The 121,896-nt window shown below is 36.3% G+C and overlaps 2 protein-coding genes and 6 non-coding genes across 9 annotated transcripts; 5 read left to right on the top strand and 3 right to left on the bottom strand.

The window, feature by feature from the left end:
- The first annotated feature begins 13,724 nt into the window (after nt 1–13,724).
- Nucleotides 13,725–77,252, top strand: LOC121727093 (zinc finger protein Gfi-1b). Of its 2 annotated transcripts, none has more exons than XM_042114779.1 (6): nt 13,725–13,996; nt 40,367–40,480; nt 57,054–57,699; nt 58,174–58,343; nt 76,031–76,267; nt 76,691–77,252. In XM_042114779.1, exons 1-6 carry the CDS (start codon nt 13,873–13,875, stop codon nt 76,771–76,773), a joined length of 1,374 nt encoding a protein of 457 aa, XP_041970713.1. In that variant the 5' UTR covers nt 13,725–13,872; the 3' UTR covers nt 76,774–77,252. The 2 variants fall into 2 exon arrangements, with proteins under 2 accessions (XP_041970713.1, XP_041970706.1); XM_042114772.1 differs by having other exon boundaries at nt 58,162–58,343.
- Nucleotides 77,253–82,637: 5,385 nt separating this feature from the next.
- On the bottom strand, nt 82,638–82,709 carry Trnaq-uug. Its single transcript has one exon. It is a non-coding gene; the product is annotated as a tRNA-Gln (tRNA).
- A 1,508-nt stretch (nt 82,710–84,217) lies between these two features.
- Nucleotides 84,218–84,289, top strand: Trnaq-cug. Its single transcript has one exon. It is a non-coding gene; the product is annotated as a tRNA-Gln (tRNA).
- Nucleotides 84,290–84,360: 71 nt separating this feature from the next.
- Trnaq-cug lies at nt 84,361–84,432 on the bottom strand. The gene has a single exon. It is a non-coding gene; the product is annotated as a tRNA-Gln (tRNA).
- A 728-nt stretch (nt 84,433–85,160) lies between these two features.
- Nucleotides 85,161–85,232, top strand: Trnaq-uug. The gene has a single exon. It is a non-coding gene; the product is annotated as a tRNA-Gln (tRNA).
- Nucleotides 85,233–106,580: 21,348 nt separating this feature from the next.
- Trnaq-uug lies at nt 106,581–106,652 on the top strand. The gene has a single exon. It is a non-coding gene; the product is annotated as a tRNA-Gln (tRNA).
- An 8,411-nt stretch (nt 106,653–115,063) lies between these two features.
- Trnaq-uug lies at nt 115,064–115,135 on the top strand. Its single transcript has one exon. It is a non-coding gene; the product is annotated as a tRNA-Gln (tRNA).
- Nucleotides 115,136–120,475: 5,340 nt separating this feature from the next.
- LOC121726945 lies at nt 120,476–121,346 on the bottom strand. The gene has a single exon (XM_042114595.1). It carries the CDS (start codon nt 121,273–121,275, stop codon nt 120,904–120,906), a length of 372 nt encoding a protein of 123 aa, XP_041970529.1. The 5' UTR covers nt 121,276–121,346; the 3' UTR covers nt 120,476–120,903.
- Between the last annotated feature and the right edge of the window lie 550 nt (nt 121,347–121,896).

Below are 121,896 nucleotides of genomic sequence, written 5' to 3'. Positions count from 1 at the left end.
TTCTCCAAAACTTAACCGATTTAAGTAGTTTTTTCATTAAAGATTAAAAAAAGGATTGAGCTGTGTTCCTATGTTTTGCTTTTTTTGTATAATCTAGCCAAATCTGTTGTCTGGACGTTTGAACACAGCGGAAAATCTGGCCTTTTTTTTGGGTTTTTGAACGTTCATATCTTATTTAATAATTAAATTATGAAAAAAAGAAAACACAGGAACATTGTATTAGTGGCCGTAGATATTCAGGAAAAAAATTATAACTCTACTAGCATTATCCAGGGAGGAAACAGGGGACAACGTTTGTATGGAAAAAAGGGCGGTGTGGACTCCTCTTAACCGCTGAACCGATTTTGCTTGAAATTTGGTATGGAGATACTTTGAGTTCCGGAAAGGACGTGATATTTTTTAATTTTGAAAAAATTTACGGTTCCCGCGGATTAAACGAGATTTGGCGCAATGGAGTTGCGGGTGTAATCTAGTTTAATATTATTACAAATTATCACAATAATTCCAATGGCAATACTCTTAATGTTGAGCGCACATACTAGACTTGTAATATTACTAATATACTTACTTGACTGTTAATAAAAGGGCAAACAACAGTGTCTAAAATTATAAAAATATATTCCCCATTCAGAACTCAAAAGTTGATTAACGAATTATGAAGACTTCCGCCGTAACGCCTGATTCAATTCACAAAATTAGAATAATGAATGGACTACTTCTTATATAGAACACCAAGTTAACTAATTACATTTTTTTCAACTCAGCAATCAATCAAATGTCCTTCCTAGTCAAAACATACATTGTCCTATATTATGTAACATACATATAAACAGGCTTAAACCATAATGTCGTATTAACCCTTGCGGCGCGTCGGCATATCTTCCGCCCGGAGGCACCACAGGCCTAAACGACCCGGTAATTGATAAGTAAAGGAAAAGAAGAGTACCGCCTTATACATATTTATGAGATCCCCGAAATTGCTACGGGACCCTGCGAACGGCAGCACTTGCGTCTGCCGTCTCATTATGTTTTAGGGTTACTTTGTTATTATTACTTTGATGTTCTCTTACTTATAAATCGGTGGGATTTCGTCGATTCAACACGGCTGATATTTTATTGCAACTGAATACGCTTTGTTTATTTTTGTTGAATCATCATAAGCGCACGTGTGTAGAGATTAAAATTGATAATTTAATTTATGTTGGAATATTTCAGTGACTTTATCACTTTTCAATTTAGGTCAATTCTACCCCAACATTGCTCAAGTTTTTCAAGCTGTAAACTTGACAGACCCAAACAAAACAGTATTTTTGAAGATATAATACTTGTACAGCTCTTCTAATTTGTTATATTATCTGCGGTACGGGAGTTACTTCCCGCGGCGGAGCACAATAAACGCGAGTTTACTGCGGTGTACCCACGGAGCTAATACTAAGAGGAGGTGTTGTAATCAAGTTTCCTTATGAAACGACGCGTGACAATTTGCGGGGTGAGGGGGTGTCAAGCTCCGCCCACTTCTCAATATTTCATCTATCGGCTAAAAGCCACAAACTACTAGCTTAGGTCGATGTTGATGTTACTACGTAGTTTAACTATCTTACACTATATGTCATTTTGTCTTGAATATTATGGGACGTACTACGGCCTTGGATATTTTTTACGTTTCAAATAGTTATCATAGGTGACGACAGATGGCGGTTTATAAGTAATATTATAATAAAAGCTATATATTCACGGTTTTAGATATTAAATGTGTTTAATACTAAGTGTATAACGGTTTTCAATATTCAAGTATGATTATTGTAATAAACTTATGCAAAATTATACGCATTTACGTCTGTATTATCTTTCAAAGGTTTGGCCACCTAGTGTCAAGTAGTATAATTAACGCTGAAAGCTGAAATGTTCTAGAAATTTAATATTTAAATTACATTTAAAATTATTTCCAAATGAAATGTGATGGTGTTTATATTATCAGAACGTGTTTTCGACATTGTAAAACACAATACTTCATCCTTTCCTTGTAAAATACGCAGAAAACACCAATTTATTGGGAGTCTCGTTACATGTGCACCTGACAAACGCTGAAAGTGTACTGACTTAAGCCCCGCCCACAATAATGACGTCAGGACCTAGTTGAAAATCACAGTGCACAGTTGCTTAGGGCAGCTCCTCTTTGTATGAGCTCCGTGGGCGTACCTCAGGGGTCGTTCCGGACCTCTTTATGACAATAATCCCAACATGAGTGTTTTATAAATTCTAAACGTCATATACATTACCTGGTTTCGGAGATGCGCTTACAAAATACACTTGTAATTTTTTATTTTTGCGAAATATAAGGAAATACTTTGAATAATATTATGTTTGTTTAATTGCAGTACAATTTTTATAATTATTCCTAAGTTCCTATAGGATATTATGGCTTTATTAAAGGCAGGTTATTCTAGCAAGATTAAAAGTTTTAGCAAAAAAAAACTTAAGCCCATCACCATCATATTTTAGCATAAAAAATCTAGCAATACTTCATTCACTTTTCTGCTTATTGCTTTATTTTGTACAGGGACGTAACTAAATATACATCATGACAATTCACATGTATAATATATTCATCACAATGAGTGTAGGGTTAAAGTCCTAGCCTGTAGTAAAAAAACTTAATTCTATATTTAAGCGTAAAAAATCTAGCAATACCTCATTGACTTTTCTGCTTATTGCTCTATTTTGTACAGGGACGTAGCTAAATATACCCCATGACAATTCACACGCATATATTCATCACAATGGGCGTAGGGTTAAAGTTCTGGTCGTCTTCCGGTGGCCGGTGGCATATTTTTTGCTGTACATTACTTAATGACTTGAGACAAATGTAATGAATGAAATCATAGTGCTAATTCGCGTGTGAGCCACCACATGTGGTAGTTATATGGACTATTTTAATGTCCTGGGAAGCTCTATTTGTGATGATGATCAGTATTGTGACCTAAGATATTGATGTAGAAACTGGTACTAATTTGGCAGTTTGAATAACGGGTTTCACGCGAGTAATAAGGTACACAATATGACCTAAAAAGTGCCTAAAGAGGTAGTAAGGGCGATTAAAAATACGAATAAAAAATACAATTTGATCAAAAATGTGCTTAAATTATTGTTGCAAATGAATAACGTTTAAATACCTAAGTATATTAAATATGATTACACGAGCAGGTAAATATAAAAACTACGGCTAACTGGCCCGTAACGGCTGCGCTTTAAAAGGAAAAAGATCTTGATGAAGGTCCAGTGGCACAGCACAGGCTTTTAAAATTGCTAAAAAGCTTCCTTAATTTCCTTTTCTTTAAGATTTTACTGGACCTACTTAACCTGGTTCTTCTGGAAGAATTCCCAAAACCATGGTACTAGGTCAACCGGTAGACAATTCTCAAAACATTTGATTCCATATTCAGAAATATTTTTTATTAGACCTTCTGGTTAAACCAACTCAATTTCCGTGGTTAACATCATGGTCTTACTTTCTCAACATCCAGGCCATAACTCATAGTTCAGTTCCCGTCCTACACGTGTTAACAAAACGACGACATCGCGACATGTGCTCCAACGGACATTATGCAATGCGAATTTATGAATTAAATGTTTTCGCAGCAGATGTGCGACCAGGCCGCAGACGACGGGATTTCATTAATTGAAATCCTGATATAAATCATCAGTTCCTTGAGAAACAGGATCATCGTCCTCGTCAAGATGGAGGCTGTGAGTGCTGACAGGAAGGAGAGAGGCTAGACAATGCTCATTGCTCATAAGCGGGCCTAGACGATCAATTTTATTGCCCAATATTACGTATTGTCCAATATTATTACCGGTGGTAGGCACCATGTAGACTTTCTGAGAATATATTTTGTTTTAAATTTATTCAGAAATAAATCAATTTTTATTTTACTTTATTTTATTTATATTTACGGTCTAGGGTTAATATTGAACATCGCGATTCACGCGCCATTCAATCTTATTGTAAAATAAATTGTACAATAAATTAATATTGTTCAATGTTATTGTATGTTTAGGGGCTGCCTAATATTATAACTAATAAGGTGTTTCAGTCTTAAAAAAAAGTTACCTATAGTATAGGTCTACCAGAATTTGATGGCAAAAAGTGAGAAAATAAATTGACTCTAACAATAGCTGGGAAATTGGAATAAAACATTTTGATTCTTTTTTTCTTATAGCGGCTGATTCTGTGTGTTAAACATGCTAATATAAATGATCAAGGATATTTTTTGAAAATCTGCTGTCAAGAATTGCCATCAGGTCCTGGTAGACCTATATTCCAGGAGATGGAAAATGAGAAGGAAAATGCTCACGTGACTAATCAGTTGTTGCAGGTGATGGTTTTCATCAGACAACCCAGTATCAAAACAGTTTTTCTTTAAAAAGTAAGAAAATCAGCCTGCCTAGAATACGCCAACGAGATATCTCACTCTCGAGATAATTAAAAACTGCTCGTCTCATAATGTCAAAATCTCGACATTATCTCGACAATATCTATAGAAATGTGTTATTTCGATTATAGATCTACGCGAGAAAAAATGTTTGTCATGCTAGGGTCAATAGAGATGAAGAGACAAACCATCAAACATCGAGAAAACATGTAGAGTGAGATATCTCGTTGGCGTATGCTAGGCAGGCTGGGCTTCGTCTACTTTGAGAATTTAAATTAATGATTCTTAAAATCTGTCTTAAAAATTTAGTGTGGCACTTGGGGACTGCCGCGAGAAAGCTATTGCATAACATATTTTATTAACTTGTGCAATTATAATTCGCATACGACTAGTCGCATGCACACAAACACCGTGCCGAAATCTGCCAAATTGAAACGCCACTAGACGATGCACGAAAACATCGCACTGACGTGTCGGGTCGTGAAGTTTTTTCGTTACCGAATTTCTTGATTAGATCGCCGCGCTTCCCTAAAATTGGCATCATACTTTTCGCTATGGAAATAAGCCTCAAATTTTGCAGAACACAAAGTTTACTGATGAGGATTATTAGGATATGTTATTCGAATATTCGAATACTCGCTTTATTCGAATATTCGACGATTTTATTATTCGAATATTCGACAAATTATTTTTCGAATAATTCGAATAGTAAAATTATTTTTTATTTTAGTTTAAAATGCTATCAAACATTAAATGAACATGGAATAAGAACATAATTAAGTTTATTTCAGAAAAATAATATTATTTATGAATATTCTACATCTTTAATGATATAATAATATATAAATCTGTCTGCGTAGTCTAACTAATGAGTATACGACCATTCATCGTCGCCGTTGACTATGTTTCAGACGTTATTTTGCCTAAAGACATGCAAATGAAGATATAAACTCCTTTGAGTCATGGATTTCAGTATCGTCAGTAATGGTCGCTCACGATCTGTATCCATTGACTTCTTTCAAGCTTTCTCAAATTTTTTATCTACCGTAATAACTATATATCGCGGGCTTTAACCCATCAATCCCTAAGCGGCACCCGGCTGTCGCATAACGATTGAACTGCGATTCCCACGATCTAGGTGTTACGCGAGAAGGGTGTATTAAAACAAACTCAATTTTTAAGAAGGGAATAGATGTAAGTGCAATATTGAGAGTTTTAAAATATGTAGTTAAAATACGAAAGATCATTTTTATACGCCCTTTTGGCTTGAAGCTCACGATATGTGATTTATGATTGGACAAGTTGATGAAAATTTGCTATTCAATAGCTTTACCGCGGAAGTCCTCGACTGATAATTGAAACATTTAGTACAGTATCAAAAAAAGTCGATGGCTCCTTAATATCATGTTATTGGCGTTATCAAACTTCAAGTTACTAAAGTCCTTTTTTCCTTTGTTGTGGTGTTTGTTTTCTAGTGGCCCTTTTTTATAATTTCGAGCCACGCTGACACAGGTGAAGCTGACTAGGTGAACCAGATGAACGTGGATCAAAAATATCAAAAAAACGGGTGAGCTGGCTTAGTAATACTTAGTATTGATGAACAAATATCATTACGTCGAATATCATAATTCATATTATTATTTAAATTCAACTGCTGCCTAGCAAGACTAAGCATGAGAAAAGTAAAAGGTGCTACGATCGAAAACGGTTTACACTTTACAGCCTTTCTTTTATTGCCTAGCTGTAACCTTAAAATATACATTTTTAAAATGTTTAACAATAAAAATTAACTATGTCATTTACAAAAATGTATGTTGATAAAAGTAAAAATAAGAATTGCTTACTTCATAGTATTAACAAAATAGGTTGTACATCGTTGTACGAAGCTTTTTGTTACTTTTATTCAGAGTTTTCAGCATTTTGCAAAATTTTTTAATTATTCGAATAACTCAAATTATTCGAAAACTTTTGTAAAATATTCGAATTATTCGAATAGTGTCGAATAATAACATTCCCTGATGATTATACTAATGCTGTGCCTAAAATACTTATTACAACATAACTTTGCATGGGAGCACCCTTCAGTGTTATTAATGACACAAAAAATATTCAGACAGATAGTCGGCAGGAAGTCTGTCATATGTCGCGGGTCACTGACCCCGTAAGTGGCTAGGCTATCCACACCATCTAGTCTCGTTAACTTTGTCTTTGAAGGTCTAAACACATTTTCTTGACAATTTAAGTTGAGACTTTCAGGCGTTTGGAGAAGGGTAAAAGTTTAAGTATTAAGTTTAGTAGATTTAAGTAGGTATATATGGCGAAATAAGTATAGGTGTTTAAATTAATAAAAAATTAAAAATATTATTGTAACTTTTAAGTTTTAGTTGAAAAGGACCAGCGAAAATTAAGTAGTAAGGCAAACTGAATTCAACAGTACTTTAATTACTTTATCTGTGTAGAGTACTTTTATAGAGTTCCTAATGCTTCTTAGGAAATTCAACAAATTAACAAAATATATTTGATAATAGTTGGTAATGGTACGTAATACTACGGGAGCCCTAGAACGTTTTATACGTGGGAGAGCCATGCTTCGGCACGAATGGGCCGGTTCGACCGGATAAATACCACGTTCTCACAGAAAACCGGCGTGAAACAGCGTTCGCCGAGTGAGTGAGTTTACCGGAGGCCCAATCCCCTACCCTATTCCCTTTCCCCTCCCCTATTCCCTTCCCTTCCCTACCCTCCCCTATTACCCTATTCCCTCTTAAAAGGCCGGCAACGCACATGCAGCTCTTCTGATGCTGCGAGTGTCCATGGGCGACGGAAGTTGCTTTCCATCAGGTGACCCGTTTGCTCGTTTGCCCCCTTATTTCATAAAAAAAAAGAACAATTTTTTTTTTGATTACTATCAAGCTAATTTTAATTTTGTGGAATGCAATAAAGTATATTATTATTAATTTTTTGTGAGTAGCTTCATTTCAATCAAATCCTTTCTATCTCTGTTAGCTACCACTTTCGAGATTTTTCGCAAATAAAAATGTTGTTCGTCTTATCAAAATGAAGCTACACACAAAAAGTAGCTTGATAATAATAAAAAAAAATGTTCTAGGGATCCCGTACTATAATACGTTTCTCTAGTAACTTTCAGCTCCAGGATAGTGTTTAAACAATTAATTCTAATTTTGTTTCAAGGTAAAATTATCCCAGCGAACGAAACACAAAACATACAAAATAGACGATTCCCGTACAAAGTTCTCCTCTAATTTGACCCGCGGTCAGTCGTTACTCAAAGATAACCCCCTGTAACCCCTGCTTTAACCCCTCAGTACCCCTGGGGGGTCTAATGTCACATCTAGATGCAAATGGTCTCGGGCGCCCGTATTTATTTTAACTCTAATTTTGCCCAGTAAATACCGCAAGGGTTAGCTCGATTTTCATCCCGTTTTTGAAGTGTTATTTTCGTACCGCAGGTAAGGTTTTATTTTAAATTGTGATTAAAAATTGTAATAAAAGTTAATAGTGATTAATATTTAAGGTTAATATATTCGATTTCTAATAAATGCAGCATCACAGATTATTATTTAACACTAGCACAATCTTCTAATATGAATAATTTATTTAACGAGAAAGCTCTTAGTACCTTATTGAAATCTTATTTGAGGTTGCCCGTTATTTTATCTTAAAACTTACCTAGATGCCGTTTTTTCTTTTCTGAAGACCTTTTAAGAGCGCTAGTGAAAAAACTCCTGACAAAAAATATCATAAGCCGAACGTAAGTGAGAAAATAAAGAAAGCATTAAAATATAAACCCAAAAAGTAATCTTTTTCATTATCAAAAAAGCAGTAAAGGAAAACATGAAAATATAAAAGAAAATGATATCATTCGAAAGCAATAAAGCCGTAGCCCTGCTGCTTAAAATTCAAACAAAGGAATCGTTTGAATGAGAATTAAAAGTAAATATTGTAGGAGTAAGTCTGTTACCGGCGAACGGCGCGCAAATGATTTTTGATAACTACCCGCTTACTGGTAAGCCTTTGTAATTATTGTGGGGCCAGGAGATTGAAGAGAAAAGTATATTCAAAGTAATATTTAATAAAACTTTTCTCCTGTTATTAGTATCAATGAAACACATTGAGATGGTCCGAGAGTGTTTTTGAAGTTTTAAAAATGATTTAGCGGCGTTATGCGATTTTTATTGATAAAAAAACCGTCCAAATTGGCGTCGGACGGCTATTAGACGGATAATTTTTGTATGATCCTAGGCAGTTAATAGATCAACGTCATTTGGTCGGATCATGTCAATTCAATATTAATTTTTATCTGTTGACTGGGTTTGACTGACGTTACGCGACCAAACTACGTAGGTCCCCCATCTGCCTTTCAATCAACTTCTCTGATAGTACATTAATTTATAACGTATTTACACTACTAACAACATCATCTTAGTTACATTACAATTTTTTTTGGTTGATCAACTGTCACTACTTGTACTATTATCTATTCTGTGCTGTTACTCAATAACTTATGAAGTATTCTTAGCCGAGATAGCTAAGCTTTTAAATTCAGCAGTAATATTTCCTACTACCGATTTTTTTCACTTTTCCCAAAGCAACCGTTTAGCTGGTAGAATAGAGAACACTGGACTCTAGCAATTTTTTTCACTTTAAAACTTTTTATTTCAGAAATGGATCCCTTAATCTGAAAAATGTATTAATACTCGTAATGTTAAAAAAAAACCTATCCAACGACACCCCACACGGTGGGGTGGACGCGAAAAAAATATCATCCCCGTTTTATGTGTAGGGGAGATAGGTACCATAAAAAAATATATTTTTTTAAAGATTTTATACATTTCATTTTGTCGGCATAATAATTTAATATGAAATTATGAATACATGAATGCCGAATTACGGCTTTCTAGGCCGTGTAGTCTAGTCAAATCTCATCTAATCTTACAATCCCCTACCCTATTCCCTTCCCTATCCTCCCCTATTCCCTTCCTTTCCCATCCCTACCCTCCCATATTACCCTATTCCCTCTTAAAAGGCTGGCAACGCACCTGCAGCTCTTCTGATGCTGCGAGTGTCCATGGGCGAAGGAAGTTGCTTTCCATCAGGTGACCCGTTTGCTCGATTGGCCCTTAATTAAAAAAAAAAAAGCTCACGAAATCTCACCAGGGGGGAGAGGGAGGGAAATTAAAAAAAAAAACACCTCACGTAATTTGTGGACGCCCCTTATTAAGTTTTGTCGCTAACTCCGGGGCCACGCTGGTAATGTTTTGTATTAATTAACTGAATATAATCGCCGCGGTGCGAAGCTCCGTTTACGCCGGCCCGAGTGAGGGTTACTTTACATACTTATTTCAGTATCTCACTTATTATTTTACCTTTTGAAATTGTGCGAAATATTTGGCTATGAGAAAATTAAAATCCTCTGAAAATCTTATGAAAAAAATTGTGTGCAAAATATTAAGTAGGATAGGTTCTAAATGAATAGAGCAATTTGAAATACAGATTGCTAAAATACAGCTGAACACTGGAACTTTTTGTAAACTGATGAAGGTAACATACTGAAAACAATTATGTAACATTCTATGTTAAAAATAACAGAAAACAAACAATAATATTGATTATTACTAAACACCTTTAATTAAATTACAAAAACTTTCTATAATAATGTTTTTGACTTCGTTTTGGTTCAAGTATGAAATGAACACTATGAGTGTTTAAAAATCTGCGATTGTGTGAACATATTATGAGATTTTGTACAACGGCGACATTTTAGATAATAATCTATTATATGAATGATATTTTGCTAAAAATTTGTAAAAGTTACTGGGATTATCTTCTTTGTATGATTTTAAAGTGGCCATTGCACGCAGGCCTTCACATGTTTATTCTGATTCACATTAATTCAGTCCACGTAATATTTACGATCGTTAAAATCGAAACAAATCGGCGGGCGGAATTACGATGACGATTTACATACGAGCTCACAATCCCAGGATCGGAGTAATGGGATTCGTCCCGAGATTATGCTGGGATTATTTTATGCTGAGTACTAAAAATTTTTCCGCCATTCTGTCGGTGGACCGTCCTATGACGGGCCATTTTAGCCTCTATTCTGTGCACTTAAAGTTGATTTTTGAGCGGGTTTCACATTACGGGAATTTCATTTTGTTCGGAATAAAAATATCGTATACGACGGCTTTGCTTTATCATTGCGAGGCGGGTGTAATTAGTTTTCGCAAAGCAAACGTTCTTATTCTGGATTTATTTTTTTAAATCTTAGAAAACGACTTCAGCCCAAGTCATGTAGGTGGTGTCGGGAAAATTAGAATACTTATTAAAAAAAATGAAACAGATAAGTAAGTACTTTTGTTTAACTTTTATCCCCATTTCTTTTATTGTCACTGGGTTATGCAGTAGGAAGACCTTAGAAGACCTACTTGGTGACAATTAAACACAATTCACGAATAAAAAGGAAACGGATACATTAGTGGTTTTAGCGCACTGTCAACCAACTGCTAATAACCAAATACAGCCACTTCCATATCTTCTTGCCCAAAAATGAGCTATCAGATCTAATAATATTATAGTAGTAAGGTACGTAAAAAGAGCTTGAAATTAACAATCATTTATATATTTTTTTTGTTTTTAAGTGGTTGTATTGTATCAAAACAAAACTTGGTGTATAAAAAAATATAATCAACAAAATGCGATATTATTGCGGTATTTCATAATTTCCACGTTTCAGAATAAGGATGCCGGATTAGCGGGTGTCCCGGCGAGCCTGCCGGTGAAAAATTGAGGCGTTCATTGTTTTAAATGCCGGCGTGTGCCAGTGTGACCCACCCTTAATACCGCCAGCTGCCTGCCCTTAATACCGTGTAAATTACTCATCTGTAGATAGATCAAAAAATTCAAAATTATGATGAAAATAGACCTAGCAGTAAATATAGGTACTATCAACATATTTCCTGGCTTTTTAAAGAATTCTGAAGAGAAGAAGAAAGATAGACGATAGCAGACTGCTTGCTGCCGCTTAAATCTGTCATAAATCTTAAAAGGTTTTTTAGGAAGATACTTATTCGTCTCTACTATCTAAATTGTATCAAATGAAAATTTCTTCAACAACAGCACCACAGAAGAAATGTGTTATGTCTACTCAAAAATAATAAAATATAATATAAGTACGTTATAATAATAATTGTGTAAGTATGGTAAAAATGATAAATTTTCTTGATCAACCTATCAATAAGTATAGTCTTTAATTAATAAAAAAAATCTATCACGGTCATACTAATCGTCGTTAAAATTAATAAAATTGCTGTTTCATTAGTATTAGGTACATAGTTATTTATCGACCTACATTTTAATATTAACATTGATAATAATTAATAATCTCAGTATTTATATAAAACATCTAAAATGTCTTTTCATATTACAAGTATAAATTATTATTAACTTTGAAAACTTGTACTTGTCTTTTTATTTTTATATTATGCATTTGTTTCTGAATATCAAAAACACACGACCTACTTCTGTTTTCTCAGGGAAACTTTATTCAAAAATAGTAGTTGCAAAATGACGGTTTTTTGCAAGTTAGTTTGGTCTCGTTATTTGACGGAAAAACATGATTTGCCAATTGCCACACAAAAAATATGAAATTATACAGCTTCAGACAGTGTTGCCAACCCCATCGTAGAGCTAAGCAGTGGATATGCTAGAAAAAAACTGTAGAAAACTGTAACTATCAAATTGAAAAACAGTAAATCTACAGTTTTATCTTTAATGATTTTTTATTATTTAATTATGGTAATAAATAGAATATATTTCAGGAAGCCGGGAATTAAAAACCAGAAAAATCATTAAATATGTCTGTTTTACCGACTTTATGTTGGTAAAACAGACATCGATCGACCGAGCGATCGATGTCGGTAAGGGGATTATTCCATCTTAACCTGTAGACGTCCTAATTAGGATCCTAAAAAAGACAAATTAGAAGCTTCTGATTCTGATTGCACCAATCAAAAGCCTCTATTCTTCTGATTTAGTACGATTATAATAATTAGGATCCTAACTGTTTCGTTTATATTAATAAGTTTAATATAATAAAATAGATGACGCTGGCTAGCTCATAAAAACTGTAGATTTCGAGGCCTAAACTGAAAACTGAGAGGATTTCCGAAAAACTGTAGATCTACAGCTAAAACTGAGGGGTTGGCTACACTGGCTACAGAGTAATATCTGTGACAATACATAATTGATAATACTTTTCAAAACTTACTATAAAGTACAATTATAATATTATAATAATAATTATTATAATATAGATGAAGAGTCGAGGTAAGTATATTAAATATCTAAGAATTAAAAGTCTATATTATTTATGTTATAATTAAATTATAATAGTATCATAATATATCACATATATTTATTAATTCTTAGATATTTAATATACTTACCTCGTAAGTATATTAAATATCTAAGAATTAAAAGTCTATATTATTTATGTTATAATTAAATTATAATAGTATCATAATATATCACATATATTTATTAATTCTTAGATATTTAATATACTTACCTCGTAAGTATATTAAATATCTAAGAATTAAAAGTCTATATTATTTATGTTATAATTAAATTATAATAGTATCATAATATATCACATATATTTATTAATTCTTAGATATTTAATATACTTACCTCGTAAGTATATTAAATATCTAAGAATTAAAAGTCTATATTATTTATGTTATAATTAAATTATAATAGTATCATAATATATCACATATATTTATTAATTCTTAGATATTTAATATACTTACCTCGTAAGTATATTAAATATCTAAGAATTAAAAGTCTATATTATTTATGTTATAATTAAATTATAATATTATCATAATATATCACATATCACATGTCACATATTATTATTTTACAGATTATTTATTAAAACGTAGAGTTTGAAAACAAATTATAACATTTCAATTTACCATACATAATTAATTTTTGCAAACTCTACATTTTCTTAAAACTTCTAAAAGTTGACTAATCAGTAATTTATCAGTTCAGCAGCGAAAATATGAAAGACTAAGTGCAACGGAACAATGAGATCTATCAGGAATGATTGTGTTACCTATACAAAGCGATTGTCACGCGCGCGGGGGGCGGCGCCTGCCACGCCCCGCCCACTGCGCCGATAAGGTCCAAATCTCTATGTGCGCCCTACAGATTTTCGGCTTTAGCGAACAAAAAGCCGCCGGCAGTCGAGCGGAGTGTGCGGCTGCCTTAATAGACCCGAGTGGCCCGCGCCGGTTGCACGCTCCGCGACTATATTCGAAATTCGAAAAATTCAAATTCGAGTACCAAATTTTTCGGCGGAAGAAATTCGATTATTTTTTTTAAATTAAGGTTATGTTGTTGTTTTAAAATGGAAGTTAGTGCGATGCCTCCGATGCCCCTGGACTTTTCCATGGTGCGGAGCGGCGGCAGCTCCCCGGGACAGGAGCCCAGGCCTGTCTCCAACAGCGCCTTCAGGGTCGTCACACCCAAAGGTTGGTGGGAATATTTATTTTAGGGCTAACGCGTGCCGCGTGTAATAGTTTTTATTTTCTCCTTTTTTGCTGATAAGAATAATGTTCTATTTGAAGTTTGCTTATATTCCAGAAGTAAAGACATGAGACTCATATTTTTAAGCTTTAAATGTATTTAAATACTTATTTATAGAAAGACAAAATAAATAAAACTGGTAGTTAAAATGCAATAGGCGCCATCTCGCGCCTTACCAACCCAAGTAAGTGAAATTTGTTTTTTTTAAAGTGTAAGAAACTATTTCCGAAAGATCATATTTTGTTCCTTTAATTTATCTAAAAAAATGTTTAGTCGTCTAGATTATTATAATGTAGTGAGAATGTTTTAAAATATATATATTTTTTTTAGTAATAGTTTAGTTTTTTATTTGTATTGATTGCAATTGTTGGTTAGTAGAGTTATAAAATTTCTGGAGTAAGTGTTCTACGAGTAATAGACATCTCTAGGTATAATTGGCAATTCGGCATTCAACTAGTCCTTTCCAGCTTTTTAAAGAGAAAAGAGATATTGATTAATCACCGAATATCGTTTAAAAAAAAAAACAAGTTTTTTTATCGCTTTTATTATAAATTTGGAGTTAAGCCCGGATCTATATAGGACATCCATATATAGACAAATAGACAAAAATTCTGAAAACTATATTTTTGACTTCGATATCGATTGTTGATCACGACCCAAGTATTCTTTTAAAAAATATTCAATGTACAGACAAGACTTTCGTACGATTTTATTATATTATGTATAATGTATATAATTTACCACTATTATTTTTAAAAGTCTTTGTGTAAAGTTGAAAAAAGAAATCAATTTTTTTCTAATTTTGTAATAACATACCTAGGGTACGGGCACCAGTAGTCAGCCTTTTAGTGGAAAGTGCAAGTTTAAATGTGGATAGAAAATTATTTAAAATAGTAATCCAAAATATTTTGTACTCATTCGCTTAATCATTTATTAACCATTGTTATGAAATTAACATATAAGATATTTTTTCTTAATAAGTATTGAAAATAAAGTATTTTTCAAAACAAGGCACATTTCCCCAGTACTCAGCCGTCACAACCCAGTTCTCGGCCAAATAGCTACCAGTAGTCAGCCTCTCCTTAGATGTCCCTCGAAAGAGACCTATGGAGCTGAAACAAATAAACAATGCATGTCTGGTCTCTGACAATGCCAAAAAACTAAGAAATTACTTGGTAGGTAGGTGCTTCATAAATAAATGAAAAAGTTAAGCAGCGTAAGTTACTGATGGCTGAACACTGGGTATACCTCACCAGTACTCAGCCGTGGTTCGACCGTGTCTAGTTAGGCGGCCGACTACTGGTTTTTATATGGAATTATGTATGACCAGTACTCAGCCGGGGGTGGCTGAACACTAGATAATGTACAAGAAACGCATACCCGGTAGTCAGCCACCTCATTATTTAAATAACTATAAAGAAACTGTTCTATAACTCATTTGATTTAGACGTAAAAAATGTAATAACAATATATTTTAATAAAATATAACACAAAAGTTAAGAAGAAATCACAATAACTCACCATTTTGTCGGGCACTACCCACTAAGAAAATTTTGGCGCGCAAGCCGCATCTTGACTCGACTAGTGACAACGTCGAATTGGAATCAGATTACCATTTCTTGCAGCCACTTAGCGTCATTGTGACGTTCTGAACTGACCAATAAGAAGGCCAAGCTTTTTTTAAAAGTAACTTGATTGGTTAATTTGCAATAGAACGCTATTTCTAGAGGTTTTTAGCTGGAAAAGGCTGACTACTGGTGTGGGGCTGACTACTGGCGCCCTTACCCTACATGTACTTATGTAGATTCATATTGACAATATTAACAAGTCTGCTCTAATTGTTGTCGATATTATTATAATACATTAAAACCGGCCAAGTGCGTGTCGCGACTCGCGCCACGCGCAATATAGGGTTCCGTAGTAAAAAATATAAAAAAACTAGCGAGTTTTTGATATATTTTTAGTGGTCAACTAAAACGTGTTTTATACTACCAACAACATCATCTCAGTTACGTTTAAAGGAATTTGAACGAAAAGTTCCTTCATACGTCTTCTCCGAATATATTTTTTTTAGTTAATCGACTATTACTTATGAAGTCTTCTTAGCCGTGATAGTTTTCCTTTTCAATTCAGCATATTTTCTACTCCTGTGAATTTTGTCACATTTCCAGAAGCAGCCGTTTAGCTGGTAGGAGGGAAGGGACAATGGAGTCAGAGACTCTAACGATTATTCCATTTTAAAACTTCATATTTCGCAAATGGATCCTTAAACTGGAAAATGATCTAGAAATACTCGTAATATTTTAAAAAAACCTATCCAACGACACCCCACCCGGTGGGGTGGACGCGAAAAAAATTAATCTCCGCTTGATGTAACCTTAAAATGTTTTTTTTTTTAATCTTATATACCATTTTGTCGGCATCATTAATAATATGTGTATTCGTGCCGAATTACAGTTTTGTAGGTCCTATAGTCTCTGAGTGTCGTCTCAGACGGACAGACTTACAGACAGACGGACGGACAGACCGAAACTATAAGGGTTCTTTGTTGACTAGGGTCTACGGAGCCCTAAAAATTGGTCTGTTACCAAGGTACCTACATAAAGACGAGGAAGTGCCCAATACTAATTGAAAATCTAAACTGCGTGTCAATATCCAATCCATACTAATATTATAAATGCGAAAGTGTGTCTATCTGTCTATCTGTTACCTCTTCACCACCTATACTACTGAACAAATTTTGCTGGAGATACTTTGTATACCGGGAAAAGATAATAATAGGATATACAGATATTACTTATCCCTGCAAAATGTATGGTTCCCACGCGATAAACAAACAGAGGAGTTGCGGACGTCATCTAGTTACTATTATCTATTTATTTATCATCAACGCAAATGTCATAATTACTTTCATAAAACTTGCTTGACTACGTCACCGCTTATGTTCGGGGGTACTAGTGAGAGTAGTGGGGGTAGTGGGGATAGTAGCGGGGCTCGATAGTGTATAAAAGGCGGTGTTTTCAATCAAAGGATGCTCCGGTGTTGGGGCGAAACGCGCGTCGAGGTATTCAACCTGCATGGTGGTGAGGGGCCTTGCACGGATTTGCCAACATTATTGCTTGTATGGTGGTGGTGTTTGCAAGTTCTTGCATGCGAGTGTACGCATAGGCAGTGTGGGAGGAGGGAGGTGCTGTACGCATGCCTATGCGTACACTCACTCATTTACTTAAAGGTGGAAGTTGTTTTCGCGGAATATTGCTAAAAATAATAACAAACTAAATTTAAAAGCTGTTTTGCCGATTTGACTGTTAAACTTTCATGAGTTTTTTGAAAGTCCGTCTATCTTGGATGGATTTTTGACCTTTTCACTGTCATCACTTATCATCATTGGAATAATTGTGCTGAAATCTACGAATAATAAAAACAACTGAAACACTTATTTTAAAATGCATTCTTAGTCTTATTATTCTCGTATGCACTCTTATGCAACTATCATAATGTACAGGAGTCAGGATGTAACTAAACAAAGATAATACTTTAAGATAGGGTTTGTATGAGTCCCTTGCATAGAGTGAACTGTGAAAGTCGCAGCGCTGAATGAGAAACTTATTTTTCATTTTTTTACTTCAATTCGCTGCTTTTTAGGGTTCCGTACCCAAAGGGTAAAAACTGGTATTAGTTATTACTAAGACTTCGATGTCTGTCTGTCTCTCCGTCTGTCTGTCACCAGGCTGTAATCCAAGAACTGCTATAGCTGGACTTCTGAAATTTTTACAGATTGGTTATATCTGTTGCCGGTATAATAACAAGTACTAAAAACAAAATAAATAAATATATAAGGTGGGCTCCCATACAAAAAATTTTTTTGCTATTTTTGCTCTTTATAACGGGAACACATAGGCAATTGAAATGTTCAGAAAATACTTAATTGTATTTGTACTTTAATAATTATTAATCAAATTTAAATAAATTAAATAATTACGTTAGGCTCCCATACAAAAAATACAATTTTTAGCCTATTTTTGCTCTGTAGTGGTACGGAATCCTTCGTACGCGAGTACAACTCGTACTTGGCCGATTTTTTTTCACAGTGAACTCTATACAAGGGACTCATACAAACCCTAAAGTATTATAATATTAAATATCCATAGCAAATAACTTTTCCACGGTCCACCACAATTGTAATAATCTCCTTTTATTGCTCTTTTTATTATATCCAAATTTTTGGCAGTTGATAGAAATTATCCATAAATTCGATTGTCTCTACCAAAAGGAGGTAATATGGTGATAATGTAGAGCTGATTGGTCAAAGGCTGCATCGATAATAATTCTTAACGCCAAAAGTACTCGAAATACTTACGCTTAATGTAGTACAGTTGGCTTCTTAAATATGTGCAATAAAAAAGTTTTTATTTAAATGACTATAATTCAGGTAGCTTAAAAAATTAAATTACATGGTTTATTACTGAGATAGAATGTAGATGTAAGATAGTTACTTAAAAGTACAACAAAGAAATAATGACTAGGATATGAAAATAATGATTTACATTATAAAAGAAAATGCGGTTACTATTAGAATCAAAAATTATTTAAAAAACTAAGAATATTTGCAAAGTATTAGTCTTAAATAAAAATATGAAGTTAAAAAAGTAGCTTATATTTTAATCATGAGTCATGACACTCATCAAATTAAAAAAAACCTTAAAAACACAAAATAAATAATCTGATACCTAACTGGAAGTTGGAACTTATGTCTTGACTCTAAAAATGGATACTTAAGCATGTTTTTCAGTTTTATTTTTCCTTCCTTATTATGAAAATATTAATATTATTTGGTTAATTTGTTCAAAAACAAACATAATATTGTTAAATTAAGCGGTGGTTTCATGACGTTATCCAAATATCATTGCAAATACAATAAATATAATACTATGAGGAAGGATATTCGTTATTATTCGGTATTATTTTCATTGTCGTGACAACTTTGCTTTAATTCTGATTACTGCAATTGGATGCAAATTAGGAAAATGGAAATAATATTATATCGTAAATAATTATTATGATAAAAAGGACTATTCAAACAGCTGTATTTTTTGTTTGAAATTAGTGCGGTAGTACTTAAACCTCTTCATTAGGGCAAAGACTACTGTACCTATATCCCCAAAGCCGTGGCTAAAATAATTTTTATCTCTATTTATTATTCCAAAAGAATATTATGCGGAATAAATGTGGAAGTGTGGATGTTCATTACTTCATGACGACTCTGAACCGATCGGGATGTTTTTTTGGAGATATTTCGAGTCTCGTTACCTCTTTATCCCGAAAAAAATTTTGAGTCTGGATAAAGGACATAGGATAGTTTTTATCGCGAAAAAATGTACGGTTACCACATAGTTCGTATATAACTAAAATAAAACATATCCGAAGCCTTTAGTAAAAATTATCGTTATATTTTCGCGACTGAGTGTACTTTAAGCGCCGAAGCAGAATGCAAGTGAAATATTAATTTTCAATTTCTCTCGCGATGAGCGCATTTCTTTTTTTTTCCGCATCCCGGAAAATTTTTCATGAAAATTGTTCTGATCTTGATTGGATTTTTTTTTACTTTATTATAATATAATAATTGATTTCATAATTGCAAAAATTCTTGTAAGTAATTATAATTATAATTTTAATTGATAGATTTATAACTTTGGTACAATTTTAAACAGGTCTTATGTAGTTTATATTAAGGATTCTTGCCAAGCTGGTTGTCTATTGCTGTGGTAGATATATGACAAACGTTTTCGACTTAAAACATAGACATAAGGGGAATGCTAAAAAATTATGCCTCATAACTTTTTTGTTTCAAACATGTTAGGGGGTGTAATACCTATAATATTCAAAATTTCTAGGAGACTTTGGGTCTATTTTAAACTTATAAATCGAACATTATGGCAACATTCAGATAATGTTGGCATATTTAATTTAAATTTCTTTGCTTATTATCTGATTTCATAATAATACTTCAATTAAAATATATTTATTCTTAACGTCACAATGTTACTTAAAAAAATTATCAAACACTTGTACAAAGTGAGCCACCCCAAAACAAAGTGTATTTAGGTTAAAAAATAATAAAAGGGCAAATTAGTGAAGCGTCAAGCCGTAAAAAGGGCGAGGTAGGGCGAGACAATAACACGGCGCTAATCCACCATCCCGGGGGCCCTGGACCGAGGCCCCGCGACCCCTCGGGGCCCTGACCGAGGCCCCGCGAACCCTCGGACCCTCAAAGCATCTTTCGGACTCGACAAGTGTAAACAAGTAACACTTGACGAGTTTTAATTTTACAAGTCTATACTGTATAGGGTGAACATGACTAGTGATTGGACAGTTCTAGTCATTGGACAGATCACAAAAACACTATAATATTTATTAAGGTTGCTTTAAAAACTACCTGCTTTTCTTTAATAACAGGCAAGTTTTAAAGCAACATTAATAAATATTGTGTTTTTGTGCTTTTTCCAATGACTGGTACTGTCCAATCTACTAGTCATTTACCCTAGTGGCGTACTTGACAAGATTATAGGTACACTTGTTTGTCAAGTGGTTTGATTATGGTTACTAGGAAATCCTTCTTACTTGGCATGGACATGGCAATTTTTTATGGGCTAATATAAGATTCTGGGATAATTTTCATCAACAGAAAGTAAAATGCATCCAGTCAGAACAACTTAGGACTTAAAACTTTGGCATTACTAGTGCAGAGAAGAAGAAAGCTAAAAATGTTTTATGAATATTTGGGATTTTCTAACTGGAGTTGATCTGTTCAAAAGAGCTCTTGATCAGGTTTTTTTGTTGTAGGCCATAAAAAGTGCTTGTAAATGAATAAACTCCTGTCAACTAAAAATGTTTAAAACTGGCATTAACTTTCTCCTTTCTAAAAAAATATTACACCGCGTTAATAGTTTGCAGAAATATTACCGAGAGTTCGAAAAATATTAATGTACAATAAACAATTAATAGTTAGTCTGTAATCCTGATTGGCAATACCGACATCTGATCCGGCTAATCGGATCACAACTATTCGACTATTATGTCCGTACCTACGTTGATTTTAATGGGATTGCCGGTTTCCCGGAAAAGCCGGATTTATTGTATGAAAGTAATAGCGAACTGTCGTAGTGATATTTTTTCAATTTTTCTTGAGATCCATCCCGTCGAATTCATCACAGATCTAACCGGACATACACACACTTTGCACACAAATGGAGTACTAACAGTCCTCCCGCGATCAGTCCTATTGGATTCTTCCTATTTTATTTGGCACGACAAAATATTATGTTGGCAGTTGTGTCCTTATTCATTTTTCAAATAGTCCTTATAGTTACAATAATAATTATGATGGTAGCGATTCTATGCCATACAAATTGAAATAAGATCCGTTAGGACACAGTAAGAAGTCAGAAAAACTGACGCTAAGCTATGGAAATGTAGACTAAAAACCAGAAAATAATACCTTATAGGTATCATTTAATCTACACGACTTTGTCATAGAGCTTAGAAGTGACTGGTTCAAAATTACAAAATAGCAAATTCGCATAAACTCTTTTTAGCGCCATCCCTTAGTATATTGGTTGCACTATAGCCTGCATTATGAGCCTTTTGCCTGTAGACATTAGGTAGGTTTTGCGACCGTTTGCTGTACATGGTGAATAACGGTGATTCGTCCATCCATCATCAGGGATGGAGATCCAATTTCCAGGCCCGTGCCGGCCTAAATGGATTACTCGGTACTACGACTAACCGATTTGTTCCTTTTGGAGTTCACTATGTGGTGTAAATCCAGGTGGAGGTAGCTAAAGGTATATAAAATAGAAAAAGTTAAAACACGTGGCTGTGTAGATCAAAGTTCATGTACCTTAAAACAAGGTTATGTAGATCAAAATTCATCCAAGAGAATGACGTTTTAAATTACACTAGAGACCCGCCCCGGCGTCGCATGGTATAAAAAATGATTAAATCGATAGCCTATGATCCTTCACGTGGTCTACTTCTTATCTGTGCCAAATAACATAAAAATTGCTACCTTAGTTCGTGAGATAAGCCCTTTCAAATAATTTCCCCCGTTTTTTCCACATTCTCCTATTAGTCTTAGCGTGATAAAATATAGCCTTCCTCAATAAATGGGCTATCTAACACTGAAAGAATTTTTCAAATCGGACCAGTAGTTCCTAAGATTAACACGTTCAAGTTAGCCCTTTCAAATAATTTTCCCCGTTTTTTCCATATTTTCCATATTTCTTTGCTCCTATTAGTCTTAGCGTGATAAAATATAGCCTATAGCCTTCCTCGATAAATGGGCTATCTAAAACTGAAAGAATCATCAAAATCCGTTTTAAAGATTAAAGGGAACAAAGGGACATGAGGGAAAAAAGCAACTTTGTTTTATAATATCTAGTGAAAAAAAATTTTCGTCTTTCAGAGCTGCTACTTTCACAGTGAACTCTCTACAAGGAACACGTACACACCCTAAAGTATTATCACTTATTTTTGTTACACACTGTATATATAAAACTCAAAGGTGACTGATTAACATGGTGATCTATCAACGCACAGCCCAAACCACTGGACCGATCGGTCTGAAATTATGACGACGGCATCCGCTAAGAAAGGATTTTGATCAATAAATTAAAAGAGGGCATGGAAGTTTGTATATAATAATACTTCTTAACGCGAGCGAAGCCGCGGGCAAAAGCTCGTGTATGTATAGATTATAAAACTGCGATTTTCAACTTAGCATGCTGTAAGTTTTACCATATAGGTTAATAACAACTTGATAGTTACCAAACGTGAGTATAGGTACTACTTTCATAACCATTTATTAGGGATTTTCATTTCACGGACAAATTGTTATAGTATTATGCGAAACAATTAACGTAACAACTACAGTTACTGCCGTATGCGCAAGTGCAATAAACGGTTTCTGAGTCAGTGCAACATATTAACTGAGTTTCAAAGTACTTATATAAAAAGAATACCACCGGTTTCAAAAGGCTTCACGAAAAATTAAGAGGATACACCAAGGGCGAGAGAAATTGAAAATAGGTATTTGAAAATGTATTGCTGTCTCACCAATCTCAAGTCTCCCACCACAGAGCGCGATAGAGACAACACGACAAAAGTTCTAATGAAAGAACAGAAAATCTTCGATTCGTTGTCCGCTGATTCCTTCTCCAAAACTTAACCGATTTAAGTACTTTTTCATTAAAAATTAAAGCAAGGCTTGAGCTGTGTTCCTATTTTTTACTTTTTTTTGTATATTTTAGCCAGTTTTGTTTTCTGGGTGTTTGAACACAGAGGAAAATCTGGTATTTTTTTGGGTTTTTGGACGTTCTTATCTTTTTTAATAATAATATTATGAAAAAAAAGAAAACATAGGGACATGCTAATTGTGGCCATAGATATTCAAGAAAAAAATCATAAGTCTACCGGCATTATCCAGGGAGGAAACAGGGGATAGCGTTTGTATGGAAAAACGGCGGTGTGGACTCCTATTAACAAACATCCATCCATCCACTTATAAGATTACATCTAATAAGACGCACAATTTTCTCACGTTACCGTTAGCAGATGTAGACAAAACGTAAAATCGCGCGGCCTTGTGCACATCCGACATCCGGAGATGACTTATTGTCACACACACGACCACTCAAGCTGAATCACTGAAAATAATACGCCTTTTCATAAACAGTACCTAACTATAATAATAATTGAAGACGTGAGTGGAAGAATCGAACAAGTAACATTTCGTAACATACGGACAATAACTCATTTTTTTCCATATTATTTTAATAAAACTTGTAACTTATCTACTTCATAACCAAGCCTAATATATCTGGCTACACATACTCCTCCATTAAAACAAAAAAACGGGACGTTTTTTCATATTACTTAGTACTTACCCTATTCATCCACTCACGTCTTGAATTATTATTATAATGTTGAACATAATAATACTATATTGACGATATTGATATAAATATCAACTGGCTTTCCCAAAGAAAAGAAGGTAAAGTTGGCTAGTTCGATAAAAACTTCCCGGTCACTGGATATTTTAAAGTAGTTTTTCTATTCGCTTGCGCTATATTTTGTTAACTTCAATTAACCAATCAAGAATGATGTTGAATTGATAAACTCCCGTAAAACCCCAGAGACTGGATTCGGGAAATATTATGTGAAAGTTTTGAAGATAATTTAATGACAATATTTTTCCTTAAGTTTGGTTCAATTATAAAATATTAGAGACTCATGGCTATATTGAATGCCGAGATTATGCAAGTCGAAAAATTATTAGAGGTTTCTAAAATAGAACGGTATTGATTTTAAATCTAAGAATGGAAAAGAAATAATTCAGAATAAGGGATTGATCAAGATGATTTCTCTCTGAGGGACCAATTATTATTCTGATTTCAAATCAGAAAGTAGAAAAGAAATGAAATTCGCAACGAACGAGAAATCAAATAAAGACTTGCGGGTTTTGAAAGGTGAAAATGTTCTTGACAGCCATAATCTAATATCGTGAATTGATTTTCGGAATCTTATTTTTTCATCTTTCGAAGCGTTGTGTAATTTTACTTGTTTGGCCTTAATATTGTAACTTATTTTCTAAAGTTGAAGCTGCTTGACTTGAATAATTGCCGTTAATGACTAGATCATCATTTAACCAACTCGTCATTTAATTATGACGGTGAACTTGGAAAACAAAACTGTAAGTAAGGGTCATTATGATTTAATTTAAACTCCATCAATTTCTGTTCTCTTTCTTCAGCACTATATCTAGATGACAACTTGTCCAACGATCCACAAGAGTTACAGCAGTACGGTTGACCTACAAAACGCACCGTCACAAAAAAGCCTATCTTAGATAAATCTTGCCCTTAATTTAGTCGTAATTATCTGAAGCGAGGCTGATCCCCGCCCATTAGGCTAATGGGCCACACGTGCTCCTCGGGTAAAGCAGATTTACTGCCCAAATACATTATTAATGTACCCTTTGAACACTTCACGCTTGGCCACTTGAATTTACAATAAATTGTTTAATTGTCACATTGTGATTCATCCCGCCAATTGGAAACAACGAACTGTAAAATGTCTGACGACTGATGTTTTGATGTCCATATCTTTTAGTTAGGAAAATGTTGAAGAAAACAAAGAGGTTATAATGCTCAAAGTCAAAAATCAAAATGCAGTAATTAAACTCGCTTGGCTTGCGGTTAGCGTGTTATGCTTCTTACAGACGAACGGCACTTGTCGACGGCAGCTGTCGACGGCATTCGATGGCAGTTGACAAGTGTCGACGGCTCATCTGATAAGAGCGCTAATACGCAGCCAAGTTGCAGTTTACGATTTCTGATAACATAGAAACACACACCTCCAAACACTTTCTTCCGATTGATTCCAAACAACGTTTCGATTGTTGTTCTAAAGATGCAGCAATGACAACGCGAATGTTAATTGCTCATCTTAAACAAAAAAAACCTCATCATGTTGCTACAATTTAATTTGTGCAGACGTTATACTCTTTTAAATTACACAAATTGTCGTATTTCCCTTGTAGCTTCATACTGAAATTCTTCCAAATCGCATCAGTGGTAAAAGTTCAGAAAAGTTCCAATATACATCGTCAAAGACTTTCAAGAGGAAGGCCGACTGGTCTATGCGGTCAAATCTTATATTAACCCTTCCTGCCGGGATGTCGGCTCGTCAGGCTGGCGGCGCTTGTGACCAATTGCCGGCTGAATCATCGATGTTTTCTAATGCTACCGATTTTAATTGGCCACTTTTTGTGTCGCAAGATGGGACAGAGAGCTGTAGAGCATGTGAAAGATTTTAATTTGAAATGTTTGCTGGTGTAACACGGTAACTCTTTTAACCCAAATTTAAGCAAGATTTTTATTTGTAAAATGTGCTGGTGGTAGTATTTCAAGCCAACTTCAAGTTTAAAGTACGGCAAGGTACTGTAATGTAAAGTGAATTTAGCTATTGAACTTTTTCGTAGACCTGCTACGAAACATAAAGGTACAAGTTGGAAGCCGGCTACATGAAGCGGCAGCGGACGACATGTCGTCGCGACACTATTGGTTTCTATGTATTTCTATGATAAGTGTCGCTAGCTTCATGTCGCTAGCTGCGGAGGGTATTTCATAGAAATACAAACAAACCAGTAGTGTCGCTGCGACACGTCGTCTGCGGTTGCTTCATGTCGCCCGCTGCCAATCGGCACCTTAACGAAAGTCAACTTTTAAAATATCTAAAAATCCATAATCTAAGGTTTTTTGACATGAATTTATCTATTCATAAGCACTTTTCATTGGCTAAGTTCAAAACATCAGCCAATCAACAACGCTATTGAACGGATAAACTCCTATTAGAAAAGCCCAGGAGCTGTGTATTCGATATTAAAATTATTGTACTGCCTGTGTCTTTTCCTGCATATCGCACAAGTGTGAACTGTGCTTATCTTCATGGATGTGGCCTGTGGGCGGTTTCAGCTGGCATGACTAATGATTAATGACTAGAGCACTAAGGTTGAGACCTAAGTAGGCGGATCTAGCGCTGGGCGGGGTTGACAAGACTATTATGGTATTAAATGACATTTGGAATTTGATACTCGGCCTGGCAGGTCTTGATCCTTTTGACATCGATAAAGGTATTACTTTAGTATTAAAAATACGTGTGGCACTCCGCGACTGTCGCGGTAAAGCTAGTGCAAAGATTTTCTTATCTAGAATATATAATACTTATAGTCATAATCTAGTCGCACGCACACAAACACCGTGCCAAAGTCTGCCGTGTCGTGCAAACTCAAAAATGAAAAAACGTTAAACGATGCACGGCAAGTGGCAACGCCGCACCGTGTGCCGGTCGGAGTGGGGGATGTTAGGATTTTTTCGTTACGGCATTTCTTGATTAGGTGGCCGCGCTCAAAGCCCGCAATAAAAGCTATGGAATAGCTTAAAAACTTGTTATAAGTCCCTGAAAACGACTAATCTACGCCGCTCTTTCACGTGACCATACTGTGTTTGTTTTTGCGTTTGTTTTCAAATGCAATTAATCACTATCATCACCATATGAGCTTCATCATTAAAAGTTAATTAGTGATTGCTCATGCAACAAGTCTCAAATGTACAAGTATCATTAGATGCAACATAAAAAGATATTAGTCTCACACGATATGGCGTTAATAAAATATACTGTCAATTTTAAGTCAGCCACTCTCAATTGAAGCAAGCTTTCAACACAAGAAGAAGAAAGTTCCAATATATAGAGAAATGCGCGCAAGTTTTGCAGATTTCTTAACCATACTATATTATGACCCTCTGTTTTAAAGGGCATAGGCCCTTCACACATTCCACTACCATTGTGCCGCCAGGATCAACAGCGGCAAGTACGATAGCCTTTTAACATGATTTCAGATAGAGAATATTCTAAAACCGTATTGTAATTCGAAAAATATAGTACAATTTTCCTTCTCCAAGCAGCGGGAGACCACTCAAAATCATAATATCGGATAGTCAAAGTACTAAAGAGACTAGTACATGCTTATCCTGCGGGTCATGTGCGTATAATAGGTCCTTAAGGTACTTCCTAAAACCCGCGTCCATCCGACTTTGACCCCAATCAGCTGTGTCCCACGGGATTTAGTTTCAGGAGTTTATTAGCTCTGCGACGCGACAACTGCTAATAAAATGCTAACACTCATTCACTGCACACTTTATTTATTGCGACATGTTGCTCGCAACTTTGTTGTGCCAGAATTACGCGGTAACATTTTTTCCGGAATATTTTATACTTACTATTGTTTAATAAACAATAGTTAATTATCCTATACCGGTAGTCGGGACTGAGTGTCTTCATACAAACATGAAATCGGTTCTACGGCTAATGCTAAGTACTCACATACGGTTTTGCTCGATAGTTTTACTCCGAATCGAAGGAAATGACATATTTAATTCCATCGAGCCGGCTCGAAGCGAGCCTTTGAGCTGTCAGTTTTGGGGTCCACACGATGGTTAATAGCTCGATTTGGAGTAAAACTATCGAGCAAAACCGTATGTCAGTACTTAGCATAACGCGTGAAAAGGCCAGACACTTTTGCTTTTTTTTCTGATGGAAAGCAACTACCGTCGCCCATGGCCACTCGCAAGTCGCAACATAATATATTAGAATGGATATGTGATAAGATATGTGATTAGAAGGATTACTGTGGACCCGGGACGGGAGCGTCTACAACGCGAAACTGGACTAACATAACGTCATTTCACGTTTGTTAGAGTAGGACGCGGCATTCTCGTTCAATTGTTGAGTCTCAAAATGGTTTCGTGGTACGGCCCCTGGTGTGCGCATTTACATCTGCGCGACTACGGTGCGAACCGTAGATTATTCCCGCTCTGCCGACGCGAACGCTTCGCAGTCGCTTTGGTCGCATAGGTTTGGCCGAAGCTTCACTTTTTAAGTCATTTAGAGAAATTGATTTGTAGGCATCTGCCTAATCTAATAACCTTTACGAATGCATGCTGCTACGAATTTGGTGAGGTTCTGATAATTATGAATGATCCTATTAATATAGACAATTTCTCTGATCCTACATAATTTTTTACCTCTTCAAAATCAGAGTCTGTTGCGGTGTAGTCTGTAAAAAGTGTGACAAACAATTATGGCCAATTGCTTCTGCCCTGAAACGCTCAATCTCGCAATTAACACTGGCGACCCGCGGCCCGCGCCCGCGCCGGTCGCACGGCAATCATTAAATAGTATACTGATTCTTAACGAATTCGTTTCAAGGACTCGCGTTTGGGTCAGTTATATAGACTTGTTCGTAGGTTCGAAACGCAATAGGAAAAATAGTAGGTCCGGTCGTACGACATTCATTAATCATCCAGAATCAGTATACTATACAGTGTGTTAGTGTAAACACCGTTATCCTTGAAACTATCAAATGAGCCCGTCAAAATGAACAACTTTTTCTATGAGAACAATGCTGGGAACTAAACAAAAATGCCGTCTCCCACCCAACCCACACGGATGCCCGGATCGGCAATTACATACCCATACAGGGTATGAAGACGGATTTTTTTGAGTTCCCAGCATTATTCTCATAGAAAAAGTTGTTCATTTTGACGGGCTCATTTGATGGTTTCACTAACATCATGTATACTGATTCTTAATGAATTCGTTTGGGTCGGTTACTGCATCTAAGACGAGTTGTACGTAGGTTCAACCCACACATCTCAAAAAAGTTCCCAAAGCCGCCAAAATAGCCGCCACTTGAAAAAGAGGTTTGTCTATAAAAAAATTATGTAATGATGACAATAGTCAAATAAATAATAAACAAAATGAGTCAATGTATTCTTATAATTGCGACTGCGCACTCCATAGGTACCACAATCCATACTTCCATACTAATATTATAAATGTGAAAGTGTGTCTGTCTGTCTGTCCATCTGTCTGTATGTCTGTCTGTTACCTCTTCACGCTCAAACCGCTGAACCGATTTTGCTGAAATTTGGCATGGACATACTTTGAGTCTCGGAAAAGGACATAGGATACTTTTTATCCATTGCGCCAAACGAATTTTGGCGCAATGGAGTTGCGGGCGTCATCTAGTTAACAATATATTGCGAGTAACATTATTGCCATAAATAAACTTACACATCCTTAATTGTTCCTTTAGTTCCTTGTTTAGGGTCATTCATGTTATGAATCACTATCTGCATGGTCCATGTGATCGCGCCTTAAACTAGACTCATGAGTCACATTCGCTGTGTGAACGATTTAATTTTCAACTAGATCTCGTATCAATTAGCTGGGACACGTAACCCACGCGTGGGCGACGGCGTGGGAACGTGCCCACTTGATCCTCTTCGACCAAAAGTCTTTCACTGGAGAAATTAATGTATTAGTCAGTTTTACAGATATTTTAGTAAACAGTAAAGACAAAGGTTTATCATTGTCGAAAGACTTTTCCAATGTCGGGTTTTTCTATTAGTAAGGATGTAAATCTTATATCTTAAAACGAGCAATTCTTGTATATATATTGGAATCTCGGAATCGGCTCCAACGATTTTCATGAAATTTAGCATATAGGGGGTTTCGGGGGCGATAAATCGATCTAGCAAGGAATCATGTTTAGAAAATGTCATTTAATTCGTGTTTTCTCGAATACCGAGCAAAGCTTGGTCAAACAGCTAGTCCATACTAATAGAAATATTCATATCCATGCTATTATTATAAATGCGAATGTTTGCCTGTCTGTTTGTCTGGCGGTTACCGCTTCACGCCCAAAAGGCTGAACTGAATTTGCTGAAAGGTGTGGAGATACTTAGAGGAAAAGTGTACTAGATACTTAGAGGTATTCGCGCGAAAACGAATTTTGGTGCAACGGAGTTGCATGCGTTAGCCCGTACATTTTATTTTAAAATTAAAAAAAAACAAGCTTTTGATTTTGCAACGTGAAAAACAATTTACATCGAATCTCGAACAGAATGGCTTGGAGTCATTTGACTTTATTTTACAGAAAGACTTTATAAAGAAAGAAAATATTAATTTAAAAGCTATTATGTAAACTACTGTAGTAACTAGTAACAATTACAAGAATTATAAGAAACCCTAATTAATATCGAGAACACCGCTTCCTCTGATTGTGTTCGGGGAAGAGATTAACTACTATGTACGGATGTGACCCGACCTTTACTGGGACACAGAAACATTTGAGACAGTAGGCAAGTTTCATTCGGACTTAGCAACTTAATTCGCACAACGATAAACGGAACGCTTACAGAAAATTTACTAATTATATTATGTATATAGAAAGTACTTAATTATAAAACTTTAGCTTAGAAAGTAATAATAAAAATTCTTCACATAAAAAATATAACTCCATTTTTTATTATTTGGATTTTCTGGAAAGTGGTAAATACGCAAGGTTTTCGCGACTCTACTTTTGTCGAAAATTACAATAAAATTGAAGTTGTATTAATAGAGTTCGCGACGCGATTTATGTACAATAATTATTGTACATCATTATATTTTGCACCCTTTATTAATAGATTTCGTGACTCGACTTATATACAATAATTGTACATCATTATTTGCACCCTTTACTCAAAGGCAAAGGCAAAGGCACACTTATCCTCTGTCTCCTCATATTCTATGCGGATGTGACCCGACCTGGGCGAACAGTGGGCTCTGTGCTGTCAGACGGCCTGTCACCATAACGAGTTATTGTCGTCAATGCGCGATTGTCCCCAGATTAGCGAATTCCAGTGCTCTATAGACTATCTGTCTACGTTTAAAGAGAAAATTAAGAGAAGAAATCTACATTCTTGGGATTCGAATATAAAGACAGAAAGAATTTCTTGCGATTAAAGAACACGAACGAACACGAACTTAATTATTTGAGAGACGACAGTCTCAAGATAGGTACATGAAAATGGATACATAGTACAAACAAATGTTTTGTATCAAATGACGCCCGCAACTCCGTTGCGCTAAAATTCTTTGGTGCGCGGGAACCATTATTTTGGGATAAAAAGTATCCTTTCCTGGACTCTTGAGTATCTCCGTACCAAATTTCAGCAAAATCGGTTCAGCGGTTTTGGCGTGAAGAGGTAACAGATAGACACACACATATTTTACAATATTAGTGTGGATTGCAATAGCCTGTATCAATTATGATATATGTAATTGATTGTACTGTCGGTTCTTGGTGGAAATTCATGTTGTACACTAATAAAACACACTTTTCTTGCACTTTTTCCACTATATTAAGATATTATTATAACTTTTAACAAATAACACGACCGGTTTCGAAATTATTCATCATCAGGTGTAAGTTAAACGACGTTAAACTTACACCTGATGATGAATAATTTCGAAACCGGTCGTGTTATTTGTTAAAAGTTATAATAATATCTTAATATAGTGGAAAAAGTGCAAGAAAAGTGTGTTTTATTAGTGTACAATTATGATATCTCGTGTCTCAACTCAAGTGAGAGATCAAAACTTTTGGTGATTTATTAGTTTGTGTGATTTTAAATACTGCTCTTTCATAATATATTAATCAATACTATACCTATAACACACGCAGTTTTTCCCGAGCAGAGCAGAGATCACACTAAAATAGTTGTAACATTATCTCCATGGCTTCCGCCGTTCGCCGCCTAGATTACGCCGCGGCGGTTACAGTAGCGACTGTCTTGACCACCCAGGCTGTAACGAAACACCCGGCTTAGAACTGTAGAGCCGCTTGCTCTATTTATTTGGCTTTTGCTCGCGGCTCCGTGGTTACAAAGAAAAAATCATCTTTTCCAGGTAAAATGTAGCCAATGTTAATCCAGAGCTACCAATTTTACCTTTTAGAATCTGTAAAATTACGTAATTGACTGAAAAAAAATAATTTGTATTTTTAATCAGTGGCAAATTTTCGTCGTAACTTTTAAGTTTGTACCTGCAGTGTACCTTGTGAAAACAAGTGGTTTTATGTCCAATTTTTTAATTAATTGGTTATGCGTCACATAAAATAAGAGCTTCCAGTTATTGCTATCCCAAGAAATTATGTATTATTAATATCAATTTTTTTATAGATGTCGTCTCCATTCCACTTTGTGCGGATCTGATCTCATTGATTTCACATACAGAGCGTGTATTATTGGAATCGACTTAATCAGCCGACAAATAACTCCGCTCTTTACGCAATTGGTAATAAGCGATAAATTGCTTTGCAGCGCAATAAAAAATATTGTATTGTTCATCGCTAATTCAATGAGAGATTGTACTATAGTGATTATGATAGACGGATGTTGTCGCACAAGTACATATCAATGATGTTCAATTGTAGTATACTTTCATAAGTATCAATAATTATTTCATAGCTCTACTATAGGTCTATCTTCTGATGGCAATTTTTGACAGCGGATTTTAAAAAAATATCCTTGATCATTGGATAAACTTTTATATTTGCATGTTTCACACACAGAATCAGTCGCTATAAGAAAAAAAGGATCAAAATGTTTTATTCAAACTACCCCGGTATTGCTAGGGTCAATTTATTTTCTCACTTTTTGCCATCAGATTCTGGTAGATATATGAGCTGAACAAGTCTTCGATCAAATATTGTAACTTATGAAAAAGATTTGTATTGAGATTTATCTGATTTGCAATCATTGTAAATACCATAAAATATTTGATACAGCTGTAGAGAATGAAGATGCCTATATTCAATAAAAAATATTATTTAAATCAATAATATGTACAGAGTTTGAAACAATATTCATTTCATCTTAAACCCAATCAATTTAAAAGTTACTTCAATCATCGTTCCATATCGAGATAATCTTCACATGCAATAAAGTGGTAAATTGGCTGGCAATAACGGGTGCGGCGTCGCGTCGGCACCGGTAGCTGTAGAGAGTAGAGACGCACTAATCAGTATGGGATTTTTTTTCACAGTTTATTTAGGCAACACTGATATATTTGATAGTATTGATAGCGATTTGATAGCGGCTACTACAAAATTATACATAGACGTTTCAGTAATTAATTATAATAATTTATTAATTATTAATAAATATTCAATATCTGTGCAAAGTCTGTACTTGAAAAATTTTTAATATCTCTTTTTAGTAAGGCACGTGTTCATTTATATGCTGTGAGCAAGTTATTTTCTACTTATAATGAGGATGGTTACTACAACTCAATATAATTCGAAACATTTGATTGAAATTGTAGCAAAATTAATTTCATATGTATCATAAGTGATAAAGACATTACCCATATACAGGGTATAACAAAACTGTGTGATAATACTTTAGGGTGTGTACGTGTTCCTGATAGAGAGTTCACTGTGAAAGCAAGGCAAGCGCCCCAGTGGCACGAGTTTCCCCATACAAAAGAGAAAAAAAAATGGTCTTTCAGCGCTGCTACTTTCACAGTGAACTCTATATAAGGAACACGTACACACCCTAAAGTATTATCACATAGTTTTGTGACATCCTGTATATGCTACTCTTAAATTATAGGCATTCGTACCTTAGTACAATCCTAAAATGTCTAAATTACCACTAACTATAATAATATTATAATATTATGGAAGTAAAATAAATCTTCGACTTTATGAGCTTTCATAAATTTAAAACTGTATTTCTTGAAAACAAGTAACAATTTGAATAAATGCGGTATTAATGAACAGAAGTGTTGATATAAATGCATGCTTCAGTGTAACATAAACACAATTTCATGACGATCAACGTCTCAAATTTCATATCCAACACCAAGGCGAGATGTGGTACAAGTAATAAGATATAGTGACATACCAAATTATAGGGTTAACTTCCCTATATATTTTTTAATGAAATCGTTTGCAATAGGGCAAACGAGCAGACGGGTCACCTGATGGAAAGCAACTTCCGTCGCCCATGGACACTCGCAGCATCAGAAGAGCTGCAGGTGCGTTGCCGGCCTTTTAAGAGGGAATAGGGTAATAGGGGAGGGTAGGGATGGGGAGGGTAGGGATGGGAAGGGTAGGGAATAGGGGAGGGTAGGGAAGGGAATAGGGTAGGGGATAGGGCCTCCGGTATACTCACTGACTCGGCGAAACACAGCTAGAGATCAAAATTCCCCGGAAAGTTTCCATTTCTAAGGAATATTTCCTGAAAACTTCCAAATTCGGATGTTTTGAAAACTGTCATTTATCTTATAAAGACAGTTGTGACGTTGATTTTTAAATGCAAATAACACTAAAATTAGGTACTTTTTATAGTTTTGATTAAATTAAACATACTTTAGGTATAAAATATGTGATATGAAAGCAGATTTGTCTACTTTATTATTCAGTCGCATGATTTAGATCGTTTTTATAAATATTAATCTAAGATAACATTATTTTTAAACAGATATTGCTCAGGATGGACTTTGCTTTACGCTTTTCGATTTTTTATATTATTATATTTTTCTTTGAAACATATAAAATTATATTTTTAAATAAATACTAGAATAGTTTTCTAATAGTAATACAGAAAATAACATTTTTGAAGTATACGTGTCTCTATTAAGGGTCGAATTAACGGCTAAACTTCTTTCTAAAGTTAATCAGCTGATTTGATCTTACTCATACTTACATAAAAAAATTACGTATTGAATTGAGTACCTCACCTGTTATCGTCGGTAAAAATTACTATTTTATAGAAGAAAAACCATTTTAAAAAAATTCGCAAGTGTTTCTGAAAGTTTCCAAAATTTCGGAAACTTTGGAAGTTTTCACGGAAATTTTCCGGTAAACTTCCGGAAACTTTCCAAAGTTTCGGAAACTTTCCGAAATTTTCAACACTAAACACAGCGCAAGCGCTGTTTCACGCCGGTTTCCTGTGAGAACGTGGTATTTCACCGGTCAAGCCGGCTCATTCGTGCCGAAGCATGGCTCTCCCACGTATAATAATAATAATTTGGATGTCGCTACATCTTATAAAAAAATCCTTGGTAAAATCCAAATTATAGCTTCACACAAAAAAAAATGAATTAGTTGACCGTTTCGTTAGATAACTAAATAGTCATTTTAGAACTTATATAAGTTTGAAAAGTTGTTAGTAGGGAACCTATATAATAGTTGCAATAGTTTATTGTTCTTTAAAAAAATAACTCCAGCTTTTAAAGTAATAACTTCAGCGTTTCTTTTTAATAAAGCAATAACTGTTTCTAGTTTGATAATTTCTTCTTTTTACCAACTTTATTTTACTATATTAAACACATTAACCAAAACTACAAGGTTTTGTCCTTAGCTGCTACAGTTTTGAATCTCTTCAATACCTTTAACCCTTATCGACAACGTCCTTTCACTTGCACCATTACACACAGGAAGCTGGTCACAATTGGCGTCGGCAGCGACATATGACCTCCCCCCTCTCTCTCCCCTCCCCCCGCTGGCGCCGCGCTTTCAACTTTTTCGCGACGTGACTCACTAGATCACTGGTGATTCATGGATCCCGCGGGATGAGGAGGTCAGTGTGTTATGGCCACACATGATGCTATAGAATAGAAGTTATTGGTTAACGAAGTTTCTAGTATCTTAATAATAGATCTAGATGTTAGATAACGCTTAGTAACTTCAATTCTTTAAAGGCATTTTTCACCACTTTCAGATAAATTGCCAGATAACTTATCTGACGGATACCCCAGGAAATGGTGAAACATGCCCTAACTCTTGAGAGCATAGTTGCTGGTTTAGTATTTGCTTCCGATTAAGGGTGAATTACTGCAGCTTGATTAAAAGGATAAAATAAAAGGGCGAATCACAAAAAATAACATTCGTACATCTTTTTCTAAAGAGGCTTATTCCAACCTATCTTCTAAGCAAGGGAATTTTATACGAAATGAACAATCATAATATTATCGTAGCTTCCTTTACCTGCTGAAATATACCATGGTGAAAATGTTAAGGAAGTGAAACTTTAGTAGTTCGCTACTCTTTTACATAATATAATTATAGTCATCATCACATTTCCTAACCTAGTCTTTTCGTGATTTTTCTTCTGAAAGAGTTCCTGCTACTGGGTCTTTAACAAGTATAATTATTATAGGCCATAATATTATTCTATCATTTATTATGATCTAAAATATTCTTTCATTCCAACTATAGCAGATTGCTCCTTTTTCAACTGTGGCCTATACTGGCTATACCGTCAATTAAGCACCTACATAGAGCCCAGCCCATCGACTAGGCAGAATAATGTATATTTTGTGCCTACATCTCAGCCCAGTCTCAAAAGCGACTTTCTCTCCGCGTACCCTCCACACGACAATCTCTATATGTAAATAAATGGCTCTCAACAATTGGTGATGATGAGATAAGTGCGGTAAGTGAGTAAGTGTGCCACCTCGGCCCGCTGGCGCCACCGAATCGTCCGCTTCCTTCGGCACTGATTGTCCTTGCTCTTATCGTCCGCGTCCTGTTACCAAATGTCCGGTGCGATGTGGGGTCCGCGAAAAGGGATTTTTAAGACGAATAGCGTCCTCTGTTATGTTGAGTTTGGTGATGCTGTGTTTGTCTTTTAATCGATTACGGATTTTGTGGTGGTAACTTTTCTTATTTACTGTATTTTCGTTTTACATAACATCATGACCTATTACCAAATGTCTTGTCCAAAGTGAAGATGATGAAGAGTGATTTTTAAAACCAATAATACGATGGGGCAGTTGCTATCAACTAGATCTCCTTAAAAAGCATATTTGATTTCGCACAACAGCTCAAATTGCTTTATGCCTACTTCTAGTATTATTTATGAATGTTTAGGTTCATAATATTACTACGAACAAAGACTTTCAGATAGAGCTGATGAGATGCAATAAAAAATTGCAATACTTCAATATCCTTCACCAATTAGTAATTACCAAGACTCGATATTGTGACGACATTCCCATTATATTATATCACCTCCAAATAAACGTTCATATTTTAAGGAAAATCTAATTAATACCACATTGCAATTGCGTATTCTGAATAGTCACAGTTATCGAATGCTTTTCCCTGATATTTTCCTAATTTTAGCTGTGGTTTAGCAAAACTATTACGTACAAGACGTATTAGGACCACGTGATATCTTGTGCCGGTGCACGGTGGTTTGCCAGACCACAAATAATTACCAAACTATTAACATTATTTCCTAAAAATCAAAGTTCTGCGAACAGACAGATAGGACTGTTTCTATGGGAATGCCATAACGTCATGAAATTTGCCCTTACAATGATTAAATATCGGCCAAGTGAAAAGCAAAGATAGGCCAAAAATTATGTTTTTTGTATGGAATCCCCCCTCAAATCTTTATTTTATTTTAATATTATTTACTATAATTAATTATTAAACTACACATTTATTATAACTAAGGGCTTTGTAAAAATTTCAAGCGTCTACCTTTTGCCATTATTGATTACCAGCAAAAATGTCCATTCCAGTCCAAATATCACGTTTCTTGTATGGGAGCCCGCCTTAAATAATAATTTTGTTTTATTTTTAGTATTTGTTGTTATAGCGGCAATAGAAATTCACAAACTGTGAAAATTTCAGAATTATAGCGGTTTTTTGACATACAGGCAGGTGGACAGACGGACAGACATCGAAGTCTCAGTAATAGGATCCCGTTTTCACCCTTTGGGTACGGAACCTTAAAAAATTACTCCATCAGCGCTGGTAATTTCACCGTTAACTCTATAAAAGACTAAAAGAGACTCAATACACACCCTAAAGTATTACTTTGTTTTGTTCCATCCTAGTAAATTACAACGTGTGTTTGACTTTATAACTATCTGTATATATAAAAATGGATTTCCAATGGTGTTAGTAACGCTATAACTCGATAACGGCTGGACCGATTCTGCTAATTTTAGTCTTAAAATAATCATTGAAGTCCGGGCAAGGCTTTAACCCGTGAGAAGGCTCGCCTTATATTATTACACAGACAGGCGCGCGCGAGCAAATAGCTCACGCTACTTTAAATGCTTATTAATCTAGTGTTGCAGTAGTTATTGGCTTATAATTGATGTAAATCAATAAAACAAGGTTTAATCAACAAGAAATTAAGACACTTAATTGAACATTTAAAACATAAATCAACTTTTTAGGCAAATTACAAAACAACTTAATAATACTTTCTTCAACTAAAAATCACATATCTTACATAAAATATACTTAAAAAATTTGCTGTTCCATAAGATGTCCACGGGTGTGACTATCAAAACACATTGTACACATATATGTAACATGTTCCGTGCAGAGTAATTGCTTGCACAAAGTACATGCTTTTTTCGAGCGTCTATTCTTACGCCTGGGACATAATATAGAACAAAATCCGCTTGACGTAGGCTGTGCAATGGGTTCAGGAGTTGGAATAAAACGTTTCATAAGGAACTTGAGATCGGATGATATCTTTGTGATGCAAATCCGGCGTGAAATATGGGGTTTTACAAGCTGGAGCGCTGATCGTTTTTCCGCTGATTCATTTTATTTCTGTATTGAAGCTAAAATAAAAAAAATGTTATGTACATATCACTACAGAACATTTACTTATTATTTAAACATTATAATACATATCGATAACACAGTACCTAATAAAATATACAATAATAATGTATCTTATTCGAAACATAAATACTTACACGGATGGCCGCGCGATGAGCAAATTGCCGCACGATGGTACGTGGTCACCAAAAACGCATCGCTGAGCGGTCGCAACGGAACTGACCAACATGAGACTTGCGTCAGGGGGGGGGGGGAGGATGAATAGTTAGGAAGGTACCTAGACACTTAGAACGTTATGGCGATGGTATCACTAAAAATTTTAGAATTCAATTTTTGTGTGAGCAAATTGCTCATAGCGCGCCTTCTCACGGGTTAAAGTGACACAAAGTTCGCCGGGACAGCTAGTGTTTGATATAAGCAGCCTGAGTCAAAGAACGTAACTGCATGTTGCACAAAAAAATAAATACTGTAGATTATCTTTTGGATGATGATGATATTTTTGAAATTAATAAAGATGTTAAATTTATTTTCATTAATTTGACAGTGTTATATCTGTAAATGTAATTACAAGCAATTAGACCAGATAAGGAGGAATTACACATGTTATCGAGTGTGGAACGCCGTGATTACAGAAACTTCTTATCGTTTACAAATCGTGTCCAATTTTCACTTCCAATAACATGTTTTTAGGAATCGTAAATAGGTTACTTGGTATTTTAGGTGTCATTTCATCAAAATTTAAGAATCGGCGTTGGTTGCAATTAAGAATGTCTCTGAACTCTATGTATTTAATCTTTTGTGATTATATAAAGGAACCAAAACCCTCAAAGAATAACAATATTGTTTTCTGATTTCTCAGTCAATATTAATAAAATAGTACTTAGAGTTCAATTTTTATTTGATATTGTTAAGTAAGTGTAAGTTATCTAACATAATAATTATAGAACCTACTAATAATAAAAACTAGGAAAAGTAACTCCGTCAAAAATCATGTTCTACAATACTTGTCAAAAATGTGTACAATTTTCAATACATTTGCCATAGTTAGGTGGCCTTCAGCGGTATCAGGCTGACGTTGTACATGACATTTCGAAATGAACCAAAACGCTAATAGTATGGGAGTTACGTTTCCTTAGTTTTTATTACTCGTAGTATAGAACATTCGATATTTTGTTGATAAGATTTAACAATATTAAAAATTTTGTTTCTCTTTTTGGGAACATAATGCCAAACTGCAGTGATTACTAATGGTATTCTTCTTTCTCAGGTCTCTCAGCCAGTGAAGCTCTTCGTAATGGTCTGTCTCTATGGGGAGCACCTTCTAGACCGGAGCCCCGGCTCGCATCATCACCACCGCAACATCCTGAATATACTGCTAGAGGTAAGAAAAGTCGCTATAGTCAAAAAGATAGTGGAACTACATAGTACACTGTCAATATGAGTTTTATGAGACGTCTCATAGTTTTACTATAGTAGAAGGACTTATAGTAGAAAGTCTCTTTCATAGTGAATCAGTTCAATATCTACATTCTACATATTGCAATTTCCGGGCCTCTAAGGGCCAACCCACACGTACCACAACCACACCACGTGGTCGGGCGTATATTTCGTATTGTAAATGAACTGGACCATTCACACGTACCACATTTTGCAGTCGTTGTCGACCACTTGTGTGATACAGACCACATCGCAACCACGGCCGACCACATTGCAACCACGGCCGACCACAGGGCAACCACATCGCAACCACTGCCGACCGCATCGCAACCACAACGTCGCGTCGATACAATGACCGCCCGCGCTCCCCCCCCCCCCCCCCCCTCCGTTTCATTGACTTTTGTCGCTACCACAACGCAACTACAAAAAGCTGCAGCGACACCTGCATTCACACGTAACCACAGATCGACGACTTTTTTTTATGAAATAAGGGGGCAAACGAGTAAACGGGTCACCAAGGGTCCGGGGTCCACGGGTCCAAGTGTGGACCCCGGACTGGTCAGTGGGATCGACGGAGCTTCGCCCTTCCCAAGAATTCACATATTACAGCGTTAGGAGGACACGGTCCTGGCGATTCCACTAGCTGGCATCAGGTAGATTCGACACAGAACGATTATTATATTATATATTATTTGATGAAATTTAAACTCTTCCAAAGTTAGTATTTACTGTTAGGTAGGTACATAGGTAATCTAGCTTTATAGCACTATCTCATGGCCATATTTCTGCTACGTAAATTACTATCAAAACCCCATAAAATATCTGTTAGAATTTCCAATAACGCGCCACACCAAATCCCACGGCTTCAGATTTGGACATATCTTATCGCCTGGCGAAATTACGTTTGTTTTATGATTCTGATTTGCCGGCGGCGGCGACAAAGCGCGATAGCGAGCGTTTATACTTGTAATTCATGTATCGAACACAAATTTCGATATCGCTGGTAATGGTAGTGGTGACAAAAAAATCATCTACATAAAATTCCAAAAATATCTGGTGTCTATCACACCAAGTTCTAGCTCATAGAACCTACTAGTTCTATGAGCTAGAACTTGGAAGAATATATGCCGCGTGTCTAGATAAAAATATTGCTGACAATAATATTGCTACGTGAGAGTCTATAATATGTGAACTGAACCTAAAGCCTTTAATAATAATAATCATTTATTTCAATATGTAAACCGACGATAAACGATAAACGTTTGTCGGTTCATTATATTTCAAATTATAACGTGGATTAATTTGTGATGATAAAGAGATTAACTGCTTAAATGTTGTAGTAACATTGGTGTGGATCAAAACAATATCGCGCATGAAAACTTTGTTTTGTTGACACTAAGTTTTTTTAAGATATTAGTAGATATTTTTTTGATTTTATGCTGTTCAAGCCTATGATCACGTTATTCTTTTGAATGCTTTGTGAATAGTGATGATGTTTGACATATTATTAAGTTCGTTTTATGCGAACGCTACATCGCCCTCCTCTTGTAAATCCGTTTTGGACATATGTTCCCGTGTAAGTAAACATTAGTTTACAAGATAACCTATCTCATCAGTTTCGTTCTGACTCGGACTTTACTCGTGTCTTTGGTTCAGATGTCTAATTCTGTAATAAATTATTTTTTAGGTTTTACTTTTTATATACTAGATATTAAGTTTTACTTCAGAGTGTGGTTTGTTTTGAGGTCTGGTGGTTTAAAGATGTGTGAGGTTAACATTAATGCTACTTCATATATTTTACATACATATTATTTTATTTATGTAGTAACATTGCATGCTTTGAACACTTATAATCTAATAATATTCTATATACAAGTAATATGGCATGTAAATTTTATTATATTCCTATTTCCTAGTTACTTTATTATTTTACATCTATACTTTTATAAAAATACATAATAATTATAATTTTGTCATGTTTTCTATATTTATACACCCTCTAATTTACTTATTATTTTTTTATTTCTCTTATCATAGATGGTAGTAAAGAATAACAAATTGTTCACAGTAGGCCTTTTTAATGCAGGATCATTGGGAACCAAGCACGATGAATTTATTGCCATGATGGACCGTTTATCGGTAGATATTATGGCCATAAACGAAACCTGGCTAAGGCAGGGGGAAGATGGCAGAGCGCCAATAGTCCCTGGGTATCGCCTTCGTCATCGCCCACGACCTACTAACATAAGGGATGGTCGTGGAGGTGGTGTTGGGTTTTTTGTCAGGCAAGGTATCAATGCGCGACTGATTCCCAATCCTGAAACGCCTTCCGTGGAGCAAATGTGGCTTAGCCTCAAAATAAATAAGCATAAAATTGCAGTAGGTACCGCATATAGACCGCCATGGATGGACGCTAACCTGTTTATTGATGCCATAACACAATCCTGGTGCTCTCTAGCGCTGTATGATCATATCATCTTATTAGGGGATTTTAACATCAATATGCTTAACCCGTTAGACAGTAAATCTAAACTGCTCTCACAGTTCTTGGACTCTCTACATATTGAACAAGTTGTCACTGAACCTACACATTTTACAGATCATTCAGAATCCCTAATTGACGTTATTTGTACTAATGTATCGGCACGTACTGTTATGGTCAGTCGCATACCTGATCTGGGAAACCACGCAGTTGTCACAGCACAGTTCAGCTTCAAGAAGCCTAAGTTTTCGCCTTTTATTAGCTCTTATAGACCATTCAAGGACATTCTGTTGGACGTTTTTTCTCAAGATTTGGAAAGAATTGATTGGGGATACTTGGAAGGTATGAATGATATAGATGAGATAGTTACGGAATTCAACAGACTGCTCACCTTACTTTTTGACCTGCATGCTCCCTTAAAACAAGTTAAAATTAAAAGGCAATCTACACCATGGCTGACTGAGACTGTTAAAGAAATGATGGAGTTAAGAGATAGAAGTTTTTCAAAATGGAAGGCAACTAAAAATACTGTCCACAAAAAAGCTTATAAAGACTTAAAATCTTTAGTTATTTCGGCCATACACTGTGAAAAGCGTGCTTATTTTAATAAAAATATTAACAGTAATATTAACAAACCAAAAGTTTTGTGGAAAAATATTAAAAATAATTTAAACTTAGCTAAAACTAATGATAATTTTTTACCTAACTCGTGCAATGATCCTAATACTCTTAATCAACATTTTCTTAATATTCCTAGACTACCCTTAGAATGCTCTTCTCTACAATCATACTTTGAGTCTCATTCAGCTAGTAATTCCAAATTTTGTTTTGCTCCTGTAACTGAAAATGCAGTTTTAAAAATCATCCAGAGTATCAAGTCGAATGCCACTGGTACAGATAACATTTCATTGCAGATGCTAAACTTAACTCTTCCTAACACCCTGAAAACTATCACCTACATTGTAAATAAATCTTTACAATCCTCTACGTTTCCCTCGTGCTGGAAAACAGCTTTAATTAAACCTATCCCTAAAAGTCCCAATCCATCCTCACCCCAAGATCTTCGCCCAATTAGCATTTTGCCTTGTCTATCTAAAATAGTAGAAAAGGCAGTATACAACCAAGTCATTAACTACCTTGAGACTAACCAAATTTTACCGAAGTATCAGTCTGGTTTTCGACGTAAGCACAGCACTGTGACAGCTTTGTTGGACGTTCTGGACAATGTCATCACGGCTCAAGACCAAGGCATGGGCACCATCTTAGTATTGCTTGACTACTCCAGGGCGTTTGAAACAATTAGTATTCCTCTCCTCCTATCTAAGCTGTCTTACTATGGTTTTGAGCCCTCAGTCATCGATTGGTTCCGCAGCTACCTGACTAATAGATTACAAAAGGTAGAAATAACTGACAGCAATGGTAGCAAGGTGTACTCAGAATCTTGTGATGTTCCAAGAGGAGTCCCACAGGGATCGATCCTAGGCCCGTTGCTTTTTATACTTTTTAGTGCCGACTTATCCAAAAACATAGCTCATTGTAGGTATCACATGTATGCAGATGACACCCAAGTCTACATCAGTTTTTTTCCAAAGGACATGCCTGAAGCTTTAAAAAAACTAAATGACGACCTTCAACATGTCGGAGAATGGTCGAACTCAAGTGGGTTAGTCTTAAATCCAAAGAAGTCAAAGTTTATAGTTCTGGGCTCCAAAAAACAGGTGGCAGATATCTTGGGTAAGCATCCAACTATTATGGTGTCTGGACAGCGAATTGAGCAGGTTAGTACAGCACGCAATCTAGGAGTGGTATTTGACTCGCACCTTAAATTTGAGCAACACATGTTAGAGGTTACTAGGGGCTGTTTTTACCGCCTCAAAATGCTGTACAAGTACCGGCCTTACCTGTCTGAGGAGCTCAGAATTAAGCTATGCGAAACATTAGTACTGTCGAAGCTGAACTATGCAGACACTGTCATAGGTAATAATCTGTTAGCCAGGACAGAGAAACTTGTACAAAGAGTCCAGAATGCATGTGTGCGTTTCTGCTTTACTGTTCCTCCTCGTGCCCATGTTACACCTTATATTAATAATGCTAACCTCCTTAAAATGAAAGCACGTAGAAAACTGCATTTTGCCGTACTTCTTTTTGACATTATAAGCACCCAAACTCCTTCCTACTTGTATGAGAAATTATCCTGGGCAAGTGAGGTTAACACTCGTACAAGAGCCTCTCGGTACCGCATTTTGACACCACAGCATAGAACGGCCACATTTCGAGGATCTTTTAAGTATGCGGCCTCTCGCTGTTGGAACAACCTCCCACCTCCTCTCCGGGCGCTGAAAACCAAAAAAACCTTTAGTTTACATTACAGACGTCACTTACTTTCTATTCAACGGGCAATGGTAAATACCTGAGGTGTATGCACCACTTGTATGTAGTGAAGGTTGTCGAACTGCGTGAGGCACATAACGATATCCAGTAATGGTCAGTCGCTTTTCTCGGTGTCTTGTTTATTATGTCAATTGTCACTACTACACTCGTAACTGCTCAAGACCTTATATTATTATTTATACTTCCACACCTAAGTATTACATGTAATATGTTTATACTTATAACTTATTATTTTCTAATATTGCCACGTCAATAACCACGTTTTACGCAGTATAACCTCATTGTTTTACGCAGATGTCAAACCGCCATGATTATTTATTTATTTTATTGTTCTTTTTCTTTCGTCCTGTCAAATCTGATTTTTTTATTTTTTATATCATCTTAAATGTAAAAGCCAACAGCACATAAAAAGTAAGTCGATATTAATATCTTAAGATTATTTAGTTGTATTTTATTTAATGTATATATAGTCTGTCAAGTAAGTGAGGAGGTTGAGGGGTGGCGGCATCGTGGTGTCATCCCTTTCTAATCAATCTAAAAAAAGGGATGACACTACGATGTTGCCACTTTTTAACTTTTAATTTTAATTTTTAATTTTTTTAATTTTATTTTTTATTTCTTCACTTTCTTGACTTTAGTTCCATGTCAATTTCTGTACGTTTTACTGTTTAGTTTATTAGTATTGTGAAGCCACTCATTGGCCCCCGCAGAATATCAGTGCAGCGGGCTCGCTTGCTGCGTTTGCTGAGCTGGGGCCAATTTTTGGCATCACACAGCATTGTAATAATATTTATAGATATACTTATATATACTTACTGTTTGTGACTAGATCATAATAACTGTACCACTGAATACTGTTTAATTATTATGATGTTTCGTGTGATGCTGGAAATAAAAGTATTCTTATTCTTATTCTTATTCTTATCTCGGTATGGCTTGTCTAAATCAATACGTTTCTACGAATCGCTTAGGTGCTTGGCCCTAGTAACTATCGTCATCATTGGTGGACATTTAAAATTAGTATCACCTGTTTTAATGTTTTCATTTGGGCTTTTGGTGATGTTTGGTCTTACTTTTGGACGATTTCCATCATTAATCATTTCCTGGATTGTAGGAATTAGAAAATAATGATAATCGCAAATACCGCGCCACGCACACTCAATCATGCCTTTGTTTCAATTTGAACAAGGTAGCCGATCAATCAGGGGGTAACATTCGTGCTCCATGTCCAACTGTCAATATTTGCCAAGTGGCCGCGGCACGACATGGGTCTGTTGCCCTGTTTACCCTATGTTTGGCCGTGTTTGCCCCATGTTTGGCCGTGTTTACCCTATTATTCATTTTGTTTGGTTGCGGCGGAGACGTCGCGTGACTTTCGGCCATGACAGTGGTCGTCGTGAATTCAGATCGTCCGCTAGATAGCACTTAAAACAATTGCTTTGATGTTTACTCTGCAACGAGGTTGGCGGTCAAATCAAGGCAGTGACTAAGTTACTTCTAGTACTTTACCGACTGCAGCAGATAGAGATTATGTTTTTCGATTGAATTTCATTTCATTGGCACGACCCCTTGTCAAATCGTTGAGCGTGAGTGGTATGAATCTTCCTAGTGGTGAAGGTGATAGTGCAGGTGAGGCTGATATGCTGGTTGTTATTATATGACTAGTGCTATGATGTTAGCTAAATTACTTTAGCCGGCCAGACGACTATCAAAATATCTTTTAGCTTTAATTCATTATTGAGCTAGGAGCAGTGTTCTAAGCTAGCAACAACAGATGTTAGGACTTTTTAGTTGTACTTTTATGATTATTGTAATCACGTTTACAAGCCTAATAAAGATAAGCCTATCTTAATACTTGAATTTTGCAGCAGTTTTATTATTCTTGATAGTTTATACCAAGAAGAATAAAACTGCTGCAAAATTCATCTTTCGAAATGTAATGATGACCATAATTTTATTTTACAATATTTCTGTTCCTCCGTTTATCTAAATTCGAAACGTTGTTGTCGGCAGTAGATTGAATTGTAGTGATGATGCTAAAATTAAAATTTGGAAGGATATCGAAGGCAATAATAGCCAAATCTTTTTATTATGCTCGTATTAACCTACTTTGATTAACAATGGTAATAAGACAATTAAGAGCATTCGGTACGGCCATAATCACAAATCTAAGCATACCTCGTCACAATTAATAAAGTACAATTTAATCTCAAAGGCGCCGACATTTCGTCAATGTTTGCCGACCGAGTACCCTGGTAAAGTCATATCCGCTGGATTATAAATCTTACTACGCCGTGATAAGGTTGCCCAATTAATTTCCAACACGTGGCGGTAAGTTGGCGAGCGACGACATTCAAGCTATTGTTTCAGCAAATAATTCGTAGAAACATTCGTAGAGAAATCGGGACGCAAACACGCTGGAATATGCTTTCGTTGATGAGGAAATAGTGGAGAATGATGCTATTGTTGCCTTTCGCTTAAATCCAAGAGATACACTTTGGGAAATATGTTATGTATGTATTTGTAACTTGGGTCAAATAGTACTTCTTTACTATTGATGAACCTTCTGTTAAAAGAGATTCATTCATAAATCCAATTTTGAAACTCCAATTAAATATTTATGAGGATGAGTGAAGATCATCCAATTTTGGCTTTTGTTGGTTTATTCTTCTAAGTTGTTCCAAAATTTCGTGCACACTTTGCAAAGTATGCATACTGCATAGTGTGCATTATACCCTGATGACTGCGATGTGTTCAGTTACACTCCTATCACAAAATTTTTGTCGTCTTTTCCCAAATTATACAATATCACATCAAAAACACACTTTTTCATAACGTTTTTGAGTTCCGTTATCAAGCCATAAATGATTTTAGGGATTTAGTGTGTCGATAACGTGTATGATGTCGCGGGCGTGGTTCCGTAATCCCTCAGATCTCGCCGCCTAAGCCCTGATTTATCTCTCTGTCACTCTCATGACGATATCTGAGATGGACTTATCTAGATTCTAGATCATTTCCAGGTGTTCCTAACCGTCAACTCCCAAAATTTGGTGATGGTGGTCGGTTAATTTAAAAGTACATAAAGTAAATTTTATAGTTACATTTTTAGTAGCCAAATGTGTGCACCTCCTTCCTCCTTTTTTCAATTTACCAGTGGGAAGGATATTCCGACACGACTGGCTAGATTATTGTAATTTTTATGTCTTCAGGTTACTTTTCTATAAATTCTAAAATTCTTTAAAAAAGGTGTAAGTATAAATAAGAAAAAAAGGTGTGAAACGTTGGAATAAGCAATCAAGCAATAATATTATTATTTAAATGACGCCCGAAACTCCGTTGCACCAAAATTCGTTTATCGCGCGGAAACTGTACATTTTTTCGGAATAAAGAGTATCCGATGTCCTTTCTCGGGACACAAAGTATCACTAGACCAAGCAGCAAAATTAGTTAAGGGCGCGACTAACCCTAAAGTGTCGATTTTATAATTAATTTTTATACTTGAAAATAAGCCCCGAATTGTTTCATTTTCTAAAATTAGATACTACATTATATTTCCGAGAATTCGATCTGAGCAAAAACACGATATCTTAAAATTTTCTCGATTGAAAAAAATCATAAAGATGCATCTAATTTTCATGAATATTTCCTTTATTGCCATAACCATTTTAACACATTGTATAAAATTCTATCAATATGAGATCGACCTAGCAGATTTAAAAATGTTGTATTTTTATCGAGTTATTGAGAAAAAACTAATTTGGCGATGAATCCGCGTCGTTCTTTTTCATCTGGCATATGAAAGACGGGCGTGAGTCGTGAGTGTGAAGAGAGAAGGACGATGTTTGATTTTTGGGGTTAGTCGCCCTCTTAAGGCGGGGATTAATCTCAATCCAAAACGATAACCTTGAGCACAACCAAAGACCAAGCGTATACGCATCGCAATAAGATTCATTTTAGCTTAGCATAAAACTGTAGTTACTCGGGCGGATCTTCTCTATTTTTCATGTTTTTTTAAATATCTTTGGAAATAAACATTAAGAAACAATATCATTTCAGTGTTGCATTAAATTTAAAAATCATAAGTGTGCGGCACTTCACCGGTCATAAACAAGTGTTTTCGTGGGTTTATCTTTTGGGGGATTTAGTATTTATTTCGTAATAAATACGTAGATATTATACACGCACCTACTGCTCGCCTCGTCCGATCGCGTAAATACAGAATGCCATAAAGATAAGATACAATATTTAATCTAACGAAAAACCTTCAAAATACAGCTTTGATTAATGGAACTAAAAGATTAACAGAAGAAATCCCACCTGATTAGCCCTGAAGTTTGAGATTATTATTTGAGGGTTCCGTACAAAAATAATAATTTTTAAAATTTTAGCAATTAAAAATTTAATCGACGTTTTCGGTTTCAGGTTTTTCATTGGTTTTAGGGCTGACCAAATAGAACAGCACTAGATATACAAACTTATTTGGACAAGTATTAGAATTTTGGACCTCTTGGTACAGTAATATGTACCCTACTAATTATATATTCTGTGCTCTTGGTTACAATGGTTACACATTCACTCTAATCACTTGGTGCTTCTGTGGGTCTTAAGAAGTCTTTTATTTCTAAAGTCGGTTATTTAAATGGTGATTATGTTACTTACAAGTTACAACAATAAAAACAAAATGTCGTCGTCATATTTTATGATCGAGATTTCGCTAATCCTCCGATAAATAGGATCTGTGGTAATACAACTGATAGCACGCGGAATAATAACATTTGATTTATACATTCCGCCTACGCCTACGTGGACGAACAAATAATAGGAATAACAAATTAAATTGAAAATGATGAGCGGTCAAACGAAATGTAGAATGTAGAAATTATGTAAAACTTGTTAGATCAAAATATTGCGCAATCATAAATATATTTTAGTTCTTTGTAGTTAACAAAGAACTAAAATATATTGATGATTGCACAATGTGACCCTGGGCCTAGAGACAAGTGTCAAGCGATTATTGTAAACGCCAACAAAATGTATGCGATTTGACATTAATATTCGCTAACGAAGCGATGACTTATGTCAAATCGCATACATTTTGTTGGCGTTTACGATAATCGCTTGCCACTTGTCTAGTAGGGTACATTTAGTTGGTATCGAAACTATGTTCTCCAACGGACGTACCTAACAAGGTTTATCCGAATCGTTTCTGCATTATCAGCTTAATATAAAGAGTTCAAACAGTCAGACTGACACATTCACTTTCGAATGTATTATATTAGTATTTTAATATCTATAAGTTATAACAATGCAACTAACAAAATTATAAATAATTTACCAACCAGGTAAAACCATAAAGTTAATATACCTAGCGGAATATATTAACTTTATGGGTAAAACACATACTACTAGATCGATGTATCTAAAATTATCTAGACACGTCGTCGTAATACAAATTTTGCATTAATATTTAAATGAAATAAAATTTATTTAAAAGTTTCATCTATTTCTCGGGAGTCTTTCCTTAATTTAGATCCTATATTGAATGTAATATTTCAGAACCTCCAGACAGTAACAACTAATATCAAAACTAATTCACTTCTTCGCTCTAGCCCCTGATTTACTATCTCAATACATCTTTTTAGTATTTGAAATGAGATTCTAGCATGTAACATCATAAAACAGGGCACCGAGGCATGTTTATTAAACTTTCGTCACCCCCGGCTGCATGACTAGCATATCTCTAATAAAGTGATTAATTATGTCCATAATTATACCGAACCATGTGGGCTAATAAAAAGCCCATCAATGATTTATACAAAATACCCTCACTTTGTTACTTCGTTAATTTAAAAATTATTTGATTTTAGAAGAAAGTTTTAGTTTTTGGAAATACTTTGGTTCTTGGTGTGGATTTTTTCATGTTAATTGTATTGTTATAAATGTACGGTATCTTGTGTACAATAAGTTGTTAAAATAAATAAATAAGATAAAAGTAGAGTAAAAATAAGTAAATTTAAAGCCTATGTTATTGTTGACTTCTTTACTGCAAGCAATTATTATTGACTTCTCGTTCAGGTAGAACTGAAGATAATAAAGTGGAATAATCAGACACATATTGAATGTGATAAAATCATTAGCCTGTGGTGCAAACCCAGGCCTTAAAATTTAGGTACTTACCTAAATAATTTATACTGAGATAACATAATATTATTTAATATTATTTTCAAGCAAATTACGATGAATAATATGTTTAACTTTCATTGTTAAAAACTAAAGTAAGTTAAAATATTCAACAATATTTGTTATAATAAATATAAGGTTGTTAATTTTTTTTATATTTAAATAACAAAATAAATATTGTTATAGGTACTTAATATAAAAAAATATTAAAAAATTATAGAAAAACCTGTAAGTATATTATTATAATCGTATTCACATATAACTTATTTAAATTTCTATTCATAAACTAGTGGAAACTTGTAATTGTCATTCCAAATTCTTAAGTGAGTAATTAATTTTATTGTTTATATGCTGTAAGTTTTCCAAATAAAATAGAAATATTAATTGTTATCAATTAATATTTTATTACTTACCCCATTTTAGTTCAGCAAAGTTTCTCCATCATAATATTATTGTAAATTGTAATGCCAGTGGCGGCGTCAGACATTGCAATGTGGGCGCGACTAATAATTAAAATTGCATTAGCTGGACAAACAGCCGCCTAACGACGCTAATGTTGCCACTGGAAAAATGCACTTTAATACCGACTATCTGCATTATTATAAACTTAGTACTCTACATAGCTGTTTTGCTGTACTTGTTAGTTGCGAAAATGCAAAACTACTTAATTCTGCAATCCAACCAAAATTATTATAATTATTATTGTTGTTCTAGATTATTAATTTTGAGGATGAGGAGAATGTTCGTCAAAAATTTAAGACTCCATAATATAATGTCTATAATCTATATATTTTATATTTGACATTACCATAAGCCGGTCCTAAATAATATGGCAACACACCGTATCATACTCTAACTTATATTCCTTCTAAGAAAAAAAAAAAACGCCTCCGTGGTCTAGTGGTATAGAGCGCGGCTCTTGACTCGGAGGTCGTGGGTTCAATTCCCGCGTTGGAAACATGTTATTTCCAAGTTTGGTTAGGACAATGCAGGCTGATCACCTGATTGTCTGACAAGTAAGATGATCCATGCGTCGGATGGGCATGTAAAAAGTCGGTCCTGCGCCTGATCTCTCGCCAGTCGTGTCGGTCTTCCGTCCCACTGGGTTATGAGAGTAAAGGATAATAGAGAGTGCTCTTGTGTACTGCGCACATACTTGGGCACTATAAAATTACTCCTGCGTAACTGGCCTGGTTTCAATGAAACCGGCCACCGTCACCGAAACCGGTGTGGGAGCTATTATTCCTTGTAACAAAATCCAATAGTTACTTAGATTAAATATTAACAAAAATTTAATTTAATTCGTTTTTATTATCGTAACTGGAAAATCCCATACCTACACGTTGCACCGATTAATCTTTATCAAAGTGTTGAATATTTATTACTTAATTATTTTATTATTAACATTTTGTTACTTTATATTATAATACTAGCTACTTGACCGAGCTGTGCTCGGTATTCGATAAAACACGAATAAAATGACATTTTCTAAAAATGATTCCTAGATAGATCGATTTATCGTCTCCGAAACCCCTATATACTAAATTTCATGAAAATCGTTGGAGCCGATTCCAAGATTCCAATTATATATACAGTACAAGAATAAGATAAAGGCCGTGCTCCCTCACCGGGAGCATTCGCTTGTATTGCAAATTTGCAACGTTACAGAGTCGAGCATGACATCCGTTAGGGAGAAGAACCGATCATTACAATGCGCATCTTGTAATGATACAATCCCTACGTTCCAGATGACGTTGAAACGCTAACGCTCAAGACTGTAGTTATTCCCGTTCCACTAGCATGTGAGCGTCAGTGATACGAACCCAAGTGGAACGGATTATGGATCGTTTTGAGCGTTTTGAGAAAAGTTTAAAAAAAGAACTATAATTTTTTTTTTATACATAGGTACATTGAACCGAACTTGGATATTACGATCCTTTTCTTCAAGTCGTAAATAAAAGTAATTGTTTATAGTTACATTTATTTTACAAATAAAATACATAATATTATATTTGTTTCGTTTTTAGTATTACATTTTTTCATATTTTAATATAGTTAAACTTTTATTACTTAAGTATATGTATTTGAGTTTTCACATTGAATCATATTTTAATAACAAAACCACATACGTTGAATATTGACTATTGTCACATATTATAAACGTTAGGTAACAATACCGCGTAATGCTTAGTCAAGTACGAGGTCAACAGGTATAGGAGAGATGAAAATTAGTATTATATTTTATAAGAAATCATATTTTGACCTTTCATTTAAAACAATTTATTTTCCAATCAAAATATTTCATTAAATGTTATTTCATTTAATATACATATTTCAATTAAAATATTATTTGCAATGAAATAATATAAAGTTTTTTGTCTCTACTCTGTCGTGAAAACTTTCCGAACATGGCTTTCGCGATATAGTTACGTTAAAATTAAAAAAAAAAACTAGAACGCCCACTTTGACCCATCTTCGTCAAGGGTCGTTTTGAGCGAAAATGATGACGTCATGAGTGACGTCATAGCCGCGATTTAGACGACCCCGGTCGCCAAAGGGAACGGCAGAAGGGGACGTTTTGAGCGTTTTGGTCAAAATTAACGTCATCTGGAACGCAGCCAATGTGTAATATCTTGATACAACTTGTAACATCAATGGTACGTGACAGTGAAGTCTGCTATGTAATGCTCAAAGTCGAATCCAAAAATGTTACATTACACCTTAATGCTCGCTCGCTCGCACCATTATTTAATTTATAACATTTTATTTTTATTATGACACTAACTACTGTTAGATTTGAAACTTATAAAAATACTAGGTGTCCCGGCAAACGTTTCTTTGTCATATAAAGTATTTCGCCCGTATTCTTTTATTGAAGTGACTAAATAAGTATGGCAACGTCCATCGCTATCCCGTCGCACAAACAATGGTCACCGCCAGTCTCGAATTGTAATTATTTACTATTATTTAATCAACAAATGCACTCAATCATATAAAAGGTACCCAGTAGCCGATTCTCAGACCCACTGAATATGCATATAAAATTTGGTTAAAATTAGTAAAGCCGTTTCGGAGGAGTACGCGGCCTAACATTGTGACACGAGAATTTTATATATAAGAAGATAAATGATAATATTGGTACAAAAAATAGGCACACAATAATATAATCACTATTTTTGTAAATAATCTGACAAATTGGTCCTTCGAGTTAGAGTTTATTTAAAAATCCCCAAACTCAAATATATAATTATTTTGATTACATGCCAAACTGAAGTTATTAAGTTTAATTATATTATTAAGTTTACTGAGCACAATAACTTTGACCCTTCTGAATAGGGTGACGTATTGAATATTCGCGAAAACCATGAATTCGAGCATACTGTGCGAACAATGAGGCCAAATAACCATTAATATGTAATAAATACCGTGGCCCGTGCGCTATGGGGGACAACAAACAAGTGTAGGGACTAAACGCCCTTTTGCTTGATGTGAAAGTGTAACAAAATGAATGAACTGTTAGTTTTAGGGACCGAGATGCTTGATGATGAAAACTTAGTAAAAGTTCTTAGGTAATATCAAGTTGATGTAACTGAATGCAATTCAACGAGATTTAAAACAGGACCAGTACCACGAAACGGTTTTGAGACTCAAACAATCGTACGAGAACGTTGCGTCCTTCTCTAACAAACGTGAAATGACGTTGTTCGAGCAGGACGTGGCATTCTCATCCGATTATTTGAGTCTCAAAACGGTTTCATAGTAGGCCTACAGATTCGTAGTTTGGGTGCTATTTTACTGGGAATTAATGGCTTGTTAAATTACACGAAGGTGTGGAGTTAGCTTACGCAGTTTTAACTAGCTTCTTTTGTCATTTATCTGCAAACTTAACCTTATTGAACGAATAATCAAATACTTGTTCCCATTAAAGTCTATAAAACTCTGTTGTAAAGCTATTCTCATCTGCACCAATTACGTTTATTTCTAGGACTTCTTTCGTTAAATCTTTTTGTTGCTTAAAGCTCCATTAATAGGGTTAAAATCATTATTATGAGTATCATCTCTATCAATATATAATTCAATATATAGTATATTATTCTCCGCTATCAAACTTGCTATATCTAGCAATTTTACATCAATGTCACCATAGGCCTATAGTGTACACTATATAGATTGGTCTCGGTCCAGTCGACAGCTGCTGCAGTTCAGACGGGGGTTCATTACCGGGGCTTGTCTCGGAGATGGATGTTTGTTCTGATGGTTTCTTGATGATCTGCGATATTGCGGTGATAATTGGCCCGATTGATTTATTTGTTAAGCGGATTATGTATTGGTACTTTATGAAAATGATGATGTGTCAATAACGAAAACATTAAAAATGTTATAAATTATAAGCTATTTAATTATAGCTCGTGCAAATAATCAAATGAAACTTAAAATTCTGCGTCTGATGTGGTCTAAGCTAGTATATTTTTTTTAATGCTAGAACATAGTTTATTGGTTTATGACTTATAAAAGATAGGGTTAAAATCTTTGATGGTCTAACAAACTACAATAAAATTCGATTATTCCTATTCAAACACAAAACTGCACAAACAAAGTCAACGAAACGAAATTTATTCAAAACAAAATGTAACAGGCGAGCGCGAAAAATGGCCAAACTATAGATGCGCATTATACGCCCACGGATTAGCGAATTGTAAAGGGGGCCCCGGACGTGTTAATTATTGGGGTTGGGCGAGGGGCCCGGATGAAAGTCAATTTGCCCCACGACATGATACGGCCCATTTCATCACGACAAGTGGAGCACCTGCGCTTTTTCACTGGCCCAGGGGCGTTCCTTTGTATGGCTCTAACAATCGAATTGTATTGTCACTTTGGCCCCGCTCTAAACACACGAAAATAGCTTCGCAGTTTACAGATGTTTTTGCTACTTTAGCGCTTTGACCGACATTCTCCTTTATTTTCGAGATGGGTTGATTCTAAAGTGGACTATCGGGAATTGTATTCATGCTATTTACACCTACGTCACAATATTATAGGGTACTAATTCTACTCTATATCAGTAAACGTATATCTATACATCTATACATCTATACATATAAATAAAATTGGAGTGTCTGTTTGTAATATTGAAAGAACTATTTTTTACTACATGCATATGAATCTATATACGCTACGTACACCAAAACAACATTTTTTACAATTTTTGTCTGTATGTCTGTCTGTCTGTTAGTTCCGGCTAATCTTTGAAAAGGCTGGAGCTATTTTGCCGGGACTTTTTTTGGTAGATAGATGTAGTTAGGTGTAACTTAGGCTATTTTTAACCGACTTCCAAAAAGGAGAAGGTTATATTTTACTTTTTTCATATTTGTTAGATCACTATCCATCTTTGTTATTATACTATGTCGACGCGGACGAAGTCGCGGGCAACAGCTAGTTTAATAATACTTTTTCTTCTTTTCAGAGGAAATCAAATTCGGTATCAATCGGTTGGTGGCTGAGAAGGTGGATGAAGATGATAATGAGTCCCACAACGAGACGAGAGCTGAAAACGTGTCGCCAGCGTCACGCTGTGGAAGTCCATGTTGGGCGCCATCCCCCCAATCTCCCCGATCAGTGCGATCTTCATCCCCGGAGCTGGAAGTCGATTCCCCACCCTCATCGCCCAGAAGACCACCAGATTCGTCCCCACCGTTGAAGAGATCAGAAGCCTTCTCAGTCAGTGCACTGTTACGGCCTGATGCACCGAAAATACCCCCACAGAGACCTTTTTTATATCCACCTCTACCTATCGCTGAATTCCTCAGGGATGCAGGCAGTTTCGGGTTGCCTGGTTGGGGAGGCTACAGCAATTTATACCTTCATGCTGTCCAAGCGGCAGGGCCCGAGCTATTAAGATTACGAGCAGCTGTTTTGGGTGCCCCGAGCCCTTTATCAAGGGGTCCTCTACCAATTGGTGATGTGTACTCCTGTGTCAAATGTGAGAAGATGTTCAGTACGCCCCATGGCCTTGAGGTCCACGCGAGAAGGTCACACAACGGAAAGCGGCCCTTCGCTTGTGAACTATGCAGCAAAACTTTCGGACACGAAATCAGCTTAAGTCAACACAGGTTAGTTTTTATTAGACATATTTTGTAAGTATTATTATTTTAGAACAAGAATCAAAAGAATCTAAATTCTAAATGATGTTTCTCAAATGAATATCAGTCTCATTAAAATTAAGAAAAAGACGTTTTGAAATACATATCGCAAATACATCAACGAGTGCTATACTTCATACTTTAGTGATTTTATTACGGCCGTTCCCAATATTTGATCTATCTCTGGTTTTGCCCTACTAGAGATAGGAATAGCTCACAATTGACATAAAATATATGTCTCTAATATCTAATGTGAGCTATTCCTATCTCTAGTAGGGCAAAACCAGAGATAGATCAAATATTGGGAACGGCCGTTAGTAACCTAGTCTTTCATAGTACTAAACTTATCAACATAAAAAATTCTCTTAACATCCCCACACCTAAGTCGATCTTGGATCATGATTTTTTAAAGCCCATCTCGACCCCTTTCAGGGCTGTGCACAGCGTGGAGAAGGTGTTTGAATGCAAGCAGTGCGGGAAGACGTTCAAGCGGTCCAGCACTTTATCCACGCACCTGCTCATCCACTCTGACACCAGGCCGTACCCGTGCCAGTACTGCGGGAAACGGTTCCACCAGAAATCCGATATGAAGAAACACACGTATATACATACTGGTGAGTGGCGCTTCCTCATTATAAAATAAGACTAGTTGCTTGGAAGGTATTAAGTATAAGGACTGTTAAGAAAATAACTGAAAGTGATTTATACGACAAAGACGCAAACAGCACTTGGGCTGCAGCAATAGTATGGATCACCATAAAAACGGCGCAAAAAAGTGTTCATAACTTAGAGAAAACTTAAGTCTTTCAAATCTTAGTATCTAAAGCCAAAAGTATAAAAGGTAATGAAATATAAAACGGCAAACGCCTTATTACTCAAAACCCATTTACATCACCAAACAAACACCATTTCAATCATCCCTCGTAATAAATTAATCTTTTAATTCATGATCAACTTTGAAACGTTTAAGATGACACCACTTAGGGGATAGCGAACCCATTTTCGGGAATTTCAAAGTTGGAGTCTTCCCCCCATAATGAATGTACATTAACACCTTAGAGCTTTAATCGCGTAGTCTCTGCGGCTTGCGGGAGATCCGGTGACATGGGGTAAAGTGGAAAACGATTAAGGTGTCAACAAACCTCATTTATTAGTAAAGTTGTTTAATAGTTATAATGAGGGAGATCCAAACGTTAATACGTTTGATTGCATATTTTTGAGAGGTATGAGATATTTAATTAGTTTCTTTGTAGCTGGAAATATATTTTTTAAGTATTCTTAAGAAGCAAGTCGGAACCAGAGAATGAGATTAAAATAAATTTTAAAAGTTGTTGAGCGAACAAGTATTTTATAAAGTGTTGACTAGTATCCTATCTATACTAATATTATAATTAGTTCATAATCAAGACAGCATCATCACCAAAATATCATCCTATAACTACAAAAAATTCTACTAAAGATAAAGATGTTACATAACAAAGATATAGTGAAAATCTTACCCGACGCCTGAAACGCTTTCAACATTCCAATACCTACTTCGTCCCCTAGTTCATTTAAGATGAGGGTGGGCCCGTGATTCAGCGTGTATGAGTTAGGAGGTGCGAGGGGGATGGAAATAGATAAAATAGTGGGCAAGACAAGAACAGAAGGGTTAGTTATTGAGGCACATGCTAGGCTCTGATATATCCGAATACATTAGGAGTATATTGTTATGTGAGGCTTTCATAGAGAAATACGAGCAATGTAAGATTGGATTTTGAGAATATGAGCATGGAGGAATGTGTTATTGTCGCAGCTAAAAATGTCCAAGAATTCCGATACTTCGACTATGACAGATCATAGATAGAATCGTATCGCTGATAAGCGGATTAGTTATCTATGTGGAATCATTTTGTCAGCCGCTGAGATTGATCATTTCCTTTATTTATATCTGCAGGAAAGACGTTATGGAAACAAGATTATCTTCGGTCACGTACGCCGTAGACGGGAGGTAGGGGGTGTATGCTGCAGCCGTCCATTTTTATTACAGAATAAAATCACTGATCCAATCATAATCTATAAAAAGCTTCGTAAAAATAAGAAATTGTAGCATCTAAGACAGAAGAAAAACATCTACTTTTTGCAGTGCATTGAAATTACGCGAATCATCTAATTGAATAAACTAAAAGGCAAAACCCCTATCAAAATCGAAACCTTATCCAAATTAAAATGAAATTGATTACTTGAGACTAGACGAGTACGGGTTGGGTAATAAATTAATATGGGGTAGACAATCCCCATCGTGTAAATTATAAACAATATCAACTCGGTAAATAGTTGCGCGAACAGCATTTTAATCAGCGTCCTAACTTCCTGATTAATGTGCTCCATACAATTTATCGTCCAAATTTTATTTATAATTGCTCCAGCTAAATTAAATGGGGGGCGATTAGTCAACGTCAGACCGGCGTTTGTCACCTCAGACCTTTAATTCGACCCTAATTGAGTCTGGAACATCTGGAGAGGGTTACCTGTTATGCTAATCCCTTGTCCTTCTAGTTGCTGTTGTTAATTCATGCAAATTTGAAGTACTTCTCTCTGTCCTTAATTTAAGACTAGACTCCATTTATGGATTTTTCTAAAAGTAATTAAAAAAAATCCATAAATGGAAATATTACACCTTAATTTTTTTGGTCTTTAGTAGTATTTTAAAAAGCAAGCTATTAAATATTAAACTCTGACACTTTTTGAAATTGTAATTACGCTACGCCAGAAACGAAAAAAAAAAAGAAAAAAATAATTAATCCAAAGTAATCTAAAGTTATGAATGTTTGATTTTGAAACATGGAGCATTTTTTAAACGCTTCCCTTAATTAGTCGGGGAGAAGCTGCCAAAATTACGGCGAATTCTCTCTTTTTATTGCGGTTTGTGGGAGCATTTAGGAAATTGCTTCGCATTGTTATGCAATTAAGGGATTGCATTACCGCACTCTCCTTGCAATTGGATTTAGCATCGGTTTAGACGTAAATGAATCATAAACTTATACTTTCTCATCAATTTACAGTTTATGTTCATATGCCTGGCAAAACTCGTTAACATAAAGGCAAGAAACATTGCTTCATTTTCTATAGAATCCTAACACCATGATCAGTTTAAAGAAGCGATTTTTTTGGAAATGCCATGCAGAAATAAGCCCGAACAATAAGATGTTAATTGGAAAGCAGAGGAATTAAAATTTGCATATAATAGGTTTGAGAGGACAAAATTAAAGTAAAGCTGATAATGATTACAAGCACACGCTTCCCTCTGATTAAAAATTCTTAGGCAACTTTGACAATACTGGTGAATTTGAATTAAAAAATGCAAGCAATTTTAACTTAAGTGAAACTTTAAATTTTGTTATTGTTACCTACCAAAGTATTTAAAATGATCTTCTCTTTTTGGGTCAAAAACTCTTTTCAAAATTCTTTTTTTCTTATACCGTAAGATCGCAATATTTGAATCGTAACCCTATCCCCCACGGGTCAAATACTCTCCTTTCTAGAATTTCGCTGACTGAACAAAGAGTCCGGCCAATCTTTCAAAAGCAATTCCTCGTAAGATTCAAGTTAAAGTATTCCGTCCACACCGGCGGCCGGGTGGAAATCTAAGCGGTCCATAAGGAGGAGGCAGGGAGGAGGAGGGGGAGGCCCGAGGGAACTGAATCAAGGAGTGCTACGTGCCGCGCGTTTAATTAAAGTCCAAGATACTTCGATTTTAGCGACGTTTTCTTTTCATTTCTGAGGTGATTAGAAATTGATAGGATTTGAGTTATGGTGATTGCTGGTTAGGTTTTAGTTGCAATAATAATTATATTTTTTTTATTTTTTGAAAAATCAAAAGTTGTAAGTTTTTTGTTTTATTTTTTACATGAGATATCGTCCTAATACATGACGGTGAGTTTCTTATTTTTTTTTTTATGATGCCCGAAACTATAACAAAGATATTATAAAATAAAACATGGCCTTTAAAATAACACGAGTCAGCTAGATAAGGCCCTAAATCTACTCAGTTCAATTCAGGAAATTATTAACCAAAAGACGTTTCGTTTGGTTCCGTTTCTGACATACTTTTGTATTTGAGCCCAAAATGTTTTTACATAAACCACGACAAATCCTCGAATCGATACTTCTGGAATCGTGAGATTTCGGTAACACAATACTATCTCGCTGGGGATCATACAAAAATCACACGCGAGATTTTTTTTCTCACGCCGAAAAAGTTTCTGTATTTGTATTACCCTCGCGTTTCCCCCGAGACCCGCGGGACGAGAGGGTAGGGGAGGGGGTAATTAAATTAATGTTACCCTCTTATCGCGTTTCGTTTCCAGTAATCCGACACCTGAACTAAGGAACTTTAGACTGTTTGCATCTTGTGTCTAGACTTGTTAGACAATTAAAGGCGGAAGATGAAGAGGGATATAATTCTGTGTTGCTTGCAACTTTGTGTGAAATTCGTTTCGCGGGAACTGTGCTGTACGAATTTTCAAAAGCGTTCCTATGTCCTTTCCCGGGACTTTAAGTCTGTACCAAATAAAATGCAACAGACAAACACTTGCACATATTAGTATCAGTACTTTAAAGTTTCTGAGGAGTTTTTGTATAACAAATGCTAGCAGCTAACATGGTATAGCTGATAAAAGTGTAACCTGTAAGGCGTTTGATAAATATAATCAACATATTTTGTGATAAATACCCCTATCTATTAAAAATATTTTTTAAGAATTTTATTTGTTACTTAAAGTTACGTGACAATAGAAGATTTTTTTTGTCATCAATCGCTAACAAAGCCAATAAACCAATGCGGTACCGAAAAAACTGTATCGATCAAGTGTAACAGAATTAACCCCCGAGTGCACGCCGCGTGGCGACGCGCGACGCACGCGCCTCCTAATTCAATAAACACATTATCACGATTAGCTACTGAACCCCGCTGGGCCCCAACGACCGGCCGGGGCCGCGGACTTGGGCCCCAGAGGCCCCGCGAACCGGTCCCAACGGGGCACATTTCGACGGCTGATTTGCTGATTTTTATTACTGTTATTCAAATTGACCGAGCTTTAGGGTTAAGTTATGCTCATGAGAGGGTGCGTTACTGATCACTGTAATATCGTTCCTTTTATATTTATTGAAAAAAAAATATAAGCGTTTGGCCACCCTTTCTCTAAGTAGAGTAGGTACGACAAATTAGTTTTTTCGTTTTGAAGATTTTTATTTCAAAGTTATTGGTTGACTTAACGCCTTCTAAATTGAGACTTACACCCTTTTCCTTCTTAGCCTTTTCACACCTTCCGATAGCCAGAAGGTGTGTAAAGTTTTTTGTCATCAGGAACTATAAAGCTTTTGGCTAACAACGATGTCGTCAATGTAAGCAAAAAAAAAATACATCGATGAGAGCATCTCTATATAGCAAACTATGCATAGTTTGAACTTATCTAAGTATTTGGTAATTTTTTCACTTTCCGTTTCGTCATTGTAATCACTTAAGGAATGAGTCAAGGTATCTTGGCTAGCAACTTAGTGCTTGCATAACAACCCATAGATAAGACTTTTGCTGGTCCTAATCCATAAAAAAATCTCTTTGTTCGTCGCATTACATTGATTACAATGTCACGCTTATGGATTTAATTTGACGATAATAAACTCTATCACCGCACACCAGAGTTAAAAATCACTTGAAGCTAAATTAGGGTGATTCTGATATGAGAATCAAAGTGGAAAATAATACTAGTAGGAGGGACTTAGGCGCGTGCGCCGCGCGTGCCATACATTAGACGGAGAGTGATTATTTCAACAATAAATTTAATTTTAAATCCGACCCTGTCCCGACATTATCATAATGAATACTACTTATGCCATCTGCCGGAAATCATTGTTTTGACCAAATATATAGACCAAAAAAAGTAGATCGTAGTACTTTGATTTTTTATTAGTTGTATATCACCAACTATGCTACAAAAAGACTTCAACGAACCACTGAGCTATAAAATGTGTCTCACCGTTAAATTTTTTAATATATTTTGCGTAATATTTTGCATCGTACTAATATATACAGCTAGTATATTAGGTGTACACTGTACACAGAACGTATTAATACGTATAGTAGGCAAGAAGAGAATATTAATTAACAACAATAAGTATTTAAGTTGCTAATGTAGTGTAGCACTATTGCTGGTAGTTTACGTACTTCGACAAACACAAAAACATTTGCGTTCCATTTTCAAACAGAATGCACTTAATATGATTATCAAATTATCCGTGTTTTGATTGGCCAAGTGACGCCGTTTCGAGTGTTACGATTGGCTGCGACAATAGCGCCGTTTTCGAGTGTTTTCTTAAGCACCGTGCTGTGGAACCCGACTAGTATTTCGGTGACCTCTATTGCGAGAGTCGTAAGGTCGAGTATTAACAGGTTTGCGCTGAGTGGCACAGTGCAGCTCGAGTGCAACAATAACAGTAGCAAATGTGTCGGTACATTTGTTACGACTGTTAAAGTTAAATCGTACGAGGGAAAATATTTTTGAGTTCTAAAATCAAGTCTGCTATACTAAAAAGGAATTAAAATTGTAAAATGCTTTTTAAAATCTCTAAAACTTAAAATGACGTCAAAATATGCAAAGCCTTGGAACCCTCGTCTGTCATATTTGATTTATCATCTGTACTTATTTAATATCTGCAAATCCGATAGTGGTTGGGGTATTAATATGTCGTTAAATATGAATTGGACACTAGAAAGATTTAAGCACGTTACTAGTAAGTACATATAATTGTAATGTGTTTCAAAATAAAAAAGCCATTTAGATTGTAATTTGTAACATGAACAAAATATAACTTATTATTCAGACGCTTGTAAAACACTATAAAGAGTTATCATAAAAAAAACTCATAAGAGCATGACCAATGACCATCATAAAAAATACAAAGTTTTAAATGCAGGTATGATTGATGATATTCATCTGAATTCTTTATTATAATCAGGTGACAATTCTATAATATTTCGCAAACGTTAATTGCAATAAAATCAATACGGAACCACAACAATAGAGTTTATTGATATCCCATCCCTAATGGTGATGCCATAATCCGGCCAAATGACAGAGCAACCCTTTGTCGAACTGTCTCCGCGCGGCGGAGTGGCAATTTATTTCGTCATTACATAATTTCTATTGGATTTGACGTAATAATGCGACGGATTAGTGGTGTAGGGTGTCAGACATTTATGATTTCAATATCAACCGCAATAAATTTTGATTTGTCATCTATTGGAAGAAGCATTATGGATAATTAATAAAGATCAAAAGGGCAGATGATATTAATATTATTAAGAGGATCGATTTGGAAAAAGTATTTTGTACTTATGATGACGACCTCTGTGGCTCAGTGGTGAGCGCGTTGGTAGCTCAAGCCGGGGGTCGCGGGTTCGAATCCCGCCGACGGAACAAAAAGTTTTCAATGTTCCCGGGTCTGGATGTATACATTAAATATGTGTATGATATAATAAAAATCTTAAATATATGTATAGTATAAAAGTATTAAATATATTACCTGTAACACAAGTCCTTTAGGTACTTAGCACGGGGCCAGACTGACGTGGTGTGAAGCGTCCATAGATATTATTATTATTACTTATCAGTTAATAGACGAATGGGCTCTGTAACTAATTAGCCTCCACAGAAGAAATTATTACAACTAATAACATGAAAGAACCATCAGGACAGTTTAAACTCTAGAACTCTATTACACCCTAGCATACTAAAACTGGAAATCGTAAACACTATTAGAAAGAGCCGAAATTCCTGTTCGTAACGGTCACATCGCAATAAGCGGAGTGACGGTGACATTCTGGAGCGAATCCCGCCGGAACAATCTTCCTGCATACTTGACCACCGAACAAATACCCCCCTGTCGTCCGCTTATCCACAGCCGACGTCAAGGATAAAAATGCAATAAACACTACCACTTGCCACTTTATAATTGGACGCTGTTGAATATTATTGTACTTAATCCATATAAAAATTACGTATTGAGTTATGAATGCAGTTATGTTCTTTAGAACAAGAGTGCATTTAAACATTAACAAAAAAAATTGTGGGTTAGGACACAAATGCCAGCGACGGATACCAGCGACGGATGGCGAACAAATGGCACGAGTGCCACCAGTGGCACGTGACATAAAATTTGGAGCACGCTACTGGTCACAAAACTAGTAGGTCGAACTTATTTAAAGAACAATGAAGGTTATAGATCCACCTCTGCATAGTGAGCACCAAATTATGCAAATTTTAAAATACGCACCGAATCACAAAAAAATCTTCAGAAAAGGTTTGCCATTCCTGATCTAGGCTCATTTTGCTCTTCGCCATTTTTGCAGTGGCGGCATGGATTGCTAGACCAAAGTCGGTAGAAAGTGAGCTAGAGTGGTCGCGTTGAGGTCGTACACGGCTGCAAAACGACCGCATCACGCAGCCGACCATACACAACCTTTGTTGTTCGACCGCTCAAGAACTGCTCGAGCGGTCCGTGTATTGCGGATATGAATTTAGTATGGAAACTACAGATCGCCGTGCGCCAACCGCATCTTGCAGCAGTCGGTGTCGACTGTAAGATGCGGTCCATGTATGGCCGGCCTAAAGGTACAATTCCGTGCATCGCGATTCGCGATCGATCGTTGCACCAGCTCATTATAGGTTATAAAGTGGCATTTTATTTGAATTTTTGTTGGTGACGTCTTGATGACGGCGGAGGTGGACAAACGGCCCGTCCGTTGATTACGGTGCGAACGACCCGATATAAAACACACGAAATCTACCTTCCGTCGTTGAAACATTGGGTTTATTGTTCCAAATAGATCGAAGCCAAGCGTTAACGTTGATTGTGTCGTAATGATAACAATATGACTTATAAAAATGGGTTCTGAAAAAATCTCTTCGTTGAAGTCTTCACTCTTTAGACACAATTTCATAAGATTTCCGTTAAATATGACATATGTGTGATTGTCTATACTGTACTCGGCGAAACATGACATGGCGGTAGCGGTCATTGACTCCCTGTCAACAACTTGTCATTTTCTATATAAACCGCGATTGACAATGAAGGTCAGATGTTGTCAATCGCGGCTTTGTATAGAAAATGACAAGTTTTTGACAGGGAGTCAATGACCGCTACCGCCATGTTTCGCCGAGTACAGTATACTCTCAATTCCACAACTTAAAAAAATAACAGGCTAAGCGTTCCTAAAGCAGCTATTAAAGATGTGAGTAAATTATTTTTAATTTAACTATTAGAATTCCAAATTTTTTGCGTTATATTACCGGACATGACTAGCGAATAATATGCTTAACTTCTATTCGTGAAGTAAAAGAAAAATCTTGGCAATTTCCAATAACCCCGCTGGTGTGTGGGCTGAACTAATTTGTCAAACGTCACGACAAACTTTATTAGTTTTTGTTGGAGGGTCCCATAATCACTAGCACTTATTATGAGACTACTGGCTATCGTATAAGTATAGCCAATAAATCTTTATTTGCAGTATTGTGGTACTACTTAAGAACTGTCGTAATTAGAAATATCAGATTTTTGTTTTATTACAAGTATTATATTATATAGTTGCATCATGTATGCACCACATTATAATTATGTATGATAAGCCACCATATTTTTGAATTATGGTGGGTTTAGATCCATCGCAAAAGTAGCTAACACAATCACACACGTTTCTCTCATTTTAAAGATTGTCTCAAGTCTTTAGCATTTATCATCGTTGCGTTCAAATTATTTTTTAAGGTTTTATGACATTTCTACGTCGGGGTGTGCTATATAAAACAATATTCTCAGTATAAATCAGCGGATAAGTGGCATTTACAAGAGTTGGCCAGGTATTGGGTAAATCGTAAACGTCGGAGATGCGACCCGGTTCCGTTTGAGTTGTGACCGAGGATACGCGTACATAAAACGGATTCCATCATCATCATCCTTCTATTAACAACAACGCATTTGGGAATTAAATCATAATAATTCACATATCAAAAAGAAAACTGCAATATTATATCTATTTATATTTGGAAAACATATCCAAAAATTTCGGTTACGTTATTTCCAAGGTCAGTCCTCGGATTTGTGCCTTAATTGACCTGACAGACCATATCTGAAAAAAGGTATAGTAATGCAGTAATTACATCTACCTATTACACCATGAACCGTATTTTTATCATATTCTTTAAAAAACCTAACGACGATGGAAAGGTTCAAAATCTCCCTGAAACCTTTGTTTCATTGAGATTTCCTTCCGCGGGAGGAGTTTGAGGTTTATGGTGCGAACTTTTCATAATATTTAACGTTGTAATAGGCAATTCCACTTTGTTTCCCGGCGGTGTTTGCGAAGCTCTTAAGACAAGATTGTGCGGGTTTCCATTTTCCATTACAAACTCAAGTTGGAACAACCCGGAATAAGGTTGGATTGAGGCTTGTTTTGCCTCGTGGTTTGTTTGCTCTGCTCACTCTGTCGGGAAATCGGTTTAGATCGAATGCGCTTTAGGCAATCTTCAGGTGGAGACAAAGGAATGCAGATTTTAGTATGTGAGTGAGAAGAGAGAGCTGGTAAAGTTGATTTCATGAGATTCCGATACGTTGATGAAGATTTTAAATCTTAATTACAGCTCTGTAATTAAGATTTAAAATCGAAAGTAATAATTGTGATCATGAGCACATAATATCACAAATCAAAATTCTAAAACCAGAATATTTCTAAACAGTCCACATCACAACAATTTTTCAAGTCGCACCCAAATCCTAAAAAAGACAGAACGATAGTTGTAGGATAATATATGTGGGTGGCGATCCCCCCAAGGAGTGGGCGACGCGGGATCGTAAACGGGGATTCCCGGCAAATCCGCACCTCCTAGCACGGGAATCACGCCAGCCTGCGGATTTGTTGAAACGTATATGAAGGTCTCCGGGTTTAAGGGTTATATTATGTTGCGTAAAAATGTGCGCGTAATCCAGCTGACAGACATGACAAGGATATTCCCGACACAGTTGCTAAACTCCCCTAAACATGAACTACTTATTTAACCAACTTCCAAAAAAGAGATGGTTATATCGGCTATGGATATTTTGGTGATGTGGCAGTTTCGAGAATGAAAGTGGGGAATGAAAATTTAAACTTGAAGTTATCTGAAATAACGCTAACACCTACACCACAACTAGACTACCCCAATCTGGCGCACACAATATGTGTGTGCCAGATTGGGGTGGTCTAGTATGAAGACTGAGGCTACTCTGCAGGGTGTAACAAAACTAAGTGATAATACTTTAGGGTGTGTATGGGGCTCCTATATAGAGTTCACTGTGAAAGTAGGAGTGCCAAAAGATAAACTTTTTTCTTCATAAATATGAACATACAAATGTATGGAAAAATTCATGACGCGCGGGCGCTTGCCCATACAAATCGAACAAAAGCTCTCTCAGCGCTGCTAAAAGTAGCGTCAAAACACAGTGAACTCAATATACTCTCTGGTAATGTAAGGAAGACATACACACCCTTAAGTATTATCTTTAGTAGTGTTATACCTTCACTACACAGCCATTACTCGTGTTAGACGTAGCAAAATATGTGTTCATGCCGTAATTGTCCAAAAATTGGATCTTATCCATGAAATAGCAGACGATGATGTTAAATAGCTCAAAAATCTAACGCTTTCAAACCTCTCAGAAATCCTCTAAAACATTAGTGCGTCCGTAACTCCATGAGGCGCTGGGAGTGCACTTACCGTCCCAGGTGTGGGATTAAAAGTGCGCATTATCTATGCACTTTATAATGCTCTTGGATTTAAACGTTAGAGCGTCATTTATGGACAATGCTTGGATTCTTTTAAAGTTATCACGTAGTTTAAAGTCGCAGTTAATATTACATTGTAAAATGACTTAAACCCAATACATTTACTTCTATCTATCTATATATATATATATATATATATATATATATATATATATATATATATATATATATATATATATATATATATATATATATATATATATATATATATATATATATATATATATATAAAACTCAAAGGTGACTGACTGACATGGTGATCTATCAACGCACAGCCCAAACCACTGGACCGATCGGGCTGAAATTTTGCATGCAGGTAGATATTATGACGTAGGCATCCGCTAAGAAAGGATTTTTTTTTAATTAAATAAGGGAGCAAACGAGCAAACGGGTCACCTGATGGTAAGCAACTACCGTCGTCCATGGACACTTGCAAGAGCTGCAGGTGCGTTGCCGGCCTTTTAAGAGGGAATACGCTCTTTTCTTGAAGGTTTGCAGGTCGTATCGGTCCGGAAATACTGCTGGTGACAGTTTATCAGACACAGATTTTGATCAATTCCACCTCCAAGGGGTTAAAATAGGGGATGAAAGTTTGTATATAATACTACTTCTTAACGCAAGCGAAGCCACGGGCAAAAGCTCGCTTAAAATATGTAATCATTTTCAACCTAATACGAGTAGGTTTACTTTCAAAAGATATAGTTGAGAGACACGTGCAGGGCAATCACATATCTTGAAACAGCTATGGAACAGGAGTTTGACAGCAGGTTCTGTGCAATATCTGCAGCTGTCAATCCCCTGATGCAAAATACATTATAATCTAATAGTCCTGCTGTTTTAGTTTCCTACCTGACGCTGGACCAAAAACAAATAAAACATTTTAATTTCATACAAAACCCCATTGTAGAGGGGACTGAAAACCCCCATTAGTGACCCCACTCGGTGGAAATATCAAACATAAATTCCAGCTTCGAATAGAGCGGGAGCGAATAACATATTTCACGAAATCTTACCAGGAGCACTTTAAGTTGGGAGCCTCGTATATTTAATTCAGGAGCGTAAAGTACGTCCCCATAAAAATCCTGTGTGATACTGTGCAGATGAGCCAGCCAGGGCCGGATTTTGATAATCTAATTATATTAATGTCTGTTTTATTGCGAATCTCACGTTTAGTGCCCCGATAATGGGCGGTAATGATTTTCGGGGCAATCTGGCGTTGTATTGATTTATTCTGATGTCTCCAGCTTTTGTTAGAGCGAATTGTGAGTATTGATTTTCATTGTGGTGGTTTGTAAGTTTGCCAAGATGTGGCAATGTTTGATCAAAATTTTGATTTGAATTGACACGGTTTTGTTTGATTTTGTCAAATCAAATTAGAAGTACCTATCGACGTTCAAGTCAAAAATGTTTTGTATAGATTTCTATCATTTATAAATCATGAGTAGGTAGGTGTATTTTACGTGAAATAAATGATTAAATATTTAATTTTGAATGCACTCGTTGTTTTAAAAGTAGTGGAACTACATACTTTATAAACAACGTTTTTTCTCGTCATTATCAAAAATATTGCGAAATATTTTTGATTTTTTAGCAAGAAAAATATCCTTTATTTAAACATTTCAATGGCCAGCCGAAACCTTTCATCCCCCGGTCGTGGCGGGTTCAGTCCGGCCCTGCACCCCCCACCCGGGTGAGCCGGGCGAGCCGGGTGTGCGGAATTTACGGTTATCGCCCACCCGGACGCGTTCAATCACAACCGGAACTAAATACTTAACGCGCGCCTTACTTTTTACGCCCGCCATACATTTTTATGAGCGCAGCATTAAGTCTCTAATTAAACTGTTCCAGTATCCAGTCACTAGATTGGAAATTCTTAGAATCTATATAAATTAGTACCCAAATACACTTTGTATGCATTATGTATACATTATACATGTTAGCTATCAAGAGATTAGTATAAATAGTTTATTTAAAATTTTATTAACGTACACGTTAAGTTTTCAAGGTTGATTTTGCGTCTGCCGTGAAGAAAGCCAAGAAACAAAAATATTTATTATATAACACAGGTTTTTTTTTATTTTATGCATAATTAAATAAATTATAAACAAAATTGTGGTAGCTTACTTAGTTTCATTAAAAATGTATCTACAAAGTTCGGGTCAAAATGACCCGACGTCATAGTCCATGTAATTATTTTCACGTCATTGACGCCGGGTTAACAGCCTTAACCCTAAAAAGGTATTTCCTAGACATGTCGATCGTAAAACTCGTGTTCCTCAAAACTTCACCGGAAAATCTTGAGCTGAAAGCTCTGAGACTACGTGAATTATACAGCTGTACTCAAAGACGTTTCACTGAACCCTTGAAAACAATTAAGCGCCCCAACCGAGACGCGTAATTTCGCCCGTAATTACGCCGTTAAGGGACGGGAAGATTTTACGCACTCGCGTAATATCGCGCAGTCGGTCGATTTGTTTTGTTTATGGACTGTTTGAGCGTTTTACAACGCTTACGCGGTTTGAATCAGAAAGTTTGGGCGTTTCGCTGGAGTCAGGAGGATTATGAAAAAGTTTGATAGCCCGTTAATGCTCAAGAAGGGAAAAAGATCATTTAAACGCGAAAAAGATAAGTGGAGTAACAGCTGAATAATAAGTATTCATTTACGCTCCCAAAAATACCTTTAATGACACGAATGGAGCTCCAATTCACTCAATTTGTTCAATAAGTTTCAGAATGTTTTCACTGAAAACAAATCATTCGCCTCGCTCTTTGTGTAACAATCAGCACTGAGATAATGTAATCAGGCCCAATCCGTATAGCGTTTCCAAAACAAAACACGAAACAACACGTAAAATTCCCATCACGTTGCAGCGGCGATATACAATCGAGCATCTTCACTAAAAATCTGCTATCTCAAAGATGGAAGACTAACGAGGGCCGCGAACTCTGATTTCCAATTCAAAGGAAAATTGCGATCCATAACGGGGTCTCCCCGGCTGGGGTGGGGAATCCCCCCGTTGCTATGCGACGCGGGGAGGAGTCGCTCCAATCAGTGCCCAATGGAACGACGGGTATAAATTGAGCTCGCAGCGCGACACTCGCGGGGGAAGGAGAGGGCGCTACCCGGCGTCGGGCCTCTCGCTCCCTCTAATAAAGTCGCCGGTCGCCGGGCCCTTGATTGACGGACTCTGCGTCCCTTTTTCGAAATTCGGTACCTAATTGTCGGGTATCGCCGCTGTGATTTGTTCGCGATACCTACACTTGCCTCTTATTGGTTCTGGTTTCTTTTGCCTCGGCTCACCAATTATGTAGTACTTAAATAGTTTTTAATATGTAAGAAGAAAATAAATAGCATTTATAAAACTAAATAAAGGAAGTAAAAATATTGAATGAAATCAAACAATACGAAGTGTTTTCAAAGGAATAGTTTAAGTTCTATATCTGGACCTAGGCTTTATCTAGAATAAAGGAAGGGATATATTAAATTCCTTTCTCGGAATCACGAAACATAAACTGCCAATGACGTTTATTGAGATGCTACACATTTTTGCTCTACTTAGCCATCGATGTAGAGTTAAACTAGATGTGAAAATATAATATACTAGATGTCCCGCGCGGCTTCGCCCGCGTATATTAGGAATTTTACAGAAACCGTACATTTTCCCATAAAAAATATTTCCTTTTTTCTTTTTCAAGTTTCTTCGGTCGTATTAGTCTTAGCGTGATAATATAATATAGCCTATAGTCTTACTCGATAAATAATCTATCTAACACTGAACAACATCTATCTAACAACGCCGAAACTCCCAAACTTGTATCTATAAAGAATCAGGAGTTCTCTCAGCACCTTCCGAACCACGGTATACCAGGTATATCTCGGTGCAAAATCTAACTTGTTGGTAGCATATGCTTAGAATACTTCTCACGAAACCGAAGTCACCACATGTTTCCCTATAAGTTTTGAGGAGTTCCCTCGATTACTTATGAATCCTTCATCAGATCAACACTTTTGTGAATATAATACCAAATTGGGATGATACCCTATATATCAAAAGAAAAATTTTGAAAATCGGTTAACAAACGGCGGAGTAATCGTTGAATATAAGAAAACGAACATTCTATAAATAATGTAGGAGAAGACCAACAAAGTTAACAGAGAAGTTAAGTTATCATCATTCTGGATACATTTAATAAAAAATACGTCATATTCGTTGATTTCAATAAATGGTGAAATTGTTACAAAATTAGTCCAAAGGGCTTTTCCATTGACATGTCAGACATCCATGTTACTTTACTAATATTATAAATGCGAAAGTGTGTCTGTCTACAGAGTGTAACAAAAATAAGTGATAATACTTTAGGGTGTGTACGTGTTCCTTGTAGAGAGTTCGCTGTGAAAGTAGCAGCGCTGAAAGACCAAAATTTTTTTTCACTTTTGTAAACTTGTGACGCTCGGCCCTTGCCCGTACAAAAGTAAAAAAAAAAATCATCTTTCAGCGCTGCTACTTTCACAGTGAACTCTCTGGAACACGTACACACCCTAAAGTATTATCACTTATTTTTGTTACACACTGTATATTCTGTCTGTTACCTCTTCACATCCAAACTGATGCAACCGATTTTACAAAAATGGAGATATAGATACAATATATAGATAATTTGAGTTCCGGGAAAGGATATCTAGGGATACCTTTCCTCCTGAGCGATAAATGAATTTTGGCGTAACGAAGTTGCGGGCGTCTTCTAGTATTATATGAGAATATTGAGAAACTATTATAATATTACTAGCTGTCCCGGCAAACGTTGTTTTACCATATTTTTTTTTTTTGTATGAAAAATAGATGTTGGCCGATTCTCAGACCTACTCAACATGCTCACAAAATTTCATGAGAATCGGTCAAGCCGTTTGGGAGGAGTATGGCAACGAAAACTGTGACACGAGAATTTTATATATTAGATTACAGTGTTCCCAAAGTGATAATGCGCATATAAATTTTCGCAATTTTTCGGCAACGATCGTATTTCCCGAGCGTTGGAAGACGTCGATGCAAGCGCTGTTTTAAACTTAACTTTAAAAAAAACAGCGCTTCGCAGCGACGTAGAGTCTAGGCGCCTGACATTGCTTGAACGTTACCATGGTAAGGCCGCGATGGCTTCCCGGTCAGTTATAGCACTTGACGGACCGGCGACAGCGGACAGCCACCATATGATATTTACTTCTATTTCCTTTGAACAAGGTGCAAAATGCAAGTGCATTATTTGGGGATCTTACGTTTCATAATTCGGGCTTTTTTCGTGATTAGCGAAGATTTGCATGCGAATTATTAATTTGGGAGTACTGTACAAGCTTTTTTTAGTCAGTTATCCACATTGACCATGTGGATCTACGTATCACACGTCCGCGCAGTTCGCGGCGTGAATCCGTAATGCGGGCGTCGTGATTACGCCCGTATTAATACGTGCTGAATATTTACGACTACCCTACATCATAACTTATGTCATATGAAGCTGGGCTTATACAGGGTGTAACAAAAATAAATGATAATACTTTAGGGTGTGTACGTGTTCCTTGTAGAGAGGTCACTGTGAAAGTGCCAGCGCTGAAAGAAAAAACTTTTTTTTTCACTTTTGTATGGGCAAGCGCCCGAGCGTCACGAGTTTCCCCCACAAAAGTAAAAAAAAAATTGGTCTTTCAGCGCTGCTACTTTCACAGTGAACTCTCTACAAGGCACACGTACACACCCTAAAGTATTATCACTTATTTTTGTTAGATCCTGTATTTATTTCCGTGGGCTAGATGCTAGTCATGTGCCTTACTCGCCTATGTCACACGATTGACTCCCACTCTTGTGCCACGCTGTATATAACTCATTCAGGGCCTAAAAAACTTTCTCAACCATAAATTATGGTTAGCTTGACGATTAATGATTTAACCACCATTATGGATGTGACAAATCTAGACGTCGTTCATCGTTACCAAAACATGCTTCTCGGGCTATTTAGGGGTAGCAAATTTTTGGCGATTTTTATATTATATGTTTAAGTTTTTTATTTCATATTTACTGTGCCAAATATACGATATAGTCATTAGTCAATCTTTGATATCTTTGACTACCACTCACCCACAATGTAGATGGGTGGTCTCCACATTCATCACCCAACAACACCCACTAAACCAAAAAATGCTTTTGGTTTAGTGGGTGTTGTTGGGTGATCACAACACAAGCACCATTAATCATTAAAAGTCATTTTATTAACATTGTAAATTTTATTTTTTAAAAGACTTTGCCACTTTTATGCTAAAAAGTGGCCCCCTGCGAGTTTCTTACGCCGGTTCTTCTCGCCGGGTTAGTTCCCGAACCGGTGGTAGGCAACATGTAGTTCAACATTCTGAAAACATTTGCTTCAAATTTATTCAGAAATAAAAGAATTCTTTTTTGTTCACAGGTGAGAAGCCCCACAAGTGCCAGGTCTGCGGCAAAGCCTTCAGCCAGAGCTCCAACCTGATCACCCACTCCCGCAAGCACACGGGCTTCAAGCCGTTCGCGTGTGACCTCTGCGGCCGCGCCTTCCAACGGAAGGTCGACCTCCGCCGGCACCGGGAGACACAGCACGCTGACCTCCGCGCGCCCATGCAGCATGACGTGCATATGCACGCGCCGGACATGCACGCGGAACGGATAGGTATGCATTAATTGTTCTGTAACTTGATTACTCTTTAGGTATGGAATACGCATTGATTATTCTGTACAATATTTACTCTTTGTCGTATCACAATTCACAATATTATAGTGTAAGAGCCAACGTATAATAAACATGATTTTTCTATTGCTTTCTAAAGTAAATTAAATCAAAAAAGTTATTGGATATAGTGAAGTTCAGGAATATTATATACATAGTTATTTTATACTTCAATACCAAAAATTGTTCAATCCAAGACCTAGGCTTTGGAGGTCAACGTCTTACAGTAGTCATTTGGACTCACGTCATTTCATACTAGATTTTCTTGATCTTCTGAAAATAACTTGTATACCTAAGTACGTTCAATTTACATATATTTTTTTTGTATCTTGTTTTCTTTTTACTAAAATATACCTCATTTTCCAGACATGCGTCCTCCGCACCCCGAGCTGCGACAACCCGACTACCGGATGACCGGTGTGACCCCTCTCCAACCGCTCCCCTCCTGAGCCACCGCCTTCGCGCACTGGCGCTGAGGGCAACCCAACCTTATGTCTATGCAATAGATACTACACCAAACGCTACCAAAGATGGTTTTTGTTGATGTGATATTGATGTTATATATAACGAGATTTTTTCGGAAAATTATAATTTTAAAAAATATTTTGCACTCACTAAAATATTACACTCTTAGAAAGTTTACATTGTACAGATTTTTTTTTTTAATTTTGCCGATTTACTTTATTTCAATCCAGAGCTGGATTGGATCACTGGATTGGAATGGTGTAAACCCGCTATAATGTTCGCTTTCATAGTCTAAGAGCCACGTTACCGTTTTAGCGAATTAGAAAATTGTGTATAAGTTTTGATCTCGTCGGTACTGTATATTGTAAATTATATACAATATATACGACTCACGTTAGTATGTGTGTATATTTAAGACTTCAAGGTTCATACTACTTTAAATATTTGTAATATTATACTTGCACAGGGGCTTATAATGTCTTATCTTATTAAAATATATTATCCTATTTAAAATATAACAATGCATTGATTTATATTTCAATTTATTTTTAACGCCCTTCTATCACTACAACTTTGAAAATAATAAATAGTTTAGGCACTTAATTAATTAACGCCAAAATGGCGGAACATAATATTATTATCATTCCATGCTTCTGTAAACTTTCCAAGTGCACCGAAAATTCCGAGATACCATTCCGTAACACGTAATTTACTAAGTATAAGCTCACTAGTGTGTTAAATAAATGCATGTATTTTATAAACATCAACTAGAAAAGATGTAATTAATAAGTCTGAACACTTTTGCCCGAGGTTGAGCATCTGATTAAAAAAAAAGAGTGAAATCTTAGTCAAAGAGCTCAAGTCTCCTCGGGCGAATGTTTTAAGACGTAGCTTAAATACTCACATACTTATGTTTTAGAATATATCACCCCAAAGAATTACAGCTTTCAAAACCAAAACAGATGTGAAATCCATTATGCCAAAGCAAAGTAAAGTACGTAAATAGGTTATTGTAAATACTTTTCCATAATATGTAAAATGTATACGATCTCTTAATCAAACTAGGCTTATGTAGCATTATTTTTCACAATAAATAAAAGTATGTTAAAAATAGAAATTTTTAAAGTAAAAAACAAAGTTTGTTAAAGCATAATATTTTTTATTATTATTTTAAAACCAATATGTTTAAAAGTTATTTAGACATTTTACCAAAGAAAATTGTATTATCATTCCTATTTTTTATTACCGTGTGACATAATATTTCGCAAGAATTACTTTATCCTCCGATTATTTAGTACAATGTTAAATATATTTGTAAATATTGTAATATATATATAGTTCGTATTTATAAGTAAAAGACAACCGTGCAATCGTGGTACCGTATATGTTGTAAGTAATCACTTAAATATACAATTAATACAGTCATAAATCCTTGTTTTTCTTTAAACTCTTAAATTAACTTTTATAAACCTTCATATTTTCTTAGTTTACACAAAATTAAAATTAGATTTTACCTTAGTCTTATAATTCTGTTTAATGGCTATCATAATAAAATAATAAATACGTTAAAATAGCCTTATTTTTACACTAAAGGTACGTTATTGAAAACATAGAGTTTCGTCCAATGTCTGAATATGCATTTCAAAAATAGAAATAAAAACTGCATAAAATAACGTTAACTAGCTGTCGTGAGCTCTTGTACTATGTTCTCACACATTGATGTTTTCTATTCTAAGCAATGCTAGTTTGGCGATGCTGCGACCACGCCATCAGAATATACAAAGGGTGAGCAATGAGCATGGACTGTCAGAGACCATTCGCGCAGACTTTGCAAGAGTGGTCTACAATATAGAGTTTAGACCATCGACCTAAGACGACAGGCATCAAGTGTAATGGCTTACTCCTTAGTAGCTGCTCGTTCTTACTTCTATAGGGCGCGGTCAAGTACAACTGATAAACTTTCAGCTTTTATCAGGCTGCCCCGCTCTTACTCTATTTAATCGTAACGTTGTGGTAACGTTATCGAATACCAAATGTGAAATGTGTGCGGCGCTGTCAATTTTTCCATCAATTATTTATTCAATATTTTTTTTGTCAAAGAAATTAACAAAGAAACCCCCTTATTTTAGAAGTCGGTTAAAAAATAAAAATGCATTCCCCAAAAAGTAAGTACCCTTATTCCGTGTAAACTGATACATCAATATCGATAATAAGGCGGTTATTATGTAAATGAGCGTCAACTTAATTCTTCCATTATCGTCGAATGGCGAGGCGAAGTAACGCGATTTACCGTCTCCGGTTACTCGGGAACCCGGGGACCCCTACCCGAAGCAGGGATTAGCAAATTATTACGGACATGTTTATTTTTGCCACAGATAATGTAAAAACTCCGGTATCATGTTTGAGTTGATGAAATTGGGAGATTAGAACATTTTAAGCGCGGAGGCGGGATATCTTATTGAAGGTTGATCGAAAAATTATTATAATTTCAATTATACCGAGAACCTTTTAAAAAAATCCTTGGAAGAATATTACGACAAGAGAATTCATCATTGATAAATATAACATACTTAATACTTACCTAGTATTATTATTTTTAACAAAAAATTAAAACCGACTTCCAAAGTAAAAACAATAATAACATCCATATTATATGAACTAAAAAGTATTAAATAATTTTTCCTATCTAATAGTGTCTTTTTCCGAATTCGGCTAAAAATCAACTATTTCTGTACTCAATCTTCATCATTTTGAAGTCGGTACCAGATATAGCTGAATCTTCAGTCTGCCAGAATATTTGAAACTTTTGGAACTGGTACCGACTTCAAAATGATGAAGATTGAGTACAGAAATAGTTGAGGTTTAGCCGAATTCGGAAAAAGACACTATTAGATAGGAAAAATTGTTTAATATTTTTTAGTTCATATAATATGGATGTTATTATTGTTTTTACTTTGGAAGCCGGTTTAAATTTTTTTTTTTAATAATAATTTCACTCTTTTTAGTTACTTACCTAGTAAACCATCGCGTACGGTACTATACTTACGTAGAATAACACACCTGCATATTATTCTACGTATCTTATTAGTTATTACAATTTGTTAACAGTCACACATACAAAATATAATATCAGCTGCAGATAATTTTAAACAATACCATAGAATAGATAATAGTACAAGTACAATACTTACATTTAAAAATATTATCGAAGCAACTTACTTCTCAGAAGTAATGTCAAATGTGTGCTTTACGCTCTGGAGTTAAAATAAAAAAATATATTCACAGCCGAACATGTAACCTCCTCCTTTTTGGAAGTCGGTTAAAAAGGCAAAAGCTCCTAAGTCCCAAGTAAAACATTTTGATACTAAGCTAGTAGTTCATTTCTTGTTTTTTTATTCGTCTAGTATTTGCAATACTAGACGAGTCTAGTTATAGACCAACCTGTCCGAACCCCAAACCTCAGTTCATTTATTTAACTTTAATTGCGTTATAAGGATCTCGGATATACCAGCAAACGGAACGCATTTCATACGGCAACATCGCCGGTGACCTTTAACGTGACTTTTATCTCAAGGAAATAAAGATTACTATTTCCGAAAGTTGATTATCTATAACTATCATAATATGGTGGATGGTTAGTTCCCTCGATCAGTTTTTAATAACGCTGATTACGGGACAATCAGTTGATTCGCGCTCTGTTTGATCGCGTTGTTTGTCCTCAGTGATCGATTGCTCGTTAATTTAATGACTTCTCTATTACTGGGATACACTCCACACTCTGTCATATTCTATAGTAGTGAGTAGAGATAACGTATCTATACATCGTTCAGGTTAAGTTTGCTGTAAGGTAAGTGGTGGGCGCTGCAAATTTTTTTGCTTCAGTATCAGTTTTTTTGTAGCCATCACTAGCCCTCGCTTGAGCTCCGAGGTGATAACGTACGCGCACATAGTGATGGAGTGTAGGGCAGCATTTTTGGTAAATGTTTTATCACCAAATGCGCTATACTTTTTGAAAACGTATTGAAGATGCAAACATCTAGCTGCGACTTGTCGTATTATTAACGTACCTTTATAGCGTGCGTGAGGCATTCCAAGATAGTATGTGATAGTTAGGCGTGGTAAGGAAAATATTCTGTCCTTTCCCTAGCTTCCCAGGACTTAGTATTGCTATTAGCTACTAACTATAGCAGCTTTAGGGTGGGTTGCACCAACCTACTTTAACTATAACTGTAACTTTAACTATTACTTTAACTACAATGCAAAATGTCAAATCTTTGGTTAAAGTCAATAATGGATGCCATATTTAACGATAACCTTGAGCTCGACAAGGGTTTAAATGAACGTGGCGAAAAAAGAACTAACGCTGTCATCATACAAAAACGCCATTTCTGACATTTCTCCTTTACCAGCAGTGCCCCCCGCCCACGTTCATTTAAAGCCTTGTCGGACCAGCTTTCATCTGTCAAATTCTGTGGTCAAAGTTAAGGTTAAAGTTAAAGTTAGCGTTAACCATATCTGTAACTATAACCACGCCTCTGGTGCAACCCACCCTAAGCGTGAAAACGTAACAAAAAGACAGACTTTCGTGTTTACAATATTAGTACGGATTAAAGTCAAATTCAATATACTTCCCGAAACAAAGAGCTTACGGTGATGATCAGCTCAAAGGACTTGCGTAAGGCCTTCATAAATAATTCGGCCGGCAGTATATTTGATTACCGCGCGTCCACACAAAAAATGTTGGATTTGGAAATAAAACGGACAGCCGGGGAGCGGACGGACGGACGCTAAACGCCTGTTAGCACGCAGTACCGGGGGGCTATTGTTGCGGGGACGGATTCTGAGTTTGCTGACGTAATTTGGTCATTTTGAGTGAAAATTTTGCTAACGAAAGTTGGTCATTTTCAGAGAAACTTTTTAAGCGTTGATAGCTTCATTTTGGATTCTAAGGGCCTGTTTCACCACTTCCAGATAAGTGTCTGATAGGCTATCCACTACTTAACTTCACAGATAGAGTGTGGAGAATCTGTCAAAAACGTTGTGGATAGCCTATCAGGTACTTTATCAGGAAGTGGTGAAACGGGCCCTAAATGTAGTTTAACTTCTGCCAACGCCTCCGTGGTCTAGTGGTATAGAGCGCGGCTCTTGACTCGGGAGGTCGTGGGTTCGATTCCCGCGTTGGAAACATGTTATTTCCAAGTTTGGTTAGGACAATGCAGGCTGATCACCTGATTGTCTGACAAGTAAGATGATCCATGCGTCGGATGGGCATGTAAAAAGTCGGTCCTGCGCCTGATCTTTCGCCGGTCGTGTCGGTCTACCGTCCCACTGGGTTATGAGAGTAAAGGAATAGAGAGTGCTCTTGTGTACTGCGCACACACTTGGGCACTATAAAATTACTCCTGCGTAGCTGGCCTGGTTTCAATGAAACCGGCCACCGTCACCGAAACCGGTGTGGGAGCTATTTTAACTTCTGCCACATTATTTATACATTACGGATTTATTTTTCTTTTGGGCGATTGAGATAATTAATATCGATAGAATTAAGGCCGAAAGACACGAATAAAGAAAAACATCTTGACTTATGAAGTATATCGTAGCTGGACCTATCAGACAAAGAGGGGTCACGCGTTCGAGCGTTCTGCGATCGCATTCTACGTTCAGACGGTCAGTCACACAGGAGAAATTATGACGCGGTCAGAACGCCCCCTCTGTGAGACCATGTAACGTAATACAACACAAATAACGCAAAACTGACCGCTTGAACGCCTGACCATGTCACCTATATCTAAGTCTAATAGGTTCCTTAAAGGGTATTGTTGTATGTTCCAGTGCAAAAGACAAAAGAAGGTTCCACCGAGATTTGAACTCGGATCGCTGGATTCAAAGTCCAGAGTGCTAACCATTACACCATGGAACCGATATACAGCTCAATGAAAGTGAAAGTCGTTTTTTGTTGAACTATATTTTATAATTGAATACGGTACACCTATTCAAATGTAGCTACATTATTAATAAATACCTGCTGAGTAAAGCCCGTCACAGACTTAGCTATAATATATAGTAATATATATTATAGCTAAGTCTGTGACGGGCTTTACTCGCCTTTTCACTTATAGCTCGGCATATTAATATATTTTTTCTATACTAATTTCACGTGACCACACACTCAGCTATAATATATATTTCTGTGGCATGTGGATTTAGTATAGAAAATATGTCCAGCTATAAATATATTAATATATATTATAGCTTAAGTCTGTGACGGGCTTAAAGAGTAGTAGATTTAGGAATACATAATTTGAAGATCCGGTTTTAAAAGTACTGGTTAGTGAGCGAGTTTAGTTGAGTTTTGATAGAGGTAAATGTAGTAGCTAAAACACCGAATTGATCACTATAGATTGCATCATGCATCTATTGGTATTTTAATTCAGATACTGAAAAAAAAATGGGAAAATTACCTTACCTTACCTTAGCCATCGAATGGAGATGAGATGGTGATTAGCTATGTCCACACTGTCCACTTTCATCTTCAATTTTCGTCATCAACTTTCATATTGGCGCATTCAATAATTAAATGCGTCAAGGAACGCAACGCCAATATTGTCATTTTTGAAGTTTTGGATAAGGTCAGAGGGCATGCGTTGCGGGCATGCCTCATGTTCGCTATTGACTGCGCTATAACGCATGCCCTTGACGAACAGAAAAAGGCACAATGTGGACAAAGCTAATGAGAGTTACGAATTCGGCAATAGAGTCAAAGGAGGTTTTGTAACATGTATGATTTTAGTTTCGCCTCTTTATCTAACTATAGCTAAAAGGAAACGAAATGATTTTGTCATCACAAGTCGGAGTCCGCGCCCTGTCCGGCTGGAATAGCCGGAACAGCCGGAGATGACCGGAGATATATTATGCAGGAGCCGCGTTACGCAATCACTATGTGAATAATATATGTCGGGTCCCCGACGACGGCGGCCCCGGGAGATTCAAGATTTGCCGATGCGATTTATTATTTATTCAACATTAACAATTACCGGACACGCAGGTACTAATCGAAATTAGAGAAAAGAGTGTTACCTTATAAGGGTATGTTGGACAAACTAATGGAAATAAGGCATAAAGAATCGTGCGTAATCTCATCAGCTGTCTCCAATATCGACGACCACGGACATTAAAAAATGCTCCTCTCTAAGTTTGTGATCGCTTGTATAACGTGGAAAAGCTGCTTATATAACTGTCTTCTTGCTGACCATCATCGCGATTCGTGACGCTTTGTAGAGTAAGCACGACAACGTTCATGGGCGAAATGTTTCTTTTCATGTTCGTATGTGTTTATCGGCTAGAGGCCACGATGTCGCATCGAAAAAATACGTCATCACCACCTTTCCTTTTGGCTTTGCTTCAGTTTTTTTAAGCGAAGAAGTGTCCGGTTCCATGGTGTAATGGTTAGCACTCTGGACTCTGAATCCAGCGATCCGAGTTCAAATCTCGGTGGAACCTTGACTTTTTGTAGATGTTCAGACAGTGTAGGCGAAAAAGAATGGAATAGGAAGTTATCCTACAAAAAGTCAAGGTTCCACCGAGATTTGAACTCGGATCGCTGGATTCAGAGTCCAGAGTGCTAACCATTACACCATGGAACCGGACACTTCTTCGCTTAAAAAAACTGAAACAAAGCCAAAAGGAAAGGTGGTGATGACGACTTCTACACTAAGAGCCCCCGCAGACTAAACAGACTTTTTGTCGGCCGATAGTTTGACCAAATTGGGGTTTCAGTACATTGCATTATTATCGGCCGATACAAATCGTTTAGTGTGCACCTTCATACATCGTCGTACTGATTACAATTTCAAGTTGGCCGACTATCGTACAAACCACAGAAATAGATCAAGATAGAAGCGCCATGTCGCTCCAATTTGTATGAACACGAGCGTGTCACTTTTTTCATACCTACTGTGACGTCACAAGAGCGAATTTCGAATCGATTCCGCGCATACGGGTATTCCTATCACTAAAGCGCTGTATGTAAAAAGAGACACGCTCGTGTTCATACAAATTGGAGCGACATGGAGCTTCTAAGCTTAAGCTTTCGATCAAACTATCGGCCGACTAAAAGTCTGCAGTCTACGAGGGCTCTAAGCCTGTATGGCAATTAGTAATTTATTTTTCTTGATTCCTTTGTCGATTGACATTGATTACGATTCTTACTGATAAAAAAATAAACTTAAAAACTCTAATTAACTTTGATTTAATCAGATTTTGATCTTACAGAGACTTTGGCCAAAGTGAAAGGATAACTTTACACTTGACCTCGTGACCTTCAGAGGTCAATGGCCAATAGAGGTGAGTCGATTCATCTGATTAGTCATCAGGTTCCATGGTGTAATGGTTAGCACTCTGGACTTTGAATCCAGCGATCCGAGTTCAAATCTCGGTGGAACCTTGCCTTTTGTATTAATTGGAACATTATAATAATTATGTACACGCTTAAGGCTCCTTACACACTCCGACTTTTATCAGCGATGCAGTCGCCACGCTGACGCGATGCAGCATCGATGCAGTCGTAAATGGTCCACCTTTACAAACTTGCGCTACTTTATCGATACAGTCGCAAGACAGTAGCGATGCTGTCGCGATACAGAAGCAAAATCAATGCAAAAGTCTATGGTGTCGTGCGTGTGCGCGCACCTGTATCGATATTCGATACTAACGCACGACAGCATCGATACAAAAATGGCTGGTGTCGCGAATATGCTATTGCGCGTTTCAAAAACGCGCGACTGCATCGCTGTTTAAAGTCGCAGTGTGTAAGAGGCACAACGAGTATCCACCTACGACTCCTAATCCATGTACTATCAGGGAAGTTGATTCCTAGGCAGATGGCGGACCTAAGTTTTTTTTTTTTATGATATAAGGGGGCAAACGAGCAAACGGGTGACCTGATGGAAAGCAACTTCCGTCGCCCATGGACACTCGCAGCATCAGAGAGCTGCAGGTGCGTTGCCGGCCTTTTAATAGGGAATAGGGTAATTGGGGAGGGTAGGGAAGGGAATAGGGGAGGGTATGGAAGGGAATAGGGTAGGGGATTGTGCCTTCGGTAAACTCACTCACTCGGCGAAACACAGCGCAAGCGCTGTTTCACGCCAGTTTTCTGTGAGGACGTGGTATTTCTCCGGTCGAGCCGGCCCATTCGTGCCGAAGCATGGCTCTCCCACGTACAAAATTTGGTCGCGCTAAGTCAAACCCATCCGACCGATCACAGCTAACATTGAATTGACATAAGCCAAACATAAGCCGACTAAACGACGTGGGTACGTCAACTGCCTAGGAATCAATTTTTTCGATGGTACATCATAATCTAGTTAAACTACCTACTTATTTTGACATTTGGACCAATGTCTAACTGCGAACTTGTATTGTCGTTCACTATAGTTTTCTTAACGATACATAACTATAAAAATAGAAAAACTATTATAAAGCTCGTCACAGACTTAGCTATAATATACATTAATATTTTAATAGCTAGGCATATTACTATAATATATTTTCTATACTAATTTTCGCGTGACCGCACACTCAGCTATAATATATATTTCTGGTAGCTACTATAATATATATTATAGTACGGTATACTAATATATATTATAGCTAAGTCTGTGACGGGCTTTATATTAGATATACAGTGTGTAACAAAAATAAGTGATAATACTTTAGGATGTGTGCGTGTTCCTTGTAGAGAATTCACTGTGAAAGTAGCAGCTCTTAAAGACGAAAAATTTTTCACTTTTGTATGAGCAATGGTCCGAGCGTCACGAGTTTCCCCATACAAAAGTGAAAAAAAATGTTGGTCTTCCAGCGCTGCTACTTTCACAGTGAACTCTATACAAGGAACACGTACACATCCTAAAGTTTTATCACTTATTTTTGTTACAGCCTGTATACATATTTTATATTCTTAAATCATTCAATTCTTAAATTATAACATTATTTTAAAATAATATTTCTTAGCTAACTGTACGTCTTTTAACAAAAGGTAGACTTTCTTTCCATATTAGATTTCCTTCTAACAATTTATTTATCCTCTCATAATCCGACCGATGTGGGTATCATCACGGATATCACTTTCCAATACCATCCCTCCACAATGGCCATCCTATCGAATTTATTCAAATTGCTCCGTGTCTCCTCTTGTCGCACCTGATCTCCTAAACCAAGCAAAATACAACCGTATACCCCCGTGATAGAGCCCAAAATGTAGAGACAAGAGGGAACATGGCAATATGATTGCGAATGCAAATTCTTATTTCAGTCAACATATCCCTTTAACAGAATCGAGTCGAAACATCAAGGCGTATTTTTAAGTAGGTTTACTTAAATAAGATTTTAATAGGCATTAACGATGACGACGTCAGACTCTGTAGCTCTGTTGGTAGCTCAAGCTCATGGATGTGTATTAAATATGTGTATCATATAATAACAATCTTAAATATATGTATAGTATAAAAGTATTAAATATATTTCCGTTGTCTGGTATCCGTAAAACAAGTCCTTCAGGTACTGAGCACGGGGCTAGACTGACGTGGTGTGAAGCGTCCATAGATAATTAATTAATAATTAAATGCATTACCTAGCACTCGGAAAACAAATTATAGAGCACTGTTTGTATAAAGCAGTAGAGTTTTTAATTAGATTAGTGGTTGCAATAAAGTTTTCTTATATTAACAACGATACATAGAGCACCGATTGTATGAAACACCAGATTTTTTTCAAGTATGAAAGTTGATGAAAAAGTAACCTAATTATTCACGGAAAGTCCTGAATTAAAAACATTCTGTAGATGCATAGGACAGATTAAAATTATTTAAATCATATTTTAAATACAAGAAAATATTTTGATAAACCATTTTTCAATCCAACAAACTACAAAGTATTCAAACACTACACAATATTAACTCCTTCAAATAGCTCAGTATACTATTATACTGAAAACTTATTCCCTGTCAAGTAAATACTTGATATACTGAGTTGTAAGCAATTTATTATCATATTAGGATAGATTCCCAATACTTTACATAACTCGCACGGCGCACCTAGCGACACATGGTTCGCATCGAAAAAACCGTCACGTCATTTATAAGATGAAATTCTTCAAGCGAACAACAAAACAAATATGTTTTTGCTGTTGGCGACGACGAAAAAGGGAGGAAACATAATGCGGAGTCCTCGAGGGCGCCTGCAGGGTTATCTTTGTCGAATTTACATGAAGATGGCACGAACGGTGAGAGTTAGACGCATCGGAATTAAGTTAGGGGAGGAGTTATTTTAAAACTGTCGCTTAGTTGAGACGCCGAATCCGTTTACAGTTTCGTGAGTCCACTAGGGAGGGGAAATGTCGATAGCTTTGCGATAAAACGGACGTACCTGATAATCTTAATTAAAAATTGATAACGTAATAAAAAGAAAGATAGAGTAAATTTTCTACACAATTCTTTTATAATTTTTAAATATTTATTATTAAAATATCATCAATAATCGTCTACAACATTAAATAAATCCATGTTTTTATTTTCTGACTTACGTTTCAGCTTTGATAACTAATCAGTTAAAAAGAATTAAAATCATGCTTTGAGCTTAGCGTGGATTTAGGTGATAAATATAATATTTATTTATAGACCGCTTCATTCGAATCTATCTTGGAAATAACCAATAATAATAAATTGCTGATTAAATTTTGACGAGTACAATGTGCAACATATTATACAACTACTTTAAGTCGGGTAAGTTTTATGCTTTACTTATTTATTTGTAGTTGTGTTATTAGTTATTACTTATTTATTTGAAGTTAAACAAAGTGAGACAGAAACAAATGATACTTATCCATATTCATAATCAAGAAGGGAAGACGAAGCGTTTGGGCCTAATGGGAACCCAAAAAGTTTCGTAATTTGCTTTTTAAAATGTTTACAAGATTTATTATATTTTTTCAGTTCTATCAATAACTCGTTAGGAAGTGACAACCCATTCTATCTTTCGGGGGCATCCGTATTTTGCCATTTTTTAAGTTTAAAATATAATCAAAGTATCAATTTCATCGACAACACGTCCCAACCCTATCCTCCAGGGGCGTCCAAGTTGCGTATTGAGTTACGCGGTGGGGGGCGGGGGCGGAGGTTCCTCAGAATCGTCGGATCTGGCCATTATAATATCCTGTTGCGACGAGATCTGCTATTTACATAATAACCTTAGATACAGCAGTAAATAATACGGGTTATAATGTTTTCCAATGCAGGAATTGTATATATCAGGCATATATTTTTAGGGTTCCGTAGCCAAATGGCAAAAAACGGAACCCTTATAGTTTTGTCATGTCTGTCTGTCTGTCCGTCCGTATGTCACAGCCACTTTTCTCCGAAACTATAAGAGCTACTATTGAAACTTGGTAAGTAGATGTAGTCTGTGAACCGCATTAAGATTTTGATACAAAAATGGAAAAAAATGTTAAAAATTTTAGGGGTCCTCATAGGTACAACTGAAACAAAAAAATTTTTTTTTCATCTAACCTATGCGTGTGGGGTATTTATGGATAGGTCTTTAAAAATTATATTGAGGTTTTTAGTATCATTTTTTTCTAACCTGAATAGTTTGCGAGAGAGACTCTTCCAAAGAGGTAAAATGTGTCCCCCCCCCCCCCCCCTCTAACTTCTAAAGTAGGGGCATGATAATTCTAAAAAAATATAATATGATGTACATTACTATAAAAACTACCAACGAAAATTGGTTTGAACGAGATCTAGCAAGTAGTATTTTTATACGTCATAAATGGTAAACCTCAATTTAACTTTGATTAAATCAACTGAAATATAAAAATAAATCAAAAACATTTTAATTTCATAGAAATAAACCTTACTGCTGCTGCGGAACCCTTCATGGGCGAGTCCAACTCGCACTTGACCGTTTTCTTTTTTACTTTATGCCACCAACATAAAGAAAAAAAAGACTTCGAGGATAACTAACTTAAAAACAACTAGAAAGGTTAACAAACGACATCCTTATAACTAAAAGCTGCAGTTTCACATACAAAGAGCTCAAAGGGCGGAAGCATATTGGCTGACATTCTATCACACGCACTAACAGATCAGACACCCCTACCCCCCACCTCCCTCCCCCATTTGAATGTCGCCGGTAATTGATTCGTCGGGGTGTCTTTAGAATTTCAATGGGCACTCGCGGCTGAATCCAATCGGAATAGAGATACTTTAAGACGAATTGAATTGTCTTCGTCCCTCGCAATTCCATTACGTACTTCTTCCGATTGTTGGAAATGACTGGCTATGGCTAAGGCGTGAGATGTGGTAGTACTTTGTAGATATTTTGTGTCGATTAGGAAATGTGTATTTTTTTATGAAATAAGGGGGCAAACGAGCAAACGGGACACTCGCAGGATCAGAAGAGCTGCAGGTGCGTTGCCGGCCTTTTAAGAGGGAATAGGGTAATAGGGGAGGGTAGGGAAGGGAAAAGGGTAGGGTATTGGGCCTCCGGTAAACTCACTCACTCGGCGAAACACAGCGCAAGCGCAGTTTCACGCCGGTTTTCTGTGAGAACGTGGTATTTCTCCTGTTGAGCCGGCCCATTAATGCCAAAGCATGGCTCTCCCACGTATAAACGTGTATCCCATCCCATGGGTTTCTTTTTACATTGGCTCATGATGGATGGACATGATTGCCATCACAATTACTAAGCTCTCTATAGCATTTGGCAGTGGTATTGAGACGCGTCTCACATTACATTTTATCTACTTGCCGTATTTTGCTGGTCAAATGCACAACACATTGAATTATAACACACAATGTACTATCAGAGAAGTTGATTCCTAGGCAGATGGGGACCTACGTAGTTTTGTCGCGTTACGTCAAACCCAGCCGACAGATCACAATTAACATTAAATTGACATGATCCGACCAAATGACGTTGGTCTGTCAACTGCCTAGAATTCAATTTCCTCGATGGTACCTTTTGTTGTGTATAATTATGTCAGGTACCGTGTAACGCGACAGTCGTAAGCCGCGCGTGTTATAAATTAAAGCTAAAAAGCAAAAAAAGTATAATAAAAAATATATTTTTTTTTTTTATGAAATAAGGGGGCAAACGAGCAAACGGGTCACCTGATGGAAAGCAACGTGCAGCAAGAGCTGCAGGTGCGTTGCCGGCCTTTTAAGAGGGAATAGGGTAATAGGGGAGGGTAGGGATGGGAAGGGAAGAGAATAGGGGAGGGTAGGGAAGGGAATAGGGTAGGGGATTGGGCCTCCGGTAAACTCACTCACTCGGCGAAACACAGCGCAAGCGCTGTTTCACGCCGGTTTTCTGTGAGAACGTGGTATTTCTCCGGTCGAGCCAGCCCATTCGTGCCGAAGCATGGCTCTCCCACGTAATACATATAAAAACATTTATTCAAAGGGCTTGAAAATAAAATAAAAGTTCTATAGATCCATTTAAGCATTCATTAAGCAAGGTTCATAACATTGAAACAACATAAGTATTTCTTATTACCCATTTATAGCTCGGTATACCTCCATAAATTTACTTAAACAGTTAAATCACTATATTATACCACATTATGACTTTACACATAAACATTGTGGCTATAGAAAGTAATACTTATCTTTAACACGTCAAACAGAGATGCTTCTTCGATCACGACTCGAGCAAAAATAGTGTCGGAACACGTCAATAACAGTCTTTTATAACGTGTCCCCACTCTTCGACCCGCCCACTGGTACAAAATAACATTTTAATTACTAGTTTCATTATAACGTTTAAATACTACTTTCATTATATCATTTAAATACTAGTTTCATTATTAATATTGGTTTTATGTTATTAACATATTTAAAAACAATTAGAATACATCGATATTTATGTAATATATATTAGTTAAAAATGTTATATTATAAAACGCGCGGCCTACGGGTAAATTTGTATGGATTTGACAGATGTCGTCAGCGTGAGACGTCTTGCGAATCTGTCAAATCCATACTAATTTAGAAATACATCTACGCGTCGCGTCGCGGTCTGAATTGACCCCGACTGTCGTCGGCCGCGCGCGTCAGTCAAAGTAGCCGCGCGCGGCTCACGACCGACTGTCGCGTAGCACGGAATTGTACCTTAACTAGTGAAAACTTGAATGTAATGCGAAGTTTACTGTCAGCAAATCTATGATTATTTCTTCTGACGCCAGATACACGAGAATCAATGAACTATGCTTGAAGTAATTGAAAATCCGTAAATTTAATCGGTGAGATAAAACAGGCAACATATACTGCAGTAATAAATACGACAAACCGTATATTTACGACAATTTGATACTAAGTGATATGCAGATAAAGTTTATACCAGCCCGACATCAAATATGACCGAATCCAGTGGCTTATTATAGGTTTATGACGTACTTAACTGAAGATTTAAAACTTTGCATCTGCATATTTTTCATGCGGTCGTAAACTCGGACAGGTTTATTTTTTGGTCCGATCTTTTATATGGCGGGTTCTTTAATTAATATAATAGTTATGCTATTGAATGTACTGTCACTTCTTGGTGGAAATTCATCTTCAATATTAAATAATTATACACTTTCCTTGCACTTATTCCACTTTATTTTAATATATTTATTACAAAATTGTTAAATTTAACAATTTTGTAATAAATATATTAAAATAAAGTGGAATAAGTGCAAGGAAAGTGTATAATTATTTAATATAATATAATAGTACCTGGATGACTGAGCTTTGCTCGGTATAGCAAACACTCATTGACTTCGTGTTACTTAATAACGCCATCTGCTGGTCGTTAAAACAATTTGTTGCTAACAAAATAGTATTATTATTCGCCAATAGATGTCAGGAAGAGTAATATTTTTTAGTTTATCGATTATCGATAAAACACGAATAAAAAGACATTTTCTGAAAATGATTCCTAGCTAGATCGATTTATCGCCCCCGAAACCCCCTATATACTAAATTTCATGAAAATCGTTGGAGCCGATTCCGAGATTCCAATTATATACATACAAGAATTGCTCGTTTAAAGATATAAGATTTAGTTATGAAGCTCCTCTTTTGTAAGTCGGTTAAAAGTAAGAATATCTTACTGCTAAGTTTAAAAAGTCTCCTAAACAACGTCGTAGGCCGTAGACGCGGCGTAGCTGCCAGCTGCCTACGCCGTAGCCACTGTTGCACTGTAGTATTAACTTCACAATATTATAGCAACAAGAAAACAAGAATTGTAGCATAAATGATAAATAAATGAAGACATGAGTGGGTGAAGTGGGTAACTAACAATTTTAAAGTTGGGGTTTTTTGCAAAAATTGAGGTTTAGACCGGGAAAATTATTTAAATCAAAAAATGGGGATTCCATGTATTCATAAATATATTATAGGACGCTAGAATATTATTATATACAGAAACGTCATTTAAATTTAAATTAATCTTTAACAAGCTCCATAAGTAATAAAAATAGTATCATATTATTAATATGTTTTCATCGACACTTTACACATATTTTGTCCCTTGATAGACACAATATCTTGCAACTATAACGTGCGTACTGTCAATCCAAAAAGGTCTAACCACAAAGGGTTTAAGATATTCGCATCCGAATTACATAAAGCAAATGGTTTGTAAACATGGCGGGCCCAGGAGATTCGAGATATAAAGTAAAGAGGTTTGATGGTCAGAGGCAGGGCCATCCATTTTTTATGCGACAACCCCGAGACACAAATCAATCATCTCAAACGCACCTACACGCCCCCGGGTAATGATTCCGACACGTTCGATATTTGAATATTTTAGGGGTTCTTTTATAAGTTCTGCGTATGGCCAGTTGTATTGCTTTTTGCTGGCGAAAAAGAAGGGTGATTGACAGCTTATGTATATTGCATGTTCACTTTAGTTTAGGGTTAAAGTTGCTTACGACATCAGGAGAATCGGCTACGACATAGCTTAGCGCATTGTATAATTATATATTTTACGCGTCGAATGTCGATAGAATAAAATCGTTATATGAAATGAAATAGTTTATTAAATCAAGTTATTTAGAACCATTTGTTATACAACACAAGAAATTGGATATCTCCTACTCCGACTACCTTTCTTCTGATTAATTTCCCAAGAAAGATTTAGCTTGTCCCTCGGGTATCCCTGTGATCATATCAAAGGGTTTTCGTGGTTGGTTGAAACTGTTGATCCTGGCGACACAGGAGTTGCAGTGGTGGGAATGTGTGGTGGGCCATTTTCCCGTAAATACAACAGAAGAACTTAAAAACGGGACCCTATTAGTCCTATTACTGAGACTTCGATGTCCGCCGTCTGTCCGTATGTCCGTCTGTCCGTCTGTCTCTAGGCTGTAACTCAAGAACTGCTATAGCTAGACATCTGAAATTTTCACAGATTGTGTCTGTTGCCGCTATAACAACACAAAAACAAAATAATATTAATTTTTAAGAGGGGCTCCCATAAACGTGATTTTTTGGCCTTTTTTTCTCTATATCAATAATGGTAACAGGTAGGTACTTAATATGTAATAATAATATTAAAATAAAATAAAAATTAAGGGGGCTCCCATACAAAAATCAAAATTTTTGGGCTAATTTTGCTCTATAATGGTACGGAACCCTTCGTACGCGAGTCCGACTCGCATTATTATTATGTTGTCCAAATAAGATACAGTCCAACATCATTCCAGAACCTTCACCTCAAACATTCATTTTTTTTTATGAAATAAGGGGATGAAAAGCAACTTCCGTCGCCCATGGACACTCGCAGCATCAGAAGAGCTGCAAGTGCGTTGCCGGCCTTTTAAGAGGGAATAAGGTAATACGGGAGGGTAGGGAAGGGAAGGGAATAGTTGAGGGTAGGGAAGGGAATAGGGTAGGGGTTAGGGGATTGGGCCTCCGGTAAACTCACTCACTCGGCGAAACACAGCGCAAGCGCTGTTTCACGCCGGCTTTCTGTGAGAACGTGGTATTTATCCGGTCGAGCCGGCCCATTCGTGCCGAAGCATGACTCTCCCACGTATAGCTTTCATTTTCATCATTCATTTAACTATTCATCCTTAAGACTTCGAAAACATATTTTATTAACGTTTACAACCTGTAGAGAAAGTTTTTATATTTAATTAGGTGCAGTATCGTGAGGAGAGCAGTTAGCCAGCATTGCTAATGTCCCCCGGGAGACGGTGGTAGGGGCCGGCATGCGATGTTTGATTTGTTGGGACTTGCTGAACGTATTGTTTAAGCTCTGAGTTCAATGCAATATGAACTGACCCTTAGAGGTTTGCTATACTAGATTTTTTTTCACGATTTTGATGGTATGTATCGAAGATACGTTATTTGCCGAATCAAAAGTAACCTGGATAAAACTTCCTTTATCCTTTCCCGAGACTCATGGTATCTTTATACCAATCAGAATCGGTAACAGACAAACGGACTTTCGGTTTTTTAATAATCTAAATAGTCCATAAACGCTAAAAACATTTTTGAATATCATGCGCGATTAATTCTGCTTTCTGTAAAATTGCTATTGTAATACATACAGGCGCATATTTTGCCATTAGGTACAGTGGGTTGTACCAACTTACTTTAACTATAACTGTTACTTTAACTATAACTTTAACTACAATGCAAAATGTCAAATCTTTGGTTAAAGTCAAAAATGGACGCCATATTTAACTATTTTTGACAGTTCTCCTTTACCAGCAGCGCCCCCGCCCACGTTCATTTCCAGCCTTATCGGATCAGCTCTCATCTGTCAAATTCTGTGGTCAAAAATAAGGTTAAAGTTAAAATTAGCCTTAACTATAACCATAACTTTGACCATAACTTTAACTATAACCACGCCTCTGGTGCAACCCACCCTTAGAGAAGTTGATTCCTAGGCAGAAGGGGGACCAACGTAGTTTGGTCGCGTTATGTTAAAACCAGCTGACAGATCACAATAATAATTAACATTGAATTGACATGACCCGACCAAATGACGTTGGTCCGTCAACTGCCTAGGAATCAATTTATTCGATAGTACCTATTACTAGGTATAGCAATTTTAGGTAGCGATGTTAAAAATTAAATTGCCTTGAAACATAACGCAAATATAATAATTACATTATATTTGCTTTATGTTTCAAGCACGGAGCTCATACGAAGTAGCTCCGTGGTTTCAAGGCAACTTCAAGGCTACTGACTAATTGATAAAAAGTGTTGCGTGTTCAGAGCCATCTAGTGAGCTAACGAAGATTTAATGACGGTGGTGTTACACATTTGCTACCCACCTCATTGATTTGTAGACTTACTTCTGAGTTCAGTACGTGTTTATTGACAATTAAGGCTATACAATTCTGCAATACTTTATGTGGTCATGTTTGATGGACAAGCGGTTACGAATGTGTAGAATTTTCTTCTTTAACTGCTCATGATCTACGTAGATTGTGAATTCTTAATTAAATATACACATAATTAATTAATAAATTAATTATATGTATACTTCGAAATAATAGAGAGAATAATAGAGAGAAAAAAAGGCCTAAAGAAAAACTAGACGAAAACAATACGCTTGTAATCGAATTTCAAATGTATTTCGAAATATGTGAAAAAGTTGTTTGAACTTTCATATTTTTCAACGTTCAAAAACTTTATACAGCTCTTAAAGAAACTCAAAGACTAATAAGAATAATATTTTATAATATATAGAAAGAAAATTTTTAAGAATGATACGTAAAGAACCTAAAGCTATACAACAGTTATAAATATTTAGATTTCCATCCATCGTAACGATATCGACTTGGCCAGTAAAACCACTAACGGGGCAATAGCAATTCGTGTAATGGCGTCGCTGCAACAAATAAAAGTAAATTTACATGTGTATTAAAGTGCTCCATCTCGGAATGTGCCCGCGGGTGTCGTCAATGCGCTATTGCCGATAATTATCGAACGGTTACCGTGGGGGGCCATCACACGATGCGGGAACGACACGACCCTAACGACTTTTATATCGAGCTAAGGTTTACAGCAAGTTAAATGTTGGTCGTTGTTACGAAGAATAGAAATCGCTATATAGCTAAGCAACATAATACACTTCTGAGGTGTAGACGTTGTAGAAAGAGCTTATAATATTCTGTTTTTTAGGCAATACAAGGTATGTTCTCCTCGGACATCTATTTATAGGTATATAAAAATATTTTAGTAGGGTTGTAAGCATAATGGGATTTTAAAACTTATTAGAATCTTATTGCACGCGTTTTACAGGGAAAATACTTATCAAATCTTAGTTGAATTATTTTATTACAGCAATAGTCACGTACCGCATAAAACTTTCTACCAATAAACCTTTGTATGCGTAAATAAAACTATATCGTCTCGTGGTCGTTACGTGTGAAGGGCGCGGTCGTAAACGTGACGTTTGGGTTATCGCCCATAAGGTTTAGTGGTTGTTTGCATAATACCAGTTGCATCACGTTATCTATAATTACATTTTCGAGCGTCGAATATATGCGTCTATCGGAAGTCTATAAAATTAAACGTCTGTCATGTCAACCATATTATTTAAATGGTTGACTGTTAAGGTGCCTCTTCACAATGGTCTATGCTCTCCCACAAGCCATGATGGCAGACGATGGCAGTGGATTACCAGGTAATGAGCCATGCGCCATTGTGTCACGTCACCAAGTGATCGTGGTCTACAGTACACAATGCTAAAGATGGCCTATCGTAGACCATTGTGTACTGGGGGCTTTAGGAGTAGATAACTGTCACAAATTGGTTAGTATTTAGAATGTATTTAAGCAAAGAAGAACCTGCTTGATGAAAAGTGGAAGTCAATAAAAACAACTGCTGATTCGCGCATTGGCAAACCGTAACTCAAATATTGTCAATTCTGCCGTTTCATTACACAAGCAATATCAATATTTGAGCAATCCCCCTCATTACAAAGATAATCATATTATAAACCCAGCACAATGGACATTTATAAATAAAAACTCACTCAAAATACACATCGCTTGTTCTTCAACAATACAGTAGATAAAGGAAACCATACTGGCGCAACCGTAATATCCACAATCTCGAAAATAAACCCCAACACATTCGTCTCAAAGTTTCAAATGCTACACCACATAATTCTGGACATACCATCTTACTATTTCACAGCATCAAACTTTAACTAAACGGCAAAGACATCTTTAAAGTTATTGTAAATAGGGGTGACAGTCGTTTGCGAGCTCTCACTTGGGGTCTCGTAAAGCCGGAGGCCTATTTATGTCGGTTTCACACTTACAACAATAGTGTCATGATTCGTGATCCGGGATTACGCGGGATAAGCCGGGATTAGGCCGCGTTGCGGCAAACAAATGGCCTAACAAGTGTTCTAAGTAATTGAGTTCCACAATTGAATTTTCAGTAAGTAGCGTTGAAATCGATCTCACTGGGGTGTCAAATTTCATAACGCAATTTGAAGTTTTTTTCCTGCTGGCAATGTTGGCACGTTTTTCTTTAAGATTACCTTATCATCTTATCGGTTTCGTCAGGTTTAAAAATATGACATATCGATCCTAAACCAGTAGGCTATGGCATCGATGATGGAAGCTATATTGAGAAAGAAGAGTGTGAACTTTTAAAAATCAACATTAAATTTAATATACAGCTACGAGTAAGTAGAAAAAGACCCAAATGATATCTACGAGACTATACTTCCGATTTCAAACGTAACTTTACTAAAATTTACAATTGCAAACCAAACTCCAAAACTCGCAGCGTGGAATTAAACGGCAAAATTTTGAATTTAACGCCTAAACGCTTCATTAAGTGTATTGTTGTAGTCATTAATCAAGGGGGCCGAGGATCCCCGGGATTAAACCCAATTGTGTCACGCGCTTTGTCTAGACCGGGATAGTGATGTGCATAATTGAGGCGCGGCGTCTTTAATTGTTTCATAATAATACGAGAGATTTATCGTGTCTCAGCTTTGTAATATAATGTTACATTGACCCCTTACTACTACAAATATAAAGATCTAGACGTTGTTTAGACCGTTAATCTAAACAACGTATCTCTAATTATACAATGTATTTGCCATGTCTGTGAAGGGCTTTTTCTTACGCATTATAGGAGAGGAAGAAATAAGTATGTAATAATTATTTTATAGTCAGTATAAACAGTAAAACGCGTACATAATGCAACAACATTCTAATGCAATAAATCAATATGCAAGGTTGTTTTTTGCACAAGCCCTAGGAAAATAACAATTCTGCTGAGACTCTCAAGGATATTCAAGACATTGAGTAACGTAAATAATACTAATACTAATTGTCATTTAGTATACCGTAATAAGTAATTAAACATGAAACAAAAGCAATCACAGAAAACTTCAACGTACAAAAGGAAGATCGATGGAGTGGTCACAAAAACAAATCCTTTATTTACACCCGAAAGAAACCCACCACGCCGATTTTCCATTACGGCCTGTCTGCTGAAACCGCTAACGATCGCGTCCATCTCTTTCGCACCCCCCCAAAAAAAGATCTTCCCATCCCTTTCAAACCCTAGTGTGAAATCAGTCCGCCAAATTAAATCCCGCCTCAGATTATTACATAGCTCAGTGACTGTTCATAAATAACCCGCAGGGAACGTGTTGCCAGTGTTGCCAGCCTCCACTCTCCAGCTCGACCCAATTCGCAACAATTAATGAAAAATTCCCCGACAAATGCTCGTGTTGGATATATTTGTATTCATTCTGTTGTTTAATGATTGACATAAAGATCACTAGGCATTATCGTCGAGGGGCCCCCTCGACGATCAATGTGATTGTGCAATATCACTTATAATGGAGAATGTTACCTAATTTTGATTATTAGCAGTCCACATTCTCTGTCAAAAATAAATAATATTAGTGAAAGAATTACTTGGATACGTTAATTAGTTTCCGATTTATAAGCAAAACAAGTTGTAGGCCTGGAGATACTGACACAAAATTCTTGATCATTTGTACCAGTATGGCGGTTTTACAGTTTTAATTACGTAAAGGCAAAAAGACAAGTATGGCATTACGCTTTCGCCTACTTATTTTTTTTCGACTATCTGAAAATATAAGCATTTTTGTGGAACAAATCGTTCGACACTCGTTATTTATCCGACACGTTCAATGAACGCCCACGCGTTTGGGCTGCCAATGCGAGCGCTATGACCATCATAATTATACCCCTGTAAAACCGCCATACTGGTACAAATGACGAAGAATTTTGTGTCAGTATCTCCAGGCCTATTGTAACTATACGACGCGGGCACCCGGTAACGATGTGACGTCATAGCACAATTCCGCCGCGCGGGCCCCATACAATAAACGTGATTTTTTGCTCTATCTCAATAACGGCCAAGGCCTTAATTATATTATGTGTACTTTAATAATTAATAATAATATTGTAATAAAATAAAAAATTAAGGGTGGCTCCCATACAAAAATCACAATTTTTGGCCTATTTTGCTCTATAACGGTATGTGTATTCATGAGCGAGTCCGATTAGTAAAAAAATACAAATAAATAATCGGCCAAGTGCGAGTCGGACTCGCGCACGAAGAGTTCCGTACCGCCACAGTGATTTTTGTATGGGAGGCCCCCTTAAATTTTTATCTTATTTTAATATTTTTATTAAATATTATAGTACACATATAATTAAGACCTTTGTGAAAATTTCAAGTGCCTACCTGTTGCCGTTGTTGAGATAGAGCAAAAAATCACGTTTATTGTATGGGGCCCGCGCGGCAGAATTGTGCTATGACGTCACAAGCGGTCGAGGGACTGTTAGCGGGAATCGATATTTTTCGAAACTTTGAATCCCTATAAAATCAAAACTACTAGGTATTTTTGACTGCAACAAAAACTAGTGTATTTGTATACACACAGGCTTTACTGTGACAAAATTTCAAGCAATTTTTCATACCTAGTAACATTCTCCATTGTGCAATATTATTGACCATCTAGGGTTGATATTAAACGCGCCCACCCTTCAATCTTATTGTCAAATAAATTATTGTTCAATAATAATGGCCAATGATATTACATAATAATATGACTACACCAGTAACAGATGTGCGACACTGCCGCAAGAACACTACCGCATCTAGTCATAAGCCTTAAGGCTTCTACCGTCAAGTGGCGTTCGCCTGTAAGAGCCGCGCTAATTTTGATGGCGCTAACAAGTAAGTATAACAATTGCTTACTTACCACTGTAGTCACGTCCATGAAAAATAAAATAAAAATTGTTCATTTCAGACTACTCAGATCCATAAAATTGTTAGTAAAAAAACTTTAACATAGCAATAGCTATGTTAAAATTCTATTCGAAAAAGGGATTTAGTCCTATTTATCATAAAGTCGTAGGACACTATGGCTGCTGTCGCGGACCCTGGCCCATAGCGATGCAGTCCTTTTGCAGAGTATAGCTTCAAAAATCAAAACTATCCTCATCCGCAAAACCAAACATCGCTGAGGCGCTACAGAACCGCGGCAGCCGCAGCAGTGCTCTAAAAGCATTATTATATTGAATGCGTAGGGCACTGTATGTTTCATTGGTGTAGTTGGTCCATAAGCTGCAGGTGTAAAAAGAGGTGCAGTAAGCCTTAAAAAGAGTTATTTTTACGGCGTCCGTGCAACGACCAAATCTATGCACCAACATTTGCCATAATAGACAATGCCCTACGCTCTCTTTCGAAAACAATAAAACACACAAACTATCGTAACAATTTAAACCGGCCAGTGACATCGAGGTCCGCTAACCGTGGATTTGGGCGTGCATTCCTGTGCGACATGACGCCCTATATTAAACCGTGATTTATTGCATCGAATTCTCGTCGGCAATTAGTGCGTGCCGCCCTCGCCGCCCCAGTCGACGACAAATTACGACTTTAATTAATTGTTTTTGTGCAATCGCTTAGCTTCAGGTTGGGAGCACTTGTTCAAATGGTAAACTGGTAAACAAGTGTTAGTTGTTTGTTAGGTCGAGGACGTATTGAATGTGATGGTTATAGCTACGCATTCGGTTTGAAAATAATGTAAAGACAAACAGTTAAGTTTTCATTGGTATCCTTTTAATTAGTGAAGATTTAGAATAACAAATCATGATAAAAATATTAAAAAATGCTTCATCACAATATTACACATAGCTTTGAACGTTGAGTTAGGTATGATGTCAGGCCGGATTAAAATCCTTACTTAGTGCTTCCTGATTCCTGAAATACCAGATAACAATGTTATTAACAATTCGTAACAAAAATTGGCGAAGGGGCTATAGAGGTTACCTGTTGTTGTTACTTGTAAACCCTGGTTAAACCTAAACGTGACACAACCAGGCCTCGCGGATCACGACTGGGTTTAATACGCCATTATTGTTACCTGTAAACCCTGGTTAAACCTATCGTGGTACAAACAGGCTTCACTAATTACATTGGGTTGCTATCATTATAATATCTGTAAATCCTGGTTAACTTAACAAGGGTTTACGGGGCCTATCTAACGTGACACAACCAGGCTCCGCGGATCCCGGGATTGTGTTTAATCGGGCCAACGCCATTAATAACGGGCCTGTTAATTGAAGTTCTAGTTGCCGCTGATATTTCAGATATAGAGCACGGCGGTTTATCAACCTGCGGTTAGCTGGTCCCCGTTTATTGCAGGGTAAGATCTGCCGAATGCTCACGCTCATGGGTAGACTGTGTACCGAAAAATGCGCGCTTGTATACGATGTACTATCACAGAAGTTGATTCATAGGCAGATGGCAGACCTACGTAGTTTGGTCACGTTTAGCCCGGCCGCACATTCTCCGAATTCTGATCAGAAACAGTTGAATTTCGCCGGACCGCCACCCCGCACACTATCCGAAATATCCTTCCGGCGAGTTCGAGCTCACTTGGCTCAGTATAAAATCTAAGAGACAGCGCGGACGTTCAACTGTTTCTGATCAGAAATTTCGGACAATGTGCGGCCGGGCTTAGTCAAACCCATCTGACAGATCATGAATAGAGGATACACCAGGGGCGAGAGAAATTGAAAATAGGTATTTGAAAATGTATTGCTGTCTCACCAATCTCAAGTCTCCCACCGCAGAGCGCGATAGAGACAACACGACAAAAGTTGTAATAAATGAACAGAAAATCTTCGATTCGTTGTCCGCTGATTCCTTCTCAAAAATTTAACCGATTTAAGTACTTTTTTCATTAAGAATTAAAGCAAGGCTTGAGCTGTGTTCCTATGTTTTGTTTTATTTTTGTATATTTTAGCCAAATTTGTTTTCTGGGTGTTTGAACACAGAGGAAAATCTTGCCTTTTATTTGGTTTTTGGACGTTCTTATCTTTTTTAATAATAAAATTATGAAAAAAAAGAAAACATAGGGACATGCTATTAGAGGCCATAGATATTCAGGAAAAAAATCATAACTGTACCGGCATTATCCAGGGAGGAAACAGGGGAGATCGTTTGTATGGAAAAACTGCGGTGTCGACCCGCGTTACAGTAAAAAACCGTGTTGGGTATGTTTTTACCGACTTCCAAAAAGGAGGAGGTTATACGTTCGGCTGTATGTATCTTTTTTTTTTATCCGATAGATAAGCCTGTAGTATATACAGAAATAGTTGAGATTTAGACGAATTCTGAAAAAGGCACTAATATAGAGTAAGAGTTATTTAATACTTTTTGTTCATATTATTATTGTTTTAACCTTGGAAGTCGGTTTTAATTTTTTGTAAAAAATAATAGATTGCTTGTTTTCAAATTAAAGTGTATGCTTGAACCAATCTATGTACTGGAAGCTTAAATCACTCTCCTCTGTTGGCAAAATAGGAATCGCTTTTTTTACAGAGGTATTTTTGATTGATTATTCTGTGTTATAAAAGTTCAATCGTGTTATGCTATGGGTAATTCAAAGACAAAGACATGATGAATACTGACAATGAACTATAATTTCTTAGCTTTAGTCATTGCTGAGAAAAATCGATATAGCTGCAGCCAAATTATCAAGGCGTCACCTTAAGTTGACATAATCCGACCAAAATATGACGTTGGTCTATCAACTGTCTAGGAATCAATTTCCTCGATGGTACAAGCTGATTTCTCTTCTTTGTTAAAAGTTGCAGTTGCTTACGAAAGCTGTGCACAATGTCTTCAGGAAACTACGAAAACTGTTCAGTGCCTACGAAAACTGTAATGGCGCCTGAAACTGCGTAGATGTCTACGAAATCTGTATATAATATAATAATTATGTGCCTACGAAAACTGTACTTATAATTAAAACATGTATTAGTCATATCTCCAAATATATATTAGTTAACTTAATTTGAATATAAACTGGGAAAAGATTATAAGATTTCAATTCTGTTATCGAAGTGATATTTTATGAATATTGAAATGCAAAAATGAAAAAATCCTAGTGTGTAAGCTGTACATAACATGATTGCGCGCAGGTGTGTACATGCCAAAGTGAATTGCGGACGGAAGATGGGGCGCTAAAATGAAGCACGGACTATTGAAACATGATAACATTAAAAAAATACATGTGGTGTGTGTGGAAACGACATTAGACATGTATTAGGTTTATTTCGTTACGGAATTTCTTGATTCGGTCGCTGCGCTTTAAAAGCTATGCAATAACTTAAAAATATTTGAAGGGGTTACAAAACAATGAATATATTTTAACCCCCCTCCAAAAAAAGGGCTGTTATGAGTTTCACGTATCTGTCTGTCTATCGGTGTGTGTTGTGGCTGTGGCAACGTAGCATCATAAGAGCAAAGTAGACAGAGCTATGTTTATTGTGATAAGAGGGTTGATAGCTCGACATTCCTATTAATTACTAGCTGTCACGGCAACGTTGTTTTGCCATAAAATGATTTTCCCTGTTTTCCTGCTTTTCTCTTGAAGTTTTTTCTTTTTTTTTCTATAGACCTCACGGAGCCCGAGACCTTTGCAACGAATGCAAAACCGTGGAAATCGGTTCGTGCGTTCTGGAGTTATAGCGTCAGGAAGGCGTTGCTTTTGTCCATGAGTAGTATACTCCTGAGTTAAAATATAGCATAAAACTCTTCAACGCTGTTCTTTCAGTCCTCCAACCACCCACACAGAAATGTGCAGAGTGATGTCTCATTTTCTGGGGCATTACATTAAATATTCCTCTGTCTTAGTATAGAGTATTAAAAGAACTCCTGTATTCTACTTCAGAGTGTCAATAAAGTTTCCTACTGCGAACATAGTCAAATAATATTTGAATCCTTTCCACATAGCACGATACGTGGGAGAGCCATGCTTCGGCACGAATGGGCCGGCTCGACCGGAGAAATACCACGTTCTCACAGAAAACTGGCGTGAAACAGCGCTTGCGCTGTGTTTCACCGAGTGAGTGAGTTTACCGGAGGCCCTATCCCCTACCCTACCCTCCCCTATTCCCTTCCCTTCCCTACCCTTCCCTATTACCCTATTCCCATTTAAAAGGCTGGCAACGCACCTGCAGCTCTTCTGATGCTGCGAGTGTCCATGGGCGACGGAAGTTGCTTTCCATCGGATGACCCGTTTGCTCGTTTGCCCCCTTATTTAAATAAAAAAAAACACTAACTTCCAGCGACATTTTAGCCGTGTGATCAGCGGATCGCTTTCCAATATAAATCATTCGCTGTCGCAGCGTATTGGATTAAGATTTGGCGATGGTATTGGATGGGAGCGCCTCATCTCGCGAGTGATGCCACTGTAAAACTCCTATTGACGCGGAATTTCCCCGGAGATACATCATGCTTTCGCTATTTGTATAATCCTGGTAGGGAAATGGAGAAGCTGAAAGATCGAACGATATTTCCTGCTTCTTTCGAACGCTGGAACAGTTTTGTTTCCGAGTATGTACTATTGCAACAATTGATTCATTCATGGCGAATCTATAATATTATTTGGTCAGACTACGTCAATTCAATGTTTGCTGTGATCAGTTGGCTGGGTTTGACATTGCGCGACCAAATTACTTAGGTTCGCAATCAGCCTATGAATCAACTTTTCTGTTAGTGCATGTATATTTTTGGCGCATTTAGCCTTATAATCTGGTCAAATATTTTGGAAAGAAGTTTTATATTCGTCTTGGCGAGTGACATTAATTACGAAGTAAAGTTCTTTATTGTTTAATGCCTAGGATATATTCTTTTTAGGCCAGATTGAAATGAAAAGAGGAAACAAAATGACGAATTAGATTTCAATTACTTTCTTAATTAACGCTAACTTATTATTAATTTAATCACGGGCGTATAACCTATAGCTTTGATAAGGTGGGGGGGGTCCCTAACGTAAAAAGGCGGCCAAGTGCGAGTTGGACTCGCCTATGAAGGGTTCCGCAGCAGCAAAAAGTTAACGTGTTTAGGAAATAAAAAAAATACATGTACCTCGCCGATTAAAATCGGTGCGGTAGGCATATTATATACTGTCGATTGGACAAGTAACATGGATAGTAATGGGGGGGGGGGTCCGGACCCCCAGGGGCCCCCTCTTATATACGCCCATGAATTTAATAATGTTTTAGTAGACTTTCAACAGATGTGAATAGAGTCATAGATAATAATAACTAAATCACCATTCACCACACAGGAATGAATCATACACATTTGCAAAAGTATGTTTATATACTAGTTTCAAATGTCAAAATGTACAACTGCATCACATTAATTTAATTTTTATTATCTGAATATTCATCTCGATTAATATTTGATTACTTACCTACTTATCATCATCAGGTTCCATGGTGTAATGGTTAGCACTCTGGACTTTGAATCCAGCGATCCGAGGTCAAATCTCGGTGGAACCTATATTTTTTAACAGGTAGGTAATTCAAAATCATGTTAAATGAGGAACTCTTCAGGAGGGCCAGCCGAGGAGGTCGATTACGGGCCAACGTGGAGAGTTCGCATGAATGGACTCGAAGCCTTAAAGGTACACATAATATAAATTCTTACATAAAACTAAATTAGCTAATTGCTAACACAGTTATTATGCGATGCTTGAATCAGTCTTCGATTTTGATCATATTGATTCATATTAAAGTCTCTACAATACATAAGTATGTACGTCCGTATCAGCATGATTTGTCTAAAGGAGTTATTCAGGGGCGAGTGATCCCAGGGTGAATATTTTATTAAACGGCCAAGTTTGGTGCCATCAGTCTTGCCCGCAATAATGTCGCCGCGCGTCGCCGGGACAAATCGTCCCAGTGTGTAAATGGAATTGTGGTCTGATTCTACTCTGTGGGATTTAGTATGTATGGGTGAGGGAGTTTGAGTTTGAAAAAGATAAAAAGAGGAGTTTGACGCTAAATGAATTAAGCTCAAGGACTTACTTACACCTCTAACAAGTAGTCATCAATTGCAAATAATAATATTATCTATGGAGCTTCACACGACGTCAGTCTGGCCCCGTGAAAAGTACCTGAAGGACTTGTGTTTCGGGTACCAGACGACGTGTAGAAGGTGTACAAATATTCAAATAGATTTTGCAGTTTCAGCGTAGCGTAGCGCTTAGCGAAGAGGTTTTTTTTTTTTAATTTAAGGTGCCTATATAGAAACTTTTATAAAATATCTATGGACGCTTCACACCAAGTCAGTCTGGCCCCGTGCTAAGTACTTGAAGGGCTTGTGTTACACCAGACAACGGAAATATATTATTTAATACGTTTATACTATACATATATTTAAGATTTTTATTAGGGAAATAATAATATACGAGCGAATAAAAATTACTTTGCGACTTATGATGAACATACTGTTTTAATAACATGAGCGGTATTAATTTGACTAAGCGAAAAATAAACTAAACTAACGACTAATATTAATTTATAATAAAATCCAGAACGAGCTTACAAAATGTGGATTGCGATTAATCTATTTCAGATATTAAAATTCTATCCGAGCGACTGTATTACTAAGTGAGCGACTGGAAATACATAGCGGGCAACTTCAATATTTTTTTTTAATGAAATAAGGGGGCAAACGAGCAAACGGGTCACCTGATGGAAAGCAACTTCCGTCGCCCATGGACACTCGCAGCATCAGAAGAGCTGCAGGTGCGTTGCCGGCCTTTTAAGAGGGAATAGGGTAATAGGGGAAGGTAGGGATGAAAAGGGAACGGAATAAGGGAGGGTAGGGAAGGGAATAGGGTAGGGGATTGGGCCTCCGGTAAACTCACTCACTCGGCGAAACACAGCGCAAGCGCTGTTTCACGCCGGTTTTCTGTGAGGACGTGGTATTTCTCCGGTCGAGCCTGCCCATTCGTGCCGAAGCATGGCTCTCCCACGTCATTATAGATTCAATTTTTCTAAGTGAGGTTATTTATTACGAGCTACTAAAAAGTTCATTTTGAGCAAACTTTTGTGAGCTGCTTTATTAATGATAATTGGTTACTGATATTCTATTTGAGGCTTTATATTGGGGGCGGGGCGACGAATCGTTGCAGTCAGGTGAATTGGGCTGCGGACCAATACGACTTTTTTGGGTTAGGTTAGATGGTTATGGCCATCGTGGTTATTTTTTTGTAAACCACCCAGAAGTAGTTATATAATATAAACGGGGTTTACCCCCCCCCCCCCCTCCTCCCATGCCCCCTAAATCGTTGGGTATGATTCTAAACTTTTACCGTTATATCATTTAAGTTCCTACAAATAGAAAAACACATAATATTTTCGGATCATCAAATCAAAGTATGAAATCCTTTCTATCTCTGTTAGCTACCACTTTTTTTTCACATATAAAATTGTTGTTCCTCTTATCCAAATGAAGCTACTCACAAAAAATTTGCTTGATAGCAATAAAAAAAAATTGTTCTATCCCTGTCCGTAGTAGTCCCTGAATAAAAGTGTTTTATCAAATAATTATTTCATATTCATTTTTTTTGTTTTAATGTGTGCTCATTATACTCTTCTCATCAGTGTATTTTTCAAAGTGGTTTTTGTATTAGAAACACATTTAAGATAAAATGCCGCTCAGTATAAAAATTACATTTGCCAAATATTGAAAAAATGCAGGACGTAACGTTGACACTCAAACAGATATTAGGTCGCTCAAAAATTATAAAGCTGCTCATTTTGTATTTTAAGTAACTCAAATAAATAATTTCTAAGTAGCTGTTCTGTTAATTTCTCGTCACTCACTCTCAGTCGCTCAAATAGTAATTCTATAACCCAAATTTAGTAATTTTGACACCTAAAACTGTAATTTACAGTCACTCGATTAAATACTACCCTTTTTATTATATGATACACATATTTAATACACATCCAGGAACTTTTGAAAAACTTTTTGTTCCGTCGGCGGGATTCGAACCCGCGACCCCCGGCTTGAGCTACCAACAGCCCACCAACTGAACCACAGAGGTCGTCAAAAATGTACGAACACCTCTACGTTTTCTAAGCTACTGTATATTGACACACTTAAAATATTGTAATTTGTAATCTACAAATATGCAAACTACAGGTATATTTTACATTGATGCACTAAAAAACCATAGATCTCACAACAAGTACAACATAGCACAATAGACATATCATTCTGTCTACTCTGAACATAGCGTGGTAATTTTTTGTCAATGATTTCCACAAACAAACACGAAACACGAGAACATTTTAAGAATGCATATTACGGGAATAAGGAAAAAATAAAGGGGCAGAAGCGCTGTCAGGTCCGAAGACCATTTGTCGCCATCCACGTAGATTGCGTTTGAAATGAAAAGTGGGTAGTTTCAACTTTTTTCATACGCTCCCTCGTAAATACTTGTCGCGGCCGCGCGTCAACCGGTGACTGATTTGTTTCGGAAAATTTCTTTTTCTCGCACACTTTTCTCATTTCTCTTCTTTTATTGTCTTCTGTAATGACAGTTAGTAGGTATAGACAAGTCAATGGGTTAGGCTTCAAATATAAGGCTGAGTCATAAATGTTATTATTTTTCACATGTGTAATGTACTTAGGCCCAATTGCACAGAATATATATATACTTATGTTTTACGACTACAATATACATAATATAATATACTTACATCTGGGTTACTATAACCTAAATCTATGTGCGAGTTTACGTTATCTTGGTATATTTAAAATAAATCTAATTTTATTTTAATAAACACTTTTAACCGACTTCCAAAAAGGAGGAGGTTATACGTATGTTTGGCTGTGGATATTTTTAATAGATTGCATCACATTTGCATGTTAAGTAATATCATAAACGATAGTAAATCTAAATATGCAAGTATGTCAATCGATTTCACTGCTAACATTTTAATCAAAGTGAATAAAACAGCTCTCCTACAAATTCCAATTTGACATTTTGCTGTTATATTTGGAAAGGGGCGATAAAATATTTTATATGGACTCAAAAGCCTTTCAGAGATGCATCGACGCGGATGTCCGGACTCCCTGCGGTGCACGAGATATATCTTGAGATATGTCTTGGGCTTTTGAAATAAAATATTTTGAACACGATTTTAACCGGTGAAGTTACTGTCTACGGTCAACATTCTTAATTTATAAGTATTGTATTAAGAGAAGACAATTTTTATATTCGCAATCAAAAATTTCTGTAATAAGTATTAAAGTTGTGTATATTTTACACTTTATTTATACTGAATTCTTTGATCACATAATGTGATCGAAGACTGAATTAGTCAAAACATAATAATATTTTAAAACTTTTCAAGACTTTAGAGTTTTCTTTTAGAAAATAGAAAGTGTGCATACAGAAATGATATAAAAATAAGGCAGCAGACGAGCAAACGGGTCACCTGATGGAAAGCAACTACCGTCGCCCATGGACACTCGCAACATCAGAAGAGCTGCAAGTGCGTTGCCGGCCTTTTAAGGGGGAATACGCTCTCTTCTTGAAGGTTTGCAGGTCGTATAGGTCCGGAAATACTGCTGGTGACAGTTCGTTCCAGAGTTTTATAGTGCGCGGCAGAAGGTTACGCGAGAAACGCACGGTGTTAGATTGCCACTCATCAAGGTAATGAGGTATGATTGCGAATAATTCCTCAGAGCACCTTAAGCCTACATTAAAAAAGGAGTCTAAAGAGGCCGAAACAAGAAAAAATTTATCTAGAAATGCATAAGTACCAAATATATATGACTAAGGTAGAGCCGCGTTCGCACCTTTCGTTGAGGCCCACACCAAAATGGCTATACTTACCTCACAGGCTCTATTTGAAACTCAATATCTTCAGATCCGTCCTAAGCTCTTGTATATCATACCTGGGCAGCACGTTAAATATTGACAAAATAAAAATGTAAAATAACGGACGTGAGCGTTAGCGACGCGGACGTAACCGCCAAGGAGCCATTCCATTTCCAATGTTTCCAATAAATATCTTATCGAGTTACAATGAGGGATAAACGACGGGGGACCATCTTCCGAAACGGGTAAAAGGCATAAGCGACGTTTGGGTCAAAATGACTTATTAGACGTCTGCAACTCCGTTTCGCCAAAATTCATTTTTCGCGTGGGAACCGTACATTTTACGGGCTGAAAAGTAACCTACGTGATACGTCCTTTCCCAGAACTCAAAGTATCTCCATACTAAAATTCAGCAAAATATGTTCAGCGGTTTGGGCGTGAGGAGGTAACAGACAGACAGACTTTCGCATTCATAATATTAGTATGGATATGGTAGTGTGGATGCCGCTTTTGCAGTTCTTTTTGGCGCTCAAACCCTTTGGCATGTCGATATGTAAAGAGTTTTCTGAATTCTGACAGCTATTAATAAAATATAAGTAATTGTAGGTTGCGGATACGTTTAGTGTTTGGTAAATGGAATACCCTGAGGGGTTAGTGCGAGTTTTATTCGATCATACGCGTCGAGCACGTTAACGCGAATTTATATGGAATCAAAGAAGCGCCATCTACTGGCTAACGTGGATACTGCTTTGATCCCATATAAATTCGCGTTAACGTGCTCGATGCGTCCGATCGAATAAAACTCGCACTAACCCCTCTGATCAACCTTTTTTTAAATATTGATGCTACTAAGTAAAATGTACATCGAAAGACAGACAGACCAATTTTTGAATTTGCCTTTACATTAGGACGTCTAGGATTCAAGGGCATTTTTCATCGCATGCCCTCTTCGAGCGACAGGTTTACCGATAGTACATAATATATAAATTATAGGTCTACAACAACTTTTAAATACGTTCATTATGTAATGTATGGCATTTATCAACAGACAACTAAATAAAAAAAAATCCGTACCATCAAAATGGGCAGAGCAGTTTCGATTGCAATGCAATGATAACTATCTCCCATCTCATATTAATAGTTCTATAGGTAATATGACGTACAAAACTAAATAACCTATCACCAAAGTCATAAAGGGGTTTAAAAAAAATCAGTTCCACCACAGTCTTAAATTCCATTCAAATCGCGCCATCAAGCATATCAAAGCAAGATTTGAAATTTGGTAGTGCATGGATTGTGTCCCTGGGGCGCTATGCACAGAAACCTTAACCGCCGTCTATTACCGGTTATTACTATACGCCGCGCCTTGAATTAACTGATTAGGTTAATTAAAAAAAAGTCAACTCTTTCGTTCGCAGCGCCAAGGGATTGAGTAGCGTGTCACTTCAAATCTATGTGGGGCCAGTTGCACCGTAGTTGCTACATGTTAACCAGTGTTTACATGTAAACAAGCGTTATTACTGTTTGAGTCGTAAGTTTTAGTAGCTTTCCATACGCCTAATTTTTGAGTACAACTGTACAAAGATTAAAACAATATGGTAAGACGATTTTCTTGTCATTCATTTTTCCAATCACGTATCACCTATTATTTATTAACCAGTATTGAATTTCAATAAAATATTACGTAAACGAATAGGACTCTAGAGATACATACCTAATATTGTGAAAGGAGAGAGTTCATCATTCTAAATCTTAAATCGTGACGCTCATCGCGACGCTACTAATACGTAGCTTTCATTCATTAACTGGAGTTAAATAATCTATGGTATTTCCGGACCTAACCCTTTCGATTCCCCAAGATAGTTATCGCACGAACAGTGGACATTACCTGTGAATTATTATTTCTGATTAATAAATTGTGGCTCCCGCTAGACCAGGGCGGGGGCTGCGTCAATTATGAAATTTGATGCTTTTTCATTAAAACCTACGGGGCCCAGGAGGCCAGGCTTGGCCGTTACTGGGTTACGGGCTGACATGTTAAAGGTTTTTTCGTGTCATTTGTCGTAATACGAGTACGTTGGCTTTATTTATACAGAAAGTGATTAAATTCTATTCAACTAGGTGGAATTTCTTTTAGGTTCATGTTTCCTGTTTTGTTAAGATTTGATAGTGTGTCATAAATCACAATATTTTTGACCTAAGTATACATAGTAGAGTTTCAGACAGAAGGATGATATAAATGCAATACATTGCAATGTAAGTAACATCAACAATTTAATTTCAATTGATATTTTAGCGGCAAACATCTGTAACTACAATTACAATTATTACAAGTATTTACTACAACTCAAATTATTACAATAGATAGAATTATAGAACGGAACTTCGGCATGGTGTATTTAGACACTTGAATGAAATCGAAAATTTGAGAATCATTAACCCTTAATTCGACCCTAAATAGCGGGCTATACGTTTACTTTAAAAAAATCTTGCTCGTAAATTATTCCATATTTTAATGAGGTTTCTGTATTATACTATTAAAAAACTCTTCTAGTTTTTATAAAAAAATACTATTGTATATGTTTCGAATAAAAATAACATAAAAAATCTAAAAGTGTAAACCAAAGTCGACCGTTTGCAGGATACGTTTTTAAATAATGTTATTTATAATATTTACAATGGTCTAAGTTACACTTTAGCAATAATTATTAATTGTCAACTATCTGAATCATGCGACTGAGAAATAATTTGGACAAATCTGCTTTCATATCATACCTATAATTATGCCTAAAGTATATGTCTAGCCGATTATACATTGCCGCTTTTCTGAAATCACACTACGAAATTCTATGTATAGCGGGTTTTACTTCCTCGAATTAAAGGTGAAGTCGGTACTATCATCCTGGACCTGTTAACTGCTGCATCTGGAGCTGTTGGACTTATTGGACTTATACTTCGTTCATGGTCTTCATTATACTTAATGTTTCGATATTTGGTCTCAGATTTGATAATATATATGGGAAAATTGTTCGGCCCCTTTAGTCTTAGCTTACTTTTGTACTGGTCTATGAAAAATAATTTGTTTATTCTAGGAATTTAACATTTCTACCCACTCTAAGCTCTTACAAAAGCTTTCTTTTCCTCATTGAATGAGATATAGCTTACTGAAAAAAAGTTTTTCTGATAATTTTGTAAAAATTGGTAAATTGCTAGTTTGAGGCATTTTTTTTAAGTCGTCAATGATTTTTTAACAAAAAATACGTGAAAGTCCAGATGTCTAGATGAAAACCCTCACCAACCACCTTGACTAAAACACTTTTAGTAGGCACTTAGATGGCTACCAAATTGGTTTTTGATATAATATTACCTTTTCCAATGTTTATCCTATGATTCTCTAGGCATATGACTTTATTATAGGTCATGAAACATTGTGCTAGAGCTTTCAAAGTTTCTGTCATTACTGCGCTTTTACCAACCCCAATAAATGTCGCTGTTTAAGCAAATCGATATAACAATCTAAAGAAACAGCTATTATTTGTCCCAACTTAGCCTAAAAACAAATTAATTCTTCTAAATTTATTTTATTTCTAAAAAAATATTATAAATTGGAAGTTTGTTTTGTAGGAACCCGGCAATGTATAATATACTACACTATCATTTTCTCGAAAATTGACAAAAAGGGATTTTTTCAAATATTTTTCTGTACATCTTTAGATACTAAAGGAAAGGTATATGAACAAAAAAATTTAAAAATCGCGAAAAAAAAAAACCGTCGAATTAAGGGTTAATAGGGCACAAAAATCAAGATCATTTTTAGGTGTTCCGTACCCAAAGGATAATACGGGACCCTATTACTAAGACTTCGTTGTCTGTCCGTCTGTCTATCCGTCTATCTGTCCGTCTGTCTGTCTCCAGGCTGTATCTCAAGAATCGCTATAGCCATTTTTGCTCGATTGAGGTACGGAACCCTTCGTGCGCGTGTCTAACTCGCACTTGGCCGATTTTTAAAGCTAAAATCCCTTGTCTAAAGCTACCGAAAATTTCAAACAAAGACTCCACCAACAAAACGGTTCCATGGTGTAATGGTTAGCACTCTGGACTTTGAATCCAGCGATCCGAGTTCAAATCTCGGTGGAACCTTGCCTTCTTTTTGATTACTTTTTAATCAATACTTTATGAACGTATTCCAAACAAGGTAATTTTTTCAACTACTTTTAAAACTAAATGCAGTGAATTAAGGGAAAATTTCTTGTTCTCCAATGTAAATGTTCCCATCCACTGACTGCTTTGATTTTAAGTAATTTAAATTACTATAACTAGCTAACAAGAATCATTTAAACCATAGGTAACCAGAGAATACTTTGGTCCAGCAGGAGAAGAGTAAAAAAACTTTATATAAAATATTTTTGTGTATGAAATTCCATGACTGTCATGGTTAGGACCACAATGTCAAATGCATGCTGTAAAACTATTTCCAATTTTAACCCCTGCAGGCAGCAGAACGATCAGCCTATTTCAGGCAATTACAATACTGCCTAGGGTTCGTAATTTGTTTACAGAACCTCCGTTATCAGCTATTATCAGTTAATTGTTGCCATAGATACGATGACCAATCCAATCCCAGTAAAAGGTACAGTTGACGACTAAAAACTGTTGAGGGCTATATTTTCATCGATTGGTTTATAATGCGATTATTAGAATAAAGAAGAATAACAATATGAATATTTTTATTTTGTCGTGTTTTTTAAGTTTCTTGTCACCACAACACATGTAAATCAAACAATAATACAGAAGTGCTTAGCATTAATTTCTACAATACCTACAATACATGCATTGTGTGATGTCAAAATTGGCCCAGGCTCAGCTATACACAGCAAGCTAGCTCGCACTGGTATTCTGCCAGGGCCAATGAGTGACTTCACCACAAAATAAGGCGTAAAATCTATGCTATACTTGAATGGCCAATTTCAAGATGTCCCTAAGTCCACTTAGGGATTTATGCACTATTAACACTGCTGAATCAGCTTATCATTTTCTATGGTTCTGTATTACAAAAATATTTCTAAACCGTTCCTAAAAGGGGGTATGAAACTGTTATACTGTATTCTTTAAGTTGTATGTATTCTATCATATTATCTTTACAAAAGAGAGTATAAAATAAAACTAACTAAGCATAAGCTGCGTCTCCATTGGATAATAGATAATTATAGGCTATGACTGTGAAATGTCACAGCCATAGAAAATCTAATTGAGACGACATATCTAGGTAATGAGGTAATGACTAATGACCTAGGTAAGTTGTAAGTCCAGGTAATTTGTGAGTACATAGGTCACTTCACACTTGATGCAGACAGTATAGAATGAAATAGAAAAAATCAAACACCAAATAAATTGTTTGTTGAAAATATCAACAACAGATTTAAAATAAATGACAAACTAAATAACCAAATTCTCACTTAATGCTGGTACACTATTATATCTAATCATAATTCATATCACAAAGCTAAAAGGAGCCTTAAAAACCGACTATTTTCCGTCCAACTATACTTAAACCTTTAACAGCTTGATATATGGTTTTAGTATTCAAATACGTCAACGACGGGCACTACTCGGCATTTAGTTGTCCATTTCGTTAATAACGTAACAAGCTATGGGGTGTTCAAGCTATTAGCCGTCACGTAAATACCTGGTTATTTCACCTTGATGAGTGGGCCTTTCTGACTCTAAAAAATCTAATTTTAAGGCTACATTTAGGCTAGGGTTAATAGTATACTATTCCAAGTGTCTACGAAACAAAGAAGTTAACCTCTGTTTTAAAAAACTCAAACTCAAACTTTTTATTCAGAATAAATGTTTGCAAATATTCTCTGAACGTCTACATGATGCCTACCACCGGTTCGGGAACTACCCCGGCGAGAAGAACCGGCGTTTTAGATAATAATATCAAATAAAAACAAGGTAAATTAAGAATATTATAATGTTACAATGGGATAATTGCACCAGAGGCGTGTTTAAAGTTAAGGCTAATTTTACTTTAACCTTTAACTTTGACCACAGAATTTCACAGAAGTCGTTGCTGGTCCGACAAGGCTTTAAATGAACGTGGGCGGGGGCGCTGCTGGTAAAGAAGAACTGTCAAAAATTGCGTTTTTGTATGATGACAGCGTTAGTTCCTTTTTTCGCCACGTGCATTTAACGCCTTGTCGAGCTCTATAATGGTTATATAATATTACTTTAACCATTTTTTACTTTAACCAAAGATTTGACATTTTGCATTGTAGTTAAAGTTATAGATAAAGTTACAGTTAAAGTTATAGTAAGTTGGTGCAACCCACCCTTAGATATTAAAAAAAAAGATGATCCACATTTCATATATCATGCGTCTTAAATATCATAATATTTTACCAGTGCCGTAAATAGGGCGGTGCCACCGGTGCCCAGGCACTGGGGGGCGCAATAATGGCCAAACCAGGCAGGAGTATTATTTTTTTCGGTTTGCTCCCGATAATAGTTCCCGCTGCGCCCCTAGAGCACGATTATAACAGTAAAATATACCTATACATTGCTTTGGGTAATATAATATCTAAAAAAGTAAAGGCGCAGTTGTAAAAGCTCGCACAGGGCGCAAGAAAGACTGTTTACGGCACTGTATTTTACTTCTTATTTAGTTTGTATACTGGCTCGTCTAATGTAAAACCAATTCTTTATTCTATGACGTCAGTAGAAAAACACTTGTATAAATGTGACGTAAAATCTTATCTTATCCAATACAGCACATACTAGTAAACAACTAACAAGTGTATCACAAATTTCATTTACTTTTCTAAAATAATATTGCCTTCGTAAGGATTTTCTTGTAATGGTCACCATTAGAATTTGTGCAAAAATATATATAATTAGGCAATCAAATATCATTCGAGAAAAGCCGAAACGCAGAAGAAGTAGAGCGGAGAGTAGCAATAACTTGGAATAAATATTGGGCCCATAAAGATATAAGTATTCAAATCGCAATTACCAATATCTACTAAAAATATTGTCATGGACACGGCCCTACTACCATGCCTAAGTTACGGGTGCCAAACGTGGGTATTCGACAACAAAACAAGAAATTACATCCAGACAACCCAAAGACGAATGGAAAGAAGCTTTTTAGGCCTAAAACTCAAAGATAGAGTAAGAAATACCGACATCCGGAAAAAGACCAAAGTTAGCGATGCTCTAACTTACATGCGACAAAGAAAATGGAAGTGGGCAGGGCACATAGCGAGATATGACGACAGCAGATGGACTCAAAGGTCGACAGAATGGCCTGGCCCAAAAGGAAAAAGGTCTAGAGGCCGCCCGATTGCTAGATGGTCGGATGAAATAGTAGCAACAGCGGGTAGAGACTGGCCGAGCATCGCTAAGGCAAGAGACGAATGGGTTACCTTGGAGGAGGCTTTTACCCTTAGGGGGTCCATAGAAAAATAATAAATAATAATAGAATAGAATATAAATAAATATAATTACTTATTAGGAATTAATATATTATGTACTAAATTTATAAAGATCTGATTAAGTCCTTTAAAAATAGAATTAATATGTACTTATTAAATTGTATACAAAATATTTCTATAAAAATCTAATGTTTTTAAAGCAAATTTATATAAGTAATGTATTTTTTTATGGAAATCAATAAAGCATTATTATTATTATTATTATTAAGGATTTTCTTGTGCCGACGTAGTTCGCTCTATATTATTTTATTAATTGTGTTACGAGCAAACCAAAATTTTCAGTCTTTATAATTACTTTAAAATTGATGTCAGTTAATTTTACATGCTCTTTAGTGGGAGTTGTTTGCGTGAAATTATTAAGAATATTGTGAAGGGAATACAGAATAAAGCTATAATAGTCAGGTGCAGCCGCTTATCCTATATTTAGATTTTTATGAATGTAAAATAGTATGTTTTAACTAATATTTTAACACTAAATTATACTACTCATAACAATCTTAACTTATATTATTAATTAGTTTTTATTAATTTATTAATTATGTACACGGTAAACCGTATTTCGTAGCTGTAATACCATAAATTAATATAATTTGGTAGAGATTAATTAATGAAGACCAGCAACGCCATCTAGTGAAACAGTTTAGTAACAACTTGAAATTTAACTAGAGACTTGCCTGACCCCATTGAGCACCGTACAGTTTGTTTATTAAAATGGTTACCTATAACTTGCATATTTCTCTACAATTTTTGGAAAAATCTGGCTCTACTAATAAAGGTTGTTCTTATTATTAATATTTGTGCTTACAAAACATTAAACAATAGTAATATTAGCATCATATCGTGAAGCAAGCTCATTGTCTTTTTTGTTTGCCCTATATCCACCAGATGTCGCTAGTATGAAGAACATAAAATAGTAGAGTCACTGTTCAGGAGGTGTTCCGTCGATTGTCCGAACTATTTTGGGGACATGAGACATCAGCATTCCGAAACCAGATTTCCTAATAACCAAATTCGGAAGTTATATTTTTTGTTGGTTTGGCAAAAGTGGAATTTAAAAATTACATTTTTTTTCTCAAAGTCCAGACCCCAGAATCCATAGAATAGGTTTTTTTTAATACTTATATCTAGTTAATTCTGAATAACAATTCACAGTACGGTCTGGATCTGGAATGTTTTTAAATTGGCATTCTCTGAAATAATAGGAAATATTATATTAAGTGGCTATAATATTTCGCAATAGTGTACTGTGTAACCCTACGTATCTTATCTCTTTCAGCTACATTACGATAGGCGTCTTATAAGACATAAGTACAGTAAATATTCCATTCATTATCTCATTCATTTTTCATACATAATTTCGCCTTTTGTTTCTGATTTTGATCTCGAGTGATAGAGTCATAGAGTCTATGGTACAGAACATTGAACGAGTCACACATAGACATTTAGTATGGACCCAATAGGCCTAGTGGTTTGGGTTGGGCTACCACACTATAGACTCCAATAATCGTCTGACTTCTTATACAATGTACCTACAATGTATATTATTATGTGATAGCCTTACTTGTAAGTTGTAGTATTGTTTGTAAGAAATAGTAAAAATTATATACCTACCTACCTACTGTAACACCAATTTAATTTATAAAGAAATATACTGTAAAATTAGCCAAGTTTTTCAGTGATATAACAATAACATTCAAATCAAAAAAATAATTATTGTTAAGGATTAGTTTTTTTGTTTATAACTGTACCTACTAAATTTAATTTCTAAAGTAATGTACTGTAAAATTAGCCAAGTTTTTCAGTGATAGTAACAATAGGTAACATTCAAATCAAAAAAATAATTATCGTTAAGGATTGTTTTTTTTAACTTTTAAAGTTGTATTAAGTAAATACTTAATGGATCAAGTAAAATTTATCAACTTTATAAAAACTTTAAAGGGTTATTTGCTATTATGCCACAGGTGAAATAAAAGTAAAAAATAGGTACTTTAGAAGCGTTTATTGTAAGCACACGTCAGCTAACCCACCTCCAGCCAGCCACTAGGTGACAGACTATAAGCAGTGGCGCAGTTACTAAGAAGCAAGGTGTAGCGGTGCCCCGGGGCCACAGTTCAGGCGGCCATTCAATGTTTGATTTAATCGAGTACATGTTTTGTAGCTGTTCATATTGTCCAAGGTATCTTTCAGATAGTAAGTGAAGTGAGTAACAAGATTTTTAATGCACGGTTCTTCGTACACCTCTAATCAGAGGATCTCGTCCACATAAAAAAAAATTGTGAGTTGCATCACCTCTGGTTGCGGTATAAATTTTTGCCCCGGGGTCCTCGATTACCTAGCTAGTAGCTACGCCACTGACTGCACACTGCACTGTAAGTTCAAGAATCACTTTAACCACATTATTCCTTAGATTCTTCAACGCATGACGAATGTGAAGATGGATTCGATAACATCATCTAGATCCTTGCTAAACGGGGACAGCTGCGCTTCGTAGGACGCTGACTTTTTTTCCTTCCCGTCCACCACGACGTGGCAATCCGGCCCGACCAGGGAGACCTTATCTCCCCTCCATCTCTTGCCGATGCTGACGACGCCGCCGCTGCCCACCAAGTTCACAGATCCGTAGTTGTCGATCACGTCTACACGACAATCGTTCCCGACCACCTCAATCTCGCCTTGATTAACGGTCACTCGGATTATACAGTTATTTCCGATCACTTTCAACAACGTGGAGTTCACTTCCATCGTCACTTTCTTCTTGTTGCCTAGCACGGAGTATTTCTTCATGTTTATGACTTAACTTCCACGAAATGAGTTAAGCTGTGTATTAGCTGCAGTACGTCTGTACTACGCGGAGTATTGTGTGAGAATGGTTCGTATATGGCGCGCGCGTGTTTTATAAGAGCGGCCGCCACGAGCACCGTGCCGCGATAAGGGAGTCCCCTCCGTGCGTCACTCCATTGATGATTTGCCGTGATTTTGTATTGATACAAAAACTAAATCGAAAATATAATCAAGCCGTTATTCCCCCTTTTAATGAACTATAACCAAAATTTCCAATCTGAGGATAATATGGTAATTGGTATTGGAAGTAAGTATATAAAAAAAAATCTTTCTACAACTAAATTATGGCACTAAAGTCAACCTCATTTCTTCATACCCTTGCTCCAAAAACAACAGTAAGTTTGTCCCATATTTTCGGCCACGCATTGTGATTTGTGAATGTGATTTGTCTCTAACAATCATTTTTGCCTATGGCTCAGCAATCAGCATTTTGAAATAGCCGTTGTTTTCTAAAATGTATCTCTGATCGTCCCATTGTGCATTGCTTCGAACTCGAATCCGTTTGGAATCTCCTAATGATGAGCTTTGATTGTAAAACGTATTCAATGTAAGGTCAAATTTCTC

The sequence above is a fragment of the Aricia agestis genome, chromosome 1 (genome assembly GCF_905147365.1).
Source record: "Aricia agestis chromosome 1, ilAriAges1.1, whole genome shotgun sequence".
NCBI lineage: Eukaryota > Metazoa > Arthropoda > Insecta > Lepidoptera > Lycaenidae > Aricia > Aricia agestis.
This window is presented reverse-complemented; position numbering and strand designations above follow the sequence as displayed.

Coding starts and splice junctions, on each gene's coding strand:
- LOC121727093 (XM_042114772.1), top strand. CDS start 13,873: ATGGAAGTTAGTGCGATGCCTCCGATGCCCCTGGACTTTTCCATGGTG. Junction 13,997..40,366: donor CAGGGTCGTCACACCCAAAG/GTTGGTGGGAAT, acceptor CTTCTTTCTCAG/GTCTCTCAGCCAGTGAAGCT. Junction 40,481..57,053: donor TCCTGAATATACTGCTAGAG/GTAAGAAAAGTC, acceptor TCTTCTTTTCAG/AGGAAATCAAATTCGGTATC.
- LOC121726945 (XM_042114595.1), bottom strand. CDS start 121,275: ATGAAGAAATACTCCGTGCTAGGCAACAAGAAGAAAGTGACGATGGAA.